At 43.2% G+C, this 127870-nt stretch overlaps 4 protein-coding genes and 3 non-coding genes across 18 annotated transcripts; 1 reads left to right on the forward strand and 6 right to left on the reverse strand.

Moving 5' to 3' along the window:
* Nucleotides 1-3621: 3621 nt before the first annotated feature.
* Nucleotides 3622-28856, reverse strand: KANSL2 (KAT8 regulatory NSL complex subunit 2). Of its 6 annotated transcripts, none has more exons than XM_012757300.3 (10): nt 27570-28002; nt 26747-27005; nt 25802-25980; nt 25173-25287; nt 23137-23300; nt 19844-20010; nt 18985-19081; nt 11064-11317; nt 6327-6449; nt 3622-4426 (listed from the first exon to the last, which is right to left on the reverse strand). In XM_012757300.3, the coding sequence occupies exons 1-10, from the start codon at nt 27697-27699 to the stop codon at nt 4295-4297; spliced, it is 1620 nt and encodes a 539-aa protein (XP_012612754.1). In that variant the 5' UTR covers nt 27700-28002; the 3' UTR covers nt 3622-4294. The 6 variants fall into 6 exon arrangements, 5 of the variants coding, with proteins under 5 accessions (XP_012612754.1, XP_012612899.1, XP_012612829.1 ...); XM_012757445.2 differs by lacking the exon at nt 27570-28002 and adding an exon at nt 27499-27523; XM_012757375.2 differs by lacking the exon at nt 27570-28002 and adding an exon at nt 27429-27453.
* On the reverse strand, nt 4648-4784 carry LOC142873611 (small nucleolar RNA SNORA2/SNORA34 family). The gene has a single exon (XR_012921605.1). It is a non-coding gene; the product is annotated as a small nucleolar RNA SNORA2/SNORA34 family (small nucleolar RNA).
* LOC142873612 (small nucleolar RNA SNORA2/SNORA34 family) lies at nt 7613-7750 on the reverse strand. Its single transcript, XR_012921606.1, has one exon. It is a non-coding gene; the product is annotated as a small nucleolar RNA SNORA2/SNORA34 family (small nucleolar RNA).
* On the reverse strand, nt 18745-18881 carry LOC142873610 (small nucleolar RNA SNORA2/SNORA34 family). Its single transcript, XR_012921604.1, has one exon. It is a non-coding gene; the product is annotated as a small nucleolar RNA SNORA2/SNORA34 family (small nucleolar RNA).
* Nucleotides 28857-31743: 2887 nt separating the features above from the next.
* Nucleotides 31744-57194, reverse strand: CCNT1 (cyclin T1). 4 transcript variants are annotated; one of them, XM_012758010.3, is made up of 9 exons: nt 56923-57194; nt 55124-55205; nt 47858-47986; nt 44542-44602; nt 42918-42980; nt 41090-41135; nt 39705-39868; nt 39472-39542; nt 31744-37781 (listed from the first exon to the last, which is right to left on the reverse strand). In XM_012758010.3, exons 1-9 carry the CDS (start codon nt 57081-57083, stop codon nt 36378-36380), a joined length of 2181 nt encoding a protein of 726 aa, XP_012613464.1. In that variant the 5' UTR covers nt 57084-57194; the 3' UTR covers nt 31744-36377. The 4 variants fall into 4 exon arrangements, 3 of the variants coding, with proteins under 3 accessions (XP_012613464.1, XP_075863332.1, XP_075863333.1); XR_012921435.1 differs by lacking the exon at nt 39705-39868 and having other exon boundaries at nt 37643-37781; nt 56923-57192; XM_076007218.1 differs by lacking the exons at nt 31744-37781; nt 39705-39868 and having other exon boundaries at nt 39454-39542; nt 56923-57193.
* Nucleotides 57195-57363: 169 nt separating this feature from the next.
* On the forward strand, nt 57364-89225 carry SPMIP11 (sperm microtubule inner protein 11). 4 transcript variants are annotated; one of them, XM_076007222.1, is made up of 5 exons: nt 57380-57562; nt 68850-68966; nt 86271-86390; nt 88523-88667; nt 89043-89225. In XM_076007222.1, the coding sequence occupies exons 1-5, from the start codon at nt 57529-57531 to the stop codon at nt 89089-89091; spliced, it is 465 nt and encodes a 154-aa protein (XP_075863337.1). In that variant the 5' UTR covers nt 57380-57528; the 3' UTR covers nt 89092-89225. The 4 variants fall into 4 exon arrangements, with proteins under 4 accessions (XP_075863338.1, XP_075863337.1, XP_012614211.1 ...); XM_076007223.1 differs by lacking the exon at nt 88523-88667 and having other exon boundaries at nt 57364-57562; XM_012758757.3 differs by lacking the exon at nt 68850-68966 and having other exon boundaries at nt 57387-57562.
* A 404-nt stretch (nt 89226-89629) lies between these two features.
* On the reverse strand, nt 89630-110181 carry ADCY6 (adenylate cyclase 6). The gene is made up of 22 exons (XM_012757888.3): nt 110049-110181; nt 104830-105691; nt 100809-100958; nt 100320-100441; nt 100115-100226; nt 99817-99944; nt 99124-99282; nt 98904-99045; nt 98663-98791; nt 98378-98403; nt 97998-98145; nt 97664-97761; nt 97401-97488; nt 97112-97228; nt 96717-96875; nt 96261-96439; nt 95365-95400; nt 95149-95278; nt 94570-94833; nt 93583-93787; nt 92343-92467; nt 89630-92127 (listed from the first exon to the last, which is right to left on the reverse strand). The coding sequence occupies exons 2-22, from the start codon at nt 105688-105690 to the stop codon at nt 92002-92004; spliced, it is 3504 nt and encodes a 1167-aa protein (XP_012613342.1). The 5' UTR covers nt 105691; nt 110049-110181; the 3' UTR covers nt 89630-92001.
* Between the last annotated feature and the right edge of the window lie 17689 nt (nt 110182-127870).

A 127870-nucleotide genomic window follows, 5' to 3' on the forward strand; every position in this document is an offset into this window, starting at 1 on the left:
GACTTTCTGTTGCACTGATGCATTTTCTTTTGAGTTTCTTTCCCAGGAACAGCAGAACCTCCTACAAAGTCTCACACCACCTATGTGTCTGGAGAAGACAAGCAATACCCCAGCGCAGACGATGCCCGAAGACCAAGGAGCCTGTGCAGAAGGCTGAAAGAACGACCAATATTAACCCCTAGCTCATTATTTACTTATCTGTCATTTTTTGATCATGGGATGTATGTACTAGAATGATTTCTCACGGTGCTTGCATGCCTGCATTCCACCCTAACACATGATGCTCACACCCCTCATACATTATTCATTTCGCCTGCAGCAAAAAACCCTGACCCTGTCACTTGGAGAGGCAGATTTAAGGCAGTTCATACCTCCCCTTTGCTGTTGATGCATCCATGGAAATAAATCCTTTCCTCCTGACAATCCTGGCTGTCTCAGTAATTGGCTTTCTGAGGGGGGAGGGCAACATTGGACCCCCTTTGTGGGTTCATTAACTCATTAACATAACTACCAAAAGTAAAGGGTACACAATTACTGTCAAGACCAGCAGTCAGAGGGTGAGCCAAATAGGCTGACCCACAGGGAATATGGATATTATAGAACTTAACATCCCTGGGGCCAAACTAGATAGGCAGCCATGAGGGTGCTGCTTAACATCTACAGTCAGAAGAAAACAATGGAGGGACAGGAGACTGATGGTGATCACCTTAATAAAAAGTTCCAATCCCTTGCTCTGAGCTAACTTTCATATCTAGAACCTAATGATTAAAGAGATGGTCAGATCTCCAAGACAGAGTACCCTTCACCACTATGGTCAGTATATAGAGGAATGAGTGGCTTAATCTTTCCCCATTTACTTAAGTGACTATACACTGGAGAAAAGAGAATAATCAGTCATCCAAATACTAGACATAGGATCTGAGTTGACACTGATACCCAGAAGCCTGAAGTGTCATGGTAGCACATCACCAAGAGGGGTGGGATATCTTTCCCTCAGCTCACTGAAGAGAGGTACCTATAAGATCAGCTGGAGGGGGGGAAAAACCAAGCCTGTTTTACAGATGAGTGGGCTGTTTCTTTCCAGTAGGTTGAGGTGAGCAATGTACCTGGTCATCCACTTTCCATGGAAGGAGAAATGGCCCAAGGTGAGAATATATACAGATTCCTGGGCAGTGGCCAATGGCCTGGCTGGCTGGTCAGAAAACTGGAAGAAAAGGGAGTGGAAGATCAGACACGAAGAGGGTGAGATACAAATTTGTGACTACACATTGAGAATGACCATGAAATGTGATTTTTTTCCTATCATTTGTTAATGCACACCAGAAAGCACCCACCATTAAAAAGGCACTGAACAAGTGGACAAAATGATTTGGTCATTTAATGTTAGCCAGCCTTCCTCATCTGCCACCCCAGAACTAGGACAGGCACATAAGCAAAGTAGACACAGTGACAGATGAAAGCTAGGCTGGCATGGACTCCTACATATCAACTAGCTCCTGCCCCCTCCAAATATCTAACCATCCAGCAAGAGACCATCATCAAGCTCCTAATATACTATTCCTCAAGGACACCAAGGAAGGTAACATATTCACAGGTCCCAGGGATTAGAACATGGACATCTTTGCAGGATGATTATTCAGTCTACCACAGGTGCAGGTTGGTACTCCCTCACACAATGAAAATGTGCAGCAACCCTGGCCTGAGAACGGTATTACCAAAGGCTCAAGACCCCTTATCTGCAGCCTTACTGGGTCTTGGTAGTGGTGGGGAACCTTAGGAATTAAGTAGGTTCACATCATCAGGTAAGCCAGGACCTACTATCCATACACAAGGATGAAGAAAATTTGGAATGTTCAGTGGATTGGGACCTGTATGCTAGTATTCTGTAGACATCTACCAGTTGTGGCCTTAAGACAATCTGTAGCAATGGGAGTTGTAATCTGTCCCAAGCTTCTCCTAAAAAAGGCTCCTGAAAAATCAAACACGCCTGAGGAAAGTAGATCTAAAACAAAGTACAGACTGTAGTAGCCATGGAGGTAAACCACACAGATTTCAAGAAAACCAGTTAACTGACAGCCTTCACTTTCCTCACCTTTGAATCTACCAAGTTATCACACATCACTCAGGCTGCTATCAATGCCTGAGCACAATAATGAGCACAAATGGCTATTAGGCCATTTTTTCTAACAGTCAACTTTTGCTTGGGGACTCCATTAGCAGGGGCAAGACTTTTACAGTCTGATGCCCCTCTTACCCAACCCTCCTATCTTCCCTGTGACTAAGAACCAGGTCCTTGGAAGAGAATGGTAGCTATATATGGCCTTCTCAAAACTCACCATAGATGGGTTTGTGAATTTGAGTGGCTATAAGAATTTCAGGGGTGTTAGAGTACATATTCCCTATGGGGGACTTAATACCCCAGAAAGTGCTGATGGGCCTGTTAATTTACTTCTTTTTTTTTTTTATTTTTTATTTTTTTTTGAGACAGAGTCTTGCTTTGTTGCCCAGGCTAGAGTGAGTGCCGTGGCGTCAGCCTAGCTCACAGCAACCTCAAACTCCTGGGCTCAAGCGATCCTCCTGCCTCAGCCTCCCGAGTAGCTGGGACTACAGGCATGCGCCACCATGCCCGGCTAATTTTTTGTATATATTTTTAGTTGGCCAATTAATTTCTTTCCATTTATAGTAGAGACGGGGTCTCGCTCTTGCTCAGGCTGGTTTCGAACTCCTGAACTCGAGCAATCCGCCCGCCTCGGCCTCCCAGAGAGCTAGGACTACAGGCGTGAGCCACTGCGCCCCGCCTAATTTACTTCTTAACAATCACCTCGGGCAATCTGTATGTTAGTGTTCTACAGATCACTTTTTAAAAAAACAACAGGAAGAGGACATCTAATTTATAATCCTGTTGTAGTCATATTCATAGCTGTGTAAGTAATGTTCATCTTTGTGGATAAAATGTAAAAAGTACTAGAGAAACCAAAAAGCAGTAGGAAACACAAACCAAATCATGGGAAGATCTATTAAAGATGATCTCCTTAGTTCATCTGATGAGCCTTCTATGAGTTCTGACCATTCTCTGGATGTAAATAAAATTCATGATGATGGTATAACTGTATAAATCCTTGCGTGCTCACTTTAGTTCTTACAGAAAGTAATCTTTTGGACTCCTTGTCACAATGCATTATAACAACAGACAACTTCACGCTTAACCCTAACTTAACTTCTATTATGACCGCATCCTAAAATTTAGCATCAAAATAATCTTGACAATGCCTATCTATGCCTATGATCCAGCACCAGGCTCAATTTCTCTGTATGTTTTGTGTAAATTTCTAGCCCTAGAGGATTCTGAAATGGCATTAACTGTGAGCAAGAAATGGGAGCAAGAGTAAGGGACACAGAGTAGAGGGTGAGAAGAAGGAAGATATTTAAAACTAGTTGGCTTTAACAAGTCCTGCTCCTTTTCATTTACTTCTTCCAGGTTTTTACCGTATCTTCAAAACCAAAACCAAAACGAACTACTGAACATGTATCGATTTCCTGGGATGGAAGTATTGTGTGCCCCAATTTCCCTTTCCCATCAGACACAGGTCTCTAAAACCCAGAAATGATGACACTCTCAAATACAAACAAAATATGCATCCAATTCAAATGATTGTTTTACATTTTTGTAACATTTCCTTTAACATTTAATAGAAACTATATACAATTTTTACTGTATCTTACATAAGACAGCCAATCACAGAAATTTACACAGGTTAGAAGCAAGATGGGTAATTAAGAAGGGCCCAGTCCTGTGGGCTATTTTCTGAGAGGATAAAGGCAGAGTTTACTGGGGAAAGGGGTTCAGACTACCCAATTAAGTGAAGGTGAAGGCAGGCTAAAATGTAGCCCTTTAGATAAACAGACATCATCAGGGCCATCAATATTTCAAGGGCACCACTCAAAGACAGCTTCCACCTGGCCACTTATATGGATTCCTATCCATGACTTAGGAAATCCCATTACAAAGATGTCTCTTTCCCCTTAGGCATAGTCCCAAATACTCAAATCCCAGAAGCTTTGACAAGAATTATCACTCTCTTTCTTGCTCAGAGTGGGAAGAAACCCACAACTTTTGAAAACTATTGGTCCATTCTCTCAAAATTTGGTTTTATGTTTAACTATAGCATTCAATCCAGAAAAAAAAACAAGGTAGTCTGGGTTGCCCGTTTAGTGAGAGATAATCAGAGAAATACTTGTTTGAGGAATGAGAAATTTAAATCCACCAAAGTCAAATGGTTCCCAAAACACACTATCAACTGACAGAAGGGGGTTCTGGCTTCCCATTTGCAGTAGCCAATCCACTTTGAGGCAATGGTGCAGAGGCTTTCTCAGAATTTCGAGATCCCTGGGATCTGCACCCATCTCCAGCCATCTGCATCTGGCCCTGTTAAAAGAAATAAAGACACTTTGGTTAGAATTTCATTCATTGTGGTATGAAGTATATATCTGACTTATCAATGCCCATTTAGAGTAACAACATGACAACAAAAATAAAATAATTCTGGGCAGGTGTGCTTCCCCAAACTTAGCTATCCTTGTCTCTTAGAGTCAGAAGTCGTTACTTGTAGCACTCCTGAGGCTCTTCCAATATGAAGGAGAGCTGTGGGTTGTTTCTTCCAAATGAAATAGCCATTCTCTGCTAAGATAACAGAACAGCCAACAGACCACAGGAAGACAGTCCTTTAGGCCTCTGTTTGAAACCAACAGCTATAGTCTAACTGCTGGTCTTCAGTCAGGGCCATTAGTTTTCCATCAAAGGCTGAGAGAAACAAGTCAAGTCACATTATCAGTCCTTACTTCTACAATGAGAACAATCCCATTGCTGAATTCTCCTCTAACACATTAACTGCCACATAAGTTGTATTTAACTCATGCTATTTTGAGCCCGGGGCCTCGTGAAGTATATGTAACTGACACACCTCTCTTTACCTTGGGATCCGCGAGGACTATTTTTCAAGTTGCATATAATTCACGCACAGAAAACAATAAAAAATAAATTTTTAAATAAATTAGAATCATTTTGCTTTTGAATATTTTATTCTATTCTTGTAATAAAACACCATGGCCCCAAGGAAAAATTTTTTTCACTAGTGTGTCAGTCAATGTGTTAAAGGGTACAATTTACTGGCCAGGCACAGTGACTCACATCTGTAATTCCAGCACTTTGGGAGGCCAAGGAAGGGGGTGGGGAGGACTGCCTGAGCCCAGGAGTTCGAGATCAGCCTAGGCAACATAGCGAGACTCCATCTCTAAAAAGATCAGCCAGGAGTGGTGGTGCCCAACTCTAGTCCCAGCTACTCTGGAATCCAAGGTGGCAGGATCTCTTGAGTCCAGAAGTTTGGCTGTGCAGTGAACTATGACAACACTACTGCACTCTAGCCCAGGCAACAGAGCAAGACTCGATCTCCCCCCAAAAATGAAAATTTAAAAAAAGGTACAATTGAAGATACCATGTCCCAACCTTTTATTTAAATAAATTGGCCAGGCATGGTGGCTCACACTCATAACCCAGCTCTTTGGAAGTATGAGGCTGAGGCAGGAGGATCATTTGGGCCCAGGAGTTCAAGACCAGACTGGGCAAGACCACACCTCTACAAAAAAGAGAAAAAAAGTTGGTTTTTTTTCGAGACAGAGTCTCACTGTCACCCAGGATAGAGTACAGTGGTGTCATGATAGCTCAAACTCCAGAGCTCAAGCAATCCTTCTGCTCAGCCTCCCAGAGTGTTAGGATTACAGGTGTAAGCCACATACCAGGCCCCCCAAAATTTTTAAAAAAACAGCCAGGCACGATGGTACATCCCTGCAGTCCTACCTACTCAAGAGGCTGAAGGGGGAGGATCACTTGAGCCCAGGAGTTCAAGGCTACAGTGAGCTATGATGGCCTAACTGCATTCCAGCCTGGGCAACAAAGCAAGACCCGGTCAAATAAAATAAAATTTTTAAAAAGTAAATAAATTTTAAAAGAAAGGGGAAAAAAAAGAAAAAAGAAGGCAAAGAAAAGGAAGAATGTCTTACTCTGGGATATGAGGATCAGGGGCTATTAGGTATTCTAAAGGCCCATCTGGAGAATTAGGGCAACAAGGCCATCGAGGAGCAGAGAAGGACATTTTTTAAAAGTACCCTCCTTATATGGCATATTCACTGAGCAAAAGCCATCTGGGGCAATCTTTATACTCTACTTGTGATGACACCCCTACTCCCTGGAGTACATGCTACCCTGCAGGGAACCCTTTGCCTGGCTGGGTCACACAAGGAAAGCATAGGTGGGATTGTTCTTCACTTGCCAAGATATCCACAGGGCTGCCTTCAGCAATTTCTTTGATTGAATGATCTTCAAGGGTTAATGAAGGATCAAAAAGCAAGGGTGAAGGGGGGCACTGCATACCGTCACCCACAACATCCAAATCCTAGGAAAAAAAGAGAAAAGCCTATCAGCAATACCAAGGGAACCAATCAACTACAGGTGGCATATTTTCAGTAAACCTCAAAGCAATTCTCTGTTCCCTCTCTCATTCCTTGCCCCTTTAATCAAAAAAAGATTTTACCAGAATGTCCAGCAAATAAGACAAGATCCAAGAGCACTGAGAACTTTTTCTTACTGTCAAGTACAAAACACAGACCAGTACAGTGCCTTAAAAAAGCAAATTCCCAGGAAAATTAATACAGATAGTAGAATGGTAGAAGCTAGGGGAAGGGGAGGGTTACTGTTTAATGACAACAGAGTTTTTGTTTGGGCCGATGGAAAAGTTCTGGAAAAGAAAGTGGTAATGGTGGCATAGCACTGTGAATGTTTTTAATATCATTAAGTTGTACACTTAATGGTTAAAATGATAAAAAGCATATTCCCTCTGAGGCTAACTATAGTCAACATCTAAATTCACCAGTGATAAATTTAAGTATGGACAATCGGCATAAACAAAAATTACAATTAAATATTGCTTAAAAACACTGGGCAATATGAGATTGCCTGATTATTGTCCTAACAGCCACAAAACAAGCGAGTGAGTTCAAGAGGGGGATTGCTGCTCTGCCTTTTGGCTAAGATCAAGTGAAGTGGTGAAAGGGAAAAGGTGGGAAGGAAGGACAGAAAAATGTTCCTCTGAATGGCTAGGAAATATTTTGGTTAAGTCTCTATCCCCACAGAGTAAGTCCATGATTCTTAAACCTAACATAGTTTAACTACTCTGTTAAAAAACACTGACATAGGCCGGGCGCGGTGGCTCACGCCTGTAATCCTAGCTCTCTGGGAGGCCGAGGCGGGCGGATTGCTCGAGGTCAGGAGTTCGAAACCAGCCTGAGCAAGAGCGAGACCCCGTCTCTACTATAAATAGAAAGAAACTAATTGGCCAACTGATATATATATAAAAAAAAAAAAAAATTAGCCGGGCATGGTGGCTCATGCCTGTAGTCCCAGCTACTTGGGAGGCTGAGACAGAAGGATCACTTGAGCCCAGGAGTTTGAGGTTGCTGTGAGCTAGGCTGACGCCATGGCACTCACTCTAGCCTGGGCAACAAAGCGAGACTCTGTCTCAAAAAAAAAAAAAAAAAAAAAACACTGACATATTCTAGACTATGTTTCTTCCAAACGAATTGGCCATTCACACAGTAATATCAAATAGCCAACAGACCACAAGGAAGACATCGCTCTTGGCTCCTGTTTGAAACCAACAGCTACAACAGCCAATTACTGGTTCTAATTCAGGGCCTAAGGGATTGCAAAGGCTCAAACAATACATCAAACTAACTTTCATGCCACTACTTTCTAAATAACCTAGTGCTAAACTCTCCTTCCCAAGAGTTAAAAATATCCAAGGTTTATACCCCTGTGCCCAATCCAGTTTACAGAGGCTCTGCATTTCTAATAATCTAGCTTCATGAGAAGCTTAGTTCCATTAATTTAAGTAAGTCGAAGAATTTTCAATCCTTCCCATCTTCACCTTAAGGTAAAGAGAAGAACGAAACTTAAAACTCTATTAGGCTAGGTGCACTGGCTAACGCCTGTAATTCCAGCACTTTGGAAGGCCAAGGTGAGAGGATCACTTGAAGCCAGAAATTCAAGACCAGCCCAGCTACCAGTTAATTTTTCTATTTTTTTGTAGAGAATGGGTTTGGCTCTTGCTCAGACTAGTTTCCTGAGCTCAAGCCATCCTCCTGCCTCAGCCTCCCACAGTGCTGAAATTATGGGCATGAGCCACTGTGCCTAGTCCAGCAAAGGCTCATCTTAAAAACCCATTGGATTTTTAAAAATAAGGTTTTCTGATGCATTCTTTGAAAAACTCATGCCACAAATAAGGATTAACAAATCTGACAATACATTTAAAAAATATTTTTAAGATTCCTTAAATATCAGAAAACCTAAGATAACATTTCATAATCTCTAATATTTTGTCTACACATCTTCTGAAAAGCAAACAAGTAATATAATCATTGAACAAACTGCAACAGGAATAGGTTCATAAAGCTGCTCATGTTACTAAGTTTAAAAAAGATAACACCTCTCTCTAGGTTTCTTCAAATATAATGAGGAAGTAGACAAAAATCTGTCTTTATTAATCTAGGGCTATCTGTTCATTTCTTCTCTTCAATATAACCTTATTAGAAAAGTTTGGGAAACACTTAAGTATATAATCTCTATTTCTAAGGCTATTTTCTAGTTCTCATGTTCTATGAATCTATGAAACAGATTTTATAAAAAATAATTATAATCAAGATTATAATAAAGTTATATTTTTCTTAGCCAGGTATATTTGTGCACACCTAAGTCTCAGCTACTCAGGAAGCTAAGGTGGGAGGATTGCTTGAGCCTAGGAGTTTGAGGTTGCACTAAGCTATCATCACATCACTGCACTCCACCCTGAGCAACAGAGATCCCATCTTAAAAAAAAAAAAATTGTGGGCCGGGCGCTGTGGCTCACGCCTGTAATCCTAGCACTCTGGGAGGCCGAGGCAGGCTGATTGCTCAAGGTCAGGAGTTTGAAACCAGCCTGAGCAAGAGCGAGACCTCGTCTCTACTATAAACAGAAAGAAATTAATTGGCCAACTAATATATATAGAAAAAATTAGCCGGGCATGGTGGCACATGCCTGTAGTCCCAGCTACTCGGGTGGCTGAGGCAGCAGGATTGCTCGAGCCCAGGAGTTTGAGGTTGCTGTGAGCTAGGCTGACGCCATGGCACTCATTCTAGCCTGGGTAACAAAGTGAGACTCTGCCTCAAAAACAAACAAACAAAAAAAAAATTGTATTTTCCTTCTAAAGGAAATAACAAAAATCAAAAATTTGATAAACCCACAGGCAGTATACAACCAACTTTTTTAAAAGGGAGAAATTACAAAAAAATATTGACTCCAAGTAGCTGGGATCCTGTAAAAAAAAAAAAAAAAAATATTGAAACCAGCATATTCTCAATAGCACTTTTTCTTTTTCAGAAACTACTCTGTCCTGATATATCTCAGTGAAAGAGACCCTTGAGGCCACCCAAACCTTGCTTCTACACTTAGCAAACAATCTTGCAACCTATATTGAATTTTTCATTTAGATCTGTCACCTTATTCATGTTATGATTATATGAAAGACACTTTCATTAAAAAATTTGGAAAATTTATCCTCAGAAAAAATAAGGAAAACTTTTATCTAGAAGACTAAAGATTAAGCGAAAGTGCCAAGAAAGAGATGAAATGCCTCTAAAGTCAAATAATAGATCAGTGCTAATTAGGGAAACCAATGAAATCAGAGACTGGGACCAATTGAGGAAAAAGTTGAAAAAGATAGGGTCGTGTGCATACTTGGAAGGCTATAAGAACAAATACTTGGAAGAGCACTGTTGTTCCAGTTAGTTCACAATAGACTCTGTAACATACTGAAAATGGAAAAAATAACCAGAGCCTAGTTTAGAGGCGTGTTTCTAAACTATACATATTATTATTATTATTATTATTTTTTGACTCTGACGTGATTCAGGACTGGAGGACATATTCATCTGAAAATAAAAACCTTTACCATAGAGCCAAAACAGAAGTTTACACAGTTCAAGAGTTGATATCTACAGAAATCAAAATTCATTTATGATTTTAATAAATCAAATTCACCTTGGGGATAAGCACCCAAATCTTTAGGCTACACCAAATCTAACTGTCATCTTGCCTTTCCAACTTCCCTTACTTTATAATCTCCATTATCATTCTCTCAGAAAAAGAAATGCTTCTGTGAATTTAAACCTGCAAGTGGTTTTAGAAGTATCAATATTAAGTCAACAAAATAGAAGAATTTTGCTTTTCTGTCTAAATGAAATTAGTGGTTTAACAAATAAGTCCACTGCTAAATACATACACAGAGAGAACTGGAGATTCGAAAATCTGTCCACACAAAACCTTACAAAAGAATGTTCATAAGATCATATTCCTTACTGGCCAAAAAGTAGAAAAGCACAAATGTCCATCAACTGATAGATTTAGAATTTTAAAATGTGGTATATGCAAACAATGTAATATTAATTCAGTCATAAAAAAGGAAGTATTGATACATACTATTACAACATGGACAAACCTTGAAAAAATTATGCTAAGTGAAATAAGCCAGACATAAAAGCCCACAGTATGATTACATTTATATGTAATGTCCAGACTAGGCAAATTTATAGATAAAAAATAGATTAATAGTTGCTAGAGGATGGGGACAAAAGAAAATGAGAAATGACTACTAACTGATATTGGGTTTCTTTGAGGGATGATGAAAACATTCTGAAATTAGATAGTGGTGACAGTTGCATAACTGTGAATATACTAAAAATCACCGAACCATATAATTTCAAAGGGTAGAATTTATGGTATGTGAATTATCTCTTGAAAAAGGATGAAACAAATGAAGTAGGGCAGAAGTCTCTAAATGAATATGCTAACATACAAATACATACATCATTTCAAAAACTTACAACTCTCCTAACCACCAAAGACTAACCTACTCTCACAATTAATAAATAAGGCTTTATCTCAAGGGCCAAACAGAACAGAGCTTCTCTAACTTACATCACTGAACTCCAGAGGTAAACTCTCAGTGGGCTGAAGCTCAGCAGCACTCAAGTACAGATCCATGGGGCCGGCTTCCAGATCGTCTGGCACAGACAGCACCTGCTCGGGCTTATACATCTGGGGAGGCAACTGGAAATGCAGTGGGCAGCAGGGATCCTCAGAGAGGCTTACAGGAACTGGTTTGTTGCAGGGTACCTCTTCAGATCCCTGGCAACATTTGAAGAGAACCTGATTTGTATCCTGACAAATATCTGTTGAAAAATGGTCAAGGGAAATAAAACAGGATCTGTCGAGGTACAAAATACAACAGAGTTGTCTGCTATGTAAAATTTAAAGTCTGGACTACACAAGATAATTACAGCTACATTTGATACAGGAAAACCAAATGCAGTTAGTAATTTTTAAAATTACTTCCCAAAATAAATGTCAATTACTAGCATCGAAATCTAGCTCTACCAGTAATTTAAAACTTCTCCCCAACCTCCTTTTTAAGATCCTGATCATTTAAACTATACACTAATCCTGTTCTCCCTTATGACAGTGCTAGGCAAATAGCAATAACACTCCTAGGCCCACACACCTATTCACAAGAAACATGTCCTAGCAAATGCAAATAGCCTGCAGAAGCCCCTACCAACCCCTTCCAAGAGTCAAGAAATACAATGCAGTTTCTGGCCTGGCGCAGTGGCTCACACCTGTAATCCTAGCACTCTGGGAGGCCGAGGCGGGCGGATCGCTCAAGGTTAGGAGTTTAAAACCAGCCGGAGCAAGAGCGAGACCCCCGTCTCTATCATAAATAGAAACAAATTAATTGGCCAACTTATATAGAAAAAATTAGCCGGGCATGGTGGCGCATGCCTGTAGTCCCAGCTACTTGGGAGGCTGAGGCAGGAGGATTGCTTGAGCCCAGGAGTTTGAGGTTGCTGTGAGCTAGGCTGACACCATGGCACCCACTCTAGCCTGGGCAACAAAGCGAGACTCTGTCTCAAAAAAACAAAAAAAAACAATGCAGTTTCTGCACTGTTAGGCAGACAAAGTTTGCAAAAACTTTTAGGACTTTGTTTCCAAAGACGATTTACATATTTAAAGCAGCACCAAATTTGGGGAAACAGAGGTCTACAAATAGTCACTAGGTATCATATGCTGACAAGAACTAAAAATAAATCTTTTTTTTTCTTAAGGAAAGAGTGGTAACAACAGGGGAGTCCTTTTATGATCCCAAAGAAAAAGATTATTTTGCTTATGAGGGCCCATGAAATAAAAGTACTCCAGGAACACTCCAAGAGCTCTATAACAACTTCTGTTAAGGGCAGGAGAAACAGGGTCAATTTCCAAGTTGGCAGAGAAAATTCTGTAGAATGAATCAAAATTAAAATCATGATTAGATAAAATTCAAGTTCAAGTTACTCTGCAAAATACATTTATGCAAGTGTGGCCATTTTTTGAAATCTTAACCACATGGCATTTTTTGAAATCTTAACCACATGGTTAAGATTTCAAACCATGAAATTTCCCTAGATTAGCAAACACATCTTTTTTTTTTTTTGAAACGGGGCATTGCTCTGTTCCCCAGGCTAGAGTGCTGTGGCCTCATCACAGCTCACTGCAACCTCAAGCTCCTGGGCTCAAGAGATCCTCCTGCCTCAGACTCCTAAGTAGTAGCTGGGATACAGGTGTGTGCCATCACACCCGGCTAATTTTTCTATTTTTTTTTTTGTAGAGACAGGGTCTCACTCTTGTTCAGGATGGTCTTGAACTCTGTCTCAAGTGGTCCTTCCACCTTGACCTCTCAAAGTGCTAGGATTACAGGTGTGAGCCACTACACCTGGCCAAACAAATGTTATTTTAAACTTTAGCTTATTTTTAACCAGAAAACATAATTTTCTATAAATCAACTGTATCGGGGTTATGGAATTATGGGTAATTTTCTCAAAACTTTTAAGGCAATTTTTAAAAATTAAAAAATCTAATGTACATCATAGTTTTTTAAACCAAGTAAATCTTCTTGAATAAAGCTGTTTTTTTCTATCCTATCGAAGGAGTTCAGTCCTTCGAAAGGGCTAAACTCCAAAGCAGAATTTCACAATGATGCCACTATTGACCTGTGGGCCAGGTAATTCTTTGCTGGATGTCAAATGTTTAAGCAGCATATCTGGCTTCTTTCCATTATCTGTCAGTATCACCCCTATCCCTGAGGTATGACAATCAAAAATTTCTCCACACATTGCCAAATGGAGGACAAAATGGCTCCCAGTTGAGAACCACTACTTTAAAGGAACACTAGATAACACAAAGTAAACATTTACTGAATGATCAAATGAATAAACATGAATCTAATGGGAATAATCAAATATGAACTCTCTACATGCTTAAGAAAATCTAAGCAATATCTAATGTGCTTACACAGCCCAATGTTATTTAAGTTATTCTAATATTTAGGCCGGGAGTGGTGGCTCACACCTGTAATCCTAGCACTCTGGGAGGACGAGGTGGGCAGATCATTTGAGCTCGGGAGTTCAAGACCAGCCTGAGCAAGAACGAGACCCCATCTATATCAAAAATAGAAAAAATTAGCCAGGCATGGTGGCACATGCCTGTAGTCCCAGCTACTCGGGAGGCTGAGGCAGAAGGATAGCTTGAGCCCAGGAGTTTGAGGTTGCTGTAGGCTGACGCCATGGCACTGTAGTCAGGCCAACAGAGTGAGACTCTGTCTCAAAAAAAAAAAAAAAAAAATTTTTTTTTAAATATTAATCCATTAAATATCTCAACCAGAAACTTTTTTCATGGAATTCAAAGGAATTTCACAAAGCCTCTTAAATACCCCAGTTTCCTAGAGAAACCTCCCCCAACCATTCTCCACCCCCTTTCATTTCAGATGGGGACAACAGAGACAAAAAGAAGGGAATAGTTAACCTACACCTAAAGTCTGGGTACTTCACTTTCAGTCCAGTGCTGTCTCCATTAGACCAGAGTAAAGAGTTAACAGGTCACCAATGGCAGTCGCATCTTTCTCTGGGGAAAGGACTTAAGGAAGGGTAAGTGACTTAGGCAACTATGGAGTGGAAAGAAAAGAGCATAAAAAGAAAAAAAATACTTCCCTTCTCTTTTCAAATACATTTCATTTTCAACTTTGCTTTTTAAAATACTTATATTCCAATAAATTACTTGAGTACATTATAAGAAATATCTAAAATAGTCCTTACTATCTCTAAACTGGGTTTTTTTCTTTATAAAAAAGTAATTCAAGCTCACAATAAAAACCCAGAAAGTATCAAGAAACAGAGTGGAAAAGGGGCATTCATAACCCTCCTAACATGCAAAACTAATCACATTTATGTGTTACATTCCCTCCTGGTATTCAGTTTCACACAGGTAAACACATTCTACACAATTCCATATCCTATTTTTGTCACTTTCATTTTCCTGTCATTCACAGATTTTGGCAAATATAAAGTTTAATGGCTGAAAATATTCCATATTATATTGTGCCTTAATTTACTTTTCTCCATCTCTGAATATTTTAAGGCTATCTCCAGCCAGATAATATTTTATGTCAAAACACTGGTCTGCATTTGGTTGTCTTCTTTTTTTTTTTTTTTTGTATTCACAGACCAGATTTATTACAGATGGTTGTCGAGGGAACGGAAGTGGCCCCGATGGAGCACCTGGAGGGCAGGGGCATTGAGGGAGGGAACGGAAGTGGCCCCGATGGAGCACCTGGAGGGCAGGGGCATTGAGGGAGGGGACGGAAGTGGCCCCGATGGAGCACCTGGAGGGCAGGGGCATTGAGGGAGGGGACGGAGGTGGCCCCATGGGAGCACCTGGAGGGCAGGGGCTGTGAGGGAGGGAATGGAAGTGGCCCCATGGAGCACCTGGAGGGCAGGGGCATTGAGGGAGGGGACGGAAGTGGCCCCGATGGAGCACCTGGAGGGCAGGGGCATTGAGGGAGGGGACGGAAGTGGCCCCGATGGAGCACCTGGAGGGCAGGGGCTGCGAGGGAGGGAATGGAAGTGGCCCCATGGGAGCACCTGGAGGGCAGGGGCATTGAGGGAGGGAACGGAAGTGGCCCCATGGAGCACCTGGAGGGCAGGGGCATTGAGGGAGGGAACGGAAGTGGCCCCATGGGAGCACCTGGAGGGCAGGGGCATTGAGGGAGGGGACGGAAGTGGCCCCGATGGAGCACCTGGAGGGCAGGGGCTGTGAGGGAGGGAATGGAAGTGGCCCCATGGAAAAAAAATAAAAAATAAAAAAAAATAAAAAATTACAGATGGTTGTCTTCTTAAAATAATTTCCCAGAGGTAAAATGACCATATCAAAGAATATGAATATTTTCAAACTGATTTCCAAAAAGCTTATACCAATTTATATTCCCACTGGCAACAATTAGAAGGTCCCATTTTATCATACTCTCACTTAATTTTGAAATTTATTCACTCATTAAAAAAATTATATATTTTAAAGTTTATCTTAAATATATGTACAAATATCAAGTTTACAGATTTTAAATTTTCCTCATTTTACTTCCTATTTATAGTTAACTCTTGAACAACATAAGTTTGAACTGCACAGGCCTACTTGTATGTGGATTTTCTTCTGCCTCTGCCACCCCTAAGACAGCAAGACCAACCCGTCCTCTTCCTCCTCCACCTACTCAGTGTAAATATGACAAAGATGAAGACCTTCATAATAATCTACTTCCACTTATCAAATAGTAAATATATCCTCATAAATATATACACACAAACATATATATACACATATACACACACTTTTTTTTTTGAGACAGGTCTTGCTCTGTTGCCCAGGCTAGATGCAGTGGCACAATAATAGCTCACTACAGCCTCTACTTCCTGAGTTCAAGCGATCTTCTTGCCTCAGCCTCCCAAGTAGCTGGGACTAAAGGTATGCACTACCACCCTGAGCTAATTTTTCTTTTTGTAGAGAGAGGGGCCTCCCTATGTTGCTGAGGCTGGTCTTGAACTCCTATCCTCAAGTGATCCTCCTGCCTCAGCATCCTGAGCGGCTAGGATTGTAGGTGCAAACTACTGTGCCCTGATTTTATTTTTTCTCTAGTTTACTTTAAGAATATAGCGTGTAAGGCCGGGCGCTGTGGCTCACGCCTGTAATCCTAGCTCTTGGGAGGCCGAGGCGGGCGGATTGCTCAAGGTCAGGAGTTCAAAACCAGCCTGAGCAAGAGCGAGACCCCGTCTCTACTATAAATAGAAAGAAATTAATTGGCCAACTGATATATATATAAAAAATTAGCCGGGCATGGTGGCGCATGCCTGTAGTCCCAGCTGCCCGGGAGGCTGAGGCAGAAGGATCACTCGAGCCCAGGAGTTTGAGGTTGCTGTGAGCTAGGCTGACGCCACGGCACTCACTCTAGCCTGGGCAACAAAGCGAGACTCTGTCTCAAAAAAAAAAAAAAAGAATATAGCGTGTAACATATACAACACATAAAATATGTATTAATCAACTATGTTATCAATAAGGCTTCTAGTCAACAGGAGGCTATTAGTAGTTAAGTTTTGGGGGAGTCTAAAGCAGATCTTCAACAGTATAGAGGAGGCGTCCTCAAACTACGGCCCTTGGGCCACATGTGGGCTGCCCAGGACATTTATTCGACGTTCTGGGTGTTTTTGCTGCCGCTGCCGCTGCCTGTCCTACTTAGCAGCCGACTCGTCCCAGGCCCATAGTGCACACTCTCCAACGGTATGAGGGACAGTGAACTGGCTCCCTGTTTAAAAAGTTTGAGGACCCCTGGTATAAAGGGTCAGTGCCCCAAGTCTCAAGTTGTTCAAGGGTCAATTGTATTTACAGAGAACATAAACACTTTTCAACTATCTTCTTTTAAATATGTCCATAGATAGCCTTTGCCCAATTACATTTTAAGCAGTTATCTTTAAAGTTTCTAATTATTACTTTGCACAAGCATTTTATATTAAGGATAGTAATCCTTTCTCAGACATTTGTTGTAATAAATGGGTAAAATATCTAATAAACAATTAAAAAAAAATCAGCCTCCCTATCAAAAGATCAAGAGGGGGTTCTCCTTTTCTATTACACAAAATACATATTTTTATTTTTAAATATTGGCATTTCTTCCCAGGCAAATAAAATCCAGCAATGTTATGCCTTTCATATAAAGATTGAAGTAGATATAGACTAAAGGTGGCTCCTGTAAATCTAAAATGGAGTCAGTCTTGCTCTAACTATTAGTAAAAGGTCCCAGAGGAGGGAGGAGGTAGTTGAGGAGGCCTGTTCCCAAAAAGAATAGAGAGGTCCTGTTCCAGGAAAAGTCCCTTGTCCCTCAATGTACCTTTCCATTGTTCACTTGATTAACAACTAACCACAAAGTTCTGCTACTGTGATTGCTCGCTTGCATAGCTGCCAGCCCCTAGGGTATAAGAAAACAGCAAAGGCTTTGTTCCGGGCTGCTTCTCCCTCCTTGCATGGAGTGGTGACAGCCTCTGCGCAGGTATCAATAAACTAATTTGACTGATTGGATTCCGGTGTCCGAGTCCCCTTGATCCGCTGGTTTACAACAGATAATATTTAAGTGCTTTTACTGTGATATGTAATTTTCTCAATCAACGTCCATAATAAAGATGCACTTTCAGCTTGGGCATAGTGACTCGCACCTATAATCCTAGCACTCTGGGAAGGCAAGGCAGGAGGATCACTAGAGCTCAGGAGTTCAAGACCAACCTGAGCAAGAATCAGACCCTGTCTCTACTAAACAGAAAAATTAGCCAGGCATGGTGGCATGCACCTGTAATCCCAGCTACTCATGAGGCAGAGGCAGGAGATTGCTTGAGCCCAAAGTTTGAGGTTGCCATGAGCTAGGCTGACACCACAGCACACTAGTCCAGGTGACAGAGTGAGACTGTCTCAAAACACATAAAAATTAGGCCGGAAGTGGTGGCTCATACCTGTAATCCTAGCACTCTGGGAGGCTGAGGCAGGCAGATCACTCAAGCTCAGGCAGGATTTCGAAACCAGCCTGAGCAAGCGCAAGAGCAAGACCCTGTCTCTACTAAAAATAGAAAGAAATTAATTGGCCAACTAAAAAATATACAAAAAATTAGCCAGGCATGGTGGTGCATGCCTGTAGTCCTACTCAGGAGGCTGAGGCAGGAGGATCGCTTGAGCCTAGGAGTTTGAGGTTGCTGTGAGCTAGGTTGATACCATGGCACTCTAGCCCAGGCAACAGAGTGAGACTCTGTCCCCCCCCAACCAAAAGAAATTTAAAAGATGCACTTTAACAATCAAATAAACAACTCAAAAAAGTTTTGAAGCCCAATTGTAAATGTAGTCCTTTAGCAGAATCAAAAGACATTATGATGGTTCAAAGGCAAATTAATCAAAAGGAGAAGAAAAAGCTTCTCATTTTTAGAACCAATAAGCTACTGATTTGAATTAAGTTTAAATTATATAAGTTAACCACACAAAAGGATAATGCTAGAGGGAAGTTCATGGTGTAGAATCATCCTTTCGTTTTGGTTGAAAACCGCACAGCAATTTTGAGGGGTTATAACTAAGATTTAACAGCATTACAATTCTAACAAATAACTTAAATCAGAGATCTTGAGATAAATATAAAAATTTCATGGATATTCTAGAACTCCAGTATTAACACTACAAATAAATACAAGCCTACATCTATTGCCAATAACTCAGATGTTTCTTTCTAATGAATTGACCATTACATTTCCAAAGTTCTGAAATGGCCAACAGACCATAGAAAGATAATTCTTTAGGCTCCTGTTTGAAACCAACAGCTTCAGCAAACTGCTGGCCTTGATTCAGGGCCAAAGGAAAACAAAACTTTTAATTAAGCATACTAGCACAGAGATTCCCACTAGCCCTCAGTCTAACTAGCAAATCAAGCTGGAACAGGTGCCCAGTAAAAAGATACGGGTAAGGCAGTGTCTGGTCATTGGAAGAGACTGATTGGAACAACGAACATCATCCACAAAGGCCAAGCACCTCTGACTGGAACGAGTGGTATGAGCCTAAAATGGAAAAAACAGATAAAACCAACCAACCAACAAAAGAACATACAATTATGACAATACTTAGTTATATAAGAAAAATACACCCTTAAAGGCTAGAAAATTCAACATTTAACAAAAACTAATTCACCATTATGCAAAGAAAAACATTTAAAACCTCATGTATAAAGAATGAACCAACCTTAATCCCAAATATACCTGTCCCGTGTTATAAAAGTATGATATAACTTAATAATTTTCAAACTAGTCTGTCTTTTAGCAGAACCCTTTTTTAAATTGTAACCTTACATGGACCCTCAACAAATAAAACAGATAAAAATAAAATTAGTCTTACTGAAGCAGAGACCAAGAATTTGAGAAACAAATTTAAGAGTGCTCACTAAACTCTTCTTCCCAATAACCTTTCTTCCTGACATTCAATTGCTCCTATTCTACCTATCTTCCCACCTTTTAAGACAAAACTACCACACAACTTAGGCTTAACCTGTGGTATTCCTGAACTGAAGAATACCTGAACCAAAAAGATGTAGAAATCTTTCTCAACCACTCAATTTGTAGATGATAATACTAAAGCATAGAGCTGGTCTGTAGGGCATTGAGACTAGAACCCTATGTCTCCTGACTTCTAGGTAGGTGCCTTCACTATAACTCAAGAACAATTAAGTGAGGTTTCAGAGCCAGGACTGGATAATATTTTGATAATTATCCTAACTCTGTAAACAAAGTGAATGTATATATCCTAGAGGTATATACACAAATTACCTGTTGGGCGGCACCATCTGTGGCCAGCATTCTGCGTTCCTTCAACTGCCTGTGTAGTAAGGCTTCCACTCCATATCGCTGGCGGTATCGCCGGAGACACTTTAATCGCTTCAAGTTTTCTCGTTCTTTGGCCAAAAGTCCCTCTGGGCCAGTCAGGAGACTACTACCTAGAGAGTTACAAGAGTCAAGATGTTGGCCGGGCGCTGTGGCTCACGCCTGTAATCCTAGCTCTTGGGAGGCCGAGGCGGGCGGATTGCTCAAGGTCAGGAGTTCAAAACCAGCCTGAGCGAGACCCCGTCTCTACTATAAATAGAAAGAAATTAATTGGCCAACTGATATATATATAAAATTAGCCGGGCATGGTGGCGCATGCCTGTAGTCCCAGCTACCCGGGAGGCTGAGGCAGAAGGATCACTCGAGCCCAGGAGTTTGAGGTTGCTGTGAGCTAGGCTGACGCCACGGCACTCACTCTAGCCCGGGCAACAAAGTGAGACTCTGTCTCAAAAAAAAAAAAAAAAAAAAAAAAAAGTCAAGATGTTATCTGTCAAGAAACCCTTCAAGTATGCTTCTCCAAATCAACAAGTAAACAAGGAAATCTTTGACTGTAAGATAGGTAGTTTCAAAAGCAAATTCTCCTTCATTCTAGGTACCAAGGCAGAAACAAATCTAATGACAGTAATGTATTGCATAACCTTTCAGTCAATGAAGGATCCCTGTTCTGTGGTAAGCAGGTGTATACAAACCTACCCCCAAAGTCTGAGGAGGCTGAGAAGCCAAAGAAAGAGAGTGAAAAATCCATTTTCTCAGAAAGAAACAATAGGGACTTACGAACAGAAGCCATGTCTCCAACAGCAGTACAAGATGATGATGGATCCCTGTACCCTCCACCCCAGGGCTTATATGATACAGGGAAGGAATGGGTAGGACAACCAAAGTTGACCCCTCAGAGAAAGGCAAGAATTCTCTGTGAATCTGCCTAAGGGCAGGATTTACATGGTAACAGCAAATAAGGCAGAAATCTTACAGGCATCCCCAGAACAGGGGTTAATGAGAAGTCAACACGGCAGATTGCATCCAAGATGGAGTTGCTTTAGCCTCCACAACTCCATATACAATGATGGTCCCTTAAGATTATAATGGAGCTTGGCCGGGTGCAGTGGCTCATGTCTGTAATCCTAGCACTCTGACAGGCTGAAGCAGGAGGACTACTTGAGTTCGAGACCAGCCTGAGAAAGAGTGAGACCTCCGTCTCTACTATAATTGGAAGAAATTATTTGTAACAACATTTTTTTAACTAGGCCAAAAAGAAAAAAAGGTTTTGGGGAACAAGTTAACATATAAAGTGGTTTTTATATAAAGCAGCAATTATCTTGTATATTTTGATAAGCAGCAGTACCAGCTTTCATTTGTAACAGAGTTTGTGGCATTGGAAGAAAAGGATTCTGTGATTTTTGAAGTGAATTATGTTATAAATGCAAAGAGAAGATAAAATATTAAAAAACATTTTCTAAAAAAAACAAAAAACAAAAAACACTTTACTTTTTAGCCAAACTAAAAATAGAAAAAAATTAGCCAGGAACAGTGGTGTGCGTCTGTAGTCCCAGCTACCTGGGAGGCTGAGGCAGGAAGATCGCTTGAGCCCAGGAGTTTGAGGATGCTGCGAGGTAGGCTGACGCCACGGCACTCTAGCCTGGGCAACAGAGTGAGACACTTGTCTCAAAAAAAAAAAAAAAAAAGATTATAATGGAGCTGATTGCCTATTATCTCACATTTGTGGTAACGCTGGTGAAGAAATCTATAGTGATGTCATTCATATAAAAGTATAGCATATACAATTATGTGCAGCACACAACATTTGATAATGATAATAAACATCTATGTTACTGCTTTATGTATTTACTATGTTACATTTTTTATTGTTAGAGTGTACTCTTTCTCCTTATTAAAAAAAGTTAACTATAAAATAGCTTCAGAAGGCATTGCTATCCTAGGAGATGACAGCTCCATGTGTGTTATTAACCCTGAAGACCTTTCTTAAAACTCCTTGGGATCAGCCAGTACTAGAAGTAAAAAAAGAAAAAAAAAAAAAAAAAACTCCTTGGGTGAGGCTGGGCGCAGTGGCTCACGCCTGTAATCCTAGCACTCTGGGAGGCTGAGGCGGGTGGATTGCTCGAGGTCAGGTGTTCGAAACCAGCCTGAGCAAGAGCGAGACCCCCATCTCTACTATAAATAGAAACAAATGAATTGGCCAACTAATATATATAGAAAAAATTAGCTGGGCATGGTGGCGCATGCCTGTAGTCCCAACTACTTGGGAGGCTGAGGCAGAAGGATTGCTTGAGCCCAGAAGTTTGAGGTTGCTGTGAGCTAGGCTGACACCACGGCACTCACTCTAGCCTGGGCAACAAAGCGAGACTTTGTCTCAAAAAAAAAAAAACAAAAAAAACTCCTTGGGTGAAAAAATTTTAAAGAATTACAAAAAAAAACAAACCCTTGAAGACCTTACAAATAGGGCAAGATGTGGAAGTGGAAAACAATAGTAATGATTCTGACTCTGTGTATGCCTAGTCTAATGTGTGTGTTTGTGTCTTAGTCTTTAACAAAAAAGTTTAAAAAATAAAAAACATTAGAAAATTTTTAAATAGAAAAAATCTTACAGAATAAAGGCATAAAAATATTTTTGTAAAGCGGTACAATGTTTTAAGCTAAATATTATTACAAAAGAGTCAAGAAGTTAAAAAATTTTTAAAGTATAAAAGTTACAATAAACTAAGGGTAATTTATTATTAAAGAAAAGTTTTTCATAAATTTACTGTAGCCTAAATGTAGTGTTTATAAAGTCTATAGTACTATGTAGTACCATCCTAGGCCTTCACATTCACTCACCACTCAACTGACCAACTCAGAGCAACTGCTAGTCCTGCAAGGTCCATTCATACTAACTGCCCTAATACAGGTGGTACCATTTTTTAACCCTTTATACTGTATTGTAACTGTACCTTTTCTATGTTTACACATACAAATACTTACCATTGTGTAACAAGTGCTCCCAGAATTCAGTATGGTAACATACTGTACAAGTTTGTAGCCTAGAAGCAATAGGCTATCCCATATAACCTAGGAGTGTAGTAGACTATACTATCTAGGTTTGTATAAGTGCACTCTTTGAGGTTCAAAAAATAACAAAATCACCTAATAACGCACATATCCCTATCAATAAGCAACACATGACTTTACTACCAAAATCACATGTTGAACCCACAATAACTTGTTGAAAATGTCATACAACTTGCCTAGAGCTTCATGTTCCACTTTGCGATTATGTAAGTACCGGCGCTTCTTTTCCTTGAGCAGATGCTGAAGTCGTTTAAACTGATCGATGTACAAAGACTGCAAACGAATTAGCTTCTCACGCATAATCAGAGCCACTTCTTCTGCTGTGTAGACACCAGCATGTCTGGAAAAAGAGAATACAGCAAAACATAAGAAAACACAATACTAATAAAAATCCAAGCTTAAAAGTAGAAAATGGGGAATAGTCATTCTATTTTTCCAGAATGAGATGATGAGGAGATTGCCTGATCAAAAAAGAAAAAAATGTAGAAAAGGGTAGTACGATTAGACTTAGGGAACATGTTTCATTATTTTCCCCAGTTATTTATTTGTATTATGCCTAAAAGAAGTGAAGATAAGGAACACTATAAATTTTTATTAAATCTACATTCTTATTCCACTTAAATAACTTAATATGGAATCATCACTTACCAGTCAGGACAGCTTTAAAGTGTTCAATTAATTAACATGTATCTTGGTTTTTTTTTTTTGTGCCAAACCAGAAAATGCTGAAATTAACATGTATCTTAACATATTCTAATTAAAGCACAAAAGATACCAACATCAAGTTGATTAAAACTTGTAATTTTTAAAAAAACACATTTGTTAGCCAGGCACAGTGGCTCACACTCATAATCCTAGCACTCTGAGAGGCCAAGGTGGGAGGATCCCTTGAGGTCAAAAGCTCAAGACCAGCCTGAGCAAAGCAAGACCCTGTTCTCTACTAAAAAATATAGAAAAAATTAGCCAGGCATGGTGGCGCATGCCTGTAGCTACTCAGGAGGTTGAGGTAGGAGGACTGCTTGAGCTCAGGAGTTTGAGGTTGCTGTGAGCTAGGCTGACGCCACAACACTCTAGCCTGGGCAACAGAGTGAGACTCTGTCATAAAAAAAAACCCATGAGACAGAGAAATACAAGACTTTGGAATGACAACATTTTTATGTTTCTACAACTTGTCAATCATGGGTTAAGTGAAGAGCAGAACCTTAGTAAGATGTAATTGGGATGATTACTCACTTCTGGATTTCTAAATCAGTTTTTCTTAGGCGAGACTTTGGTTTCATGAAATATACCTTTGTATTTTTCTTTAAAAAATTTCATAAAGGGCTGGGCGCAGTGGCTCACACCTGTAATCCCAGCACTCTGGGAGGCAGAGGCAGGAGGATTGCGCAAGGTCAGGAGTTCGAAACCAGCCTGAGCAAGAGCGAGACCCCGTCTCTACTATAAATAGAAAGAAAATTAATTGGCCAACTAGTATATATAGAAAAAATTAGCCGGGCATGGTGGCACATGCCTGTAGTCCCAGCTACTCGGGAGGCTGAGGCAGAAGGATTGCTTGAGCCCAGGAGTTTGAGGTTGCTGTGAGCTAGGCTGACACCACGGCACTCACTGTAGCCTGGGCAACGAAGCAAGACTCTGTCTCAAAAAAAAAAAAAAAATTCACAAAGAAACGATAAATGTTTAAGGTGATGGATATAGTAATTACCTCGATTTGATCATTAAACGATGTGTACATGTGTCAAAACATTTTGTACCCCATAAACATGTACAACTGTAAACTAAAAATAAAACTTTTAAGAAAAATCCATAAACACAGAATTCTGCAAAATAAGTAATTATTCAAGTACAATCACCTCATTATTCCTGAGTTTTAGGCCGCCTATTCACATTGATTTTCCCTTCTCTGGTCTGAGCATTTTTCAACTTATCTCCCACATTCCCATCTTCAAATGTCCTATTTTCTCCCTTGCACTTTGTCTTATGTAGAATTTGGTGTGCAAAATTTTTCCAAATTATAAGGCTTCTAAAAAAGAATCAAATCCTGCTTTGAGGCAAGATGATAATGAACCATCATGATATACAACAGTTTTTACTGCTCACAGTTATCTTTGACCCTCCTAAATTACTGATCTATTAACAGCATAGCATGCAGCACTACATTCCATATACTAACTACATAAGATATTCAAAAGCCTTATGTGGAGTTACAACTTACTTTAGGGGATCTTCTTGATCACTGTCTATGCTATCAGCTTCACTGTCAGGGTCACCTCTCCATGTCTGATCCACAGTAATGGGTTCCTGCTCCCCATCACTCCAGCTGTCTTCATCTGAGGCAAGGAAGGGAGAGCAGCCATTAAGACTTCCCACCTCTGTAACTCCACCACACCAAACTAGATTACTTAACATATTAATCCAAACCTTAAAATTAAAAAAAAAAAAAAAAAAAACTTAGTACAAAGGCACTGGCAAATAAAAATGCTTAAAATACAACCCTGGTGAGATTATTTACAACATAAATAGTTAACCACACCCTCTCAAAAGGACAGAAAAGCCAATCTAAAAATTATTCTTGTTTCCTAAAATTACTTTACCTAACAAAGCTGTTAAGCACAAAAACAGCAATGAAGGAAAATGTCACCAACTCAGGGGAGTAAACCTAAACAAATACTACTTCAAATTCAAAAGAACTGGTAAACAACATAGCAATCCTGGAATGCTCACTGAAGTCCCAATGAATAAAAAATAACATTGCCAAATATATTCAAGGTACTGTACTAAATTAAACTAAGTTCTTTCTTAACCTTCGTCCTCCTTTTTCATTCTAGGAGACAAGATCCTTACCCAGTATTCGGCTGGCTTCACTGCGGCTACTTTCTGGAGTCTGAGACCCCAGCTCTGTCTTAGCATATGAGCTCAGCTGGCATAAGAGTGTTTCACCCATAGGCCCTGGGTTGGTCTTCTTCATTTGAGCATGAAGTGCCAGGGCATTCCTACGGGCATGTTCAGCACAGAAGGACACCCTAAAGAAACAAGACATTAATAGTTACAGGTCCCTTCTTGAAAGGGTTCAGTGATTTCCTTAGTCCCAAATCTTTAAATCATTTTTAGGAAATTAAAGTGTCTATTATATTCATTTCTAAAAAGGCCAGTTTAGTCGAAGGAATTTAACTGACCCAAGGTCAACTCATTTGATGTTATTAAAGGGAAATGCAGGCAGTGATATCCAGTGCTTCACCAAACAAAACATTCCAACTATAAAAATGTTGACATCATCTCATAAACCATGCACCCTTTCATCTTTCAAAACTGGTTCTGGAAGGCTACGCAATATTTTAATATCAATCCACTGTAGGTAGTAAGATGTAGGACACAATTTTAAAACTACAAGATATCATCTAGTCATTACGTTTTTGCATGGATACCTTTGTGTATATGATGAAACCTATGAAGTCTCTTCCAGAAGAATACACACATATACAATTTTGCATGTTATTTAACAAAGTTCATGGCCAGCCAAAAGAGCCATGTATCCCTGCATTAGAAATAATTTAGAATATCCCTTCATTTTACAGATAAGGAAAAAGATCCAAAGAGAGGAACTAAGTGACCCAACTCAAGTGTCCTAAAAGTTTTCACCGTCTCAATGTTTTTTAATTTTCAAAAGATATATCCATAACCCCAATTTTAAAAGCACATGACCTAAAACTCGGCAGCTATGCTCAAACCCATATCATATCATATCCTACTCTCACTTTAAGACACACATATCTCTATACATATACATACCCATCTTTCTTCTCTGGCTTTGGGGCAGCATTGGGACATCTTTTTCCATTCTTCGTCGATATATAACTACACTGCTTGAAGGGTGCATTCTTGTCTTCAAGGATATGCTTAATGCAAAACTCCTGCCCCTCGAGACGAGGTTGAGAGCATGGGCGATGAGTGAAAGAACACGACAAGGGCTCCTGAGATCTGGACACTGGGGTGATCCTCCCCCGATTGGTTGGCAAGACGTGAATCCGAATCCTGTTCATACCAAAACCTGCAGAGTCAAACGAAAGATCAAAAAAAGCCCTCACCCTTCCTGAAAATTCCTCCTCTACAATATCCAGAGGGATCGCAGATAGTTTCTACAGGACCGGCAGAAATTGGCCCCGCAGCCTATGCTCCTTAACTCCTCACCGCCCTCCCCCAAGTCTTCACAGGCATTTTTGTGACTCTTCCTCCCCTTAACTTCTCCCATCGGGCCCAGAAGATACGTTCAAAGTATCTTCAGCACTCCCGACTGCAGCACGGGCGGAAGCTACAGCGCCTGCCCCACGAGGCGGCCACGCCGCAGCACCGCGCCCCGCCCCCGCCTCTCCGCACGCCGCCTTTGTCCCGTCCCGCCTCAGAGATCACGACTGGGCCAGGCCAAGCCTCGGCTGCCCGTGCGAACGCCATTTTGTCCTAAAGCTCCAGTCACCGGAGAACCTGGCTCCTGGAAGCCTGTAGGAAGGAGATTGATTCCGACACTGCTTGAGGCGAAGTAGCACCTCCGAGCCAACAGAAAGCGAAGAAGCAGCCTAACCGCAAGGTCTAAGAGCACGCAGCACCGCCATCTTACCTCGGGCGCCGCGCTCTGCCGCGCCAGCCGCTCTTAACTCGGCCCCGCTCCTTTCCGCGCTCCTAACTGCTGATTGGATACTGCTCCGATGACGCTGCGTCGCCATTGGCCGAGGCCTGCTACCTAGCATATCTGGGAAGGCGGAGCTCTGAGAAAAGGCACGGCTGGTGTGGCTAAGACGAACTGTCTGTCAGCAACTCTGCCCAGAGGAGAGCGAGCCCAGAAGCCCGTCGCAGGGCTGGCTGCTGCGTGGATTGCAGGCTGCAGATATTTTCCATGTCATAGCTTGGCTCATTTTCAGGTCGTTTTTGGACCCTGGGTCTGTAGTCCTAGGCTGCTGCTCTCTTACCACTCATACACAGAGGCTAGAGAATCAGTGTACATTTGACTCTTACACATGAAAAAGATTCAGTTTTCTTTTATGAACAGTGTAATACATTTACTGAACATTTGATGTAGCGCACCGAGAAACATTTTTGGGGTGTGTACTATGATTAACGTAATGGAGAATTACATGTATAAATCATTTAATTTTTCACAGCAACCCTAAAAGGTAGAAACTATTACTTCCATTTTACAGAGAAGAGGACCGAGGAACATAATGGGCCTATAACTGGTAAATGGGAGGAAGAGGCGAAATTGAACACAGCCTCATCCTTTATCCCTTATCGCCTCTCATTTAGTAAACAGCATTGGACCGAGAATAAGGAAATATGAGTTCTAGTTTAAGCCCTGATTCTCTAAAATTCTCTACAACGCCATGCTAAGTAATCCAGATATTATAGAAATGACAGGCACAATACCAATTTTATCATCCTTTAAGGGTTTTAAGTTAAAAGCATCTCTCCTCTATCATCGCCACCACTTTGTTTTATAAAAATGATCCAACATTTTATTTGCATAACCCTTCTAGATATTTTTTACATCCCAACCTCCCTTAATCTGCTCATTGTCATTTTCATTTAAGCTATTTTAGCCATGATGAATGAGCAGGTGAACGTGATTAACAGTGGAGGTGAGTATAGAGAATCTATAGCCCTCAAGAAAAGTAGTACGTTTAGGGACAAGAAATGATTAAAACGAACAAAAGAAGGGTGTGAGGATAGTGCTGTTTCCAGAGACAGTCTTAAAACAAGGCCCTTTCCTGAAATTAATTGATTCAACAAATATTTATTGAACATCTAAGTACCAGGCACTAGGGATATAGGATAGAACAAGAAAAATAACCCTGCTCTCCAAAACTAGCTGGAAGCAGTCACATTACAGAATATTTGAGAATCAGAATCTGCAACCAACTGTGATAATATCAAAAAGTAATATTAAAACTACTCTAGGCCGGTGGCTTCCACCTGTAATCCCAGCACTCTGGGAGGCTGAGGTGGGAGGATCCCTTGAGCTCAGGAGTTCGAGAGGAGCCTGAGCAAGAGCCAGACCCGTCTCTACTAAAAATAGAAAAAATTAGTCGGAGTGGTGGCACATACCTGTAGTCCCAGCTACTCGGAAGGCTGAGGCAGAAGGATCGATTGAGCCCAGGAGTTTGAGGTTGCTGTGAGCTAGGCTGACGCCACGGTACTCACTCTAGCCAGGGCAATAGAGTGAGACTCTGTCTATAAATTAATTAATTATCAATCAATTAAAACTACTTTAGTGAACAATGTCAAGAGATACAGGAATAGAGATGCAACAAAGATTTTCCTTTAATGAGACGGTCTGCTGAAGGGCTTAGTTGAAAAAAAATCCTTCTGCTAAGTCCAAGACAGACAAAAAATTACTACTTAGAAATTTAAAAGTAAATTACTATTTACTTTGGTGTTTTTTTTTTTGTTTTTTTTGAGATAGAGTCTCACTCTGTTGTGCCGGCTAGAGTGCTGTGGGTCAGCCTCGCTCACAACAACCTCAAACTCCTGGGCTCAAGCAATCCTTCTGCCTCAGCCTCAGCGAGTAGCTGGGGCTACAGGCATGCGCCACCACGCCCGGCTAATTTTTTGTATATATATTTTTAGTTGGTCAATTAATTTATTTCTATTTTTGGTAGAGACGGGGGGTCTCACTCAGGCTGGTTTCGAACTCCTGACCTTGAGCAATCCACCCGCCTAGGCCTCCCAAAGTGCTAGGATTACAGGCGTGAGCCACCACGCCCGGCCCATTCAGTCTTTATGCAAGGCCCTGTGGTATCTGGCTTTCTATTGCCTTTCTAACCTCATATCCTGTGACTCCTCCCCTCACTCATTTCCACACCAACTACTCTGGCCTCCTTACAATTTCTCAAACATGCCAGTATATTTTTATCTCAGAACCTTTGACGTTTCAGATGTTTCCTGAGATAATGCTGGAATGATCTTACCCCAGCTAGCCAATGGCTTGCTGTGTCACTTCCTTCAGGTCTTTGCTAAAATGTAACCTAATGAAGCCTTCTCTTGCCACCTTTTTTCTAATTGCATCAATCCTTCTCACCTACACAAACACACACACACTCCCTCCCCATGCCCTTTTCTCTGCTTTACATTCTCCAAAGTACTTATCACAACTTAACATACTGTATTTTACTTATCTGTAAATTCTTTGAAGGCAGAATGTTTTCTTACTGACATATTGCCACCAATAAACAGTCCATAGCACTTAGAAAGGTATATTTGATATTCAATTTTAACTTTTTTTTTTTTTTTGAGACAGTCTCACTCTGTTGCCCCAGCTAGAGTGAGTGCCGTGGCGTCAGCATAGCTCACAGCAACCTCAAACTCCTGGGCTCAAGCAATCCTTCTGCCTCACCCTCCCAAGTACCTGGGACTACAGGCATGTGCCACCATGCCCAGATAATTTTTTCTATATATATTAGTTAGCCAATTAATTTATTTCTATTTATAGTAGAGACTGGGGTCTCGCTCTTGCTCAGGCTGGTTTCGAACTCCTGACCTTGAGCAATCCGCCCACCTCGGCCTTCCAGAGTGCTAGGCTTACAGGCGTGAGCCACCGCACCCACCCAATTTTAACTTTTTACCACTGTGGTTTGTTGGTTATCTGTTGGTCTTGAGCAGTTATGTGAAGGGGTTGAGATTTCACAGTACAAAAAAAAGTAGCACAAGTAGGACAATGTGACAATTCATAAACTAAATCAATTTAGCAAAAAGGGCTCCAGAGCCAGAGATTACTATTAATACAGCCTCTAAGATAAGAGAATCCACAGGAGTCTCAAAGGCTTCAAACATTCTACAGAATGTTGAGTGGTAGAGATCCATGACAATCTTATTGAGCTCTCAGTGTCCAGGAGACCCAGATATGTTGTAAGCATTAGTCATTAAAAGGAAGTCTAGCTCTATATTGATTAGTTTAACACACCCTGTAATTAGGGCTCCAGCTGTACTTAAACTTTAAATTGATTTACACCTCATCTATTCCGAGAATAAACCAGACCAGAATTTCTAGTCATCAACTTCCATAACATTTCAGATAACATACATATATGTATCTTAGATTTGTATTTCTGAAATTATATAAATATACATATTTTAGAAATAGGAGAAAGAATGAAAAGAACTCGTGACTTTTTTCAGAAGTATGTCTCACCCTGTTAAATTTATATTTTTTTCTTTTTAAAGCTTTCAAACTATAGCTACTGCTAACTTTGGGTTATAAATTTGGAGTACGTCAGCATAAAAGTTCTTTCCCTAAGTGAGTAATGTATAAGATTTACCTCACAGGTGTGGTTTTATTATGTCCCAGGACAAGTATTCACCATCAGTTTTTCTGGGCACCATCAGGATGTTAATTTTTTCAGCATATTTTCTTCCAAATATATTGCCATCTCTAAACACTTCAAGTTTTTCAAAGAATCAAGGATACGATTATGAATTGTATTAATAGTGCTTGCTAGATAAGCAGTACATGTTGCTATCATCTGTTAGACCTATAATTTTTTGTGTGTACAAGTTACTCTTCCAGGTATTCATTCAACAATAAAGAGTGAGTTTTTTCCCTTTGACTACAACATAATTTATACTACCAGGTTCACTGTGATGACCAATCTTTAGGTCTTTCCTGTGGACTCAATTTCCACAGAATCTTGCACAAGAAAGAATATACTAATATCAAAATTGAAGCAAAATTAGAATATAAATAAAATGACAAAGACTAAGGATAATATGAAGACTCAGTATACATAAACAACAATCAGATGAATGTTTTATCATTAACGTTTATTGATGGGATGGATAAATACAGATTGAGAAACATACTTGACAGCAAGATATCAAACTGATAGCCAGACTATAAAATGTATACAACATCCTTTTTTAAAAATTTTTTGAATTTTTTACAAAGAGCCCTTACTTACATCCTATCATTCACATAACAGCAGAGATCCCAGGGGTAGCATCCAGAACTGAGGTGCCCCAAGGAGGACAGAGGCAATAGCAGAATATGCTGAGAAAGGACTCTTAAGAGCACTACAAAGATAACAGACAAAAATCTCACCACAAAACTGTACCTGAGTGACACAGATTGGTAAAAGTGTTTTACTTTTTTTTTTTTTTTCCTTTTTGCTCTTTGGTCTGATAAGAAAACGGACAGTTTTAGGTGTGTGAAGTAGGGTGGGAAAGGATCTGTTTCAAATTCAGAAACCTAGGTTAACACTAAGTTAGGCTGCTGCATTCTTTTCATTGGGTGTTTAAGCTAGCCAGCACTTTCACATAATCGCATTATGATCAACAACTAATCAGTTAGTTCCTCAGCTTCAACTGAAGAGTTCCTGATTACCTGATGGAGGACATACTTGCTCTGGCTTCAATTAGCATGCTGTCAAGCATCCCTCTCCATGCTTAACATGGCAACACAAAACCCAAGAGCCTTTCTCTTCATTCAACCATGAATACACACTCAAAGGAGAAGAACAGATACTGCTTTTTAGTAAACCTTCTTTTTCTTTCCCTCCCTTTTCCAATACCAAGTTCATATTAAAAACTTTAGCAACATTAAAAGGGAGAGCTCTTCCAAATAAAAAATAATTTCCATTCCAGACCACTCTATCAGGTAGGATTAGAGTACCATGCTTGTTTCAAACTCACATCCACAGAGGGGTAAAAAGACAAAATAAAACTTGTAAGTGTGGTACAACATGTATTTCCTAAACCATTAGAAGCAAACACTCAGTTAAGAGCTGGGTGTTAAGCAACGACTCAAAAAACTTGGGGAGGTATCAAAGACACCAAAAGCTTAGTGGAGGTTATTAGCAGAGTGCTATTTCTCACCACCTGATGGATTGCATAGACTGCTTAAATTCTCTCAAATCTGAAAGAATAATATTTGTATTCCCACTTCAAAATGTTCTAGACCTTCCCTTGTCCCAGCATTAGTATCAAAATAACTCAACAACAAAAGAAAAAAAATTTTAAAAATAATCAATTCCCCAAATAAGGGAAATACAAATATGTTTAAAACCCAACCATACTGGGTTACATAAGGCCCCTCTAATTGCCTTTTACCAGAAGCAAGGTATGAGGAGTACACATTTCAATATGAAGAATTAGATAGCAGAAGCTTAAGAAAACCCAGCAGTGATGTTACCATGATTTCTATAACCTAATCCATTGCTGTTGTTTCCAACTGGAGACTTAAAATTTTCTGTCAACACTGGTGAACCCAATAATACAGAACTATATCATATACACTAAAATCATTTTTAAAAAAGAAAACAGAAGTTAAGGAAATACATTGATTCATGAATGAGAAGATTAGACTAACACCTAAGTATTTTCTAAACTCCAAAAGCATAACTGATACTGTAGAAGACCAATTTGGCTTTAGATTAATGTTTCACCAGGGTTCTAACAGCAACACAGGTATCTGATTTAAAAACACTAAGAAGAATCCACAGGTATTTGTTTTTGTCAACATGAGAGTCAAGTAAAGTTTCAGGAATGAGATTTATAGAACTTGAGGCTCCAGGCCTACTTACCACCTTCACTTATCCTTGACAGTCTAAGCAAAAATAAGAAACAAAAGCCCTATTTACTAGACTAACTTTGGATGTAAAATTCCATTTCTTACCCTTTGAAGGTGTGAGGATAGGAAAGACACACACAGCTCAGAAACCACAAAACCCAAACTCAATTAAAAACACAGTAAGGTTTAAATGAGTTTATGGAATTTGGATGATACACATGCTAGCTGACAGGTCCGTCTGCTAACCCAAAGACAATACAGCAGCTTCATGAAGAACCTATAAGGAGTTTCATGAAATATGCATAGATCTAAAAGCAGATACTGTAGGTATCTTAAGACGGTACCAGGATGCATTAATACAAAAGATCTTTAAAGCGACCTATATCAGCAATCATCTACTAGTGCAAAGGTCAGACTACACAGCATAACGCAGCTCTTAAGCCTTTGTAAGCACTTTTGTCTACTTCAGTCCTGACAACTACAGTTGTCAGAACTACAGTACTGCCATGAAGAACTGCTATACTTTTATTTATTTTTAATAATTTTTTTTTAAAGGCTGGTCAAGTGGAGCAGTGGGAAAGAACTGCTATAAAGTCAAATGGATATGCACCTTTGTGGTGAAGGAGTGCATGTGATTTAATAATATGTGACATTTGATAAGAATAATTAAAAGCTAGAAAAGACATTTTTCACAATCAAAGCAGTGATCATCAATTCCACAAAGATACAGATGCAAACTAAATGGCATATTCTCTTTGGAAAGGCCAGGAAGGGAAACAGATGCTACCAAACAGAATCTAAATAAATAGGAAGCCTAAATTAAGTAAACACAAACATACATCTACCAATTATCTGGCACGACAAAGAAAATATCAAGAGGAAAATATCATCTATAAAAGTGAAGTGACACACCAAGAAATATTAATGGTTTAGAGGTCAACAGACAGCTCCTTGTTTTAGCCAGCAATGGCAGGCACTCTAGACAGGTCAAATACACAGAGCTGCAGGACACCAACTCTTTCCTACAAATTACTTTCTATATTAGGCCACTACATCATCAATTCTAACTGCTTTAGTTTTCTTCCCAAACTATTTCTGGCAAGCAGCAGCACATACAAGTCCGTTTCCCTATGACTTCCAATGAAAAGAATTCAACTTCTCCCTAAAGACTATTTGGTGTGAAGGAAGCTGCATTAAAAACACAATAACAAATCCAAATTGCACCATCTCTTCTAGAGCAAAAAAATGCCATGAAAACCAAAGAATATCCCATCAAATGATCTGTGGCTAGGTGGTTTTGAATTAAACAGCTTGGCTTAGAATTATTTCCTCATCAAAAATGTTTACTCCTAATATATGGCATAATCAAGCCCCCATAACAAAAGGACTTCTGACTTATTTTTTAAAGGACTCTTAGAAATGTCAAGAACTTCTGTCTAGAATCTAAAGCCACCAAAGATGAACACAATAGCATCTGTTTGCTTAGGCTTGCTTGCTCTCATGGCATCAGTACTGTTAAATTCACCAGCTCCAATCTCTCAAGTAATATAGGTGGCAAAAACCTGAGGATACAGCTGTTTCCCTTTAGATATACAGATTAAAAAAAAGCAAGTCTTACATTCATAATATAATTTAAAACACAATGTCCTAAAAATTCCAAATCACAATTTCATTGTTTTTAGTACCCCCTAGTTCCATAGCTTCTCCCAGAACTACTCTCACATATGGTCTGGGGCTTTCACAGGCAGGATATATGTATCACATCCCCCTCCCCTTGACAGACCCTGAGATTGCTCTCATTTGAACATTTTCCCAAAGCCCAACTTGAAAAAAGACACACACCCAATTCTGTAGGGCAAAAGGTGGCCTAGCATACCAATCCTCCTTCCTCTACCGCACCCGTTTTATATCAAAATGAAAAGAGGGGTAAAAAGGAAGTTTTCATAATGAAGTTAAGAGTCAGGCCATAGGCAGCACTTGCCCAAACTAGAAATTAGGGGGCTACTACTCAATTACAACATAAAGGGGAAAATGACAAGTCAAATACAAGCCTCTTCCTTCCTTTATGTTCTCAAGGTCAACCATGGTGTCTCTAGTAGACTGTTGGGAAGTGAAAACAGTAAGGGATAGGGAGATTAAGATAAAACATGATTATTAAACACACACACATACCCACACTTACATAAACTTAAATGTCTCAACACTTCAAGTGGCCTGCGCCTACTTCAGAACTCTTGGCCAAAAAACCTACCCTCCCACCCACCCGGCACAAATTCCCACCCTCCAATCCCACCCACCAGGAGTCACTGCTATGTATCTCATACACACAGCAAAATCCCTATCCCCTCCCCAATTATATATAAAAAAAACTAAACAGATAACTTACTTTCTTTAAATTATTTTTTAAAAGTCTCTTAAAAGATTTGACGTTTAAATACTTCCTTTCTTCTGATATATTAAACACCAAAAGGATCCACAATTGTTTGATAAAACAAACCCTCCATATTTCAGTTCTGGCAAGAAGAGGGAAGATACCAACTGCAATCAACCTAATTGGAAGGTGGAGAGGCCCAAGAATAGAGAAAGTGTTCTTAATCCTTCACAGCTTCAACACATTCCCACCTCTCTAATACCAGCAAAATTGTAATAAAATAGTTAAATGTATGAGACAGCAGATATAATAACCAAGGCCCTCCACCACCCTCCCACTTATGTCTCAGTATCAATTTATTCCCTAGTCCAAGAAGGGTGACATATTTCATAAAGGAAGTAATTTTCTTAACTCAGAATCAGTAGTCAAAAAAAAAAAAAAAAAAAAAAAACAAGACATGTTTTTTAAAGAAGTTTTTTTTCTCCTCTTCTTTTTCTTTTTTACTTAGGAAGGGGTGGAAGTGGTGGAGGAGGTTCTGATGGTAAAGGTGGTGGCCGGGGTTTGTCTGTATTGCCAGATCTGGAGGAGATCCCACCAGCCCGTGGATTCAGATATTCACCATAAGAATGGACAAATTCAAATGCAGGGGGCTGAGTGGGCTGAACACCCTGGGCACTGAGCAGAGAGTGAAGCATATTCACAGTATCTTGATAGTCTATCGTCTGGGTTGTGTTATGACCATTGGCTCCACTGGGCCCTTTATCCAGTTTCATATGAGAAACTCGAGTTTTACAGCTGGGCTGTGAAAAGGGAAGGCCACTTGTGTCTGAGCTATGCCCAGGTAACTGGGCCATTGTAGGAAGTGGAGGAAAGGAGAAACTTATGGAAGAGGATTTACTACTCTTGGCAATCTTGGCTGGGTGATCAAACACTGCCCCTCCAGTCTCTTCAGGGGGCCCCCTTTTACGAGTAGAACTGGAAGAGGAGAAAGAACTAGATAAGCTATAGGTTTTGTGTGCTAAGGTGCTTGTCTGGCTACTATGTTTTGGATCACCTGGACGTTTATTCCCAGTACCAACTGGAAGCTGTGCATGAGAGTGCTTGTGTGAGTGGTGATTATGATGATGATGATGATTAGACGGGTGAGTCTTGTGCTTTTCTTTGTGCTCTCGGCTCTTTGTAACACTGTCATCTACAGAGTTGTGCTTGTCAGATGCAGCATGAACTTTAATGCGCATTTTTATTTCCTCTGGTTTTGAAGAGGCAGCTTTATCCCCACCTGCCACTGGGATTCTCATTTTGAGAGCTGTTTTGTCAGCCTTTTCGAGAAAAGGCCGTTCAGGGTTTTCTGAGCCCTCTATGGGTATTTTCAGAAGGACTGAAGAATGGGTATCATGGTGAGACAGGAGATTCTGGGCAGCATATGCATACTGTGACTTCACATTGGCCTCCATGTTCTCCAATTGTCTCTTCTGGGCGGCCAACTCTTCTGCATGCTTTGCCCGGTATTCTTTCAGTGACACTTTAGCTGATGGTACACTCTTACCACTCTGCTTCTGGGAAATAAATGCATTTGAACCATCCTGTTGCAAGGAATGATCAACTCCCATAAGTGCTAAATTCTCACTAGTCCGATGACCCTGAGCAGGTTCTAGTTTAAAAGGAGGTTGAGAGGACAGCCAACGCTCGCCCTGCAACATTTCCACACTGGTTAAGTTGTTAGATGACTCTTCAGAGACTGAAAGAGAAGGCACTGCACTTGTGGTAGAAGTTGACATGCTCATTAAACCTGCAATAGTTGTGTCTGAAGAGCTCTGGGAAATCATATTGAGGATTGTCTGCTCTGAAGTGTTTTCATCTGCTCCTCGGTCATCTGCTTTTGTTTTCCTGGCAGCCTGGCATGCCTAGAATGAAGCAAACAACATCTCTTCACTTCAGGTAATTTTTTAAATAGAAAAAACAGAGTTGAGTAGATTGTACTTGCAGCAACACTGGAAGTTTCGGATAGGCCACAAATAGGAGGCTACCCTAACACAAAATCCAATGTAAATACTACCATCAGAAGAAGATTTTAAAACCTTCAATCAAAGGGGGGAGGGAGGGGGGCATGGGCAATATAAGTAACCATAACACTGTGCCCCCATAATACGCTAAAATAAAAAAATAAGAAAAAAAATAAAAATTAAAATAAATAAAACCTTCAATCAAGAGTCGCAGCAAAAAGAAAACAAAAAGTCACAGCAATCTTTACAAATGTTACAAAGTAAGAACATAAAATAATTTGTGCTTATCTAAAAACCATTCATTAACATCTATGCCTTTTTAAAACTGCTTATAAGTTGTTAGTCCATGAACAAATTCTAGAAATTTTGGTGAAGCTTTATATGAAAGTAAAATATGAACTATGTGATCTCAAACCTACTTCTAACCCTAGGCTTCTAAGAGGCAAGCTCATTTTCTTTTTTTATTTTTTTAAATCAATTATTCTATTTTATTTTGAGACAGAGTCTCGCTCTGTAGCCTGGGCTAGAGTACCATGGTGTCAGCTTAGCTCACAGCAACTTCAAACTTCTGGGCTCAAGCAATCCAACTGCCTCAGCCTCCTGAGTAGCTGGCGCTACAGGCATGCACCACTATGCCCAGCTAATTTTTTCTATGTATATTTTTAGTTGTCCAGATAATTTTTTTGTATTTTTAGTAGAGACAGTGTCTTGCTCTTGCTCAGTCTGGTTTCCAACTCCTGACCTTGACCAATCCTCGTGCCTCGGCCTCCCAGAGTGCTAGGATTACAGGCATGAGCCACCACACCCGGCCCAAATTCATTTTCTACGACTCATTCAACTCAGGAGAATAAAATTATCAGTCTCAATTTATGAGAAAATTAGGGAACCATGTTAAAAGAAACTTTCTATCTGACACTGGGGAAAAGAAGGAATTATTTCATTATTCATAACAAATAATTTGAAAAATATTTGAAATACAACTTTGGACTACAACAGGCATCCTTAAACTACGGCCTGCAGGCCACATGCGGGGCTGCCTAGCACATTCTCCAGCCCTCCGGGTGTTTTTGCCGCCGCCGCCTGTCCTCCTTAGCAGCCAACTCATCCCACGGGCCCACAGTGCACATTCTCCAACAGTCTGAGGGACAGTGAACTGGCCCCCTGTTTAAAAAATTTGAGAACCCCTGGACTACAATCTACACAGAAACAAAATTCTAAAATCCATTTTTCAATTTACAACGCCAGCTCTAACCTTGTAATTTTCTATCTTGCCTCTACCAGACAAAAGCCAATACTCTCAGAGAAGCCATGTTTTTTCCCCAACAGTCTCCACATAGAAAATACTCAACCAATGCTGCTAACCAAATGACATATCACAGGAGTTGCAAAATGCAAAGCAAATCCTGCCATCACCTACAGCCATTGACTTCTGGGCCAGTATCCAGGCTATGAAGTTGAAGCCATGATTATTGCATAATTATAAAAAGGGAAATTCCAAATCTAGGGTACATATTCAATTCTGGTATATTCACTGGTGCAGTCAAAAGAAGAAACTAGTTTTGTTCTACAAGTTGACAGCAATGAGTCTTACCCTCCAATTTCGAATGCGTTTGAGCCTGTTGGGAGTTTTCTCCAGAATCTGTAGAAATTCATGTGTCAGTTCTACAAATAAAATAGAACATTCAAGAAAGACTCAGACAGAAGTAACGAAGCAAGAATAACCTCAACTAACTCACTATTTTCATCCGAATCAAGTCACCTTCAGCCAGATATGTGACAGATCAAGAGCAAGTGCTTTTCAAGGTCCCTTACTCTAAAACTTACCATCTAAAAGTTCCAAGGTCACAGTGGCGTCAACATACTCCCACCAGTGCTTCCCGTCAGTTGAGACTGGGATCTCCCAGTTGGACCACTTGCAAGCCAGATGAATGCAGACACAGGCCACCACAGGAGGTGTGTACTGCAGGCTAAATGTGGTCAAATGCAGGCTGACATCAGAGGGAAGGAAACAGAGAGTGTCATGAGCTCTCAATTCTCAACCCAAAGCTAAAACTCTCCATTATTTAAAAAAAAAAAAATGTTTAAAAAAACACAGGAGAGTGAGAAGGGCAAGAAATATCCAGTGCTCTGATACAGCACTCTATTTTCCTATTAACCCACCTGTTCAGGTAACAACATCTCTAAATTTCTTGACTGCACATCATTGAATCCACACACTGACCAGAGCCAAAAAAAAAAAAGAAAAAAAAAAAAGAAAAAGAAAAAAAAAAAAACAGGGAAAAAAAAAGGCTAGGTATTCAAGTTTTTTTTAAAACATTGACTGACTTCTGGACCAGTATCCAACATCACAGTCAATGTTTATTACCTATTACCCTGAGACTAAGCTCAGATCTTAAGCAAAATTATAAAATTATAAACTTTTTGGTGTGTGCAATCCCTAAAGCAAGTACATAAGGAAATACTGTAGAAATCACCGTGTCTCTTACCAATCATACTTCTATTTAAAATAATGAACAATCTTTCTCTCAAGTATGAATATGCTTGATTGATGGTTTATTTCAAAAATTTCTCATAAGAAGTTATAAAAAGGAACTTCTTAGCCCTGACAGTTATTACGGGTGTCTTTGGTTTCCATGAACAAACAGTATCAGGGACTACAAGTTGAGAGTAAGTTAGTCATTTGATAATACAAGTTAGGTACTAATAATTTATTTTGTAAAAAAAGGTAGAAAGAAAAAGTATTGAAACTCTTTATACGCATGAGTGCCCATTTGTTTGGTAGTGGGGGAAGAAAAAGGAGTCTTAAAATATCATAATTATTGCAGAATCTTCCAAATTAGGTTTTTGGTCACTATCAATGAGTGCTAAGTTTAACTTAACTTTCAGAACTGTGCTCTTGGATATTTTAAAGCAAAGTAACACATACAGAATTGAGTAGGCTATCAAAGAATCAGTACTAAATACTTATATCACCATAGCAAATTAAAAAGCACCATGGAAATTTAAACTACAACATGAAAACTATGCATAAAAATCAACATTTACCAGAGAATTGTCTATAACACATTGTATCAAAGATCATTTCCATGCCTGGGGTCCTTGAGTTCTAGTTTACTAAGTGGTTATATTTACCCCTCAAAAGGTAACAATTCCAACCCAAGTAAAATCCTTTCCCAAAATTAGAAGGGAAAAAGAATTAAAATATAAACCTGTTGGTTGCCATGAAGTAAGAAGTCTGTGCCAAATCCTTGCTCGCTAAAAACAAAACAAAACAAAACAAAAAACAGTGGGGCAGGGGGAAGGGAAGGAAAAAAGTTGTTAGTTCCATTTATTGTCAACAAATATTAGTAACCATTTAATATTTGCAAGGTACTATGAATAGAGTGGTAAATGAGGCAAACATGATCCCTGACCACCTGATGTTTATATTCTACCTAAGGAGGCAGACCAAAGATTTTTAATTTTAATAATTATGCTGCTTCCAGACCTAGGGATTCATGTTTTTTTTTTTCTTTTTCTTTTTTTGAGACAGAGTCTCACTTTGTTGCCCAGGCTAGAGTGAGTGCCATGGCGTCAGCCTAGCTCACAGCAACCTCAATCTCCTGGGCTCAAGCGATCCTACTGCCTCAGCTTCCCGAGTAGCTGGGACTACAGGCATGTGCCACCATGCCGGTTAATTTTTTTGTATATCTATTTTTAGTTGGTCGATTAATTTCTTTCTATTTTTGGTAGAGACAGAGTCTCGCTCAGGCTGGTTTCGAACTCCTGACCTCCAGCGATCCACCTGCCTTGGCCTCCCAGAGCGCTAGAATTACAGGTGTGAGCCACCATGACCAGCAGGATTCAAGCTTTATTCTTTCTGCACACCAGGTATCTGAGACACTTGTAGCAAGTAATTTAGAGATTCTGATATAAGGATTCGCTGAGAAACACTAAGCCATATGAACTAAGATGATCTGAAAGCCAAAATCACAATCCAGAAGACCTTAATATATTTGGGAAAAGTGATTTTTGCCAATAAGAGAAGTTTTTAATGGAGTGGCCCATGATTTAACCCCCAAATCACTAAATAACATAAATTATTTAATATATCACAATGAAAAAACCACATTCCTTTTTCCAAAAAAAAAAAAGAATCCTCTGGGTGACAAAGCAAAGTTTTATCTTCCCTCGAATGTCATCTTTTCAATGTTAACAAATATCCATCTCTAACCTTATTCTTGTTCAATTGTTTTTTTGAGACAGAGTCTCACTGTTGCAGCTAGCGCGTCATGACATAAGCCAAGCTCGCAGCAATCTCAAACTCCTGAGCTCAAGCAATCCTACTGCCTCAGTCTCTCGAGTAGCTGGGACTACAGGTATGCGCCACTACACTCGGCTAATTTTTTCTACATGTATTTTTAGTTGTATAGCTAATTTCTTCTTTCTATATTTTTAGTAGAGACGGAGTCTCACCCTTGCTCAGGCTGGTTTCGAACACCTGAGCTCAAACGATGTGCCCTCCTCGGCCTTCCAGAGTGCTAGGATTACAGGCATGAGCCACCATGCCCGCCAACGTAAATATTTTAATACTTTCATAAAGAACTTGGGAAAACTGCAGTTTTTCACATGAAACACACATTAGTAAAATGTAAAATAAGACCAATTATCAGTTTGGTCTACAAAACTATAAAAGTCACTTAAATGCACAATGGTGTCCAGATTTTTTAAAAATTTTTTGTTGGGACAAGGTCTTACTATGTTACAGCCCAGGCTGTGTCTCAAATTCCTGGACTCAAGTGATCCTCCTGCCTTGGCCTTCTGGGTAACATTTAATCAACCCTAGAATTAAAATAAGATTACCCACTCCCCCAAGACAAACATCCTCAATAGATCCTCACCATCCTCAAACATCCTCACCATTTATTTTGATATAACCAAGTAGAGTTTTCAATTTAACTTTTGGCCAAAGCAGATGTGTTATGTATTTGTTCACAGAAAAACCACAGCCTCTAAATGGTAAAACAATTTAAGACATGTCAAGTTGAGATTCCTTACCTCGAACAAGTTGAGTGCACTTTACTACATGTGTATGTGGGTGATCAATTGTTAGTTCAAAGCCTTAAAAGAAAAAAGTTAACTGGTTAAAAAGCTAGAGATACTCAAAAACATTTTATACTTATTTTATCTGAGTCATCACTAAAGGCCTCCCTCATTTCCCTCACCCAAAATTGCTGTTCAAAGGCTAAGAGTCACACAAAGAATGCAGTATACTCTTCTCTAAGATGTATTATCTTCAAAGTTGCTTACACTTTGAACTAGAGGGTACTGCTAAGATCTCAAGAGCACTGAAGAACACAAAACACATTTTTAGGGACAACAGAATATAACATAAGTTTGGAAGAAGGAGTCATTCAAGTGATGAGTACCTTTTAAAGCCTAATTTTTTTTTTTTTTTGAGATAGGGTCTTGCTCTGTTTCTGGGGGTAGAATGCAATATCATCATAATAGCTCACTTCAACTTCAAACTCCTGAGCTCAAGGGATCCTCCCACCTCAGCCTTCCAAAGTGCTAGTATTATAGGTACCAGCCACTGTGCCCACTCTAAAGTTTAATCCTGAAAAAACATTTTAAAACCTATTCCTCTCTTACCTCAGTTTTGTTCCTTTCCATCATCTCAGTTATAGCAGACACTGATTATTTTATTTTACCTCAGATGGTCTTTACCAAAATTTCTTAAGGAGGATCAGTGTGTCTACAAAAACTGTCTTTGAGTAAGTTGCCTTTTTTGAGTATATAACAAAAATTTTCCCAATACAAGAAATTCTATTGATAAATTTACAAGGTGTAAATTATCCTGAAAGGATAACTGATTTCTGTGAATTAGATCTTACTGATTTCCACATTAAAATATTAATACAAATTTATTTCACCAGAAAAAATTCATTGTCCTCTAAAATATGATTACTTCGAAGATAATTTAACAGTCAACTAGCAGAAATTAACATCAGAGATAAACTTTCAAGAGTTCATCATGTGTACATATGTGCAAAAAAATATGGCTATACTAATAACTTTCAAACACAACTCAAAAATTCCTACCCTACCAAGGAGATAAAAATGGCAGTCCAAAAGAACAAGAAAAGAAATTCTTTATTTCCATATTTTCTAAGCTTTTAAAGACAGCTTATCGGATGAAAATAATAGATACTAAAAGAATATCATCAGAGTTCCCCATGCAACCACTATGGTTTGAGTTCCTCCATTTCCACTTTGCTGTTCTAAACACCAGTTACCAATTTTAAAAACAAATGTTATCTAACTACAATGACAAATAGGCCACAACAATCCATGAAAGGAAAAAGGTTCTTTAGATAGTTTTTGTCATTATTTATGAGGTTAAAAAGTGCCAAACCTTAAAGAGCAAATCATGAAACCTAAAATGAGAAAAAAATCCCACTAACTACAGTTTCAAAGGTCAGCTGTACTACTTACATTCTCCCTATGGTATAGGCCAGGGTTAAACTCTGAGCTCTATAACCTCTATAATCCGGAAACAGATGGGTGGGCACTCTGCAAAAACCTCCCAAGGGATTTTCTTCCTGTTTCCTATTTGGCAAATTTAAAATCAAATCATTATGTTAAATAACTTTTTTAGTGTTTTAAAGGAAAATAAACTTACCTAAAGTCTGCAAAATTATGCTTTCTAAAATCACCAGATCTTGAACTTGTTGCAGGTAAGCCTAAAAGTGAGAAGACAGAAATTATTCTCTACACACTCTACAATGTGTAAAGTGTAAAAATTCAAACAACCCCTCCTAGAGAAACTAAAACAATAAGGCAGGGGTGAAATTAAGAGATAAAATAGAAATTCAAATACAATCCTGATCCCTCATCCCCATTCAGTACACATTTTCCTTAAAAAAAAAAAAAAAAAGTCAAATATGAGAGAGAACTTTATTCCTACATGGTTATGAAAATAGCCATATGGCCGGGCGCGGTGGCTCACACCTGTAATCCTAGCACTCTGGGAGGCCAAAGCGGGTGGATTGCTCGAGGTCAGGAGTTTGCAACCAGCCTAACCAAAAGCGAGACCCCGTCTCTACTATAAATAAAAGAAGAAATTAATTGGCCAACTAATATATACAGAAAATATTAGCTGGGCATGGTGGCGCATGCCTGTAGTCCCAGCTACTCGGGAGGCTGAGACAGAGGGATCACTTGAGGCCAGGAGTTTGAGGTTGCTATGAGCTAGGCTGACGCCACAGCACTCACTCTAGCCTGGGCAACAAAGCAAGACTCTGTCTCAAAAAAAAAAAAAAAAGAAAATAGCCATATGGAAATAGCACCAGAGATCTCGTTCATTTTCAGACTGATTAATATTTTAAGTTTTAAAGCTCATGTGATTTAGACATAAGACAATTTAAAATACATCTTTTTTCAACACCACCAAAATACATTTACAAAACCTTCCTACAGTAATGTAGACATTTAACTGGTATCACACACTTGACTCCTGTTAAACCTTCCGCTTTGGGGTAATCTAGATTTCTAAAAATTAACAGAAGAGTTCAAAGGAAAACGGTAATAAACAAGAAAATTCTCTCAGATTTGTAACAACCAAAACTATAACACTAACCACATGTGGTTACTAAGCACTTGAAATTAATAAACAAGAAAATTCTCTCAGATTTATAACAACCAAAATGTAGTTACTAAGCCACATGTGGTTACTAAGCACTTGAAATGTAGCTAATCTAAACTGAAATGTGCTATAACTGTAAAATATACACTGGATTTTGAAAGACAGTTAAAAAATAAAGAATGAAAAAAAATAAATAAATAAAAATAAAAAAAATAAAGAATGTAAAATACCTCATTAATAACTTAGTAAAATTGATTACATGCTAAAATGATAATAATTTAGATTTACTGCATTAAATAAAATGAATTATTAAAATTAATCTCTTCTTTAAAAATTAACTTCCCACTTAGCTTTGTCATTTGAATAAGTTGATAAGGATTTAAAACTATGCTAGTTCTCCTTTCCACACAGTGGAGAAAACATCTAACCCCCCTCAACCACCTCAAAACGACTGGAGACTTGGGAGAAGTTATGTAAATATGCATTGGAGAAGGAAAAAAAAGTGGAGATTATTTGTTTTTGCTTTATTTTGTTAACAATTCTAAAATCACATTTCCTAGTCTCAAACCTAAATAAGTCTAGACCAATCACTTTTTTCAACAAGAGCTACTGGTGTGGCTCAAAGAGAAAAATTAAGGAAGTCAAGACATGGCTACATATAACATAATTAGGAAAGACTATTATTAAAAACAAAACGATTTCCCTGGCAAACAAAACTTTTCTCCATTATGATCAGAAGAATACACACAATTCCATTTATCTATTTAATAAAGGATAACCCAGACATCCATTCTAAGAAACTTAAATAATCTAGTAGCAAAAATCCATAATTTTTCTCTAATTACTTACAAAAATCAGAATTCTCAACTCATCACTCCTCAATCACTGATTTCTACAACGAGGAGAGAGTTTCCTTTCTTTAAGAAAGTCAAGAAAGGGGCCGGACAAGGTGGCTCATGCCTGTAATCCTAGCACTCTGGGAGGCCCAGGCGGGAGGACTGCTTGAGCTCAGGAGTTCGAGACCACCCTGAGCAAGAGTGAGACTCCATCTCTACTATAAATAGAAAGAAAATTAACCAAACAACTAAAAATAGAAAAAATTAGCCAGGCATGGTGGTGCATGCCTGTAGCCCCAGCTACTCGGGAGGCTGAGGCAGGAGGATCGCTTGAGCCCAAGAGTTTGCTGTGAGCTAGGCTGACGCCATGGCACTCTAGCCCCGGCGACAGAGTGAGACTCTGTTTAAAAAAAAAACCAACAAAAAACAAAGAAAGTCAAGAAAGGATAGATTAGAAGAAAACCTTATGTGTATATGCATAGGATAAAGGTCTGGAAAAAATATCTATCAAACTATAATCAGCAGTATTCTAGGAAATAGGGAGATGAACTTTGACTTTAAATGTTTCTTAAGTTTTTGGATTCTTTTATAATAAGCATATATAATTTTTCTAATTTCTTTAAAAGTTAAAAAAAAACTAGTGACAGGACTCACTTTTGGTACGAGCATTGACTATAGTCGACCGCCACAGATGAACACACACAGTGACTTGTAGCCAACAGACGTGATATGACTTTTCTAAATTTTCATTTATCAAAATAAAATTGTGAATATTTAAAAATAACATAATGAAAACATATATATGTATATTACCTATTCTGATTTACATTACAAGTAAAGCTGCCTATAAAGTAAAACAAGCTTTCAGTGCTTTAAATTCACAAGAGCAAAACGGATTCGTCGTCAATGCACAGCACAAACTATCGTGCAGACTCTGAGTGCCGGCTGTGAGCAAGGTTTCACCGCCGGTGAGTACCGTACCAAGTGGTTTTAAGGATCCATAACAAAAATGTATCTATGAAAATAGTCTTCATAACATCTATAGTGGCAAAAAGACGGAAATTATCTATACTTCTTAATGGAGAATGGTTAAAAAAATACACACACACAAACATATGATGAAATACTATCTAGACTTATTTTAAAGTAGAAAATTAATAAAATGAGAAAATATTTGAGATATAAGTGGGGAAAAAAAACAGATACAAAATACATGCACACATAGCTATTTATAGAAAAGAAGCCAGAAGTACCAGTGGTTCACTTATATATTTGTGCTTTGGTTGTCTAAAATATATCTAGGTGATGTATTTTCTTCTTTGTTTTTCTACACTTTCAAATTTTACTACAATGAATACAATTACCTTTTGCCATAAAATTTATATGATGTTTGTATTAAGGAAAAAGCAAACACTAAAAGATGCCTTTAACAGCCCCCATTAAAACGTCAGTAAATCAAAGTTACCATATTAAGTTATAATAAATATAAAGAAAAAGACGTATAATTAATCTCCTACCTCACTCCTAGTATCAGGAAGTGACTCCTGTGGATGGAGACAAGTATGTGCTACCTTGATGACATGTTCCAATTTTTTTGGCTGCTCTTCTACTTTCGCTGCTAGAAATAAGGCTGCTGGAGCCACAGACTAGATGGAGAGAAAACAGATCATATTTATTATTTATTTATTTATAGACCAAGGTGGATCTAAAGAGGAGCTAAGTCTCAAACAAATCAAGTGCTTGTCTCAACTTCATCAACTCTTTCTTGTTTACTCTTTTCATCCTACTTATAATATCCTCCCCTTTCCTATCCATTGATCCATGTCCACTTCCAAACACCAATCCTTGAACAACCTCTCATTAAAAGCTATCTATGGGAGAAGGTACTAGATATAGATAGACAGTTTTCTATTTAAAATGAGATTCTTGGCCGGGCATGGTGGCTCACGCTTATAATCCTAGCACCCTGGGAGGCTGAGGCGGGCGGATTGCTCAAGGTCAGGAGTTCCAAACCAGCCTGAGCAAGAGCAAGACCCTGTCTCTACTAAAAATAGAAAGTAATTGGCCAACTAAAAATATATAGAAAAAATTAACTGGGTATGGTGACACATGCCTGTAGTCCCAGCTACTCGGGAGGCTGAAGCAGGAGAATCGCCTGAGCCCAGGAGTTTGAGGTTGCTGTGAGCTAGGCTGACGCCATGGCACTCTAGCCCAGGCAACAGAGTGAGACTCTATCTCAAAAAATAAAATAAAATAAAATGAGATTCTTGGCTGGTACAGTGGCTCATGCCTACAATCCCAGCACTCTGGGAGGTCAAAGTGGTAGATCACTTGAGGAGTTCGAGACCAGCCTGAGCAATATAGCAAAAACCTGTTTCTTAAAAAAAATTAAAAATAAAAAAAAATAAAAATTAGCTGGGTATGACAGTGCACACCTGCAATCCTAGCTACTCAGGAGGCTGAAGTGGGAAGATCACTTGAGCACAGCACTTCAAGGCTGCAGCGAATTATGACTGTGACATTGCATTCTAGCCTGGGCAACAGAGAAAGACCCTCATCTCTAAAAAAAATAAAAATGAAATAAAATTAATATCTTTATTAAAGAATTTGTTTATATCAAATCACTCTATACATTTTTCTAAGGAGTAAATTGAAATATCCAGAATAGGCAAAACCAGAGACAGAAAGTAAGTTAGTGATTGTTACAGACTGGGGGAAGTGGGAAATGAGAGTGACTACAAATGGGTGAGGAGCTTCTTGGGTGACATAAATGTTCTGGAATTAGACAATGGTGATGGTTGCACAATACAGTGAATTACTGAAAACCAGTGAACTGTACAATTTAAAACAATGAATTTTACTATATATAAACTATATCTCAATTATTTATATGTATCAAATTTTTAAAAAAAGAATACGAATTCTAATACTTGCTTGTATCCCACAGTTACCTACATAATACTTTTCTAGAGTAAATTTTCCTCCACAAATTTAATTCACAGTAATTCTTTTCCTTCACATTTGTTTCAGTTGTATTTGGACCTTGCTACATACACATTTCTCAGTCTCTAGGATACACAAAGCAGGGTCCAAGAAAATGGGCATGAACAAAGGTAAGGGATATGGGCATGAAGCACATTTTGAACACTAAACTGAGTAGTTAAATGAAATACACAATAGGATGTGAGACACTAAAGACTTTAGAAAAAATGTAGAGTTTAAGAAATATTGGCATGGTGGCTCACGCCTGTAATCCTAGCACTCTTGGAGGCCGAGGCAGGATTGCTTGAGCCCAGGAGTTTGAGGTTGCTGTGAGCTAGGCTGACGCCACAGCACTCTAGCCTGGGTAACAGAGTGAGACTCTGTCTCAAAAAAAAAAAAGAAATATTAAGGAAGAGTAATCTGGTGTCTGGTGGCAGGTAGGATTAGAAGGAGGAAAGGATGGGATACATTAAAAGTTAATTTTAAAAAAAGAAAAAATTTTAATAATAGTTCAGGCATTAGGAAATAAAATTTAGAGTAGGCACTCACATTAGAAATAATGGAAAAAAGGCTGGGCGCGGTGGCTCACGCCTGTAATCCTAGCTCTCTGGGAGGCCGAGGCGGGCAGATTGCTCAAGGTCAGGAGTTCGAAACCAACCTGAGCAAGCTGAGCAAGAGCCAGACCCTGTCTCTACTATAAATAGAAAGAAATTAATTGGCCAACTAATATATATAGAAAAAATTAGCCGGGAATGGTGGCGCATGCCTGTAGTCCCAGCTACTCGGGAGGCTGAGGCAGCAGGATCGCTTGAGCCCAGGAGTTTGAGGTTGCTGTGACCTAGGCTGATGCCATGGCACTCACTCTAGCCTGGACAACAAAGTGAGACTCTGTCTCAAAAAAAAAAAAAAAAAAAAAAAAAAAGAAATAATGGAAAAAAGTAACAGGCATCACTTGGGAAACCTATTGGGGTTAAACTAAATATATGTATATATTTGCATACAGACGAAAAATTCTAACGGGATATACTCAAAACATTAACAGGATTATCTCTGAAAAGTGAGTTACAGTGAAATCTTCATTTTCTCCTTCAATCCTTTCTTACAACTTTTTTTACCCTTTTTCTTTTCTTTTTCTGTTAAGAGACACGGTCTCAATTTGTCACCCAGGCTGGACTGCAGTAATATAATCATAGCTAGCTGCAGCCTTGAACTTCCTGGGCTCAAGAAATATTCCTGCCTCAGACTCCCAAGTAGCTAAGACTACATACTGGCAGTGCCATCACACTTAGCCTCAATTTTATGAGAATGAAAAAATATATTTATAGGGAGAGAAAAAACAGTAACACTTAAAATTTAACAAGATTTTATAACTCAAAATTAAAAAAAAAAAAAGACTTTATAACTGATTGGACAAAGAAGAAAAGGACAAAGACAACACTAAGATTTTAAGTCTATATTACTCTGCTGTCCAGGAACTAAGAATATATTTGAAAGGCACTAACTATAATATAAACTGCAAGAGATAATTTTAAATTTAATTTTTGTGCAATCAACCATATAAATACTCAATGTTCCTTATGGAATCATTTGTCAAGTTTACATACCAAAGCGTTTTCCCACCAGACGCCAAGTTTCTCTAGGAGGAGGAATTCTTATACCAGTTAAGAGTATAACATTTTTTCCATTTTCAAAGAACAATAATGCTAGCTAATGTTTATTATTTGCTATGTGCAAATTAATTCATTTAAAACCTATCCACCACTCATCTGCCCAAAGCTACATAGGTAGGAAGCACTATAGCACGGTTCCAAATCTAGACAGGACTCCAGAGACCATACTTTTAACTGCTGAGCTTAACCTCTTAATAGACAACTAATTAGAGTAAAATACACCCAATTAAATTTGTTAGGCACTAAACACAGAATCTGTATTTTGAAATATATAAACACATAAATCCCACCCAAGTAGTTCACCATTTTTATTTTCCCCCAACTTGAAAACATTTAAGATAGTACATGTAGAAATTCAATTAATGAGATTGAATTTCTTCTCAAAAAGAAAGTAAATGCAATTCCAGAACTTAAGAAATAAAGCAGTTATTTAACCATGTCCACTAAAGAAGTAAAATTCATTTTAATTAAAAGACAAGCCTGGGCATGTTGGCTCACGCCTATAATCCTAACACTCTGGGAGGCCGAGACGGGGAGGATAGCTCAAGGTCAGGAGTTTGAAACCAGTCTGAGCAATAGCGAGACCCTGTCTCTACTAAAAATATAAAGAAAATTAATTGGCCAACTAAAAATATATAGAAAAAATTAGCCGGGCGTGGTGGCACATGCCTATAGTCCCAGCTGCTTGGGAGGCTGAGGCAGCAGGATCGCTTGAGCCCAGGAGTTTGAGGTTGCTGTGAGCTAGGCTAACGCCACGGCACTCACTCTAGCCTGGGCAACAAAAGCGAGACTTTGTCTCAAAAAAAAAAAAATTAGGGATTAAATATATAACACCAATGTCAAAGCAATGCATTAAAACCCTCTCGAATTTGAATTTAGATTCACCTCACCTAAACTCTTAGAATATATTAAAACAGTGATTTTGGGGTTTTTTTTGAGAGAGAATCTCACTTTGTTGCCCAGGCTAGAGTGAATGCAGGGGCATCAGCCTAGCTCACTGCAACCTCAAACTCCTGGGCTCAAGCGATCCTCCTGCCTCAGCCTCCCGAGCAGCTGGGACTACAGGCATGCGCCATCATGCCCGGTTAATTTTTTCTATATATATTAGACAGCAAATTAATTTCTTTGTATTTATAGTAGAGATGGGATCTCGCTCTTGCTTAGGCTGGTTTCGAACTCCTGACCTCGAGCAATCCTCCCGCCTTGACCTCGGCCTCAGCCTCCCAGAGTGCTAGGCGTGAGCCACCGTGCCCGGCCTCCCTCATGTATTTTTTGTGTTATTTTTTTCTTATTACAAAAGCAATAAGGCTGGGCATGGTGGCTTAATGCCTGCAGTCCTAGGTCTTTGGGAGGCTGAGGAGAGAGGATTGCTTGAACTCAGAAGTTCGAGACCAGCCTGAGCAAGAGTGAGACCCTGTCTCTACTAAAAAAAAATGGAAAAAATTAGCCAGACGTAGTACTGGCTAGTCTGAGAGGGTGTTGGGAAAATACTGTCTTTTTTTTGAGACAAACTCTCACTCTGTAGCTTGGGCTAGAGTGCCATAGCCTCAGCCTAGCTCACAGCAACCTCAAACTCCTCCTGGGCTCAAGCAATCCTGCTGCCTCAGCCTCCCAAGTAGCTCTTTCTATTTTTAGTAGAGACAGGGATCTTGCTCTTGCTCAAGCTGGTTTTGAACTCCTGACCTTGAGCAATCCTCCCGCTTTGGCCTCCCAGAGTGCTAGGGAGTGAAGTATAAAGTTTTTTAGGAAAAAAACCATAACGAGCTCTTTTGCCTGGCACATCGCATCGGAGGCAATCAGCTGCTTCAAGATGAAGCTGAATATATCCTTCCCAGCCACTGGATGCCAGAAACTCATTAAGTGGACGATGAACTCAAACTTCATACTTTCTATAAGCATATGGCCTCGGAAGTTGCTGCTGATTCTCTCGGTGAAGAATGGAAGGGTTACATGGTCTGAATCAGTGGTGGGAACGACAAGCAAGGTTTCCCCATGAAGCAGGGTATCTTGACCCATGGCTGTGTCCATCTGCTACTGAGTAAAGGGCATTCTTGTTATAGACCAAGGAGAACTGAAGAAAGAAAGCGCAAATCTGTTTGGGGTTGTATTGTGGATGCCAACATCAGCGTTCTGAACTTGGTTATTGTAAAAAAAGGAGAGAAGGGTATCCCTGGATTGATACTGCAGTATCCTGTCATCTGGGACCCACAAGACCTAGCAGAATCCACAAACTTTTCAATTTGTCTAAAGAAAATGATGTTTGCCATTATGTTGTAAAGAAGCCCTTAAACAAAGAAGGTAAGAAACCTAGGACCAGGCCAGGCGTGGTGGCTCACGCCTGTAATCCTAGCACTCTGGGAGGCTGAGGCGGTTGGATTGCTCGAGGTCAGGAGTTCGAAACCAGCCTGAGCAAGAGCGAGACCCCATCTCTACTGTAAATACAAATAAATTAATTGGCCAACTAATATATATAGAAAAAATTAGCTGCGTGTGATGGCGCATGCCTGTAGTCCCAGCTACTCAGGAGACTGAGGCAGTAGGATTGCTTGAGCCCAGGAGTTTGAGGTTGCTGTGAGCCAGGCTGACGCCACGGTACTCACTCTAGCCTGGGCAACAAAGCGAGACCCTGTCTCAAAAAAAAAAAAGAAACCTGGGACCAAAGCACCCAAGATTCAGCAACTTGTAACTCCACATGTCCTGCAACATAAATGCAGGCATATTGCTCTGAAGAAACAGCGTACTAAGAAAAATATGGAAGAGGCTGCAGAATATGCTAAACTTTTGGCCAAGAGAATGAAGGAGGTCAAAGAAAAGCACCAGGAACATACTGCCAAGAGATGTAGACTGTCCTCTCTGAGAGCATCTACTTCGGAGTCTGAGTCCAGCCCAAAATAAGATTTTTTGATTTAATAAATAAGACCATATCATCCCCCCTCCCCAAAAAATACCTCATAATGAAATATTTTACTCACAAATCAATATGAAGCATTCTCCAATTTTATCTCTATAATCTCGGGATTTTATTAAACAAATATAGTCTTTCTGAGAACTGGGATATCACTATACATTTACAATAATGTGAAATAAGACCATTTGAGGTAACAAAACTGAAGCTATCACTATTTATAATTCTATCCAGAAAAAAGAATCCCTTTATTACTATTATTTATTTTTCCTATTCTTAAAAGTCACTTCTCCAGTCATTACTATATAATGTAACTTCTCCTCCAACCATTGATTGGAATTTTATCAAAGGCTTTTGGAAAATCTAAATAACTTACATTACTTTCCTTTGACCATATTATTTACCACTTTTAAAGTTATACTTAAATTAAGCATGATTTCCCCTTTAATGCTACTCTACCAACCCCAAATGTTAACTTAAGTGTTCAATAATCTACTTCTCTATTAGATAATCCAATCCACCTACTCTAAGGATGTCTAAATCTACCAGACAACTAGACACTTTATAGGAAAACTGGATTCAGAACAGCAGCATGACACATAAGCAAAGTGATCAACCCTAAAGTTCAAATCCCAGTGCAGTAGCAAAGACCAGCCATAAATGAAATATGTAGTTAGAATCTATCACAGAAGGATTACACCACATAAAAAAATTAAACTTGGCCAGGCACAGTGGCTCATCCCTGTAGTCCCAGCTACTTGGAAGGCTGAAGTAAAAGGATCTCTTGAGCCCAGGAGTTCAAGGTTGAAGTGAGCACCACTACACTGCAACCTAGTAGACAGAGAAAGACCCTGTCTATAAAAAATAAATAATAGGCCGGGCGCGGTGGCTCACGCCTGTAATCCTAGCACTCTGGGAGGCCAAGGTGGGCGGATTGCTCGAGGTCAGGAGTTCGAAACTAGCCTGAGCAAGAGCGAGACCCCATCTCTACTATAAATAGAAATTAATTGGCCAACTAACATATATAGAAAAAATGAGCCAGGCATGGTGGCGCATGCCTGTAGTCCCAGCTACTTGGGAGGCTGAGGCAGTAGGATTGCTTGAGCCCAGAAGATTGAGGTTGCTGTGAGCTAGGCTGACACCACGGCACTCACTCTACCTGGGCAACAAATTGCTTTGTCTCATAAATAAATTAATTAACTGTCTCATAAATAAATAATACTTACATTTCGATGGAATTGTGTGAAGGACTGAATCATGTAGAATCGATGCATGTACACGATAGCAGTGTTGATGGTCAATTGTGAGCTGAAGTGTTCAAGTTAAGGTCCAAAAACAAGCAGGCAGGCAGTATAATTTCCAAAAATGTAACCTCTAATTCCTCCCCAAAAGACCACCAAATGATCAAGCACAGTCGATGCTACTAAATGAAATCATACTTACCTCTGCCTCTCCAAAGAGGTTTGTTTTCTTTCACCAAATTATTAATTGACATTTAGCACAATGCCTTACACATAACAGGTATTTAATATAAATTTACTGAATGAATAAACTCTCAGGATATGTGGATCAAGATAAACTATAAAAAAAAAAAGTAAGATCTTAAACATTTGCATCACTTGCCTTCTGAAAATGCTGCAATGGTGATCTGCTAGCTCAGGGTATCTCTTAAACATGATTTACAGGGCCCTTCCTAACCTGTCTTCTAGGTATGTCTGCACCATCTCTCTCACTGTCTAAACTCCAGCAATTAACTTTTCAGTTCCACTTCTCTCTGGCAACCAAGATTTCTTACTTCTTACGTGGTGATCCCTAGGACCACAAATACTTTGAAAGGACCTGGTATCCATTAAATGAAAAGAAAAACTTTTAAATATCTTAATTCTAAAGACCTCAGCTGACAATATGGGGGCTAGAAATGATGCAGTCCCACGATGGCAACAACCTAAATGACATCACACATACAAAAGGGAAATAGTTTTAAGGATACACTGAAACAGAATTTCAAACAGAAAAGTTTAACTCCTTACTGACCGGATGCTTAGGAAACAAACTGGATATCAACAGGAAACAAAATGACAATAAAAAGGACACCTATTTTGAGATGAACACAACCTTAAGACACAAACAGCAACACATTTAAATGGAAGCTGCACCCAAGAAAAAAGTTTTCGTGCACAGAGTGAAACAACTTTAAAACCATATTAGTTTTCTCTACCACAAAATGAGTGTATTTTCTGACAAACAAAAATATTGGGGGGGGGGAATCACTAAGTTAGCACATCTTTGAAATATGAAGAAAACGAATATACTCCAGCACTCTAAGTAACGTAAGAACCCAGTCTTTTGTAAAAGATTTAACACATTCAATTCCTCGAGGCTACATCCCTAAAAATATAAACCAACATCTTTCCCTTCCTCTGAAATTCTATAAAACTCTAACAGCAGCTACTACTATTCGAACGTCTGAATGCCAAGCATTGTGGTAGGGACAGAATCAAATGCAAGAGGTATCATTCCATTTTTACAGATGAAAAGACCAAGAATTTGACAGCTAGCAAGTAGGAAGAACGGATGAACCAAGCCTGGGGCATTAATTCCAGGCCTTCGGTTACTGAATTTCGGGAGACTCTTTACACACTAAGTTTGAGAGAAAGCCGTCAACAGTGAAACCTCTACTAGACCCCTAAAACACAGAGGGAAAAGAAGAATCTTAAACTCACCAGAGCAGGTCAGAACACACTGCAGAGGGACTAGAAAGAGCTAGTTAAAAGACAAAGCTGGGAAGGATACGAATTCCTAGCAAGGTTGGTGGCACGAGAGAGCGAGCGAGCGGGAAATTAACTCCGCCTCGCTGCCATCGCGGGAACAGTTTCAGCCCGCCCCACCGTGGGCTCTCCCACCTAGACATCCAGCTCCCACTGCCCACCTTCTTCCCCGCTTCGGTCCCCACCAGAGCTGAAGGCCTGGACGAGGAGCATGGCGGGACCGACTCGAAGGCCAGAAGCCTAGGCCGCAAGGATACACGTAAAGACGTTGCCCCATGTCCTGGAGTAGATTGGCCGCCTGCTGGCGATATGAAAGTTCTTTATCTGAATCCAGGCCAAAACGACGGGATGGGCTATTTTCCAGCTGTTCTCGAGTAAAATACCACCGTTTGTTGTTGTTCTTCCTCTCTCCCTCCATAGTGCTTCAACCAGAAGGCAGCGACGGAGGCTGCAAGCACTTCCCAGCGTCACCTAAGCGGCGACACATCCGCTGTGCGGAGGCAACTGCGACGTGACGAACTTCCGCTAAGAGTCGGCAGCCAAATTGCGACGCTTCCGTCGAGGAAGCGAAAGTCAAAGGGCCTACTTCCGTAATGGACCTCGCGACACCCTGTAACAGCTAGTTTACGACCAGGAAGGACCTTGAGGCAATGACGCAGGCGCGTCACGTGACACCTTGGCGGGGAGTGGGGAGTAGACGTTTACTTTTAAAAATCACGTCCTTTCCCGCGAGAACTGGGCTGAGCGCGCTCTCAGCTAGGCAGCGAGTCCTCAGTTGTAGGGGGTTGAGGTATCGGGTCTGTCCACGCGCTGCTGGGCTGCGTCTCGGAGAATGTTGTTTGTGAAGGAGTCGGCGATGTAAAATGGGGCAGATGAAGACCTTGAAAGAGAAAACAGGTGGGACTATCAGAAACTGAAAAAAGAAAAAAAATTAAAGAAAGTGGCCGTATCCTATATCGAAATTTAAAGCAACTAGGAGCCTCTGACGTTGTTGATAGCAGGGTAAAGTACTACGACCCATTTGAAGAGTATGTAGTATGTCACTTCACAGTATGTAGCCAAAGCCATGGAAACATTCCTACGATTCGCCACAGTGATGCAACTTAAAGGAATAAAATGAAATTAATAGCATTAATTTAGAGCTTACATGTCCCAGGGGCAATACTGACTCTTAAATATAGTAATACTATTTCATTGAATCGGCACAACTCCAAGAGGTAATATTTTAATCCGTGTTTGCGAATGGGTGAACTAAAACTGTCACTTCAGTGTAAAATTTATAAATTTCAGTGTAAAATTTCCCTTCAGTGTAAAGTTTATAAATTTGTTCTTGTGGGGGGGCAGTGGTGCCCCCCCACAAGCACAATTTTTTTAATTCCTGCCCCAAAGTCTGATAGCTGATTGGTCCTGGACAAGATATTTAACGTGTCTGTGCCTCTTCTATAAAATGTAGATGATTATCTTACGTTTTAGTTTGTGAAAGGGAGTGAATGAGTTAAAAGCATTTGTAATTGGCCGGGCGCGGTGGCTCAAGCCTGTAATCCTAGCACTCTGGGAGGCCGAGGCAGGCGGATTGCTCGAGGTCAGGAGTTCAAAACCAGCCTGAGCAAGAGCGAGACCCCGTCTCTACTATAAATAGAAAGAAATTAATTGGCCAACTAATATATATAGAAAAGATTAGCCGGGCATGGTGGCGCATGCCTGTACTCCCAGCTACTCGAGAGGCTGAGGCAGGAGGATTGCTTGAGTTCAGGAGTTTGAGGTTGCTGTGAGCTAGGCTAACGCCACGGCACTCACTCTAGCCTGGGCAACAAAGCGAGACTCTAAAAAAAAAAAAAAAAGCATTTGTAATAGTACGTGGTACTTAGAAAATATCCAGTAGATCTTATTATCATAGTATTTGTTACTTTGTATTGAAATTGAGGGCAAGAACAAGGCCTTCATTTTTGTATCCCTAGCGCCCACCTAGTACAGCCCTGGCCCTAGTAAATAGTCAATAAATCTTTGTAAAATGCTCGAAACACCCTACAGTAGAGAAATTGGGGCTCAGAGAGATCAGGTAGCTTGTCCTACACTACAGTGCTAATCATGCTAATAGTGCAGGGTATTTTGGCTTGCTTTTTTTTGTTTGTTTTTGTTTTTTTGAGACAGAGTCTTACTCTGTTGTCCGGGCTAGAGTGCCATGATGTCAGCCTAGTTCACAGCATCCTCAAATTCCTGGGCTCAAGCAATCCTTCTGCCTCAGCCTCCCGAGTAGGGGGGACTACAGGATGCACCACCATACCTGGCTAATTTTTTCCATATATTTTTAGTTGGCCAATTAATTTCTGTCTATTTTTAGTAGAGACTGGGGTCTTACTCTTGCTCAGGCTGGTTTTGAACTCCTGACCTTGAGCAATCCGCCCTCCTCGGCCTAACAGTGCTAGGATTATAGGCCTGAGCCACCTAGCTGTGTGATCTTGAATGTCATCTCTGCATCCATTTAATAGAACACTACCTACATTATGTACTAGGTGTTCAAAACACACTTACTGTTGAAATAACATTAGGCTTCAGATACATTGCCCTTAAAGAACAATTGACAAAATCTTAAGCCAGAAGAATTTTCCTTTTTTTTTTCTTTCTTTTTTTTAAAAAAGACAGGGTCTCTCTCTGTCACCCAGGCTGGAGTACAGTGGCCCAATCATAGCTCACTATAACCTCAAAATCCTGGACTCAAGCAATCCTCCCACCTCAGCTGGGGCTATAGGTGCATGCCATGACACTTGCCTAATTTTTTTATTTTTTGTGGAGACAGGGTCACACTATGTTGCCCAGGCAGGGCTCAAACTTCTGGACTCAAACTATCCTCACACCTCAGCCTCCCAAAGTGCTAGGATTATAGGTGTGAGCCACCACACCCAATACTTTTTTTTGAGACAGAGTCTCACTTTGTTGCCTAGGCTAGAGTGAGTGCCATGGCGTTAGCCTAGCTCACAGCAGCCTCAAACTCCTGGGCTCAAGCAATCCTACTGCCTCAGCCTCCCAGAGTGCTAGGATTACAGGTGTGAGCTACCACGCCCAGCCCTGCATAATAGTTTTTGAATAGTGGAAGAATGTTCCAGTTTTTTGTGTTATTGATAATGTAATGGTTACAGACATGGTACGCTTTTCAACTTTATCTGAATTATTAACATCTTTATCATTTTCTTACGTTAAGACAATCAACAAAATGAATAAATGAAACATTGTAATATTTGCCAATTTCTGTGTTGTAAACTCTGCCACCATGGCTGATTTCAAGATACCAATATGACATCACTGATAATCAAATTAGAAAGAGATGCACACACCATCATATAGTATTTTCTCCAGACAGATATGATGGATGGGGACTTCAGTTTCCAGTCTGACAGATAAAGAATTTGGAAGTCATCACTCCCATCCTCACAACAAGAAAAAAACTAAACAAATTGAAACTGAACAACCCTTTTCAGACCCATCAGAGAATTGAGATCATGGAGCAAACCTCTACCCCCAAAACTAGAGAGACAGATGGACTTAGAACAGGTGGGACAGAAACTTGGAGTAAAAACTGCTATTGGAACCAGCAGCTGACAGGAATACTCATAGGGCAATTAACTAGTTCCTGGAGACTGAACATAGACTAGCTTGAGAGATTTTAAAAACTTCTGTAGGCCTAGCATTAAGGGGTCCCCAACATTTTTGTGAGTATTACCTCCAGCAGCCCCATTGAATTCTGTGAAAACTGGGAAAAAAATCCCCTCATGCTTCCAGCAGGGAGAGAGAAAAAGTAGTCATTTTGAAATACACCCAGGGGTAACAAAGGCCTGTTCTTAAGTGAAACTATTTAACAGAGTCTAACCAATGTGGGAAAAGGGAAGTACCCCACTGCAGCCTCCACTAGTCTTCCTGTTTTAAATAAGGGGGGGAAAAGGACAAGACCCTTGTGAAGGTCACAGCCCAGAGACATAAGCTCAATAAAATGTAGAGACCTAATAACAGAATTACAGAATGTGCCCCCAATCTCACCACTATATTAGCAGAGTTCCTGTATAATAACGGGATTACAAATGAAAAAACTGCATGGCTCAGACCCTGTTTAAGAAAGTCTTGCAGCCAGTGCGGTGGCTCACGCCTGTAATCCTAGCAATTTGAGAGGCTGAGGTGGGAGGATTGCTTCAGCTCAGGAGTTCAAGACCATCCTGAGCAAGAGCAAAACCCCATTTCTGCTAAAAATAGAAAAATAAACTAGGTGTTATGGCTCACACCTGTAGTCCCAGATACTCGGGAAGCTGAGGCAGGAGGATCACTTGAGGCCAGGAGTTTGAGGTTGCACTCAGCTATGATGATGTCACCACCACACTCTACCTGAGGCAACAGAGACTGTCTCCAAAAAAGTCTTGGCTACAGTGAGCTATGTTAGCACCACTGCACTCCAGCCTAGGTGGCAGAGCAAAACTGTCTCGTTAACTAAATAGATAGATAGAAAGATATACACATACATACATGAAAGAAAGACTAAGGAAACTCAAAGATAGAAAGGATGACAAAAACAAGGATAGCTAGAGGAAATTTTAGCCTCTGATACCTACAGTTGTAGAAAAAGTAAACACAGCCTAAGTCCTAGCCATATAAACACAAAACCTGGCTTTTACCCAATACATCATGTCCAACTTTTGACAGAAAAGTGACAAGGCATGGTACATGGTAAAAAATACAATCTAAAGAGACAAAGCAAGTATAAGAACCAGACTCACATATGGCAAAAATTTTGGAATTATCAGACTGAGAATTTTAAGTAATTATGATTAATATGTTAAGGACTCTTAATGGAAAAAGTGGACAACATTCAAGGACAAACAGTAATGCAAGCAGAGAGATGAAAATTCTAAGAAAGAATCAAAAAAAAAAAAAAAAGAATCAAAAAGAGATGCCAGAAATCAAAAACACTGTAACAGAAATGAAGAATGCCTTTGGTAGACTCCTAAGTAGACTGGACATGACTAAGGAAAGAATCAGTGAGCTTGAAAATATGCCAATAGGCTGGGCGAGGTGGTTCACACCTATAATCCTAGCACTCTGGGAGGATTGCTCAAGGTCAGGAGTTCAAGACCAGCCTGAGCAAGAGTGAGACCCTGTCTGTACTAAAAATAGAAAGAAATTAGCTGGACAACTAAAAATATGTAGAAAAAAATAGCTGGGCATGGTGGTGCATACCTATAGTCCCAGCTACTTGGGAGCCTGAGGCAGAAGGATCGCTTGAGCCCAGGAGTTTGAGGTTGCTATGAGCCAGGCTGATGCCATGGCACTCTAGCCAGGGCAACAGAGTGAGACTCTGTCTCAAAAAAAAAAAAAAAAACACAAGAAAATATTATGTCAATAGAAATTTCCCAAATTGATAAGAAAAAATAAGGTAGAATATTCAGTTACAATGAAATTAAATAAACTCATGAGCATAGATAATAGTAAAATGTAGTAAAGTAATTAGAAAGAGATGAGTTTTTAGTATTTACTACCTTTATTTTTAATATGACTTAATTAAAATTTTAATTTAATTTTTAATACTGGCTTAACAACTAGCTCACAAAATTAATGAAAATTTAACAAGTTCTCCAAAGTCTGTATGGATTGGCACTCCACTGCTGAAATAACTTAAAGACTCATTAGAAGTATCCCTTTTTTTGTTGTTGGTTATTTGTTTTTTGTTTTTAGAGACAGGATCTCACTCTCTGTCCCAGGCTAGAGTGCAGTGGCATGATTATAGCTCACTGCAATCTTGAACTCCTAGGGTGAAGCCGTCCTCATGCCTCCACCTCCCACAGTGCTGGGACTACAGGCATGAGCCACCACTTTACAGATTTAAACACTGTTTGTTAAGGTTCCATTATGTATTGAATACTAGGCTAAGGAAAAAAATTAAAAACTGAGACTTAATCTGTTCTAAGTCAGATACCTACTATATGGCAAAACTAAGATTTAAGCCCAGGTCAGTGCTCTTTCTACTCACTGCCTTCTGAAGCTTATAATATAAGACTGGATCAAGAAAAGGGATACTGACAATTGTTGCCTGTGTTTTCCTAAAGTAATTTAGCCCACTCAAGCTCCACTGTGAACCCATAAATCCTATGCTTCACTAGACAAAGGCAGTGTCAGTCATGGTAACTCTTCAGGATATTGCCATGGTTACTGAACACAGAATCCAGTCTTTCAGCCTCTACATTCCAGAAGAGATCGGGGAGGAGCTAAGATGGCCTTCTTCGACTTATATCTATTGGGATATCAAAATTCCTTTCAGAGCAAAAAAAGGGACACAAGCGAAGAAACAAGTAAGGGGACTATTGAGTAGAGGGTTAGAAGGGCTACTTCTTTTCCCAGCCACTTCCTAGCCATTTGTTTTGTGAAGGAAATTAAGTGTTGGTAGGTGCTGAAGCAAAAGTTGTATTGGGGTGGAGGAAGAGATGACTGGGAAAGAATAAAAGCACAAAGTTAAGATCTTATGTAGGCCTCCATTGGACACTCTCTCCTCTTTGTAATTCTATCAAAGAAGTTCTATTTTCCTATCCAGCTTCCTGATAAGATTTGTACAAAGGGTCCCCAGTGAACCTAGATACACCTTAATAGCCTAATACTAACCCTCTTCTGCCCCACCCCAGCTGGGTCCCAGCATTATGCCATGAGGCTATTCTTGTCTTCAGTTAAAGAGGAGCTCTTCTCCACTTTCTTTCAGAAGAACATATCCTTCAGGAAACCCAAAAATTTCATTTGTTCCAAGCCAAGAGTAAGTCTCCTTTGGCTGCTACAATCCTACCTGCCCCTACTAGATGGGATTCCCTTACCATGAAGAAACTGAGCACCCAGCCTGGGGTTTTTCTACCCAGTCAGCTACTTAAACACTGGTGAACAAGACTTGATACCAATCCAGAGAGGCCTAGGTCTCAATTCTTTGTAGGCTAGGCAGAGAGGAAGACTGCACTTGCTAGAGAGGATTTCCACTTGCTAATTTCTAATTAAATGCTTTATAGTCCAGAGTCCTCTATGCTGTGGTCTCCAACCCCAGGCTGTGGCCCAGTACCTGTCTGTGGCCTGTTAGAAACTGGGCTACACATCACTGCCTGAGCTCTGCCTCTCTCTTCCCGTGTCTCCCACTCCCATCTGTGGAAAAATTGTCTTCCATGACACTGGTCCCTGGTACCAAAAAGGTTGGGGACCACTACTCTATGGTATGATAGATAGGGAAGTGTCCTAATGTCATCTGCTTATACGGGTTTTCTCATTCTGGTGGCAGAGCATCAGAGGCAGGAGGCTTGGTCAAACTGGTGGTCTAGAATTTAAAGTTAGAAGACTGGACATCGAATTTGCTACTTCTGCTTCCTACTTATTTCCCCTCACCCTTAATTTTATACCCTACAGTTACCCTGTCAAGATATAGACAGAGGATTTCACTTGCTAACTGCTAATTAATCCATAGTTTTGTTGGCTCTGGCACTTAAAAATAAATAACTATTTATTTATTTGAGACAGAGTCTCGCTTTGTTGCCCAGGCTAGAGTGAGTGTCATGTTGTCAGCTTTGCTCACAGTAACCTCAAACTCCTGAGCTCAAGCGATCCTCTGCCTCAGCCTCCCAAGTGGCTGGGACTACAGGCATGTACGGCCACCATGCCCGGCTAATTTTTTCTATATATATTAGTTGGCCAATTAATTTCTTTCTATTTATAGTAGAGATGGGGTCTCACTCTTGCTCAGGCTGGTTTCGAACTCCTGGCCTCGAGCAATCCGCCTGCCTCGGCCTCCCAGAGTGCTAGGATTACAGGCGTGAGCCACCACACCTGACCATAAATAACTATTTATTATACATTGTGTGCCAAGCACCATACTAAGCACTCCGCATACTTAATTTCATTTAATCCTCTAACATCCCTGTGAGGTACGTATTACTATATTCCCTCTTTACCACTAAGAGGCTCAAAAAGGCTATTTCTTTACCCAAAGTCACAGCAATAGAGTCAGAATTTGATTCCAAATTGTCCAACATCTCTGCCTATACTCTTTTTTTTTTTTTTTTTTTTTTTTTTTTAGACAGAGTCTCACTTTGTGCCTAGGCTAGAGTGAGTGCCATGGTGTCAGCCTAGCTCACAGCAACCTCAAACTCCTGGGCTCAAGCGATCCTCTGCCTCAGCCTCCCAAGTAGCTGGGACTACAGGCATGCACCACCATGCCCGGCTAATTTTTTCTATATATATTAGTTGGCCAATTAATTTCTTTCTATTTTTAGTAGAGATGGGGTCTCACTCTTGCTCAGGCTGGTTTCGAACTCCTGGCCTTGAGCAATCCGCCCGCCTCAGCCTCCCAGAGTGCTAGGATTACAGGCGTGAGCCACCGTGCCCGGCCGCTGCCTATACTCTTAAACACCTTGTTATTTATGGGGACAAATGCTCTTCCTGTGAGCAGGCCACCATACAAATGATTGATAGTCAGCCTTTCTAGGAGAATCTATTAACCCGCAAACTCTGAGTTCAAATATCAGGTGGGCTTTCATATAGAATTATTCACTGTCCCCCAAAAAGTAGTTCTCACGATTGCCAGGAGCCCACCATTCACTGGAGCTAAACGGTAACTTTGCTAGTGGCCAGAATTCTTAACTTGAAAACTCTTATATGGAGTCAAAACCTTGCAACCTGTTCACATAGACCCTGGGCAACTCCCTAAGAAATATATAACATTCTACAACTTTAGAATAGTGTTCTTCAAGGGAAAGAGTAACTGGATGGGTTCTTTCTGATCTCTTCCCCACCCCCACCCCATCACTCTCATTATAGAATCATAATTAAGTAGTCTAACTACTATATGCAGATAACAAAACAATAGTTTGATTTGTTTCCTGTGCTTAAAATTCAAACTTTCCTGAAGTTATTGGTGAAAACTCAATGCTAGGAGTTCATCCAACCAATTCTTACTCATCCAAGAAAATGGGAATTTTACTTCTAGGACAAGAATTTAATGAAGTTACCATTTGACATGGCAACCAGTTACCACTGATCCCATTCTTGTGGGAGACATCTTGAACTAAATGTGACCCATCTGACCCTGGGATGTGGCTCTCCTAATTAACACCCATAACTCCTAACTACCAACTACAGAGCCCTGATATAAACCTACCACAAGGCATCAAGCTAGTAAGTTTGGAACAATTAATAAGTACTATAGGATGAAAGTTCAATGTAAAATCACAGTAAAATAGACTTATTATAGACTTATAGACTACTAGTTGATCTTATTATAGACTTATAGACTACTAGTTGATCCCTTATAGACTATTAGTTGATCAATTAATTTTTTAAAAAAGATTAAACGTCAAGAAAAGACATATATCATACATTTTATTTTCATTTAATATAGTAGTCCCCCTTTATCTGCATAACTTTCCAAAATTTCAGATACTTCTGCGCAACTATGGTCAAAAAATATTAAATGAGGCCAGGTGTGGTGTTTCATGCCTATAATCCCAGCACTTTGGGAAGTAGAAGCAGGAGGATGGCTTGAGGCTAGGAGCTCAAGACCCGCCTGGGCAACATAGTGAGACCCTGTCTTTACAAAAAGACAAAAATATTAGCTGAGCATGGTGGCACATGCCTGTAGTCCCAGCTACTGGGGAGGCTGAGAAGGGAGAATCGCTCAATCATCGGAGTTCAAGACTGCGATGAACTGTGATCCCACCAATATACTCAGCCTGGGTAACAGAGCAAGACCCTGTCTCTGGAAAAAAAATATTGAATGGAAAATTCCAAAAGTCAACAATTCCTAAGTTTTAAATTGCATGCCATTCTGAGTAGAGTGATGAAATCTCTCCCACTTGGGAAGTGAATCATCTCTTTGTCCAGCATATCCACCCACTATGCATAGGAAAAAACATAGTAGGGTTTGGTTCTAAACGCAGTTTTAAGGATACACTAGGGGTCTTGTAAGGCATCCCCTTGGATAAGGGGTAGGGGGAACTATTATATGCATAAATGTAGATTCATTCACTTTTTTCCTTATATAGTGCCAAAGAAATTCCTTTTTTAAAAACGTATCTATTGGTGAGCATCTTGCCCTTTTCCCCCTCAATTCATCATCTGCAATTTCGAGTTTGGTTTATTTAAAGTGGAATTACATTTGTAAAGCTATCTGACTTTTAAAATATTTTTATAATTTCTCCCAAGTCTTTTATAGTTATCTTCCTCATGTCTAATATACCAGATATATTTAAAAGTCATCTTTTTAATTATTTTCTAAAATAATATTACATAAAGAATATGGATAGGCTGGGTGCAGTGGCGCACACCTGTAATCTTAGCATTCTGGGAGTCCAAGGCAGGAGGATTGCTTGAAGTCAGGAGTTTGAGACCAGCCTGGGTAAGAGTGAGACCCTGTCTCTACTAAAAATAGGAAAAAAAAAAATTAGCTAGGTGTCGTGGTGTGCACCTGTAGTCCCAGCTAGTCGGGAGGCTGAGGCAGGAGGATTGCTTGAGCCCAGGAGTTTGAGGTTGCCGTGGCTAGGCTAACACCACAGCACTCTACTCAGGGCACCAATCCCCTTCCCTTTGACTGTGGGTAGAACCTCTGAACAAGGTGAGATAGCACTCTATGATTGTTAATTTATATGGAAAAAAGGAGATTACTTAGTGGCCTAAATCTAATCACACAAACTTTATTTTATTTATTTATTTATTTATTGTTTTGAGACAGAGTCTTGCTCTGTTGCCTGGGCTAGAGTGAGATGATGTCAGCCTAGCTCACAGCAACCTCAAACTCCTGGGCTTAAGCAATCCTGCCTCTACCTCTAAAGTAGCTAGGACTACAGGCATGCATCACCATGCCTGGCTAATTTTTTCTATATATATTTTTAGTTGCCCAGCTAATTTCTTTCTATTTTTAGTAGAGACAGGGTCTCACTCTTGCTCAGGCTGGTCTTGAACTCCTGAGCTCAAACAATCCACCTGCCTTAGCTTCCCAGAGTCCTAGGATTACAAGTGTGAGCCACCTCACCCAGCCCAATCACATAAACTTTTAAAAGCAGAGAGTTTTCTCCAAATAGCAGCAGAAGAGGGATTCAGAGATAGGAGGCATGAGTATGATTTGATACATCACTGCTGGCTTTGAAGATGGAAAGGGCCACAAGGCAAGGAATACAGGTGGCCTTTAGGAGCTGAAAGTGACCCCTTACTGACAGCCAGCAAGGCCTCAGTCCTATAACCACAAGGAACTTAAATACTGCCAAAAAGCTGAATGCCACTAGAAGTGGATTCTTCTCTACAGTCTCCAGATAAGACCCCAGCCCAGCCAAGACCTTGACTTCAGTCTTGTGATACTCCAGAGAACCCAGTCAAGCCTATCCAGAGTCTGACCTACAAAACTGTGAGATTATAAATGTATTCAGCCAATAAATTTGTAATAATTTATGATATGGCAATAGAAAACTAATATATTAAATCAGTAGTCTTGTGGTCTTAAAATTATGTTTTAAAACATTCACTGCAAAGCCAAATAATGTCACTATAACTTTTCCTTTCCTTTTCCCTATCCCTAAAGACTTTTTATTTATCCCTCGAGTTGAGAATTGCCACTGTTTTCATTCGCTTGCTTCAAAATGTACTTCTTGTTACTTCTTTCCCCAGTATTTCAACAGCTCTGGCAAAGGCACAGCAATATGTTCTTCCAGTCACTCAAAACACAGCAAATAATCTGTCAGTTCCATTCGTTCCCAAACTGTCTCTCTCCTACTCTAGTCTAGACTGATCACTCTCAAAGCCTGTTGCATAGCTGTTGTCCTGAGACTTGCTTTTGCCTCTCTCCAAGGTTGTATTCCCTGTTTTCTGGATCCCATGTTTTCTTTCTTGATTTACTCCCTCCCTTTCCTAGAATATATCCACAAGTAGCTTTCTAAGAATGTGTAGGAGGTATATTTATGAATCTAGAATGGCTTTCTTTATTCTACCCTCACATTTGCCTGACAATTTTCTAGATACGGAATTCTAGGTTGAAAATCATTTTCTCAGAACTTTGAAGGTATGTTTTCATTATCTTCTAGTTTCTAATTACATTCCTTTCTATGTGACTAATTCCTTCCTTCCATCCTTTCTTTTTTTTTTTTTTTTTTTTTTTTGGTGTGTGTGTGTTTTGTTTGTTTGTTTTTTGAGACAGGATCTCACTCTGTTGCCCATGCTGTGGGCAGTGGTGTCATCATAGCTCACTGCAACTTCAAACTGCTGGGTTCAGGTGATCCTCCTGTCTCAGCCTCCCGAGTAGCCAAGACTACAGGTAGGCACCATGACAGCCGGCTAATTTTTTCTGTATTTATTAACAGTAGAGACCCAGTCTCACTCCTGCTCAGGCTGGTCTCAAACTCCTGGCCTCAAGTGATCCTCCCACCTCGGCCTCCCAGACTGTTAGGATTACAAGTGTGAGCCTGGTCCTAATTTCTTTATTCCTTTCTGGAAGCTTTTAATTTTCTTTTTATTCCCTAGTACTAAAATCTCATAATGATGAAATTTACTATAGGTCTTTTTTTATTCATTATGATGGATACGTCATGAGCTCTTTCATTCTGAAAATTCATATATCTCATTTCTGAGAAATTTTCTTTTATTTTTTTAAATTTATTCTCTATTTCCTCTTTTCTCTTTTTCAAGCTACCATTTGTCAGCTATAAAACCTCCTGAATTGATCTAATTTATAAAATTTTCTCTATATTTTCTATTTATTTATTTATTTATTTTTTTTTTTTTTGAGACAGAGTCTCGCTTTGTTGCCCAGGCTAGAGTGAGTGCCGTGGCGTCAGCCTAGCTCACAGCAACCTCAAACTCCTGGGCTCGAGCGATCCTGCTGCCTCAGCCTCCCAAGTAGCTGGGACTACAGGCATGCGCCACCATGCCCGGCTAATTTTTATATATATATATCAGTTGGCCAATTAATTTCTTTCTATTTATAGTAGAGACGGGGTCTCGCTCTTGCTCAGGCTGGTTTTGAACTCCTGACCTTGAGCAATCCGCCCGCCTCGGCCTCCCAAGAGCTAGGATTACAGGCGTGAGCCACTGCGCCCGGCCTCTATTTATTTATTTACATATGTTTTTTGAGACAGAGTCTCACTCTATTGCCTGGGCTCGAGTGCCATGGCATCAGCCTAGCTCACAGCAACCTCAAACTCCTGGGCTCAGGTGATACTTCTGCTTCAGCCTCCTAAGTAGCTGGAACTACAGGCATGGGCCACCATGCCCGGCTAATTTTTTCTATATATTTTTAGTTGTCCAGCTAATTTCTGTCTAGTTTTAGTAGATACGGTGTCTCACTCTTGCTCAGGCTGGTCTCAAACTCCTGACCTGGAGCGATCCACCCGCCTCAGCCTCCCAGAGTGCTAGGATTACAGGCGTGAGCCACCGCGCCCAGCCAAAATTATTATTTATTCTTTGGGAGGCTTTCTCAATTTTATCTTCCAACTTTCTGTGTTAATTATCTATTCCTATGTAACAAATTACCCTAAAACATAGAGGTTATAACAATAAACATTTATTACCTCACAGTTTCTGTGAGTCAAGAATCCAGGAGCAGCTTAGCTAGATCATTCTGGCTCAGAATGTGGTTGCAGACAGGTTTATCATCAGGGGCTGCAGCCAAATAATGACTAGAAATGGGTAGGACTCTTGGAAAATAGGAGGGTCTATTTCCAAGATGGCTGAAGGCCTCAGTTCTTCTGTGGATGTTGACAAGACACCCTAGCTTCTCCCCACATGGGCTTCTTCATAAGGTGCTTCTTGAGTGCTCTTATATGGTAGCTAATTTTCCTCCACCACTGCCGCTATCTCATGGCCTGCTAGGTGATTAGACCACAATCTTCAATGAGTAAACATATTCCTCAGTTCTGTGGTGTTCTTGGTCACACATTATGAAGTTTCTGAAGGGCAGCGGAGATTACTGCCAGGCACAACATGACCTCTGTGCAGACAAGTAAACTGTAGAAATTCATTACTGCTCTACCAAGACAGCCCCATAAGAGTGGTTAAGCTGGACAATGAAGTGTTGAATTGAAATCTGCACAGCATTTTACAAGTTCAGACCTGGATGGGGTAAACTTCAATGCATTTCCTTTCTCTTGCCTCAGTATTACTGGATTGAAGAATTGCTGCCTCTTATTGGGAGGTTCATTTCATTTATCATTACTTCCAACTTCATACTCAAAGCACTGAGAATTTCAAGTGGACTATATTGAAACAGAATTCAGTTTCTTTGCGTCATTTCTATATTCAATTTTTTTAAATTCTTCCATAACCCTATTGAGTGTTTTTTAACTAAATTAGCTTGAATGAACCACCCAGCTCTTGTAGAAGTCACATATAAGAACATGAGATTTCTTACTACATATTATTCAATCAATGCAACTTTAAACAAGCTTATAGAGAAACCTAAGAAGTATGGAGTTCCCACAATAATATGAGTATGTGAAGCAACTTACGACAGATACTACTCTTGTGGAGAAAGGTATCCATGTTCTTGATTGGCCTTTTGATGACAGTGCACTACCATCCAACCAGATTGTTGATGACTGGTTAAGTCTTGTAAAAATCAAGTTTTTTGGAAGAACCCAATTGTTATATTTGCTGTTCATTGTGTTGTGGGCCTTGGGAGAGCTCTAGTGCTTGTTGCTCTTGCATTAATTGAAGGTAGAATGAAATACAAGAATGCAGTACAATTCGTAAGACAAAAGCAGCATGGAGCTTTTAACACCAAGCAATTTTTGTATTAAGTATTTGGAGAAGTATCATGTGGTTGTGCTTCAGATAACTCCAGATAAACAACTGTTACATTCAATAAAACTGGGGTGCCTGACGATATTGCCATGGAAGTAAAGCTTGAGACAGGACCTAATTTGTCATATATATTAGCCAACGTGTTAGCTTGGTGATAAGTCTAACGAAGCTTTCATAGGAGTGTTGTAAAGCAGTTTTACCAGGCCCCATGCTTGACAGAATTGGGTTATAATCAACAATGTTTGGGTTATAATCAACCTTTTTGGACACTTAGCGGGAGATTCTTGCTGTTCAGCATGTAAAATGTGCACTTACCATTGGATTTCTTTCCTGAAATCATGCAGTATTGAGTTATGTCTTGTTTAAATCTATTCCAATGTCAGAAGGTTATCAATATATAAGAAATTTAGAAAGATTAGGTGCCAGAATACCCAGCACAATATTGTATATTTTTAATATCATACAGAACTAAATACCCAGGAACTGTGAACACTTTAGACTTTATGTAGTCATTTCAGACTTTGAAAGTAAGGCCTATATGGTTGTCTGCTCACTTGTTTACATCTCCCATATTCATACCGGTATACATCAAGTTTGCTTAACCATTGATTTTTTTTCTTTTTTGGATTTTTACAAAGTCTTACAGTGATTATGTAATGTCTTTCTATAAATCTCATTTTGTGCTGTTACAAAAAACCTGCATTTTGAAAATCTACATTGTACAGAAGCATGTCTTTAATGTCTTCAGACAAAAAAGCCTGATAATGAATTTAATGTTTTCACTTTGAGTGCAACTTAAAAGGGGTGCCTGAAAAAAGAATAAGAGGAGGCTGTTAAATATTTTTAGCAAAATGTCACCTTTGTCTTGTGCGGAACACGTAGAAATATGCTCTTCAACTTAGTAATTTTTTTCTTTTTTCTTTTGAGACAGAGTCTCACTCTGTTGCCCAGGCTAGAGTGAGTGCCATGGCATCAGCCAAGCTCACAGCAACCTCAATCTCCTGGGCTCAAGCAATCCTACTGCCTCAGCCTCCTGAGTAGCTGGGACTACAAGCATGCACCACTATGCACGGCTAATTTTTTGTATATATATTTTTTTATTTTATTTTATTTTTTTGAGACAGAGTCTCACTCTGTTGCCCAGGCTAGAGTGAGTGCCGTGGCATCAGCCTAGCTCACAGCAACCTCAAACTCCTGGCTCAAGCAATCCTACTGCCTCAGCCTCCCGAGTAGCTGGGACTACAGGCATTCGCCACCATGCCTGGCTAATTTTTTTTTTTTTTATATATTAGTTGGCCAATTAATTTCTTTCTATTTATAGTAGAGACGGGGTCTCGCTGTTGCTCAGGCTGGTTTCGAACTCCTGACCTCGAGCAATCCGCCCGCCTCGGCCTCCCAGAGAGCTAGGATTACAGGCGTGAGCCACCGCGCCCGGCCTGTATATATATTTTTAGTTGGTCAATTAATTTCTTTCTATTTTCAGTAGAGACGAGGTCTCACTCTTGGCTTAGGCTGGTTTCCAACTCCTGACCTTGAGCAATCCGCCCATCTCGGCCTCCCAGAGTGCTAGGATTACAGGCATGAGCCACCGCGCCTGGCCTGATTTAGTAAATTTTTTTTAAAGTAGAGATGCTTTGTTAATTGTACCTAAAACAATTTTTAATCACAAAATTTCTGAAATTCTTGTAATCTTTTCTATACTTATCAAAAGTTGTTTACCAACTAATTTTTATTTGAAGTGTGATTTTTTTTCTTCTTTTCCTAACTTCCCTTACCAAAAAAAAAAAAAGTTCGTTTCTACTAATGAATTGATCAGACATTTAATACTTTATCTACCTTTTGAGCTGTGTAACTTAATATTTGGGTACTTGATAGTTTGTTTTATTATGTAATTGATAAAATGGTAATATGTATTAATGTTAGTTCAACCATATATTTATACTCTCTGGGAATGTGTGGTTATAGTTCTATGGAAGAAATAATTTGTCATTGTTCTCCAGCTTGTAAAAACTTAGTATGAGAACTTAAACATCTAAATAAATAATGAAATACAAAAAAAAAAAAAAAACCCACAATGAGATACCATGTTACCTCAGTCAGAATGACATTATTAAAAAGTCAAGGCCCAGTACGGTGGCTCACGCCTGTAATCCTAGCACTCTGGGAGGCCGAGGTGGGTGGATCACTCAAGGTCAGGAGTTGGAAACCAGCCTGAGCAAGAGTCAGACCCCGTCTCTACTAAAAATAGAAAGAAATTAATTGGCCAGTTAAAAATATATAGAAAAAAATTAGCTGGGCATGGTGGCGCATGCCTGTAGTCCCAGCCACTTGGGAGGCTGAGACAGAAAGATCACTTGAGCCCAGGAGTTTGAGGTTGCTGTGAGCTAGGCTGACACCATGACACTCTATCCCCGGCAACATAGTGAGACTCTGTCTCAGAAAAAAGAAAGTAAAAAAAAAAAAAATAGATGTTTGTGGGGATGTGGTGAAAAGGGAATGCTTATTATATATATTTAGGTGGGAATGTAAATTAGTACAACTTCTGTGGAAAACAGTATGGAGACTTCTCAAAGAACTAAAAGTAGACCTATCATTCGATCCAGCACTACCATTATTGGGTATCTACCCAAAGGAAAAGAAATCATTATATCAAAAAGACACTGGCATTCCTATGTTTATCACAGCACCGTTCACAATTGCAAAGATACAGAATCAACCTAAGAGCCCATCAACAAAAGAGTGGACAAAGAAAATGTGATATATATACACCATGGAATACTACCCAGCCATAAAAAAGAATAAAATAATGCCTTTCACAACAACTTAGATGAAACTGGAGGCTGTTACACTAAGTGAAATAATGCAGAAATGGAAAACCAAATACTGCATGCTTTCACTTATAAGTGAGAGCTAAGCTATGGGTATGAAGAAGAATACAGAGTATTACAATGGATACTGGAGACTCAGAAAGGGAGGGGAGTAATAAATAAAAAAAAAAAATAAAAAAAAAGAAAGGGAGGGGAGTAAAGAAAGAAAAACTACTTATTGGGTACAATGTACACTATTCAGGTGATGGGTGCACTAAAAACCCAGATATCACCACTATACAATTTATCCATCTAACCAAAAACCAGTTGTACCCCTAAATCTATTGAAATAAAAATTCAAAAAGATTAACATTTTAATTTAAAAACAAAAAAACTTAAATGACCTTGTCCTGGACCAAGTTGGAAACTCCTGAATATTTGCCCAATCCAATATGTTAGTTAGGACGCAGGAGAGGGGTAAATATCATATCCTTTTATAGATATAATTTAGACATTTAAAATTTCTTGTGATGAAATACCATTCAGAGATAATAGTACCTGGCAAAAATGACAAACTATCCTAAAATTTAGATGGAAATGCAAGGGACCCAGAATAGCCAAAACAATCTTGAACAAAGTTGGAGGACTCATACTTTCTAATTACAAATCTTCTACAAAGCTACAGTAATCAAGACAGGGTTGTACTGGCATAAGGATTGGCATATAGATTAGTGGAATAGAATTGAGAGTCCAGAAATAAACTCTTAAATTAATGGGCAGTTGCTTTTCAATGAGAGTGCCAAGACAATTCAATGAGGAGAGAATCTTTTCAAAAACTAGTTGCCAGAGGTTGGGCATGGTGGCCACACCTGTAGTCCTAGCACTTGGGGAGGCCAAGGCAGGAGGATCACTTGAAACCAGGAGTTTGAGACCAACCTGGGCAACATAGCAAAACCCTGTCCCTAAAATAATAGAAAAATCTGCTGCGGTGGTGGCATGTGCCTGTACTCCCAGCTACTTAGGAGGCTGAGGCAAGGATCACTTGAGCCCATGAGTAGGAGGTTGCAGACGCTATGATGAAACCACTGCACTCTAACCTATGCAACAGAGCAAGACATTGTCTCAAAAAAAAAACAACTGGAAAAACTGAATATTCACATGTAAAAGAATGAAATTGGACCTCTATTTCATGCTATATATAAAAATTAATAACTCAAAATGGACCATAAACATAAATGTAAAACTAAAACTTTTAGACAAAAACATAGGGATATGCTGGGAAAACTGGATAACTAGATGCAGAAGAATAAAACTAGACCTCTATGCCAGGCGCGGTGGCACACGCCAGTAATCCTAGCACTCTGGGAAGCTGAGGCCAGTGGATCGCTCAAGGTCAGGAGTTGGAAACCAGCCTGAGCAAGAGCGAGACCCCGTCTCTACTAAAAGTAGAAAGAAATTAATTGGCCAACTAAAAATATAGAAAAAATTAGCTGGGCATGGTGGTGCATGCCTGTAGTCCCAGGTACTTGGGAGACTGAGGCAGGAGGATCACTTGAGCCCAGGAGTTTGAGGTTGCTGTGAGCTAGGCTGACGCCATGGCACTCTAGCCGGGGCAACAAAGTGAGACTGTCAAAAAAAAAAAAAAAAAGAACTAGACCTCTATCTCTCACTATACACAAAAATCAAATAAAAATGGATTAAAGACTTGAATCTAGGACCTGAAACTATGAGACTACTAGAAGAAAACATTGGGGAAATACACAAGGGCATTGATCTGGGCAAAGTTTTTTTCATATAAGACTTCAAATGCATGGGCAATCAAAGCAAAAATACACACTTGGGATTACATCAAGCTAAAAAGCTTCTACCCAGCAAAGGAAACATCTACAAAGTGAAGAGACAACCCACAGAATGGGAGAAAATATTAGCAAACTATCCATCTAACAAGGGATTAATAACCAGAACACATAGGGCCTCAAACAACTCAATAGCAAAAAAAAAAGATTAAAAAATGAGCAAAAGATCTGAACAGACATTTCTCAAAAGGAAATATATAAATAGCCAACAGGTACATTAAAAAAAAACTCAACATCACTAATCAGAGAAATGCAAATCAAACCAAAATGCAGTATCATTTCACCCCAGTTAAAATGCCTGTGTCCAAAAAACAGGCAGTAACAAATGGTGGCAAGGATGTGGAGAAAGGGGAACCCTTGTACTCTGTTGGTGGGAGTATAAATTAGTACAGCCATTACGAATTAGAGTATAGAGGTTCCTCAAAAAATAAAAATAGAACTACCATATGATCCAGCAATTCCACTATTGGGTATATAAAAGAAAGGAAATCAGTATATCAAAGAAATATCTACACTCCTATGTTTATTGCAGCACTATTCACAATAACCAAAATATGGAATCAAACTACCTTCCCATCAATTGATGAATGGATAAAGTAGTACATAAATATGGTATATATACACAACGGAATATTATTACGCCTTAACAAAGAATGAAATCTTGTCATCTACAGCAACATGGAGACCATTTTGTTAGTAAAATAATCCAGGCACAGAAAGACAAATATTGCATGTTCTCATTCATATGCAGGAGCTAAAAATGTGGATCTCATGAAAATAGAGAATAAACTGGTGTAGCCTGGGCATTCTTGATACCTTGTTTCTACAAAAAAAAAAAAAAAAAGCCTGTACCATGTTTCCCCGAAAATAAGACCTACCCATAAAATAAGCCCTAGCAGGATTTCTAAGCATTTGCACAATATAAGCCCTGCCCCCAAAATAAGACCTAGTGATGAACGTGGCTACACGGCGTATCTCCATAGCCCATGCATTTCGTCACAGCGGTAAAGAAGATGAGCAGCCCTTCTCATCTGCCCCATTGTAACAGCTACTATCCCAGAGGTGACCGGAAAGGTGCGGGCAGCCACACCAACAAGGTTGGCTCCCCCGTCAGGTCCCAGCCATCCTGTGCGTGCTGCAAGCTGAGGCTTTGAGGGGAAAATAACACATCCCCTGACAATAAGCCCTAGGGAGTCTTCTTGAGGAAAAATAAATATAAGACCCTGTCTTATTTTCGGGGAAACACGGTAGTTGCAGCTCCTTGGGAGGCTAAGGCAGGAGGATCACTTGAGCCCAGGAGATTGAGGTTGAAGTGAGCTATGATGATGCCACTGTTACAGTTTTGCCCTTGAACTGTTTCCAGATTTTGAAATCTGCTCTGATGAAGATGAAGCTCTAGCCTTAGTTTACATACGACTAGCTCCTTCTCATTCGTCAGGGTATTGCTCCAACATTTCCTTCTTGAATACTCCATCTAAAGTGGGCCTCTCACAGTTACTCTCCATCATGGCATCTTCAAACTCAGTTGCCTATAAGGGCCACCTCCCACTTTGATCAGACTGTTTTCTTTTTTTTTGCGACAGAGTCTCGCTTTGTTGCCCTGGCTAGAGTGAGTGCCATGGCGTCAGCCTAGCTCACAGCAACCTCAAACTCCTGGACTCAAGTGATCCTCCTGCCTCAGCCTCCCAAGTAGCTGGGACTACAGGCATGCGCCACCATGCCTGGCCAATTTTTTTTCTATATATATTAGTTGGCCAATTAATTTCTTTCTATTTATAGTAGAGATCAGGTCTCGCTCATGCTCAGGCTGGTTTTGAACTCCTGACCTCGAGCAATCTGCCCACCTCGGCCTCCCAGAGAGCTAGGATTACAGGCGTGAGCCACTGTGCCCAGCCTGATCAGACTGTTTTCATTGCATCCCAGCCAGAAACCTGAAACTCATTTCCCACTTGTGACAAACCTTCTTAATTATGCAGACCCTAGTATATCTGTCACTCTGCTCATTATCCATGACCTTGTAACAAAAACAGAAGCATAGAACAGTATTTTTCTTTCTTTTCTTCTTTTTTTTTTTTAAGACAGGGTCTCGTTATATTGCCCAGGCTGTAGTACAGTGGCTATTCACAGGCATGATCATAGCGTACCATAGCCTTGAACTCCTGAGCTCAAGTAATCCTCCTAACTCAGCCTCCCAGCAGCTGGGACTACAGGCATTCACCACCGCACCTGGCTTGAACAGTATTTCTAATGCCATTACCCTTTTCATAAGACATTCAGGCAACTCGGCTACCTTCTGCCAAGTTTGGCTTCTACCATATCATTCAGTCTTCCTCTTGAAAATTCCATTCAATAGTATCATAATTAAGGTCTATTTCTAGTATTTCCTTGAAGCCATTTGAACTATCCCAGAGTTGAAGTCTGGGCCCATATGGCCCATATGGCCAAGCTCTGGGGCACATATGTTGACCTCTGGGGACTCATTATAAGGCCCTGAAAAGTGTTGAGTTCCAGAGAAAAAAGACAAAGGTGAGTGTACTTGGCCTTCCTCTGGGATGTTTTGTCTTCCTAGAGTGGTTAGTATCATAACTATAGATTTCAAGTGGGCACTCAGGGCTGCCTGACAGCCCTATTACATTCCCCTAGTGAGTCTCCCACTCCTCAAGGAAGCATTTCACATCTCTCTCCTTGAATCTCTAAAACCCTTCTCCCACTCTGACTTTGAACTAATTTCCTTGCTCCTTATTTCACTGAGAAAATAGAAGCAATCAGAAGAGACTTTCCTTCATCACATCTAATATGCCACTCCATCTGTGCCTTCCCTACAGTACAAATGAATGAACTGACTTCGTTTGTGTACTGAACCTCATTTCTTTTCACCTACTCAAAGACTTTTTCCAAAAATTATCACCTTCTCCTTCACTATTTTCCTCTTCCCAGATCATTTCAATCCATATACAAATGTGCTACAACCTCTTCTTGTTTTCTTTTGAGACAGAGTCTTGTTCTGTATCCCTGGGTAGAGTGCTGTGGCATCATCATAGCTCACAGCGACCTCAAACTCCTGGGCTCAAGTGATCCTCCTGCCTCAGCCTCCCAAGTAGCTGGGACTACAAGCACACATCACCACGCCTGGCTAATGTTTTCTATTTTTAGTAGAAACAGGGTCTTGTTCTTGCTCAGGCTGGTCTCAGGCTCCTGACCTCAAGCAAGCCTCCCATCTCGGCCTCCCAGAGTGCTAGGATTACAGATGTGAGCCACCATGCCCAGCCTCTTTCTTCCATCTTAAAGTCTCATATTTCCTATTTTACTGCCCCCATAGAGCAAAATTCCTCAAAAGAGTTGTCTCTTCTTGCTGTCTCTAGTTCTTTTGCCATTCTCTCTTGAGCCACACCAACCATGCTCTTGTCACCACCATCCACTAAAACTGCTTATATCCAGTCACCAATGACTTATATATTGCTGAATTAAACAGTAAACTCTTAGTTCTCATTTAACATATGGACAGAAAAGTGCCACAGAGCTCAGATGTACTGAACTCTGGTGCTGGTGAGGTTGCTTGAAATATATGGTCAGCTGGGAGGAGTTTGAGCCTGTGGACCACCAGAATGGGTACATGGTTCATACCCTTCTATTACTTCAGAACTGGTTTGGGAAATTCACAAGGTGGGCAGGGAGATTTTGGATAAAATATAGCATTCTCTTTGTCTCCTAGCAAGCCCACATCCACCTTGCTTACCCCAGTCTTCTCATCCCAGTTTCTATGTCCACCAATTCAAGGAACCAACAGTTCCTGACTCTTTACTCACCCTTAGTTTTGCAAGCTAGACAATCTTGAAGGACTCTCATTTGTAATCCACCCCTGTCTCCAGAATGATTCCTGGTCCCAGTTTCTTTCTGGTTGATTTCACCTTGTTAATAGATTCACTCAAGTGTCTTGACTTTTTTTTGTCCACCTGCTGTAGACCTTCACCTTTTCTCCATGCTCAAATCAGCCACATTCTTGTCTGGCCCCTCAGCTAGGCCTTTAACAGCAACTATAAAAATGAACCTATTAATATTCACACTTTCCATTCTTGATGCTCTTACTTTCATGGTATTTTTAAGTCACTCATAAATTTTCTTTGAAGAAGGATAAGGTTTTTTTTTTTTCTTCTAGTAGGCGTGAGTGTATTAACATTCAACTCAAAAGGACTCACTCAAGCTTTCCTTATTAGAGTCATAGTGAAAACTCACAGAGGTGAGTCAACGCATGTATTCAAACATTCTGCCAGTCCCTGCCGCCTTCCTTTCTTTTCCTCCTGTTAAAGAACCAAAATAGAAAAACCAAAGAGGAAAATGGGTCTGGAGTCCATCCTTGACTTCAGAAACTCAGTTTTATCAGGTACCCAAAGTTATTCAGATTCAGTGACTTAGAGGGCTAACTCATTAAGCAAATTCACAGTGCCTCAGTTTCCTCACCTGTAAACAAAGACAATAATATCTGCCTTATAGATATGTTGTGGAGATTAAGTGAAATAATGAATGCAATGCATCTAAGACCTAGCACATAAAACTGTACAACAGATGGTGGAGGAAAAATTATAAACCATATGTAAGTTAACAGTTTATATATGAAAAATATGCCTTTCTGGTGACTAGAATATCTTTGTCCACTACTCAAGACATATTTGCCAGGATAGGATACCTGTAAAGCAATAATTTTAACCATAAGCTTCCTTGAAAATCTTCCAAACACTGTGAAATCAAGAAAGAGAAAAATAAACAAACAGAGAAAAAAGATTCCTTAAGGTGTAAACAATGCTGGCTGGCTTCAAAGAATATTTCATCTAGGCCTGGTCAACTGTAGCTGGCAGCAGAACACCCCGTGACCTGAACTCTCGTGTCCACCAGGCAGGAGATTCCTGTCCCTCCCAGACTCACCCTTCCTGATTCTAATACTTGTTGCTCCTACAGGTGTAGCCCGGCTTCCAGGGTTTGCTCACCTTATGCCCTGGTGTCTTGAGTGCCTAAACTTTCTCTTCTGTCCTGCCCAGGGGAGCACCATCTGTATCTGTCATTTCCTTTGCTAAATCTGTTTAGCACCTGTTTTAAACCCTGTTCTCCTATCCACTATTGACTGGACACTCCTAGAAGGAATTTATCTTGATTTCAGATAAATTCTCTCTAATCTGGCCCTTTTCTGATACAACTCCCTTGCCTTATTATATGAAACCTTAGGTCAGGCTAGCTCTCACCATAACACAAGTCCATGCACTCGGGATATTGTCCACTGATAGGAGTCTCAGAGGCAAATCAGTGGGGGTGGGTAGTAGGGAGAGATTATGCTTGTTCTTCTCTTGAGACAATTGAAACGAATGACCTCTATCTGCCACACTCTCCAGCGACTAGCTACAGACACCCTGACCTCCAAGCTGGGCACAGCCAAAGGGCTTCATTCCAGCTTCCTCCACAGTTGCCCTTATCATTCCTCTTCCCAGAGGAATTCACTAACAATTCCTCAGATTTGACCTCTCTTCCAATTCCAAGCGAGTTACTTCAAAGAAAAGCTAAACCTTGAGTCTTTGATAAAACCTGAACACATCTCACTTATGTTCTCATTTTCTGGGTCTTGTCAGAGGACACAAAATGTGGCTTTCCCAAACCTGGCTGGAATGTCCTCTGCTCAATCCCCTAGGTCTCCTGGCCTCTGAGTTGCCTCTTTGGTGAACCATCTGTTAGGAGACAGCTGGAGATGCCCTTCTTAGACTCCAGCAGAGGGCACTGTAGTTCTGGCGTTTCAAGCAGGAGTATGAATGGTACAATTCAGCCAAGAATGAGCTGGCCAGATCCTCTAAGCCCCTTCACCTTTCCAAACGGCTAGACCTACTGAAGTTGTAGAAATGTATCTTGGAAACAACCCATACTGCTTGTAACTGCAACAGACCACCATCTCCTATCCACATGAAACTAAAGGGGAAAGGCACTCATGCGCCTCATAGCTACACTCTGCCAAAGCCTAGGGAGTGGGCCCACCTCCAAGGTGGGTGACTATATCTGTACTGCAGCAGACAGGTCACTTCGTCCACTGGGCTCAGCCTTTCTACACTGTTCTTCCCCACGGGGACTGGTCCAATCCACTGGTAGAGTTGCCCATCAAGTTCCTCTCCTCTCTGCTTCCCAAATGCTGACCGTATGGAAATGATATTACCCATTTCAGTAGTGCTCAGGGAGGCAGTGCTCTGCCTTTGGATCAAGGCAAGGATGTAATGTCACCCACCCAATTCAAGGCTGCTCCAGGTGAGCAGACACCCTTAATAGGACCCCCGTTGAGCTATAAACAGGGGAGCCCATCATGGTACTGCTTCTATCAGTCCATGTTTTCCCTTAGTCCTTGGTGTTTCCTGGAAGCCCTGTAGGTTGTCTCAGGGGGCAGTTTAGTATGGTGGTTACGAACATGGTCTCTGGAGCCAAACCGCTTGGGTTAACTTTTATCTCTGCTACATGCTACTTATGTGACCTTGGGAAAGTTACTAAACGTTTCTATGCTTCTCTTTCTCCTTTGTTTCAACCTTATATAGTAATGCCAAGCACATTCACTAACTATTTTTATTATTATCTTCAGAAAGTCCACATTCTCCACTTTACATTAGCAGCTTGCAACCAGCCCTAAGTCCTGCTGTTGTCTCATGCTCCATCTACTTCCCGTATATTCAGAATCCTGAACAAGTGTACCACTTTAAGGAAGATATTTTTGGACAGAGTGCCAAAAGAACTACCCCTATATGGGAAATGTGCCCTGAGCACTGATCCCGTTCCCTGGGCTTGTGCTTCTGTCCACTTCCTTCCAAAGCACTGATAATTTCTTCATATCAGGGAAGACAATAAATACAAGATAGCCTTGCAAACACACTTCAGCCAGTTTCAATACATCCTAATGTTCCAGCCAACTTCAAGGAATTAATGCCTAACATTTGATATACCTCCTAGACAGGAGTCATTTTTTACATACAACACTATAACCTTTTCTCTCAAGCTTACCTTGTATGTATTTCTAGTCAGGGTGGTATTACTCTGCCTGCAGCAACACTACCTCCTAGACAGCTGCAAGTAATGTGTGCTTGATATTATCACCACTGTGTTCAAAGCATCTGGAACAAAATACTCTAATCTAGAAGTTAGATGTCTTGGAGCCACCAAGGTAGACTCTCTCTAAAAATTCTTTAGCCTGAAAGCATTATGGCCAATCAGACCCAGTTCCAACAAACAGAGCCAATGGTCAAAGGGGTGGATAACTAAGATTCTGTGACCACCTCTGGGTCACAGGGAATCCCACGATACTAAGAAATCTGCATCATTAATTTGTACAGGTGGAAGATCCACCCAAATACTTTTATACCACCCAAGATGTCCTTCATTGTCCATTCAAAATATCAAATGCTGTTTTACAGCAACCTTCAATTTATGGCCTAGTTCTAGAAGCTATCGGGGTACTTCATATCTGTTTACCAACAAAAATCATACCTAAAAAAAAAAAATCATACCAAGCATGGTATTAACTGGGTGGGTGAAGAACCTCTGTTGTACCACCTACCAACAAAATGATTGATTCGTCTACCTTGCCACACTGGAGTTTGCTCATAAAGAGTTTGTTCTGCTTCCCTTTACGCAGAACATGCCCTTCCACAGCAGCTGTGGCATGATTCTTACCCATACCTGCTACCCTTCACCCCAGGTGTCTTCCAAACTTTGGCAGTTTGGGGAAGGTATAGGTTACCAAGAACATATCCCAGCTTGCCAAAAATGGATGTAAAGTATATGCCAATCAGCTCTTGACTCAGGAGGAAGGAATCCAAGTGGGTGATACTGTCCAACATACCTCCATGCACACAGTAACCATCCATATGGGAAGCTGGGAACCTGCTGTTTGCACACTTTGAGATAATAGAGAACATCATCTGACTGTACTTTTAAAGAAAATCAGCTTGAGGCCTTAGGACCAGATAAAGAGTTCCCACTGTCACCTGAGCTCAGACCACTAGGCATATGCTCTTCTTTGTTCTCTTCAGTCTACATCTGTTTGTCCATGGATATTCTGCCACCTCCACTTTGCTCAAAGTCAAGTGACCAAGCTCAAATGAGATTGCTTCCAGGAAATAGCCCCTCATTGCTGTAACCTGTGAGGAGGTACAAATCAGCCCCCTAGTTCAGTCCAGGTTTCCAGAACTCTACATGCTAATAAGGGTTTCAGTACTGCCACCTCTCCAAGTCCTCAACTGTATATGGAGGGGACTCAAACCATGCCCTGCTCTGGTGGTGTCATTATCCCAAACAGAGGATGTTAGAGTGGATTTTGATGGGAGGGCAAAAGGGAGAGAGGAGGGACAGAAATGATGAATGAGTAGGGCCAAGCCAGGAAGAAGGGAAAAAAGCAGGAGCTGGGGGAAAACTTCCAGAACAGAGGTCGAATCCCCACCCACCACCAGAGATGAGTCAGCAATCCTCAACAATTTCCAAAGAGAATGGCAAACTGTGATCCAGTTCCTGACAAGCACCAATAATCAAGAAAGATAAAAATCTGAAGAGTGGGACAGAGACACTGCTCCATGAAAACAGAACAAAGGCACAGAAAGTATCAGATGCAGAACTGGATTTCACTTTGCATCTGAGACTGATTGGAAGAGATTAGGAAAGGGGCCCAGCCCCTTTTGGCTTGGGTGATGGATAGAACATCCAAGAGACAGAAATCTGGGAGCCACCCTGGACAGCTCTCTTTTACTCACCCCTTCACCAAGTCATGCTTTTTGTATATTAAATTTTTCTCAAACGTATTCACTCTTGTTTAGGAGTCTGACATGCAAGCTAAATCCAGCCCATTTAAGCAGAACATGAAAGTATTAAAAAATATATTGGGAAGCACATAAAAGCTATAGGAGGAATGGATAACCAAGCTCGGTGGATAGTAACCGGAAACAATGCTCACAGTCATGCCGCAGACTTGGTTCGGCATAAACACTACTACCTGCAATGCTATGGAGGACATGGCTGGCACCAAGGATGCTGGGCCCTGCATACTGCCACCAGAAACAAGATGCAGCTGCTGCCACCTCCATCACACTTTGTATGTCCACTCCTTCCTTGCAACCTCGTCTTTGATTCAGAATCTGGAGCAGATATGCTGGGCCTAACCCAAATTCTTTCTCCATGCCCTTGCTGCAAGAGAGGCTGGGTAAGGAAGATCTGGTCTTTTTGGCCTCTATAGTGAGATATATAGGTTTTGCTTTATACGAGGTGATTCCCAAACATGATTAATGCTAGGTAGCCACTACACACACTACTTTACAAGCCCCATCCCCTGTCCTCCACTTCACCCAGCACTCTAGGTTCCAAATCAAATAGATAACTTTCTGATGCCACTATTTTTTTTTTTTTTTTTTTTGAGACAGGGTCTCACTCTGTCACCCAGGCTGGAGTGCAGTGGCTTCATAATAGTTCACTGCAATCTCAAACTCCTAGGCTCAAGTGATCCTCATGCTTCAGCCTCCCAAGTAGTGGGACTACAGCTGCGTGCCACCATACCTGGCTAATTTTTCTATTTTTTTGTAGAGATGGGGTCTTGCTTTTGCTTAGGATGGTCTTAAACTCCTGGCCTCAAGCAATCATCCCACCTTAGCCTCCCAGACTGCTGAGATTACAGGAGTGAGCCACCGCACCTGGCCCTCTGATGCCTCTCTAATGCTTCTAACACACTTGCCATTCTGCTGCCTGAAATGCTCTTCCTGATTCTACTCTGGCCCATGAACTCCTTAAGCTCCAAGACTTAGCTCAAACGTAACTTCACTTAACGTAGACCATTTGAAGTTCTACAAATATGCCAATCCCAGGAGTGTCCACCCAAATAAAGGCCCTTTATCACCTGCACTAACCCTAAGCATCTGTCCAATATCCCATTAACACAAGGCCACTCAAAGCCAAGGAGTCAGGGAAGAGCAAGACAGTGCTAAAGGAGATCTTGTAATCCCTCTCCTCTGTCAAAGGCATGGCGATTTGATTCCTGAGATCCTGAGAATCAGATGTGTCTAGGAGAGATCCCTGCCATGTATTTTGGTTGGCATAGAGACCAGGTAACCAGAGAAAAAAGCCATTTGCCAAGTACTCAGAACAAGTCTACTCTCATTTCAGACCAGAAGGAACCAGTGCCCACTAGGCTTCCCCACATCTTCTCAGATGGGAATTACTCTGTGCACCAGAATAGCCACAGAAAGTACCACGAAGCTGTACGGAAGGTGTTGTTAAAGACATGTAAGTATCTTGGAGTGGGAATTATGCTAGGGAAAGAAAAGATGTGTCTGAGTTCCTAAAGAATGGCTGGGATATGGTGGGGGCATGGTTATAGAGCAGGGGAAAAAAAAAAAAGAGCCAAGAAGAGAGACTGAGAGAAGGGGGAGAAAGTAGACTTGAAGGGTGGGTGAGCATGGTAAGATAAAACTTGAATCACAGCCTGGGGAATATTGACCACTTGTTCTTCCACCATCTTAGCACTTGCGGGAAGCTCTTTTGGCGATGGGCTCACTAGCAGCAGACCAAACTCTGATACATGCAATGTCTTGTAGGAATCTCCAGGGAAGTATGCTATGTAAAGAAAACCAATCCCCAAAATAATCACATACTATATGATGCCATTTATATAGCATCTTTTTTTTTTTTTTTTTTTGAGAGAGAATCTTGCTTTGTTGCCCAGGCTAGAGTGAGTGCCGTGGAGTCAGCCTAGCTCACAGCAACCTCAAACTCCTGGGCTCAAGCGATCCTCCTGCCTCAGCCTCCCAAGTAGATGGGACTACAGGCATTGGCCACCATGCCCGGCTCATTTTTTCTATATATGTTAGTTGGCCAATTAATTTCTTTCTATTTATAGTCGAGATGGGGTCTCGCTCTTGCTCAGGCTGGTTTCGAACTCCTGACCTCGAGCAATCCGCCTGCCTCGGCCTCCCAGAGTGCTAGGATTACAGGCGTGAGCCACCGTCCCCGGCCTACATAACATCCTTAAAATGACAAAATTATAGAAATGAAGAACAGATCATTGATTACCAAAGGGGATGTGTCTACCTATAAAATAGTGACTCCGGGTTGGATGGTGATGGAACTGTTCTGTATCAACCTGCTAATATCCCGGTTGTGGTAGTGTATATTATAGTTTTGTAAGATGTTACCACTGGGGAGAATGGGTAAAGGGTACACAGGTTCTCCTTGTATTAATTCTTATAACTGTATGTGAGTCTATAATTATCTCAAAATTAAAGTTTAATTTAAAAAACTAAAATACTTTCAGAAATCAAAATAGCTATATGCAAAAGGAGGGGTATCTGAGTTATTTCTAATAGCAAAAAATCTTTAAAGCTTATTAATAATTAGCAAGAAAACAACTAAGTCAAAAATATAACATCTACTCAATGAATGATTAGGGGCCAGGCACAGTGGTTCACGCCTATAAATCCCAGTACTTTAGGAGGCTGAGTCAGGAGGACTGCTTGAGGCTAGGAGTTTAATGCTAGCCTGGGTAACACAGCAAGACTGCATCTTTAAAAAAATTTTTTTAAATTAGCCAGATGTGGTGGCATGCACCCATAGTCCTATTTGAGAGGCTGAGCCAGCAGGATCAGTTGAACCTGGTAGTTGGAGATTGCAGTGAGCTGTGATCACACCACTATACTCCAGTCTGGGCAACAGAGCAAGACCCCATCTCTCACATACACACAAAAAATTATTAGGGATTTAAAAAAATAATGTTTATAAACACTGTATAGCAAACCAGAGTATGAGACTATAATTCTAAGTTTAAAAAATATATACATTGTATACTGGTAGAATTAGATTTATCCATATAAATAGTAAAAATATATTTTTCACTATAGGTAAGTCTGATATTATTTCAAAATGTTAAAAACATTATCATCTAGAACATGATAGGCACTTGACAAATGATATCTATTAGCAGTATCTAAATGTGAAGTCGTATCATTTTTAAGTTTCAGAGAATTACCTGCAGTGAGCAAAGAAAGGCATTATTTCAAAGAGGAGGGAAGGGAATGAGGATGAGTAGCCCAGAAAAAAGAAAAATAATGAATCAGTGGACCCCATCTTACACATTTCCCAAGTGGGTTGACCACTTGTTTTTCCACCATCTTAGCATTTGAGGAAAGCTCTTTTGGAGATAAGCTAACTAGCAGCAGAAGAACCAAGACTGATTCATCTGACCATGAAGGGTGTGAGATATTGGAATCCGGAAGTGAAGCAGGGTGTGGTGACCACATTCCCAGGACCTCTCAGTACCTGGTCAGGCCCAGTTGCTGGGTTAGGCTTTTGCTGTCCTGAGGCAGAAAAGTGAGCAGACCTTGAAGGAATTCAGTAACCTGCCCTTCCCCCAACCCATTCAGTCCCCAATCAGGTCTTCAGAGTCCCCTTGACTGATGCTCAGAACTTCAGCTTCTGGCGGTCCCATGATCCAGGAGTGCGTCCAGAGAAAACCATGCCATGGATATGGAGCCCACGTCACTGTCTCATAAAAAGCCCAGTGACCAGGTTAGGCTGGGAAGGGTTATGCTGGGGACCCTAAGGGAAGTGCTCCCTTCCCGCATTTAAATTCTTAGAGACTGATCTCTGGTGTTAGGGAAGAGGAGAGATGTGGGTCTTACCAGAGAAAACAGGCCCCAGAATCTGGGCAGTGGTGGCATTCAAAGGAGTTAAAGACTTTGGCTTACCTTTGTGTATGACAAGTATCTACAGTATTCCTGTGGGAGTGTGGGGATATTTCCTCTCCGCCCACCTCTGCACCCCTCCAGTCACTGTCCATCAGGAGTAGCCCTGCCCTTTCTGCAGTCCTGGCAGCTATTTTTAAGGACCTCTCACCCTCCAGCCTGGCCTGGATGAATCTGAGACCCTCTCTCTCCTTTCCAGGTTTATGGATCACGCTATTCTCAATGACAGAACTCTCTGTCTGTACTGAGGAGGATATGGTGGCAGACGGACAAGATGAAGTATGGAAGGAGTGCAGAGGGGGAAGGGGGGAGAAGGTGCTGCCTTCAGATGGATGACCAATGTGAGGGCTCAAGAAGGCAAAGTAAACAGATTGAACTGGAAGTCGCTGTGTGCACTGGGTGGGAGCGGGAGGGTGGTACTCTAATGCCCAGATTCCTGTGAAAGCAGATGTGTAAGAGATTCCTGAAGGAGCCAGACCTCTGTGAGAGGTTTGAGCGGGCCCAAAGCACTAGAGGGACAACCGCAGGGGTCTTGACCTCACATGGCAGGGGTCAAAGTAACAAATCTGGGAAGACACACTGGTCCTCATGATGCTGAAAAGCCGAGAGCCAGTCGTCTTGCTCTCTGAAGACATTGCATCTTCACCTTGGCAGGGAGAAAGTCACAGGAAGCCCTCTGACCACAGACGAGAAGCCCACAGAGCCCTGAGCAGGAGGCTGCCTCCGTACCAGGCTCTGCCACTCTGACGCAACCCAGGGCCCAGAACAGCTGCAGAGAACAGGGAATTTTACAAAGAGTTTGATTTTATTGGTATTTAAATATATTAAATATTTCACTGAAATACATGGTACAACATCCCTCCCTCCACCCCCACAGTGGTTACATTATAAAACCAAAGCCCATGGCCTCCCATCCTGACTCCTCCACCAACTGGGGAGGAAAGGGGCAATGGTAGCCAAGAGAAGGCCATGGCTGGCACTGTGGTATGGGGAGCCAGGGTGTGGACAGGCCCCTCCCAGCTCGCAAGAAGAAGAGACGAGTCACTCAAGGTTGAGGTCTTCCCACTCTGGTCTACTTACATCCTCACCCTTACCCCATGGCACCAAGCAGTCCCTTCCTCTCCAGGGATATGGCCAGGGGCAGGGAAGTGGACTTTCTGTCTGGACCAACTAATTTTTTCCCCTCTTTCTGCCTTGGCTAATGAAGTGCCTGATTGCCCTTTTGGCTGATGCATGAAGATCCCCCAAGACAGGAAGTACTGAGCCCAAAACAGGGCCTCTACAGGGAGCTGGCATCAGAAGGGGATGTGGAAAGGCAAACCCGCTGCCTGTCCCTTCCATTTCCCAAACCTAGGGACTCTGTGGACTCTCTCTCCTCTGCCTCTCTGTCACTTCCAAGACATAGTGATCTTCAAGCAAAATTGAGGCTAGTGCCTTTGGCTTAAATAGGTACAGATAGAGAAACCAAGGCACCAACTAATTCAAGCCAGAGTCGAGGTTGCAGGGTAAGGGGTAAAAAAATGGCAAGGATAGAAAGGGAATCTAGAGTTCAACCTCCTAACCCTTCTCCCAGCCCATGTAACCCTTCCCCACAGGGGTTGGGGAGGCAGGAACATGCTAGACTCAGGCTGAAGGCTGGGGAAAGCCAAGTTTAAGGTTCCCCAGCCCTGTCCCCTAGTACCAATATCTGGGTCCTCAGAGGGATCCCATGCTAGCCCAGTCCCAAAGCATACCACATCCCAGGATGTGGGGAACCCAGGAAATTCCTGAGCCTCTGCCCACCAACCCCATACATACAGTTCAAGTGCATGGAGCACTGGGGCTCAAGCAGGCGCTTGGGTCCCTGCCATAGGCAGGAAGACAGTCATGCTGCACATGTGGCCCCAAAACGGCACTTAGGGATTTGGCACAAAGAGGACTCCTTTCCCCAGCCACCCTCTTTTTGCTACCACACCCCATCCTGCTCCTGTGCAACCTGGGCATCTCTACGTCCCTTGAAATAGGAAAGCCTGCCTTATTCCCAGAAGACAGAGGCCCACAGGAGAAAGGCAACCTGGGGTGGAGAGCTGAGGAGCAGGAGCACAAGGACACACAAAGACCTGGAAAACAGATATGCACACAAAGACCAACATGCACACACAGTTACATAAACACACAGGCCCTCCCCAGTGCTGAGACTTGGGAGGACAGGTTTGGGCTCAGGGTCATCTTCCTCCATGCCCTGACCCTTTTCATTTGGCAACAGAAGGGGTAGAGATGCTCCATGCCCCCTTGCCAGCAGACAGCAAGAGAGTGCTGAGGCAGAGTGACCTGATCTTGACCCCTGTCAGGGTCCTCAGATCATAATCTGGCACCGCCCATGCCCTGGCCGGCCTGTTCCTTGGCACCTGCGGGTGAACTTCTAACTCCTGCCATCCCTGCACACATGCTTGCTTTCAGCTGGGCATTTTCACAGTACCAGTGAGGCCAGACACCCTGTTCCCTGGAGTGTGCAGGAACTGAGGCTAAATCTGAGCTGTCACAAGTCCCTTTGTTCCCCTTTGGGGACAGATCATGGGACTAGGATTTGGCAAATGGAAACATTCCCCTGAAATATGGACACAGCTGGGTCCCCAGAGCATCTCCCTCCTCTGCCCTGTGCCTAGGAGGGGGACTTGGCTGGGATGGGGAGGTGCCCAGGACCAGTGCTGAGGATGCAGGCATAGCAAAGGCAAGCACGGAATAGGCACTCCTCATGCCTGCCCCCAGACTTTGTAAAAAATATTCCCAGGAAAAAGAGGGAAAGGAAGGGCCCAGCCCCGAACCTGTTGCCCAGACAAGGAAAGGGCAGGCATGGCAAGCTGCCATTTTAATCTCTTAGGCAGGAGGGCTTCCCTGCCACTGCTGCTGCCCCTTCCCGTTCCCAAAAGCTGGAAGAAAGGAGAGGAAACAGCCCTACCCCAATTAAAAAAGTCACTTGCATAATCCTCTGGGTGTCCCCTTGTTCACCAGCCTGAGAGCAGACGAGCATGGTCCAAGCACAGCCTGCTGCGGTGTTCCCTTTTGCAGTCAGCAGGGTCTAGAGGCTCGGTGCCCCCTGCCACAGCTCCACCCAGTGAGCACAGAGTCCACTCAATGCCCGCCTTGGTCCCTTCAGCTGAATTTGTGGCTGGGCCCTGCTAACTGCTAGGACCCCCATTGAGGAAGTAGGTGGTCATCTCCCCCTTGCCCTTCACCTTGACCACCCCTCGACACTCCAGCTGGTAGCCCTTGGCAGCTAGAACCTGGTACAGGTCCGTGGTCACCTGGGGGAGTGGGAGGGGAGCCTGCTTAGCCTGGAATCCTCCTGCTGCATTTGCAGGGGCCCAAGGGTTCTCTAGTCAGGCTAGCTCCCCTCCCCCAATCCCTGCCCCACCAACCACAGAACACTGCCACCCTGTCCCCTGTCCTAGCAGACTGTAGAGGCCCGTGGAAGCCCTCTGGACCATACTTCACCCAGCCCCTGTCACATCCCCCTCACCTGGATTCGGTCAGGGACCCCCGTACTGTCCATGCGGCTAGAGACATTCACTGTGTTCCCCCAGATGTCATACTGTGGCTTCCGAGCCCCGATGACGCCTGCCACAACTGGGCCCATGTTCAACCCTGAGAAGGGGAGAACAAGAGATTGAGACCAGTGGATGCTCCAGGGTCAACCCAGGTAGTCATCCCACCTCCTGGCACCTTTAGAAGGACCCAGAGAAAAAAGTGGAAAAAGGACAAGTCTGATTGTAAAGAATGGAAGATCTGGACATCGGATGAGGAGCTCCCCTGAGTCAAGACAGCTGTGCTGTAACAGTATCTGTGCCAACCACTCTAAGCAAGCATTTTACATTGTTCCGTCCTCTCAACACCTCTAAAAGGTAGGTATTATTATTCTCATTTTATAGATAAGGTACCTGTAGTTTAGAGAAGTAAGATGACTTACTAAATAAGCCAGTAAATGGAACAGCAAGAATTCAAACCAGACAGTCTAACTCCAGAACCCATGCTACCAATCACTCCCATCCTCCAGTTCATCTGAGAGGAAGCACCTTTCACCGGACTGGCCATAGATAAGGACACAGGTATTGGAGTTTAGATAAAACTGGTTTTGAACCCCAGCTAAGCTACTTACTAGTTGTTTGACCTTGGGTGAGTTATTAATCTCTCTGAGAGTAAGTCTCTTTATCTGTGAAAGGGGATAACAACATGAAGACTAAGACGTGCTCAAAAATGTCTAGGACAGTGCCTGATGATCTCTGTTCTAAATATCAGACTTGGTACCGGGAAGAAACCCCACAGGAGTCCTTTTTTCTTTTTTTTCTTTTGAGACAGAGTCTTACTTTATTGCCCGAGATAGAGTGCCGTGGTGTCAGCCAAGCTCACAGCAACTTCAAACTCCTGGGCTCAAGCAATCCTTCTGCCTCAGCCTCCCGAGTAGCTGGGACTACAGGCATGCGCCACCATGCCCGGCTAATTTTTTCTATATATTTTTAGTCGGCCAGCTAATTTCTTTCTATGTTTAGTAGAGGCAAGGTCTTGCTCTTGCTCAGGCTGGTCTCAAACTCCTGAGCTCAAACAATCCACCCGCCTCAGCCTCCCAGAATGCTAGGATTACAGGCGTGAGCCACCACGCCCAGCCCCTACAGGAGTCCTGATGGGGAATCTGTGATGCCATCCCTCAGCTTCACCCAGAGAGGGTACTGGGAAAAACCTGCCAAGCAACCAGGCCCTCTCACCAATCTTCATCTGGAAGTTGTTGAAGGAGTGCTCATTGATGTGCTTCATCTGCTCCATGAGCCGCATGGCGTAGTCGGCGAGGGCAGTGATGTGGGAGCGGCCCACCTGATCATAGGTGCTGGCGTTCAGCCCCGAGGCAGCCATGTAGGTGCTACCAATCGTCTTGATCTTCTCCAGCTGCCGGAACCGCTCCTCGCTGATGATCTGGACAGCACAAGGGGACCTGGCTGTCAAGATGAGCCCAATCCCAGCCCTGCCCCAGTGCCCATTCTCTGCCATGCCTTGGCTCCCTTCTCCACTTCCCTATCTCAAGGGCCCCCTTTCCAGATGCTTTTCTCAGGACAGGACTGAGGAGCCAGGAAAACAGGCAGGCTAGGACCCCAGGCCAGGATTTGGGCACACAGCTTCAGACAGCCAACGGCAATTGCTCACTCACAGAACACAGAAGCACAGAAAGGATATTAAGTATCAATTATTCCAACCCTCACCTTTTGGGAAACTGAGTCCCAGGGTGAGCAAGTGACTTCCCTCCAAAACAATGAATGGCCCATTCCTGGCCTGGGTGTTCCAGACACTTCCTCACATTTTGCTCCCAGTTTCTCTAGTCAGAGGACCATCTTGCTTGTTTGGTCTCATGGAGCTCTGTCCACAGACTACTGCTGCCTTTTTCAATGACATCCACCTGGTACCTATCCTAGCCCCCCCAAAGATCCTCATGTTCCCTTTTGCTCAATGATGATGGCCCTGCCCCACTGGGGCTGAGCCCCTTACTTCCTCTGACACCTTCATGCATTCCTGTCCCAGCCTCTACTCTACCTACCCTTACCCCTACCCTTGACATCTCTGGATCCAATCACATCTCCCTTTCTCCTCCCAGTACCACCTGCCCCTTTCAATCCTGGCCTTCTCTCCTTGCAAAGTTCTCTCCGCTCCCCTGGTCTCCAAGTCCTCCACTCTCTGCCAGCACAAGCCGACCGGACAAGTACCTCATCGAAGTCAGCGATGATCTCATTGAGTAGCCGCAGGCACTCGACGCCCTCGTTGTTTGCCTCCAGCTCCACATAGAACTCCGAGAAGTTGGCAATGGACGCAAACATAACAGCCACACACTCACACGACTGATAGTAGAGCTCATCATTGCGGCGCTCCCGGGCCAGGAAGTGGGCAGCCACGTCCTTGGGCAGGATATTATGCAGCAGGCGCCGGTTATATGCCTGGAGCTCCTCCATCTCCTCCTTCTCCCCTGTTGCCTGTGGACACCACACCCATCACCCATTGCCCAGCATTCACCAAGGGTGGATGCAGTGGCCAAGGCTTGGAGGTGGGCATCAGAGGGAATCACGTGGAGGAAGAAAGGCACGGACAGATGAGGCCAAAAGAACAGGCGAAGGGGTGAAGCGGTGGGTAGAGGATAGGGCATGGGATAAGTAAGGGCACAGAGAAGGCATGGAACCAGGCTGGGCTCAGGGTGGCCTGAGCCTTAGCCAGCTAGCAAGAGGTGCATTTCCGGCTTGGCCCAGGCTCTGCCCCTAGGTTCCCTCATCCCCAAAGGCCCACCCAGTCACCTGCAGTTTCCAGAGAAAGTCCAGGCGGGCAGTTGACTCCACCTGCTGAGCATGCAGGTACAGCGCCAGTGCAAACACCAGCAGAATCACAGGGGTCATATACTTGAGTGCCACCCTCCCTGCAGCTGGGCTGAGGGTAAGCAGAGAGATGCTCATTGTCTGAAGGTGGCATTTGGCAGCCCTCTCCTTTGCTGCCACAGAGCCCTCCTCACTTACCAGTCCAGCCCATTGAAGGTCTCATTGGAAGAAGCCCTGGCAGGAAGATAAAGAGACAAAGTTTCCTGGGTTGCTGGGTGGAGGCGTAGAAGGGGAAACAGAGACTGCATTTACTGAGCATATACTGTAAGTCAGGCATTGGGCCAGCAATTTTACTTACATTAATCTACTCATTAAGAGCAGAGATTAAGAAAACTTCTACTCTTAGTGGCTCCTCCACTTACCAGCTATGTGACCTGGGACAAGTTGCTTAACTCTCTAAGCCTCAGTTTCCTCATCAGTAAAACAGGATCAGATGTAAATAACACATGTAAAAGGCTTAGCACAGTGCCTGGCATACTAAGCCTTCAGTAAATGTTAGTTACTATAATCTTTACAACTACCTCGTCATTTAGGTTGTATTGCCATTTTGCAGATGAGGAAACTGAGGCTCAGGGAAGTTAACTCACCTGTCCAAGGTCACACAGCTAATGAGCAGCAGAGCAGGGCTTCACACCCAGCGGACTCCAGAGGCTACCACAACAAGCTATGGCCACATATCACGGGTGAGTTTTGCAGAGAAAAAGCCAGTGTGGTGTCCCAGGCAAAGCCCTCAAGCAGGAGTCAGAAGTTTTGGATCCTAGCCAGAGCTCTGCCACCAAGCTGTGTGACCTACAGGCGGTTAAGACAGTGACTATGAAAGCATCATGCAAATGCAAGAGGGAATTTGTTTTTTAAGTCTAGCCTAAAGACAGGGATTTCCCAGGACTGGAGTTTCCATGGGAAAACTATTTGGGGTCATGTGCTGGGAGCTCGTCCATCTCCTCCCTTCCCCCACAGGTGAGTTGGGGCATTCCAAGGGCATAAGGGCACAGAGAGGCTCCCAGGGGTATTAAAGGGCCTGAGAATAAACTCACAAGCCATGGACGCCAAGCAGTAGGTCATAGTTGTCAAAGATGGTAGCTGGGGGACCCAGCAAAAGCAGCACCAAATAGATGAGCCCCAAGACAAAGATCATGGCCAACTTCCCGATGCTGCTGATGTGCAGGAAGACAGAGCTGGCCAAGAGACTCAGCAGCATGTTCCCGACGAAGTACTGGGAGGGACGGCAGAGGCAGCGTTGGGGGAGGGCAGAGACCATGGCACCCCCGGCAGGGAGAGCCCTGCACTCCCCTGCCTGACCTAGCCTCCCCTCCATGACCCTCGAACCCCAAAATCTTTCATCCTCTACGCCCAGCCCCTACACCACACCAGGGTCCCTGGTTACTCCTAGAGTTGGGGAGTCTGATGATTTCCTAGGTCCCCAGGACCTGGCACAGGAAGGCCAATATCTGTGCCAGGACACCCGCCCTGCCTGAACACTGCTCGGACACCTCAGGGAAGCTGCAGGTGGGTGCGGTGCCCTCACACAGGGGAGCATCCAGGCCCAGAGAGTAATTGAGCTGCTGCAGGTGGCAGGCAGTGACGTCGGCAGGTGTTAAATTCAGCATCCGCGCTGCACAGGTCCGTATGGGGGTGTGGTTACAGGTGTACTGCAAAAGTCAGCGGGTATATCAAAGTAACCAAAGAGGGGAAGGGTTATAAGGTTCATGCCCAGGTACCCCAGGGGCCAAAGTTCTCACGCAAGGATAAGAGGTGGGGAGAACAAGAAGGAGGGAGAACAAGGTGCTCCCTGGGGGCAAAAGTGTGTCTTGTTCCTCTCTGTGCCCCCAGTACCCAGAGCAGTACCTGGCACAGAGTAGAGGCAGAATTCCCACCGGCTCCTTACCATGTTGGCGATGGCAGAGGTGAACACAAGCAGGACTGAGAAGATGCCAACTGCAGTGCTGTGTGCCCGCGAGCGGACGATGCTGCGGGACAGACGTTGCAGGGCCTTAGGAAACAGCTGGAGGCAGCAAGAGACCCAGAGTTGGAGGTTGTATAGGCCAAGGAGGAAGGCCAACCAGGGACGGGGCCCAGCAGGAGAGGCGTGCCCCTCTCCTCCCTCTCCCCATGGGACCCCTCCCTGCCCTAGCCCAGCCTGCCCTCCCCAACAGCCCCGGAAGCCCCCTACGTACAGAACCACAGGAGTACACGGCGCAGGTCAGCACGGTGATGAGCAGCAGCAGGAAGATGCTGGCGTAGATCCCAAGCATCAGGGTGGAGCTGGGGGGAACAGGGCCAGGGAAGACTTTTAATTCCAGAAGATCTGAGCATCCTTGTCCCACCCCCCGGAACAGGCAGGGGTGCAGGCTCCAGGGAATGTTGCCTTGTGTGGGTGTTTAGAAAGCTTCTGGGAAGTGGAGGAGAGAAGCTGAGTGGGGAAGGACAGGGCTCTCACTGTGGGAAGACGAGGAGCTGGATGAAGCAGATGAAGCAGAAGACCAACAGGGCACAGGCGACATAGGCTCCGAAGCGGGGATCCACCTTCCGAGAGTACTGAGGAAGAGGAGGCCAAGCTGGGTGCTGGGCCTTGCCCTGGGGGAGTCAGGTGGCAAGGGCAGGGCACTGCCAGGGGCCTCAATGGGGAGAAGTCGTTGGCCCAATTGATGTGCATCTCTACCCTGCTCTGTGGTCCTCTCCTCACTGCCCAGAAACATCTCCTGCTCCCTCACCTGTGCTCAGCCTTCCCTGCCTGCCCCCAGCCCATCCTTCTGCCCTTGTAACCCCCAAACCTTCTTCTCCAGATCCTCTCTCTGGAAGGTGAGCAGGAACCGGCGCACGTGGTCCTTGCGCAGCTGATCGATGCTGCGGGCATCAATGGCACGGCCCAGGAACTCATCCACCTCGTCCTCAGGGTTCAGGGCATCCTGGGCGCCCCGGCTGAGGGCAGAGGACATGGCTTCACCAGGTGCATGAGCATGGCCACGTGAGAAGCGATGAGGAAGGGCATGAGCAGCACCCAAGGGAGGAAGGGAGAGCTGGGGGTGTGGCTTATGTTCCCACACAACCCATCTAATGTCCAGGCAAGAGGGGGTCCCAGCTTCCCGCAGCCCTATCCCAGGATACAAGTGCCTCCCCCTCTTCTTACCTCCTCCTCAGTAAACTGACTTACTTGTCTTTGCTGGAGTCATCGATGCCCTGGAAAAAGGGACAGCGTGTGAATGTGGTCAGGGCCCCAGCCTTCACCCTGCAGTCCCTCCCCTGCCCCTGCACCATGCTGACGGTGTCTCCACCGTATACTTTGGGGAATTTGGGACCCCTGGGATGAGACTGTCCCTCCTGCCCCCACACCAGAAAGTATATGTGGAGACAGCAACCCCAACAAAGAAGGAAAGGGACAGAGTGTCGAGGGAGACAAGGAAATGCGGCCCAGGCCCTGGTGCTGAGGGCCCCTCACCATCTGGCGGAAAGCCTTGGAGTCCTTGGTCCGGGAGAAGGCGCGGTCAGGCACCCAGCGTGGCATCAGCCCTTCCATAGAGTTGGCCCGTGTCCGTTGCAGCTTGGCCAGCATGGCCTTCTCCTCTTTCTGCATCAGCAGCATAGGTATAGGCTCAGAGAAGGGGCCGGAGGCCTTTGCTGCTTCTTCATCTGTCCCTCTCCCTGCCTGCCCCTCCCCCAGGCCCCGCCCAGGCCCTGACCCGTTTCTGGCTGGCACCCAGGATAAGGAAGGTCTCAATGTGCTGCTCCTTGAGGTATGCATTGCGCTCACCGCCACGGCCTGGCTCCACCTCGTAGTCCCCATTCAGGTACTGCAGCGTGGCCCGAGTGATGTGGATGCGGCTGTGTGGGGCCAGCAGGGTGAGACCCCGGCTTTCCCACCTCGCTCCCATCCCCTGCCACCTGGGCTCTGCCACTCACCCGGCCCGGCCCCCTGCCTCCATGTGGTTGGCCAGGGTCACGTCGTTGGACCACACATCAAACTGCCATTTCCGCAGGCCAAGGACACCACAGTGCACGCGCCCGCTGTGGATGCCCACGCGCATGTTCACATTCACACCTGTCACCTCACGAACCAGCCTGGGAGGATGCAGCTCTGGATCAGCTCCTGGCACTCTTCCCCTCTGCCAGCTCAGAGCCTAGGCCCTCCGCTCCCCTTGGCACCCAGTGGGCAAGGACAGACCCAGATGCAGAGGACGGGAACACAGCCTTCGATGGACATGGGCAGAGGCTAAACGGGGCTCCGGGACAAATGTCTGAGAACTATGTTCTCAGCAGGGGCCCGGCAGCATCTTGTGGAACTAAACTAGGAGGAGGAATCACTGCTCTCGCCTCCATCCTGCACAGCCGGCGTTCTCTCCAGCCCCAGCCCCCTACTACCCCAGCCCCACACCACCCCAGCTCCCCTACCCCACCCAGGCTGGCTGGTGTCTAAGTGTGCACATGGGTTTTTGCTTAAGCTAGAGAAAATCCATTCCTTTCCCCAGTGACAGACAGATCTCAAAAATAGAGAAACAGCCAAGACAAAGGAAAATTCCTGAAGACACATCAAATAGTAGGAGCAGTCTAGGACACTGACGGTTCCAGGAAGGCTGAGATCAGGACACTGCTTACGAGATGGCCTCGATCATGTCCACCCCCATCTCCACACAGCAGTGGGCATGGTCTGCCCGCGCCTCCGGCAGCCCCGACACACAGTAGTAACAGTCCCCTAAGATCTTGATCCTTAGGCAGTGATTTTCCTAAAAGGGAAAGAGTTGGAGGGGAAAGTCACCTTTATTCTCTTGCCCTGCCAGCCTGCCTGGCCCACCACCCTCACTACAGACTCTATCTGCCCCACACCCCCAGCTGTCGCCAGCAAAGCTATGCTCTTACCATGGTCAGCACCGCCCCCAAACCCCAGCACCCTCACCGCAGCCAGCTTGTCAAACCGGGCAAAGAGCTCATTCAGGGTCATGACCAGCTCCTGCGCAGTGCACTGGGATGCCAGGCTAGTGAAGCCTTCAATGTCTGCAAACAGGATGCTGTAGATGACAACAGAGGATGGATGGGCCACGTAGCCCTCCAAGACTCCCAGATCCCCCACCCCTCTTGGCTTCCTGCCCCCCCCACCCTACCTGACGTTGTCATGCTTCTGGATGTAGATCTTGTGGAACATCATGTCTTCTTTTTTTGTGTTGATGTCTTCTTTCATCTCCATGGCAACGTGCTGGGGCAACACCGACAACAGCAGCCGCTCCTAGACCAGGGGTTCCAACAGGGCATCACTGTCCCCTTGGCTTTACATTTCAGTATCTCCTGGTCCCTCCACATCCCCAGACTTCTCTGGAGACCTGAGCTTCCCTTCTGGACTGTGGACCCTCCCCCATCACATACATCCCAGCCCTCCTTGACCACTCCCTATTGGGTCCCCAGATGTGCTCCTGTCTATTCCTTCCTACCCCTCAGACAGGACAAAATGCCAGTATCACAGGGCCTCTGTGATGCAAAATCCAGGGGAACCATTCACATTGTGTTCCATGAAGTTGGACAAGGCTGCAGATCCAAGCTACGAGTTATTTAGGGGTAAGGTAGGGGGAGGCCCGGTCAGGGAAAAGAGCCCCCACCTGCTGCCGATTCTCATGCTGCAGGTGCAGCCGGGCCTGGATGTAACCGCGGGTCTCCTGAAAGGCCTGGCGCTGAGACACCTCAGCCGGGTAATGTGTGCAGATGCCAATGACGTTGGTGCAGAGGAAGAGCAGCACATTCGCACCAAGCTGCAGGAAGGTGTCAGGGGAGACAGGTGACTACCCACACACACACATATGCATACATGCACGCAGCTTGCTATGCTCTCTACGGATGCGTGCCTTTGGAAAGGAAGCCAGAGTCCGGCACTCTGAAAGTCTCCAAGCTGTCCCTGCCCTTGCAATGTTACACACAGGGCTCTAGATCCCAGCTCTCTGCCTGGATCACCACTCCATGACTAGAAATGAGATCTTTTCACAGCTGCTGGGAGCAGAAGCACCAGCTAGGGCCAGGTATGTCATGGGGCCCGGCCCCACAAACAACCCAGACAAAAGACAAATGCTGTTCTTCTGCACGTGGTTCTCCTTAAGGACAGCACCCAGGAGACCTGAGCTCTATATCTGCCTATAAGTGACCCAGGACAAGTCGCTTCGTCTCTCTGGGCCTATGTTTGCTCATCTATAACCCAAAGAGGGGAGATGAGATCTCTAAAGTCCCTTCCTTCCCTGATATAACTTATTATTTTTAAAATTTTTTTCTCAAAACAAAGTCATTGAGACCTGATATAACTTAATAACAAAAGTTACTATTATTATTGTTATGGTAGCTAGTTTGTTGCTGGCTGTCTACAATGTGCCAGGATTCTATGGGTGCCTTCTGTACATGTTTAATATCTTTCTTACAACTCTATGAAATAAGTAATAATATTCCATTTTAAAGGTGTGGGACTCAGGCAGAGACAAACTAAGTAACTTGCCCGAGATCACACAGCTGGTAGTGGCTGGTGTGAGACTTTAGTCCAGCAAGATCAGATTCCAAAGCCTATGTCCTAATCTGATGTCTGGTGCATCCCAGGTTTCCAAGATTCCAATTCACTCCACTGACAAGCTCTTGAGGCCCAGTCTCAGAGCCCAGGCTGGAGAGTCATAAATTCTACTGATGCAAAGAACCCTCCCTACCCAGGGTTGGGGTTCACCATGCCTGGCCTGGCCACCCCACCAGGTCTAGCTCCCCCAACCATCCGCCCCACCAGGCCCTCCGCTGAGGGCCCCCACCCTAGGCGTGTTCAGCCCCCATTCATCATCAGTATTGGCCAGAGAGCAAGTCTAAGGGAAGCTGGCCTCAGGGTTTCTGGAAACTCAGGAGTTAACCCAACCCTTGCAACTCTACCTCAGAGTTCGATAGAGCAGCTCCAGTTTGGGTAGAAGGGAGGGAAAGAGCATTACCTAGAAGCCAGGGGTTCTGGGCTCTGCCCTTAACCAGAACTAGTCCTGTAAACTTGGGCAGGTCACTTAATCTCTGGGACCTCAGTTTCCTCTTGGGTAAAATTGAGGGGTAGATCTGGCTAACCATGTCCAGCTCTGATCATCTCGGAAGGGCCTCCCAGCTTCCCTTCCCAGTCTGGCTCAGAGGCCCTGGATCGACTAGGCTGAGCTCCCCCTCCCAGCAGCAGGGGTGAAGAGGGGGGCACACTGTGTCCCTTGGGGGTTTCTAAGAATAGACCCCAGTGGGAGAGAAAGAAAGGGGGGCAAACCAGGCAACTTCCCTTCCTGGCCCCAGGAGCCCAAGAGGAAAATGTGAGTCACGGCAAGGGAAGGGGAAGGGGGATGAGACTGAAATAACTCTGTATACACACACATCCCTATCTGACTGTGAGAAAAAATGGATGCCAGGGGACCACTGGAGACGCCAAGCTGGGTCAGGGTCACTGAGTGACACTGCTCAGCGTGTCTGAATGAGTGGGCCGGTGGGGGATGAAGATTCCTTCCTATGAGCATGAGTAGGACCAGCTCTGGGAAGGAGCCTCCTCCTGTCCGAGGAGGCTGCACAGGAGGCCACAAGCCCCGGCCCTATCCAGACACCCACAAGCACAAATGGGCACAGGGGGTTTTTCTCAGCTCAGAGGAGGCTGTATGGGCAGCCCTGGCCCTAAGGACTGGCATAGTGGCAGCAGTGACTTTCTCTACCACCCCAAGAATGTGCCTTCCAAGACCCACTAGGTGAGGCTATAGCCAGGCACCCCTTAGGAGGGGAGAAGCTGGCACAGTGCTGGCCTCCCTGGGACTGTGCCCCCCCCAGTCAGGGACCGGACCTGGCTCTGGGCACCACGCCAGCCGAGGGCAAGAAAGAGATGGCCACCCTATCTCACCCCCTGCCGGCCAGACAAGAAGGGGAAAAGAAGGCACTACCCCTAAGCTCCTTCTCCTCTGGCAGGGCAGTCCAGCCCCCAAATCCAGCTTGACAGCCAACCTGGAAAAGCTGCTCAGGGGCTAGCAAAGGCAGGAGGACCTGGCCCTTTAAGAGTCTAACAGTGCCTTATGGGCACGTGCTCCACAAACAAATGGGCTATAAAGTTACTTTTGAAAAGGTACGTTCTGTTCTGGAGCACAGGCTGGGCGGGGAAGGGCATCATGCCAGAGCACCCACGTTTTCATCCTGGGAGCCCCAGGCAACTTCCTCTCTGTGGGTGGGGATAGGGTGGGCTACAGGCCACAAGCCTTTGGCAAGGCAAAGGCTAGTCCCTCAAACCTTGAGCAAGACAGGACAGCACTCTCTAGAGAAGGGTGCCAACAGAGGGCTCGTGAGGTGTGCTGACTGCAGCACCTGGAGGACTAGCCAGGGAAGACATCCTGGTCTCTGCTCCCTGGGCAGGGGGATAACATGAGATGCAGACCCCACCAACTCGTGTCTCTCCGAAAGGGACTTCACAGAAGCCCTGCACGGGGTACCATTCCCTACAGCACTCCCCACACCTTCCTGCCCCAGAAGACAACACCGCCATGCTGGGCTCTATTCCACTCTGGGAAAGGGTGGGGCCCTCACAGCAACTTCATGAGGCAGATACTATTTTTATCCCTGTTTTACAGACTGGGAAACTAAGGCTAGGAGAGGCGAGGTTAGCTGTCTAAGATGCTACAGAAAAGAATGCAGCCCATTGGACAACCAGGTCTGCCTGCAGCCACGCCCTTATTTCTCTCTCCACATTGGCACTGTTGGTGCCGCCTCACACACTCACAAACCCAGAGGCAGCAGCGGCAAGGGCGGATGACCCCCCAGGCAGCCCTGCTAGGCCCCAAGTGCCTGGTGTGAGGAAGAGGGAGGGGGTTGAGATCAAACTCTAAAGCTCTTCTCTTCCACAGTCCAACCTCATTCTAACTATTCCCAGCCCAAGGGGAAACTGACCCCAGCTCTTCATCTTCCCTGTCCTCTCAGAAATGGCCTTGGTCCAGAAGACAGGCAACTCCTCCCTTGCTAGCTCCATCCAAAATGTGCTCAATCCCTCCAGATCACCCTCTAGAGCTACTCTTCAGGGATGGCACCAGGGCCTAAATCTCAGGTGTCAACTTGGGGACAGAGATGCCCAGACCTGGACACAACCTACACTGCCTTCTCTGCCCCACAACGGCCTGGGGGTAAACACCACATCCCTCCAGCCCTACAATATACCTCTACAGACTGCACTATTTAAGTGGGCTCAGGCCAAAGAGCTAGCAAGCTTCCTCAAACTACGGCCAGCAGGCCACATACGGTAGCACATTTATCCCCCCGCCCCCAGGTGTTTTTGCCACCACTGCCTGTCCTGCTTAGCAGCCGATTCATCCCGGGCCCACAGTGCGCACTCTCCAATGGACTGAGGGACCAGCCCCCTGTTTAAAAAGTTTGAGGCCCTCTGAGCTAGAGACTCTGCCCAAGGTGACAGAGTGCAGGCTTGGGTCTTAGGGCCGCCTCTCCTATCAGAGTGCCTAAATGGAGGTAACCCCTGAAGTCTGGCCTCCCACCTCTTGCCCCACCTCCCAGATGTAACCAGACATCCCTGCACCCAGTGTCCCCCTGGGACTTTCCAAACCCCTTCTCAGTCCCTGCTGGGTGCCCTCCACCCCTACCTCCCTGACCACCCACCTGCTTCCAGAGGAAGGCATCCCCACGATTGAGTTGCCAGGCCAAGATCAAATGCAGGGTGGAGAGGCCCAGGCCACTGAGGACGGCGGCCCGCATGCGGATGGGGAGGAGTGTGTAGATGATGTAGACGAAGAACACAGGGCACCAGAGGCCTGCAGAGGGGCTGTGCGGATTGGCTGCCAGGGCGCCCCCAACCTGCACAGCCGCCAGGATGCCCAGCACCACGTAGCTCACCACCCACATGGAGTCCTGGCGGAAGCTATGCCGGTTACACACCACCATGAGCGCCACGAAGAGGGTGGCGGCGCAGGCCAGCAGGGCCACGTAGGCAGGCTGTGGGCGGGCGGGCGCGGCGTGGAAGGCCAGCAGCACGGCCGTGAGCAGCACGAGCACCGCCATCAGCAGCGTTAGGCTGCTCTGGTTCATCTGGAAGAAGTACCGCTGGTACAGGCGCTCCAGCTTGGCCGAGCGGAACTGCTTCGACCGGAACACCTGCACCAGACGGCGCCAGCAGGATCGGCTGCGTCTGGGCGCCGCGTCGGGCGCCACCTCAGCCGTGCCGACAGCCGCCGTCACCTCAGCGTCCTCAAAGCCCAGGGCCACCGCCCGCAGCCCCAGATCCATGCCCTTGCCTGGGCCGCCCCTCCGGATGAAGGCCTCATCCTGCCAGGGACACCGAGGGGGCACCGCGGGGGTGGGGCTGGGTGGCTCTGCATCCCGGAGGCAGCTCATGTAGCGGGGTGTGCAGAAGCCACTGGCCCGAGTCCTGTGACGTCGCGGACGCTTCTGCCCATTGCGTTCACCCCAGGCCGTTTTCCGTTCATCCACTTTCGGGACCAGGAGGCCACTAAACCACGACATACTGCAGGGAAGAAAGGAATGACATGGTATTAATTGCCACTACTAGTAGCTCATTACCTGAGCACTTCCCACTGCCACACTATGCTTCATACACACCGTCCTCATAAAATTGAGGTAGGCAATGGTATTCCCCCTTCAAGGGGTGAGAGAACCAGAACACAGGGAGGTGGAGAAACTTGCCCAAGATCCAGCATCCACGTAAATGTGAAAACCAAGACTCTAACCCAGATCTGACCCCAAAGCCAGTGCACTTGAAAATTCACCTCTTCCCTAAAAGGCACTGACTTCTTGGCGATCACAAACTCAAGTGCCTGTGTCAATGAGCGAAGCAGCCCTGGTTTAAGAGAACTAGAAGGAAAGAGTTCACACCCTGAGCCTGGGGTAAGCACCACCCAGCGCCAGCCGACTGTTGCCCATGGTCCCACTGGGGCCTGACCTTCTGATTTTTTTCAACAGAAGCTAAAGGAAAACTCTGGATCTTAATGCAACATCTCCCAATTTTTAAATGTTGGCAACTAATTCACATTTTTCAACACTGCAAGCCAAATAAATCACGTCTGTGGGAATAGTTCTGCCTGTGAGCTGCCAATCGGTGACCTCTGTACAAAAGGGAATCTCTTTCCACATCCTTCCTCATCACACTCACACACAATGCACACTTCACCCAGCTAAATTCAACTTCTCCCTCAGGTCACGGCTTAAATGTAACTTCCGCAGGGAAGATTTCCCAGCTCCCCACCCAGACTAAGTTTGGTCCCATTTCTCTTCTGGACATTTCCTCCATAGGACCATGGCAATTATAATGAAATCACTCCTTCTTTACTGTGTGTCCCTGCCCCCCTGACTATAAGCTCTGTGAGGGTAGGTATTATATCTACCTTGTTCAGCACTTTGTTCCCAGTGCCAAGGACTGGGCCTAGCTCATAGTAGGGACTCATGTTGAAAAGACAGAGGGAAAGCAGGCCCTAGGGTATTGGTGTGGGGCAGCTAACGTGAAATGATGGCTAATATTGATAACCCTACGGGTCTTCATCTTACTCACTGCTCCCCAGTCATGAGCCTCTTGCTGTTCCCCACAACACCTGGCCAGCCAGGGACCCCAGTGCTTGCTGTTCCCTCTGAACAAGAGCTCCTCCAGGTCCCAGCCCAAATGTCCGCTTATCAGCAAGGCTTTCCCTGACCACCCTATTAAAATAGTAACCTCCTTTCCTGGGGCTCCCTATCTCTCTTCCTAGCCCTATGCTTTTTTTCTCCACAGCTCTTATCAGCAACTTCCATTCTATACATTGTTCTTATTTGTTCATTGTCTCTTCTAACTGGAATGTCAACTTCATGAGGGCAAGGATTTTGGCCTGTTTTGCTCACTGATATATCCACAACACTTAGTGGGATCTCGATACATATCCACTGAGTGGATGGATGGTTGTTTGGATGGATGGATGGATGGGTAGGTGAGTGGGTGGGTGGATTATACTCCCATGCACTTTCTCTGTGCTTTAAATTTTTCAAGGTCTTTTCACATGCCTAATTCCATCTGATCTTCACCAAAACCCTGTAAGGCTGGTCCTGTGGCCTCCTGGGAAAAAAACAAAAAGAAAAATAAAAACTGAGGTCCAAGGCAGTTTTATATGGCTGGCCCAAGTTACAGAGATCATGGGTAACTAAATCAGTCCAGGATCCCAGGTTTCCTGGAAAAAGTATCTTGAACTGGGGTGGAAGGACTCCATGACAAGACTTTTATTGTGTCTCCTGGCTGAGCCCAGGCCAAGAGTAGATGAGGATGAAAGCACTGTCATCCATGGATACCTGGGCCCCCACCAAGGCCACACTCCTCCATGCCCACCGGGCACCCTGAGGGGCTCCTTGTACTTAACCTGCCAAGCTAGCAGCACTGACATTTGTACTCAGTAGGGGCAAGATGGGACAATACCCAGCCAGCACTTGCCACAGATAGCCAAAGAACCAGATGCTCAAGCCAGATGAGCAGCACTTAAACTGACACCCAAGGACCCAAAAAACAGAAGTCAGGCTGGGACTTCTCTGTGCACCCCCAAACCTCCATTCCTAGGTCACCCCCAGCCAAGTTTTGTGGACATCCCTTCTCCTATATCCTATAAAGCACCATGCCCTTCAACCTCTTAACATAGCCATCTAGAAGGACAGATCAGGAATATAAGACTTTTGGTCAGCCTGGTATTTGGAAAAGGTCACCAAAGAAAGCTTGGCTCTTCAAAATACTTCATTAGAAGCATCTTTGGCGTAAGACCAGGTTTCAAACCTTAGCAAGATTATTTGCTACTGCACAGCCTTGAACAAGTTATTTAACCTCTCTGTGTCAGTTTCTTCATCTGTAAAATGAGGAATAATGGTCCTCAGGAAAGAATCTAGTCACACCTGTCATGAAGTACATACTTGATATTCGTTCTTCCCCCCACCCTATAACATTTGAACCCAAACCTCTGCCAGTGTCCCAGAGATGGAAAAATGAGAAAGTCATGAGCAAGAATAGGCATCACTCCCGCTAGTCAGATGCCTGGTTTTATCAGTCCTTGTGTCCTCAGCTGTCAATCCACAGAACTGCTGGCGACACAGCCCAGAGTGAGGTTTTTAACCACCCCCACCCCTGTGACATTTTGCTTTAGCTTTCTCCCATTTGCCAGTCCCCTGCCTTATTCTTATCTGCCCCCCTACCCCCACCCCCAACACACACACCACTACCACTGAGCCAGACCTCTGTTCCCAAAGGCCATGTTCCCAGCCCCCTGGAAGCACATCCTAGCATCTGGCTCAGATCCACAGAGGAAGGGACAGACACTGTCCAGGAGAATGCATGACCCTCCCAAGAACACTCTGACCCCCCAGGGGATAGCTTCAGAGCTCTGTAATTGTCCAACCAACTGCAACTATCCCACCCTGGGCTGCACTCCAGGCACTGCCCATCCTGGAGAATTCACCAGGCTCCCAACACTCCAGGCACTCTGTGCCAGACTAGTATAGCAGGGAACAGGGGAGGGCACTGTTCCAAGCCACAAAACTTCTCTATATGGTCCTCCAACCATCACTATGACCACCTCCCTCTTCTCCAGAGTCAGGCTCCTAAGGCTAAGCCTTGTGCCTCTGACCTTCTCCTCCCCTGAGTCCTGGTCCCTTTGCTCTCACTCTCTCTCTCTCACACACATGCACACAGATCTGCTACTCCAAGCCCCTCCGGCTCCCACAGCCAGAGCCATGTCCCATTCAGCCTGGAAGCCTGAGGCCCAGTGCCACCCAGACCTCAAGTCCCTCCCAAACCCTGATCCTTCAGTCTGAGACCACAGTCTGGAGCAGGCCAAGGCCCAGCCCTAAGGATTGACCTGCCCACTGCTTCGCCAAACCCTCTTCATAGCCACCTCCTGTCCATCCCATCCCCAGGGCCCATCTGCCCCTGCCCTGCTTGGCAAAAGAAAGCTCCAGGGCATTTAAAACGACTTCAGAAAGTTCATAGCAGAAGGCACTGCCCAGGCGGGGCCCAACAGTGCCAGCACCGCCCACCACACTGGGACATGGGCCTCCATGCCTCAATTCCGGGCCTTTCCAGATGTAGAAGAGCCTCCCCAGGGCCTGTATCTGTAGGTTCAGTGCCTGTTGCCTTGTCCTCCCTTCCCCAGTCCCCACTCTCCCTAAAGACTACAGAGGGCTCCCAAATCCACCCCAACCAGAAGACCCCCCACCAGGTTCCTCTCGCTGACAGGGGCACTCTGGTAAGGGGAGGATATGGCAGAAGAGTCTCCCACTGCCCGATTTCACCTCTGGCACTTCAGTCAGGCCCCAGAACCTGCGCCCCTGCCCACCCTGCAGCAGGCCTTGGGGCAGGGGGGTGCTGACACCACCCCTTCCATTCCAAAGGTTTGGATGAAGGGTGAGAAGGGGGCTCCCACGGAGGGCATCCCTCCCTCTGCCCAGGTGGCCTCCCTCGCCCCTAAATACAATCACACTCTACCCCAACTCGGACACTCGGAGGCTCACCCCACAGCCCCGCTACAAGCACCTCGGGCCAGCCCCTCCCCCAGTACGCGCCTTTCCCCTCCTCCGGGTAAGCCCGGGACTCGCGTCCAGTGGAGGAAGGGAAGCATGCGGCGGGCGGGGAGGGTGGGGAGCCTCGCGCCCGGACCTCGGAGTCCTTGATCCCGTCTCCTCCACGACTTCCCTTGGACAACCTCAACTGCCTCAGGCTCCCCACGAACACCGTCGAGACTGCTCATCCCGGGCGCCCGCGCCGCCACCAAAAAACTCGGCGGGAGCCGCGCCGGTGCGCCCCAGCCCGGCGGAGACCGCGCGCCCCGCGCAGCCACTTCCCCGGCGCTCCCGCCGCGTCTCACCTGCCGGCCCGGGTCGGCGCCTCCCCCGGGCCCCCGCCCCGCCGCCCCCGCGGGCTCCGGCCGGCCGGCCGGCCGTCCCGCGGTCCTTCTCGGTGCCCGCGCGTCCCGGCCGTCCCGCCCGCCGCCCCGCCGTCCGTCCGGCCCTCGCCCCCTCCTTGTTGTCCAGCGCAGCCGCCCTCTACCCCGGATCCAGAAGTCCCCTCCCCGCCGGCTCCCGGACTCCCCGCCTTAAAGGCACAAGCGCCTTTTGTCTGGGCACCCGCTCCTCCTCCCCAGCAGCGGGCGCAGAGTGGCCCACTCGGGCCCGAGGAATTGGGTAGGGGTGGAGGAGACCGAAGAATGGGACCCCTCCCTCCGCACGCCCCCTCCTCTCCTCCGGCCGCTTCCTCCCCCAGTCCTGGGAGGACAAGCGGCTACTGTTCTGGGACCCAGACCCCAGGGGGGTGCGGGGGGAGGGGACCGAGTAGTCCCCCCCTCCCCTTCTCCCCCAGGCCGCATCCTCCCGCATTCCCCTCCCACCCTCACCCCAGGGGTCCCCAAGTGTGTCAGCAAACCCACCCCTCACAGCGATTACCCCCGCCCCGCCCACCGAGGGTCCGCTTCCTTCCTGTCGGGGTCCCCAGGGGCTCGCCTGCGCCCAGCGCCCACTCCTCACCCCTCCCTGACTCCCTGCCCCAAGCCCAGCCCCCACCCTGCCATACCCGCCCTGCCTGCCACGGCTGCTCCCTCCCGCGGGAACTCAGTTTAATAATTAATTAAGATTTCATTCCACTAGGCGCCAGGTGTGTGCGGCCTGCTTGCCCGCACACCACTTCTTTCCTCTTCTCCCCACCCTCTGGGGCACCGGTCCCGACTCGAAACTGCTGCCCCAGAGCCCAGGAGGAGAGAAGGGGCACTGTCCTCGCTGCCTTCCAGCCCCAGCCTCTCTGTGGAGGAGCCCCTTCCCTCCGCACCTGCCAACCTGCAGAGTCCACTCCCCCACCCCCGCACCTTTTACCCAAAGGGTTGAGCTGCTCTGCTGGGGGCTGGGAGGGGTGCTGCTGGAGTGCATTGCTAGCTACACTAACTGAGAAATTGTTTGGGACTTTTATTTATTTCCAACAGGAAGCAGCCTCCAGAGTTACCTGGGAGATGGGAAAATCATGTGAAAGCTGCTTTAACCCCTTGAGGATTAGAATGATGGTGGAACCCGAAAGGAGAAGAGGGTTAATTCCCAAGATGTAGATGAGTCTGACTCTAGAGGAGGTGCCATTCCAGAACTGGGAAGAAGGCAGCCTGCCTTGGCTTCCCTTTGAGGTCGGTTCCCCATGCCCTGAAGGAGATCTGTAGCTCCTCCTTCCAATCCAGCACTTCCCTAGGCAGCCCCTTCCTCCACCAAGGCCCCACAACCCTGATATCTGAAGCTGCTCCCTCCTCAGCCCCAGCCCCTCCCTGCAGTCCTGGGCTTCAAGGCCCAACTCTTTCCACACCAAGTCCCCACTGGGATTCTTGAGCCCAGGACAGAACTTGAGGCAAGGAAAAGAGGGAAAGAGGAAAGCCATTTCCATCACTTGTCAACCACGTATAACTGTAAACTCTATACCCTGGGCAAATCACAGTTACTCTCTTGCAGCCTCATCTATGACATGGGAATAAAACCATCTGCTTTGTCCTCCTTATAGGATTTTTAGGATCAGAGCAAGAAATGTTGGTTATGATGTTCAAAAATGGGAAAGTGATAGTTTATTCTGCGTGTATGGTTCTCAATTGTGCAGGCCTGGCCTGTAATTTGACCTTTGGGCCCCTCTTTGCCTGACTTCTCTCTTCAAGTAGCCAGTGGTGAGAACTCTCCAACTAAGATCAGGTATATCTACAATTTACTCTTAGAAGAATGTGTTTATGGGCCACATAGGGAAAATGCAAAAGACAATTGAAATAGATAAATGTGTGCATTATAAAATGAAATTTTTTGTTGTGGAATGGAAGGCTTTGTCCTTCATTTTACTTTGGAATGAAAAAAAAATTGGACACCAACCAAGTTAGCTGGAGAAATATGCTAGGGGTCCTTCTCGGAGCACTTTAAGTCACACTGGCCGCCTCTACTCTAGTGTGTGGCTCGTGTGTTAGTCTCGCCCCCTGAATTCCAGGGGCTGCCTTTCTTTGATCCCCACCATCAAATCTATTTCTAGCACTACAGAATACTAGGACCTTAAAAAGTTATTCTAGTCCCATATTTTATAGATAGAAACACAAACCAGTGCTAGGCATGTGGGAAATGCTCAATTATTGAATTTTAAAATTTGTAGGATATTAGAACAGGAAGGGATCTTAAAGATGATCTAATTCCACTGCCACACTTTTAGTAATTATAATAGTGTACATTTTTTCAGCATTTACTATGTCCCTAGCATAAGCCCTTGACAAAAAATAACTCATTTAATCCTCATAACAACTTCATGATGCTATTACTGTCACTTCTCCCGTTCTCCACTTTGGAGATGGGAGAAATAAGCACAGAGAGGTTCAACAGTTTCTCCAAGGTCAGTAAGTAATTAAGTACATGGTAGATCCAGATTGTGAACGCTTGCAAACTGGCTTCATGGTCTGTGTTTGTAACCACTTTGCTATACTGATTACAGAGAACCAAGACCTTGAGATGCAAGGTGACTTATCCACAGTCACATAGCTGGTTGGTGACAGAAGTAGGACCAAAACTCATAGCCACTGACCATAATGTATTGCTCTTGCCACTCTTCCTCACTTTGATTATGTGTGTATATATCACACACATGAATTGTGCCAGTCCTTTCCCAATGTTTCCTCTGAAGCACAGACATTCTTCTGCTGGTAGGGTGGGCTTTGCTCCCATTTGACTATGGGGAGTACACTGTCGGTTGGGGACAGTGGGCCCTTAACCTCTAGATTCCATGAACCAGAAAAGTGTGAAAACTGCTGCCACTGACCAACATCAAAGGGCCAGGGAATCCTTAGACCAGCAGGTTAGGGTTTGGGCCTTCTGCCAAACCCTTGCATGATGGAGGATTACCTGTTCCAGACATGATTTTGTCAAATTATGTCTCTAAAATGCACCAAACCTGTTTAAAAGAGTTTGTAGGGGAGTAGCTTTGTAGGAAACATGGAGGCTCTAAGAGAGTGGTTCTGAGACTTTGACCCACTTAAAGAAATGGTACCCATAGCAGAACATGATGAAGTATTAAAATGTTGAAATAACTCAATGCATGTATTTTGTGCTACACTAGAACTAAAAGAGTTGAGAATAGCAGACACCAAAAGTTTTAGAAAAAAATATGGAAAAACTTTAAAATGGAGAAAATGCTATTAATTTTTTTTCTTTGCACTAGGGCAAAATGACTATTCAATTTTCATGGCAAAGCACCTTCATCCAGTTTGTGGAATACCAGCCCTGCTGAGCCTAGTTTGAGAATATTGCAGTAAGTAAAATACTCAGAAAGGACCTCCTTATCCCAGAGTAGAAAATAAATAGCAAATCCAGGATTAACTGGAAGGTTTTAACTCTGACAGAGAGAAGAAAAAAAGAGGCAGTGAGTAGAAACTGTCTCTACTTTTCTCAAGCCTAGCTTGGTCTCAGTAACCTTTTTGGTTTTTATAATACAGACCACAGTCACAAGAGTGATGTATTCTCAACCTCTCATTTTTAGAAAGAGGAAATTTCTACAGGGATTTCCATACAGCCATATGTGCATTTGGACAACACTATAAATATGCAGTGTTGGCTAGGTACAGTGGCTCATGCCTGTAATCCCAGCACTTTGGGAGGCCCAGGTGGGAGGATAGCTTGAGGCTGGGAGTTTGAGACCAGCCTGAGCAACATAGACAGTCCCCATTAGTCAGAGGTGGTGGCATGTGCCTGTAGTCCCAGATATTTGGGAGGATGAGGCAGGAGGTTCTCTTGAGCCCAGGAGTTTGAGGTTGCAATGAGTTACGATGACACCACTGCACTCCAGCCTGGGCAATAGAGTGAGATTCTGTCTCTAAATATACATATGTGTAATAAAAATAAATATGCAGTGTTAAAAACACCCTGTAATATAACTAATGGATAGGCTGAGTTCCCTGAACTTTCCCTGGGTTGTTTGGGTAACAGCTAAGCTAACCTCTGCCTATGCCATTTTACAAAGCAAGGACTCTTTTTACAGTGCAAATAACCATTCCCTAACATTTTGGTCTTCAAGATGAGATTTCTGCATATTTTATTTTCTGAAAGTAAGAAAAATATATAAAAATCTACATTCATTCAATGCAGCAAATCGGCCCTGTCTGTTTCACTACCCCTGACATGATTACTGCTACCACCACCACCATCCCAGTGGCTCACAATTTCCTCTAGGTCCCAGGGTTGGAATAGGCCTTGGCCAACTCCAGTCCCACAACCACTACTACCCATGGGAATGGAATGATCAACTGTCAGCTCCAGAGGCATACAAACTTCCCTTCCCCATCCCCTTAGGTCCTCATTGTTCATTCATCCTGCAAAGATTTATTGAGTGTCTACTGTGTGTTAGGCACTGTTCTATTAATAAATGCTGGGAATACAGTAATTGAACTTAGTGATCAGGATCCCTATTCTCATGAAGCTTGCCTTCCGGTGGGAGGAGACATTAAATAAGTGAATAGATGAGAAGACAATTGATGATGATAAGTGTGATAGATGGATACAGAACCAGGAATGGATAGGCAGTGGCTGGGGGAGAATCCTAGGTTGGGCTGTCCAGAGAGGTCTCTCTGAGGGAGTGCTGTTTACATGGAGACCTGAATGACAAGGAATCAGCCATGCAAAGAATCCGGGTAAAGAGCATTCCAGGCAGAGCGAAAAGCTAATTCAACAGCCCTAAGGCAATAGCAAGCTCTCTGTGCTCAAGAAACAGAAAGAAAGTCTCCAGGAAGAAAGATGAGGTCAGAGAGGGAGGCATGCCCTAGCTAGTGCAGGAGCTCATAGGCCGGGGAAAGGAGTTTGGATTTCATTCAAAGTGTAATGAGAAGCCTTTGGAAGGTGTTAAGCTCAGAAGTGGCATGAGCTGATTTATGGTTTTAAAAGATCATGCTGGCTGCTGGGTGGTGAATAAATTTGGGATCAAGGGATACAAGGGAAACCGCTTAGGAAGCTATTATAGTGGTCCAGGTGGAAAGAATAGTAGCTTGGATGAGGATGATAATAGTGGGCTATTGAGAAGTGGAAGGACTCAGGAAATGTTTTAGAGTTGGAGCACCCTGATAACCTGCCTTGGTTCCCTCCATGTGGTTTATCCATATCAAATCATTATTGACAACCAACAAATATTTATTGAGCACCTAATATGTGCTGGGAACTGTGCTAAGCACTGGAAATTACAGTCCAGAGGAGAAGACACACTCCACCTCCTCCTGCCTACTGCCCTCCCAATCCCACCCCATTTGCAAGGCCAGAGGCACACCCCTCACCTCACCTTCACCCCCACCCCTGCACACCAATGCTGACCTGGGGTTGATAGGGTGGGGGAAGTGTTTACAGTTGGAGAATTGATGCCATAAAAGAAAGAGTCCAAAGTCCTCTCAAGATCACAGAGCAAAGACCAGGGGAGCCCAAAGCTCCTAGAGTGAGGAGAGGATGCAGTCAGGGCCATGAGGAAGAGAAAATCCTCTTGGCACCCACACCACTGCTAGTCCTTCTCTGGGTGCTCAGAGCCCAGCCTGCCAGAGCCCCAGTCAAGCCAGACTTTCCTCAGCCTTCTCAACCCACCTCATCTGCTGCACCAATTCCCCCACTTCCCCTTAGTAAATTTCTGAGTCTCTTGTGCCCTCTGGTGGCAAATTCCTGGCACTGCGGCCCATTGTTGGTTTCCCCACTAGACTGCAACTCGTCTAGACTATTCAATCTGGTTGTCTCTGGCTCACATGCTCCTGGGGCAGTATGGGAAATTCTGGAAATCCCGGAAAGGGCTGGGACTGTCCCTGGTTTCTGAGCAGTTAAGGCATAAGCTAGCCCTCCATCTAGTCTGTACACAATTCCAGATTCAGCTTTTGTTGATGAGTTCAATAAACCATCTTGAGCACCTACGGTGAGCTGATCCCAGTCACCCACATGTACGTAACTGACCCATGCTCAGGTGATTGGGCACTCCCACCAAAAGCTTTCAGTCTGGAGCTGGGCATGTGAAGAAGTGAGGGCAGTTTAGAATTCATTCTGCTGTCTGCAGGGGTGACAGGAGCCCCCAAACCTGGCCCTCCTGTCATTCCTGCTGCATACTTTGCCTTTGTCCTGCCTGGCTTTTAAGTTTGGAACTCTGGCCTTTACATCAATTCTGTGAGCAAGTTATTCACTATCCTCCCAGCAAATGTCTTTTAGGCTTTCATTATTTAGAGTCTGTTTGTATGTTTGCAGCCAAAAAGATGACTGGTACATTGGACAGTTCATCAAACCTCTGAGCCTTAGTTTCTTCCTCAGAAAAAGGGATGATCACAATGACTTCCACATGTAAGGCTATTTCTATTCAATGACTATTAGTTCTCTATTGCTGTATAACAAATTCCCACAAATTTAGCAGCTTAAAACAACTCACATTTTGTAGTTTCTGTAGATCAGGTGTCTGGGTGTGGCTTTGTAGGGTGCTCTGCTTTAGGGTATCACAAAGCTACAAGCAGAGTGTTAGCTGGGGCTTCAGTCTCATCTGTGGCTGGGGTGAGGGCCATTCCATTCCAAGCTCCTGTGGTTGCTGACAGGATTCAGTTGCCTGCGGGCTGCTGGACTGAGGGCTGCAGCTCCTTTCCACGTGGCCCTCTCCCACACGGCAGCGTGTCTTCATCAAAGCCACAAGGGCAGAGTCTGCTAGTAAACAGAATCACCACCTCTTGTAGCCTAATCACAGACAAGTGCCATCCGGTCACTTTGGGCCAGTCCACACTCAAGGGGAAAGGATTACCCAGGGGCACAAATATCAGGAGATGGGGGTCACTTGTGGCTGTCTTGGTTCTGCCTGCCACAGTGAGGCAGCTGTTAGTCATCCTTCAAGGCCCCATTCAAAATCCCACTTCCTTCTTGAAGGCTTTTTAAGTTCTTCCCCCACCCAAACCCATCAAAATTTTTTAATTTTTTATTTTGGCATATGATGGGGGTACAGATTTTAAAGTTTCAATAAATGCCCTTTCCCCCTTCCTCCCACAAGTCTGAGTCTCCAGCATGACCATCCCCCAGACAGTACACATCTCACTCATTATGTATGTATATAACCCACCCCCCATCCCCCTGCCCAATACCCTATTACTGTAGTACCTATGTGTCCACTTAGGTGCTGCTCATTTAATACCAGTTTGCTGGTGAGTATATATGGTTCTTGTTTTTCCATTCTTGGGATACTTCACTTAGTAGTATGGGTTCCAACTCTAACCAGGAAAATATAAGATGTGCTATATCACCGTTGTTTCTTAGAGCTGAATAGTACTCCATGGTATACATATACCACATTTTATTAATCCATTCTTGGATTGATGGGCACTTGGGCTGTTTCCACAGCCTTGCAATTATGAATTGTGCTGCTATAAACATTCGAGTGCAGGTGTCTTTTTTGTAGTGTCATTGGATCTTTTGGGTAGATGCCCAGTAATGGGATTGCTGGATCAAATGGTAGATTCACTTGTATCGCTTTAAGGTATCTCCATATTGCTTTCCACAGAGGTTGAACTAGTTTGCAGTCCCACCAGCAGTGCAGGAGTGTTCCTCTCTCTCCGCATTCACACCAGCGTTTGTTGTTTTTTGATAAAGGCCATTCTCACTGGAGTTAAGTGATATCTCACTGTGGTTTTGATTTGCATTTCTCTGATGATTAGAGATGTCGAGCATTTTTTCATATGTTTGTTGGCCATTCTTCTGTCTTCTTTAGAAAAGTTTCTGTTCAAGTCCTTTGCCCATTTTTTAATAGGGTTATTTGATCTTTTTCTTGCTGATTTTTGTGAGTTCTAAGTATATTCTGTTATCAACCCCTTATCGGATGTGTAGGATGCAAAAATTTTCTTCCACTCTGTAGGTTGTCTGTTTACTCTCATGACTGTTTCTTTGGCTGTGCAGAAGCCTTTTAGTTTGTCCCATTTATTTATTTTTGTTGCTGCTGTGATTGCCTTTGGGGACTTCTTCATAAACTCTTTGCCTAGACCGATGTCTAGAAGAGTGTTTCCAACATTTTTCTCTAGAATTCTAATAGTTTTGTACCTTAGGTTTAAGTCTGTTATCCAGCGTGAGTTGATTTTTGTGAGAGGTGAAAGGTGTGGGTCCTGCTTTAGCCTTCTACAAGTGGCTATCCAGTTTTTCCAGCACCATTTATTGAAAAGGGATTCTTTTCCCCAGCATATGTTTTTGTCTGCTTTGTCAAAGATTAGATGGCTATATGAGGATGGTTTTATATCAGGATTCTCAGTTCTGTTCCATTGGTCAATATTCCTATTTTTATGCCAATACCAATTGTTTTAATTACTACAGCTTTGTAGTATAGTTTGATATCTGGCATATTAATGCCTCCCATTTTGTTTTTGTTGCCTAGAATTGCTTTTTTTTTTTTTTGAGACAGAGTCTCACTTTGTTGCCTAGGCTAGAGTGAGTGCCGTGGCGTCAGCCTAGCTCACAGCAACCTCAAACTCCTGGGCTCAAGCGATCCTTCTGTCTCAGCCTCCCAAATAGCTGGGACTACAGGCATGAGCCACTATGCCTGGCTAATTTTTTCTATATATATTAGTTGGCCAATTAGTTTCTTTCTATTTATAGTAGAGACGGGGTCTCGCTCTTGCTCAGGCTGGTTTCGAACTCCCGACCTCGAGCAATCCGCCCACCTCGGCCTCCCAGAGAGCTAGGATTACAGGCGTGAGCCACCGCGCCAGGCCTAGAATTGCTTTTGATATTCAGGGTCTTCTTTGGTTCCATACGAAGCGTAAAATTATTTTTTCTATATCTGTGAAGAATGCTGATGGGATTTTAATAGGTATTGCATTGAATCTGTAGATCAGTTTGGGTGGTATAGACATTTTAATGATGTTGAGTCTGCCGATCCATGAGCATGGAATGGATTTCCATCTGTTTACATCCTCTGCTAATTCCTTCCTTAGTGTTTCATAGTTCTCCCTGTAGAGGTCTTTTACCTCCTTGGTTAAGTATATTCCTAGGTACTTTAATTTCTTTGTTGCTATTGTCAAGGGAATTGAGTCTTTAATTTGGTTCTCGATTTGATTGTTGTTGGCGTATATGAATGCCTCTGATTTCTGTGTATTGATTTTGTATCCTGAGACTTTACTAAATTCATTTATCAGTTCCAAGAGTTTCTTGGTTGAATCTTTAGGATTTTCTAAATATAATATCATATCATCAGCAAAGAGTGAAAGTTTGATATCTTCTGCCCCTATTTGGATACCTTTAATTCCACTTTCTTGTCTGATTGCTGTAGCCAGGACTTCCAGCACTATGTTGAATAGAAGTGGAGATAGTGGGCAGCCATGTCTGGTTCCAGTTCTAAGTGGGAATGCTTTCAATTTTTCCCCATTCAGTATGATGTTGGCTATGGGTCTGTCATATATGGCTTGTATCAGTTTTAGGTATGTTCCTTCTATGCCTATTTTATTAAGTGTTCGTATCATGAAAGGGTGTTGAATATTGTCAAAAGCTTTTTCTGCATCTATTGAAAGAATCGTGTGGTCTTTGTTTTTGTTTCTGTTTATGTGGTGAATTGCATTTATAGATTTACGTATGTTGAACCATCCCTGCATCCCTGCAAATTCATCAAAATTAACCCCTCCTACAAATGGGGAGGTTTGAAGATGTACTGGAACTATTTTAATTGTGTTAGGAGAGAGAATGTTATTTTGCCACTATATGAAAAGGGACTTCTTCCTCTAATTTTAACATGTATTTATTTATTTGTTTATTTTAATTGATAAATAAAAATAGTATATATTTATCATGTACATGTTTTATAATATATATACATTGTGGAATGACTAAATTGAGCTAATTAACATATGTATTACCTCATATACCTTTTTTGTGGTAAGACCACTTAAAATCTACTCTATTAGCAATTTTTAATATTTATTTATTTTAGAAACAAGGTCTTGTTCTGCAGCCAGGCTGGAGTGCAGTGGTGTGATCATAGCTCACTGTAACCTCAAATCGCTCAAGTGATTCTCCTGCCTCAGTCTCCAGAGTAGCTGGGACTATAGGCACATATCACCACACCTGGTTAATTTTTGTATTTTTTAAAGAGATGAGGTCTCACTGTGTCTGAAACTACTGGCCTCAAGAGATCTTCTACCTTAGCTCCCACAGTGCTGGGATTACAGGCTTGAGCCACTACGCCCAGCCCCTATCAGCAATTTTTAAGAAAAGAATACATTGTTATTAATAATAGTCACAATATCATGATGTACAATAGATCTCTTGAGTTTAGTCCACCTGTCTAACTGACTTTTTTTGAAATCCTGACCTTGAGCAATCCATCTGCCTCTGACTGACTTTTTTTATCCTTTGACCAACCTCATCCCAATCCTCCCACTCACCAGCCTCTGGTAACCACCATTCTACTTTGTTTCTATGAGTTCAACTTTTTTAGATTCGACATGTAAGTGAGGTGATGGGGTATTTGTCTTTCTGTGTTTGGCTTATTTCACTTAGCACAGTGTCTTCCAGGTTCATTACTATTGTTGCAAATGGAAGGATTTCCTTTTTTTGTAAGGCTGAATTATTTTCCATTATGTCTATATACCACATTTTCTGTATCCATTCATCTATTGATGTACACGTAGGTTGATTCCATATCTTGGCTACTGTGAGTAGTATGGAGTGTAGATATTAATATCTCTTCAACACACTAGTTTCGTTTCCTTTGAATATATACCCAGTCGTGGAATTGCTGTATCATATGGTAGTTGAAAATATTCCTCTTTAGAGATACTGCTGAAGTATTTCATGGTGGAATATCATGATGCCCACACTTTTCTTTAAAATATCTTAGAATAGTAAGGAGAGGGTCATAGGAACATTCTCCCTTTTGTTCCCAATCTCTCAGGCTAAGTAGTTGCTATGGAAAAAGTTAATTTTGCTCTTACCAAAAGTGGTAAGCAGTCCAAGCAGCTTTGTATACGTGTATAAAATGTGAGAGTGACTGAAAGGAATGACGTTTAACAAATATCAGTCTTCCTCGTCTCATAAGCCTGTGTCTGAGTACAGATAACTGAAATCAGTTATCTCCCTGCTCATTGCCAGCACATCACACAGATGTTGGGGATCAGACACGTGGGACAAGAATCCTCTTTTAATTTGGTTTTGACGCAGGTAGATCTCAGCCCTTAGTTTAGAATTTGGGTGATGAGGAGGAAGATGGAAGATTTTTCAGTTGCTGCTGGGCTCGGCTCAGACGGGATCTGAGGCTGACCACCTTTGTGGCAAGGAGCAGGAATCACCTTGTGACTTCGTGCAGTCTTGGCCCCAGGAATCATTATGAACAACCACAGTCTTTCCTTTGGGGTCCTCTCCTCTTTGGTCTCTTCATTTCTATCCTCCTTGATTAAGAAAAATGCTATGGATGCCCAGGGATCATATTTAAGAGTACCAAAGTGGGACAAACTGCTATGATATGCCCCCCATGTGATGTACTGGAATGACACATGTCACCTATGTTGTATTCTTACCAAAAATGTTTAACCTGAATCTATTCATGAGGAAACAATCTGAGGGACATTTCTAAGACAGTTGGCCTATGAACTTCAAAAATATCAATGCAGCCAAAAGCAATGAATGGCTCATGCCTGTAATCCTAGCATTCTGGGAGGCTGAGGCAGAAAGAATGCTTGAACTCAGGAGTTCGAGACCAGCCTAAGCAAGAACAAGACCCTGTCTCTACTAAAAATAGAAAAATGTAGCCAGGTGCAGTAGTGCAGGACTATAGTCCCAGCTACTCAGGAGGCTGAGACAGGAAGATCTCTTGAGCACAGAAGTTTGAGGTTGCAGTGAGCTACAATGACGCCACTGCACTCTGCCCCGGGTGACAGAGTAAGACTTGGTCTCACAAAAAAAAAAAAAAAAAAAAAAAAATCAATGTTTTGGAAGGAAAAAAAGCTGGGAAACTTTAATGAGACTAGAGAGACATCACTAAATGTAAGCCATGATGCTTTATCAGATCCCAGATTTTTTTTGAAAAAGCCATAAAGACATTATCGGGACAATTGGGGAGATTTAGATTAGATAATAATGTATTACTGTTCAATTTTCTGAGTGATAACTATCATGTGGTTATGTAGAAATGCCGCTGTCCTTGGTAATACATGATGAAGTATTTAGGAGCAAAGTTGATGTCTGCAACTAACTCTCACATGGTTCAGCAAAACACACAACTATACAGAGATAAAGCAAATGTGGGATCATGTTAACCAGTGACTCTAGGTGAAAAGTTATGTGTTCATTGTATTATTTTTACAACTTTTCTGTACGTTGAAAAATTTTCAAGATAAAAATTTAGGGACATACCAAGCCTTCAGAGTTTTTATGGCAGCAGAAAAATGCTCCAAATGAGGAAAACAACAATGTATTGTGGTTTCCCTAAATTTCACAATTCTCACAGAGGTGGGGTTGAGGGTGCAAGAGTGAGTATCTACCTGATAGGCATTGCGAATGCTAGGTGTCAGCAAAGCAGGAGCACTGCACAATATTTATTTGGAAACAATTTCATATTTGACATTTTCCCAAAAATATAAATTTGTCATGGAAATTTTCAAAATATTGTTCACCTTCTTAAATTTTTTTTTTTTTTTTTTTTTTTTTTTTTTGAGACAGAGTCTCACTTTGTTGCCCAGGCTAGAGTGAGTGCCGTGGCGTCAGCCTAGCTCACAGCAACCTCAAACTCCTGGGCTCGAGTGATCCTTCTGCCTCAGCCTCCCGGGTAGCTGGGACTACAGGCATGCGCCACCATGCCCGGCTAATTTTTTTTTTATATATATATATCAGTTGGCCAATTAATTTCTTTCTATTTATAGTAGAGACGGGGTCTCGCTCAGGCTGGTTTTGAACTCCTGACCTCGAGCAATCCGCCCGCCTCGGCCTCCCAAGAGCTAGGATTACAGGCGTGAGCCACAGCGCCCGGCCTTAAATTTTTTTTATTTTCATTTTTTTTCTTTTTTTTTTTTTTGTTTTTATACAACATGAAGGGAATTACTTCTTAAAATTTTTTACAGTTGAATTAAATTGTTTTGCACTGCATGGGGATTATTGTAATTTTTTGTAATGCTTAGGGCACCTAAAAGTCTTAATGTGTCCCCACACCCACGCCAGGCAAACAAGCTGGGAACTGGAGGGCAGGGAAAGGAGGAGACTGGAAAATTGTCAAAAGCCCTTTGGAATTGGGTAGCAGTTATCTCGGAGACAAGATACGCAAAGGACCCAAGTCTGGGAGTCCGGGGATAAAGCCAGCCGTAGTGAGAATGGAAACTTTATACTTCAGACTACCCTTCGCTGTTTTCGAGTTTATGCATTTTCATTATTTATTTTCTTTCTGTGCTTCCTTAATATTAGGTAAAGTGTTTTGCTTGCTTGCTTGCTTAAAGTGAGCCTCTCTCAGCTATGTTGAGAAGAAGCAAGAGAAGACTATGCCCACGTTGAGGCAGAGCTCAAAGGGGAAAATAGAGCCTTCTGAGCTGTCCCCTTGGCTGAGAGTGTTTTGCAGAAAAGTCATTGCCCTCTATGCTCCTCCTACCTGCCTCCCACTCCTTCTGCTCTTTACTTTCTCTGGGCTGACTCCCCCCAACCCCCACTCCCCCATTTCCCTACATCCCCACCGCCAGACCCCTCACACACACCTTATTTCCTTCCCAGTGTGGTATTAACGAACAGATCAGCCTGGGCTTTGAAGTCAAAGAGACCTAGATTCCAGACAATTCGAATGTGACATGGACAAAACTCAAAGCTTATTCTTCCTGTCAACAAATGTCTCTTAATGCCTACTAAGTGGCAGGCACAACAATTCTAGGTACTGGGGATACTACTTACAGAAGGCTTTTAGACAAAGTTCCTGCCCTCATGCAACTTGCATTCTAGTCCAGGAAGGCAGATAGTAAACAAGCAGACACATGAATAAGAAAACTATAGATCATGAAAAGTGTGTTGCAGAATCTGGCTACATACTACATGATTCCAACTATTAATAGAAGACATTCTGGAAAATGCAAAACTTTGGAGACAGTAAAAAGATTAGTGGTTGGCAGGAGTTGGGAGGTGGGACGGATGAATAGGAAGAGCACCAAGAATTTTTAGGACAGGGTGAAATTATTCTCTATGACACTGCAATGGTGGATATATGTCATCTAGGCATCTGTCCAAACACAGAGAATGTACATTACCAAGAGCAATCCCCAGTATAAAGTATAAACTGTAGCACTTGTGGTTCACTGGTAGAATTCTCACCTGCTTCGTGTGAACTGTGGGCTTTGGGTGACGATGATGTGTCAAGATGATGTGTCAACGTACATTCATTTTAACAAATTTACCACTCTGCTGTAGGAGGCTGACGGTGGGGAGTCTGTGAATGTGTGGGGGTAGGGGTGCATGGGAACTCTCTGTACTTTCTGCTCAATTTTGCTGTGAAGTTAATACTGCTTTAAAAATTAAAGTCTATTTTTTTAAAAGTGTGTTGCAGGAAATTAAAGTGTGATAAGGGGTAACTGGAGGAACTTGCTTTAGGTGGGGTGATCAAGGAAGCTCTCTGAGGCTTTCTCATCTATAACATGGAAGTAAGGATATTTGCCTCCCCAGGGTTGTTTTAACCACTTCGGTACCAGCATTGACTATAGTCGACAGCCACAGATTAACGCACACAGCAACTTTAGCCGACAGCCGTGACATGAAGGCACACAGCTGAGCGTCAACTTCAGTCGACAGCCGTGATAAGACTTTTCTAATTTTTCATTTATCAAAATAAAATTGTGAACATTTAAAAATAACGTAATGAAAACATATATGTATATGCTACCTATTCTGATTTACATTACAAGGAAAGCTGCCTGTAAAGTAAAACAAGCTTTCAGTGCTTTAAAGCTTTCCTCATCACACAAGAGCAAAACGGATTCGTCATCAATGCACAGCACAAACTACTGCGCGGACTATGAGTGCGGCCTGTGGGCAAGGGTTTGCGGCCGGTGAGCGCCGTACCGAAGTGGTTAAAGTTCAAGTTTTACACACACACATATATATATCCCTTTAAATCATCGATATAGCTCTTCCTATGGATAAAATATGGGAGATTACCTATAACGCACTGGTAGGCAGCTCTGACGAAAGGCTTCCAGGGATCCCTGTACTCAGGCCCTTGTGTGAGCCCCACACTCTGAGCATGGGCTGGACCTGGTGACTGGCTTCTAAGAAATAAAATGCAGCAAAAGCGATGAGATGCCACTTTCAAAATTAGGTTACAAAAAGACTGTGATTTCTATTCTCTCTCTCTCTCTCAGACACAGACTGCCCTGCTGTGAGCAGCCCTGCGAAGACGTCCACTTGGAAGGAACTGATATATCCAGCCAAGAGCTAGTAAGGACCTAAGGTGGAGTCTCACAGGATGCAGCAACGAGATGCAATGTGTGTGCAATGTGTAGTCCTCGATTGGATACTGATTGGGATATATCAGGTATAAAAGACATTTTGGGGCCGGGCGCTGTGGCTCACGCCTGTAATCCTAGCTCTTGGGAGGCCGAGGCGGGCGGATTGCTCAAGGTCAGGAGTTCGAAACCAGCCTGAGCAAGAGCGAGACCCCGTCTCTACTATAAATAGAAAGAAATTAATTGGCCAACTGATATATATATATAAAATTAGCCGGGCATGGTGGCGCATGCCTGTAGTCCTAGCTACTCGGGAGGCTGAGGCAGAAGGATCACTCAAGCCCAGGAGTTTGAGGTTGCTGTGAGCTAGGCTGACGCCACGGCACTCACTCTAGCCTGGACAACAAAGCGAGACTCTGTCTCAAAAAAAAAAAAAAAAAAAAAGACATTTTGGGGACAACTGGGGAGATTTGAATATTGACTAGGATTAGATAAAATTAATGAAATGGAAAGGGGGAGACTGTTGATTTAAAAAAAGCAAGTTCAAAAAAGCACGTTCATTACGGATCTCATTTTGCCAAAAAAATAAAACATTCATTTGTATATGTGTGTGCTCATAAGAAAAGTTACAGTATATCCTATAACCCAGCAATTCCATTTCTAGGTATACATCTAAGAGAAAAATGAGTTCATATGTCTGTCTACCACAAGACATGTTCAAGAATGTTCATAGCAGGCCAGATGCCATGGCTCACGCCTGTAATCCCAGCACTTTGAGAGGCTGAGGCAGAAGGATCACTTGGGCCCAGGAGTTTGAGGATGCAGTGAGCTATGATGATGCCACTGCACTCTAGTCAGGGCAACAGAGTAAGACTCTGTCTCAAGAAAAAAAAAAAAAAAAGGAATATTCTTAGCAATTTTATTCATTATAGACAAAATTGGAATCATTCTGAATGTTCCTCAACAGGAGAATGGATAAATAAATTATGGTATATCTATATATCTATATATATATATATTTTAACAATAGAATACTACACAGCAATGAAAAATGCAACGAGGATGAGTCTCAGAAATATAATGCTGTGGGAAAGAAGCCAGATACAAAGGCATACACAATGTGCCCTCTCATTTATGCGAAGTTCAAGGACCGGCAAATCTAATCTATGGAGATAAGAGCCTGAATAGCCCTTACCCTTGGGAGGCTGGATATTGACTTGGAAAGGGAATGGGGAAAACGTCTGGGGTGAAGATAATGTCCTAGATCTTTATTCGGACATGGTTACATAGACATAGATATATAGGTATAAATATAAAAATTCACCTATTCAAATATTAAATTGTATATTTAATATTTATGCACTTTATGCAATTGAGTTATATGTCAATTTTTTAATGTTTCTATGGAAAAAAATTCAGACGGATTACACCAAAAGTGTTAATAGTCTTCATCTCTGGGTGGTGAGACATATAATGTTTTGATTTGTTTTGTTTCTTATTTTCTACAATATAGATACTGCCTCTGTAATAATAAAAGGTTATTTTTAAAACTGCAGTCCCAAAACTCAATAATATTATTCACGCTGCCTCTGGAAAGTCAAGAAATGTACTTATAGCATTACTCCTGAAGGAGAGAAGGGGTGTGGCCATGCATAATACAAAGGAATGAAGTGGTAATTGCTGTGGCATCCGGGTGTGGGGACTTTTTAGGGGACGTCATGCAGTGCTGAGCACATGGAAGGTCAGAGTGGGCCACGGTATCCAGCTAGTGGCTGTAATGGAAAGAACCCAGGAGGTAGAATCTGAAGATCTGGGTCTGAATCTATATCTGAGGGTTGACTAATTGTGCCCTTTGGCAAATCATTTAATCTCAGAGTGGAAGGAACCTTAGAGGTCCTTCTGTGGATTAGTCACAAGGCAGGGGCTAAAACCCAGGTCACTGACTCTATGCAGGTTCTTTCCACTACATGCTGCTTCCCTGTTTATGGTATTCTTATCTCCAAAAATAACTGCCTTTGATATGGCAAATTACCTTTTATGAAACACAAATGTTGCTGTTGAATTCTCACGGAACCTCTTGTTAAGCAAGCATTGTTCTTTCCCCTCTTTAAAGGTAAGAAACTGAGTTTTTGAGATAGTTAATGACTTGCCCACAACAAGTAAATGGTAGAATTAAGACTTGCCCTCTGATCTTCAGACTCCAGATGTTCCATTCTTTCCAAATGCCAGACAAAGGCTGTCTAGGACCCTGACACTTAACTGCACCCCTC

This window comes from Microcebus murinus, chromosome 10 (assembly GCF_040939455.1).
Source record: "Microcebus murinus isolate Inina chromosome 10, M.murinus_Inina_mat1.0, whole genome shotgun sequence".
In the NCBI taxonomy this organism is placed as follows: Eukaryota; Metazoa; Chordata; class Mammalia; order Primates; family Cheirogaleidae; genus Microcebus; species Microcebus murinus.

Bases quoted from the DNA above. Each gene is read 5' to 3' on its own strand.
- ADCY6 (XM_012757888.3), bottom strand. From the start codon at position 105,690: ATGTCGTGGTTTAGTGGCCTCCTGGTCCCGAAAGTGGATGAACGGAAA. The intron at 97,489-97,663 runs GTGAGAGCCCTG...TGTTCCCCCCAG, and splicing joins CAGCTCCTCGTCTTCCCACA to CTCCACCCTGATGCTTGGGA. The intron at 93,788-94,569 runs GTACTTGTCCGG...TGTGCTGTCCAG, and splicing joins TCATCGCTGACTTCGATGAG to ATCATCAGCGAGGAGCGGTT.
- SPMIP11 (XM_076007222.1), top strand. From the start codon at position 57,529: ATGGGGCAGATGAAGACCTTGAAAGAGAAAACAG. The intron at 86,391-88,522 runs GTAAGTATCTTG...CAACCCATTCAG, and splicing joins GAAGGTGTTGTTAAAGACAT to TCCCCAATCAGGTCTTCAGA. The intron at 88,668-89,042 runs GTTAGGCTGGGA...TCTCCTTTCCAG, and splicing joins ATAAAAAGCCCAGTGACCAG to GTTTATGGATCACGCTATTC.
- CCNT1 (XM_012758010.3), bottom strand. From the start codon at position 57,083: ATGGAGGGAGAGAGGAAGAACAACAACAAACGGTGGTATTTTACTCGA. The intron at 39,869-41,089 runs GTTTATATTTTA...CTCTGATGTCAG, and splicing joins TACTTCATGGCAACCAACAG to CCTGCATTTGACCACATTTA. The intron at 37,782-39,471 runs GTAAGACTCATT...GCTTCATTCTAG, and splicing joins AACGCATTCGAAATTGGAGG to GCATGCCAGGCTGCCAGGAA.
- KANSL2 (XM_012757300.3), bottom strand. From the start codon at position 27,699: ATGCTAGGTAGCAGGCCTCGGCCAATGGCGACGCAGCGTCATCGGAGC. The intron at 11,318-18,984 runs GTATCTTTTTAC...ATTTTTCAACAG, and splicing joins GACCAGACACTGCCTTACCC to ATATTTGTCAGGATACAAAT. The intron at 6,450-11,063 runs GTAAGTTAGAGA...TTTTTTTCCTAG, and splicing joins TACCTCTGGAGTTCAGTGAT to GATTTGGATGTTGTGGGTGA.